Source organism: Misgurnus anguillicaudatus, chromosome 8, assembly GCF_027580225.2.
Source record: "Misgurnus anguillicaudatus chromosome 8, ASM2758022v2, whole genome shotgun sequence".
Taxonomy (NCBI): domain Eukaryota; kingdom Metazoa; phylum Chordata; class Actinopteri; order Cypriniformes; family Cobitidae; genus Misgurnus; species Misgurnus anguillicaudatus.
The window spans coordinates 12,936,844-13,062,500 of NC_073344.2; the positions used below are offsets into that span (position 1 = coordinate 12,936,844).

The 125,657-nt window shown below is 37.0% G+C and overlaps 1 protein-coding gene across 1 annotated transcript; it reads left to right on the top strand.

The window, feature by feature from the left end:
* The first annotated feature begins 49,293 nt into the window (after window positions 1–49,293).
* Window positions 49,294–118,991, top strand: atp10a (ATPase phospholipid transporting 10A). Its single transcript, XM_055213424.2, has 21 exons — window positions 49,294–49,996; window positions 67,427–67,631; window positions 68,511–68,596; window positions 76,262–76,368; window positions 77,805–77,936; window positions 78,268–78,398; window positions 79,676–79,928; window positions 80,089–80,306; window positions 81,284–81,478; window positions 84,384–84,945; window positions 93,570–93,673; window positions 94,226–94,352; window positions 95,810–95,994; window positions 99,079–99,430; window positions 104,857–104,933; window positions 110,263–110,388; window positions 110,563–110,763; window positions 111,476–111,556; window positions 112,683–112,787; window positions 115,769–115,956; window positions 117,734–118,991. The coding sequence occupies exons 1-21, from the start codon at window positions 49,569–49,571 to the stop codon at window positions 118,428–118,430; spliced, it is 4,560 nt and encodes a 1,519-aa protein (XP_055069399.2). The 5' UTR covers window positions 49,294–49,568; the 3' UTR covers window positions 118,431–118,991.
* Window positions 118,992–125,657: the final 6,666 nt, after the last annotated feature.

Below are 125,657 nucleotides of genomic sequence, written 5' to 3' on the forward strand. Positions count from 1 at the left end.
ACATTAATAGCGTTAATCAAAACACTTACTTTGTCATATTAAGAACACTGTCATTGCTGCTGTCGTTGCTGAACTTTTTTGACAGCAATCAGCTGTAAAATGTTTTGGTCCTGCTCGATTTTCGTTGACTTTGAGTAAAATAATGGAAAGTTTTTCATATATTGCATATTAACTTGAATTTGGGAAGTAGTTGGTTTACAGCTGCCCCAAAATCCACTTTATTTAAAGAACTACATTTCCCAGAATGCACCTTACCAGAAGATCCAGACATTGCTAAATTACTAACCACTTACTTGTTTCTCCCTAGCACAAAATAGTGCAGTTTTATTTCTGTTGGAGCTAACCCTCAAAAATTACTTTCAGTGGTGTCAGGCCACTGACATGAATAAAACCAGTTAACAAATATATGAAAATATTTTGGAATCCAGAGACTATTATAGTAATATACTGTACAGTTACTGTATTTGCAAGTTTAAAAATCATTTTACAAAACTGTACAACAACTGATGGATTACATAAGGCAATTTCAAGTGTCGGTAAACTATTTTAAAACATCTCAGCATGTTGTATATTACTGAATTTCATAATGCACCGATAAGCACAGTCGATTCTTTTCTTAAAACATATGCTCCATATGTCTCTCTCAGCTGCGATGGGTGTAATGGAAAATGTCACAGGATGCATAATTACCATGCATGATTAATTATAAAGCATTATTAATCGTTAGCCTCTCGGCCGCTATGAATACTGTTAAAGGTCGAAATCTATTATTAGTTTATTGGGAGTAAAACAGATATGAGTGAGCAAACAGCGGTGACTGCTTTCTTCACTAGATTTTTTTACACGCAGGCAGCAGCTGTAGTAATGTGTTCAGTAATGAGGAATCTGATATTTGGCAATGGGGGAAAGGTCTCTCCACAGGGAACTCCATCCATGTGCAATGGAAAAAGGAACCCGTGCATTCTTAGAAAAAATGGAACAGAAGTTGTCAGTGGGATGGTACCCTTTTAAAAGGTCCTAATATGTACCATTAAGGTGCATATGTGTGCCTGTGTGGTACCAGTACCTTTGATGTACTAATATTTAGGTACAAAATTAAAAAAGGTACCGCCCAAGTACCACACTATGTTAAAACTACACGTTGATGAAAGTACAAATGAAAATCTATTTTTTAAGATTCAACTATTGCTCCCTAAATAAAAATAAAAAAGTTAATTTCTTACACTAGACCAAACCGTGATGTGCTTTCTAACTGACTCATAAAAGATACATTAGTGGATCATTGATTATATAACAGATTACTGTTTTAAAATATATTATGTTTCTTGTTCTCGTTTTCACACAAACAAAGAACGCACCTCTGGGTAATAGAGAAGGAATAGCCCAAATTAAATTTGATTGGCTTGTGCTGCTCTAGTAGGTAGGAGAGCAATGGGAGTGTGAGCTGTAGGGATGCCAGTAATATATATTTTGGACTTAATAACAGGCGCCGCATGAACATTTACACACAGGGATGTGTAATTAATCTATATTAGCAATGTTAGAGAGAGGAAATAGAAACTCCATTGGTGGGGAATTTACAATGAGACCTGAGGGAAAATGCACGGGAACAGAGGCAGTTCATTACAAAAGGTCATTTATCACAAACAGAGGTCAAGCAGAATGCTGCGTCCGCTTACAATGGCACAAGCCTCAGCTGTTACTGTGATGTGCTTACACAAAGAAACTTAAAAATCTTATTAAAAATAATATTGCTTTACATGAACACAAACACTGGAAACAGGTTTAACCCTTGGTTGCCTGGATAAAATTTGCAAGCACATGAGCCATACAATGTGGCAATAAAAGGGTTAAAGTCGCAATGGAATTGAAATGAAAAACTATATATATATATTTTTTTATTGTGGTATTATTAACAAATGACTTATCTGTGAGCTTCATTATTTTTTTTTTTAAATGTATGTGTGCTCATATTCTTTAATCAAAAATGCAAATCTCCTCCCCCCCTCAAAACGATCTCTCTTCACTTCCGGTACTTGGACTCGCCTGAAAAGTCCGCTCCCCTTCTCACTCTCATAATGGGAGAGGGAGGGTGTTACTGCGCCGAGTCGAAGTACTCCCAAAAGTGCTATTACGCAATAAAATATAGTTCCTCTTTTAAATCCGCTTAGAAAAGCGCTACGTTTTATTTTGTACCACCAAACTTGCTCGTATAACTACTCGTCTTAAATAGGAAAAACGTTGATGTGTTTGGTCACTTCTAACTTTATCTCTAAATGGTACCATTGAATGAATGGGGCTTTTGATGGTATCTCATTTAAATAATTATGTTTAAAAAACTTAAATAATTATGTTTAAAAAAAAATACAGTTAACAATTGTGAAATATACAAAACTTCGCTGTAATGAAAAATAAAATGCCACCAACAGTGTGCGGGAATTGTTCTTTGTATATTTTGAGACTTTTTGTCGTCTTATCCTACGCACCTATCTATTGACTTCAGGTGTGCGACGCTAATTTGTTTGTTTACAGTTTTTAACTTTAAAGTTCAATTCAATTCAATTTTGTTTATATAGCACTTTTTACAATTAGTAATTGTTTCAAAGCAGCTTTACATTAATAGAAGCAGGTGAAAACACAGACATTAGAGGATACTACAATTGTTATACATGTTGCATGTTAGTACACTGACATCAGTAAAGCGTTTGATAATTATCATCAAAATTTTAAATATATTATGAATTTTGTAACATTGCTTTCATAATTCATACTTAAGAGGGTTAAAAATAAGGAATGGTCCACAGCTAAATAAAATTTCACTTCAATTTTGATCCAAACTCAAATGATGACAATAATCTTCTTTAGTCACGACTTTGGAAGACTTCTGATATATGTGTAAATGTTACAAAACCTTTCTTTCATTTTTTTGGTTTTATATTTTGTGTTCCACAGAACGAAAACAAAATTCTGCTTTTCTTCTGTGAACTTTACAGGATGGCTGTAAGAGAGGGTGTTTGTCTCTCATGACCAGATTACATTCTCCCTGCAATAAAGTTAGTATCTACTGTAGTGGTATCCATGCTCTTCTCTTCTTTTGACCATTGGGCTACTCAAACGATTTACAGTAACCAGGCAGGACAGAAAGCTGTTTGGGACCGATAAGAACCGTGTTGCAGTGAAGCTCAATAACCTTTAGAGAAGCACTTCTCCATCAAGTGACTACCCAGGCATGGTGTGATGAACGACCTCCTGTAGGGGACAACTGCGCTTACCATGATAATATTAAAAACTTACAAAAGAACTTTCAGTGCAAGAGCTAATTTCAGGATATGAATACCAAACTAGGGTCCAGTTCCAATAAGATGGCACGAATAAGCCTTCCCCATTAAACATATTAAGCCCCGAGGCCAATCAGACAGATATTTACGGCAAAAATTGTCATCAGGATGACAATGGCTGACTAAATCAAGATTGATAATGAGAGTCGAGACGAGTTATGGCTGTTTATGCAAAATTTGGCAGGCGGCGTGCTATTGGAATTATTTTAGAGGTCTGACAGCTAGGTCACTTTATATGTTTAATTCATGAAAATGTAAATCGTAGTATTATGTGCGCAATTATGTTTCCCCAAGTCATTTCTCCATAAAACTGGTTGTAAAATACATACTGAAGAAGCATAAATAATGAATGACTAAACCCAAAATTATTACAAAACTATCCAAGCCAGACTGCAGTACAATATATATGTAAAACTAACATTTTTTTTGCATTTTAATCATTGAAATGCCATTGTGTTGAATTCATTAAATTTGTTGTATTGTATTTGTTTGTTTTTTTAAGCTAAATGGTGGTTATCAGTCGTGTAATGAGACAACAGCAAGCACACAGCTCTCAAACTTGCATTCAGATCAATTGCTTTTCTATAGCTTGATATCCATGCTAATGAAATTACAAAATGAAATACAAACAAATGTGTCAATGCTCATTATACATCCACTGACAATATGATGCAATTTTGCTTATTCCAATATAGTACTAAGCTATACTAAAGTGAATTAAAAACACAGTGTGTAATCCTTTCTGGGAAATCTAAGCTAACGCCAATGTCTCACAGTATAATCTATGAGATTTGGAGCATAAAAGTTAAATCATTGATTTCACATCGATTGACATTTAAATCACAAAAATGATTTAAGCTAGGCTTGCACAGTACATATAAAACATAAACACAGTACAGTGAAGTCACTTTTACTCTTTTGCTAAAATGTTAAAGGAACAGTATGTAGGATTGTGGCCAAAACTGGTATTGCAATCACAAAACTTGTGGCTAAAACTGGTACTGCAATCACACAACTGGTGGCCAATACACAAAGTGACGGCATGGACATCGGTTGGGGGCTGCGGCTCCGCTTTTTAAGTGGCAGTGTCCTGGCCAGACCACTGTTGTCAGTGATATGGGTATTTGAGATGAAGATGATTTCTTGATGTCTAGTGACATATCAGGGCCATTTTATGATTAATTGATATAAATTTCTTACATACTGTTCCTTTAACTATGCATTGTACAGTGGGGTGGGCAAGGTCCCCCAGTAATCCTAGATTTTGAAAATGTCTGGAGTTTGAGCATTCAATCACCCCTTCCATTTATCCCTAACCAAACAGACTGAATCACTGCCCAATTGATCAGTACACCTGCCACAATGATAAATGGGTATCTGTCACTAGGAGCCACCCTTTAGATATGAAGCCATGGTAGAGGCAGTGCACATCAGATCCTTCACCGAACTGCAATGAATCAGTGACTTATGGGGAATAAAGGAGACCTTCCTGGCCAATCGGCTCCATGGGCAGTTGGGAGCTAAACGGTTCATGACAGCCTAAACTGTAATCCATCATCCGGAACATTCTAGAACAAGCATTTACTCTCAAAAATATCATCCATGTCCTCTCTCTGATCTCCACTCATATGATGAAATCCTTAGGAAGGTGAAAATCCATAGACGCACACTAGATCAACCAATGATTTTCTGCCATGGTGACGTTGGGACACCCAATCCCACAGATAACTACAAGCTACAACCCCAACCCCCCAAACCCATCACAAAGATCATTTTTGTCAACAGTGCCCTTGGTTTTACACTCACCTCAGGCTGGCTGTAGATTGTTTGTTTGGCATACTATGTGACCCAGACAGAGAAAACCCAGCTAAATAACCATTATATCATTAAAGGAATATTCCATTTTCTTAAAAGAAAAATCCAGATAATTTACTCACCATGTTGATGTCTTTCTTTGTTCAGTCGAGAAGAAATTATGTTTTTTGAGGAAAACATTGCAGGATTTTTCTCATTTTAATGGACTTTAATAGACACCAACAATTAATACTTAACTCAACACGTAACAGTTTTTTTCAACGAAGTTTCAAAGGTCTATTAACGATCCCAAACGAGGCATGAGGGTCTTATCTAGCAAAACAATTGTCATTTTTGACAATAAAAACAACAAATATACACTTTAAAAACACAACTTCTCGTCTAGATACGGTTGTGATGCGCGAGCGTGACCCCACGCAATACGTCATGATGTCAAGAGGTCACAGAGGACGAACGCGAAACTCCGCTCTAGTGTTTCCAAATGTGTTGACAGGGGACCGTTCTTACGTTGTTGTATGTCAACTGATACTAATTAATGTCTTTGTGTCAGTTTATTGTTTACAATGGTCCGCAAATGTGGGTTTTATATATGTAACACGTGACCTCCCTACGTCACTGCGCATTTGCGTTAGGTCGCGCTGGACCGGACCTAGACGAAAAGTTGTGGTTTAGAGGTGCGTGTTTGTTGTTTTTGTTGTCAAAAATGACGGTCGTTTCGCTGGATAAGACACTAATGCCTCGTTTGGGATCGTTTATAGTCCTTTGAAACTCCGTTGAAAAAAACTGTTATGTGTTGAATTAAGTGTCAAGTGTTGGTGTCCATTAAAGTCCATTAAAATGAGAAAAATCCTGCAATGTTTTCATCAAAAAACATAATTTCTTCTCGACTGAACAAAGAAAGACATCAACATTTTGGATGACATGGTGGTGAGTAAATTATCTGGATTTTTCTTTTAAGAAAATGGACTATTCCTTTAAGTAAGGTCATATTAAAAATTGAAATCACTCTGAAATCAATAGTTGAAATCATAATGAATCAGATTTTGAGAAATTAGCCACTGGCAGGGTAACAAATGTATCAAATTTAACAATGCTGTCTCATGGCAGTTCATACGTATTTTATGAGTTGGCTAATTAAGCAATAAGGTACGAGAGGCTGTGCTGTATCGTGAATAAGTAACGGCTGAAGGGCGTTGTTAGGCACGACGCGAAGCGGAGTGCCTGCAACCCCTTCAGCCGTTACTTATTCACGCCACAGCACTTGCCTCGAGTACCTTACTGCTTTTATAAAACGGTTACCACACAATATTAAAGTAAAAAAAATATTAGTGCAACTTTCATGAAGTTAAATCAATAAAAGCATTCCTTCCGCTAGAAAAAATAGTCCCTGAATGCAAACAACAACATGGAAGCTCAAATAAAAACAACAAACTGCTCTCATACTTTGTCTCATTATACGTTTATGTGTTGCTAAGGGTGTTGCTAAGGGCGCAGTGATATTAAATAGAACCGTTGGGTGAAGCGGTCATAGCAGTGTTTTATTGTGAATAAAGCACACCTATTGACCAATCAGAATCAAGGATTGGAACTAACCGTTTTATAATTTGTGTTAACTCAGTTTGTCCATTTAAACATGACAGTGACTTCCACGTAAGGGGGCCCACTGTGTATGTAAATAAAACTACTCATTCTAAGGTAATTTAAACAATACAGTTCATAATGCAAGGTCTTTATAGACGGTTTCAGCAGTAACAACATAAACAAGTGGCTGTGTCGTGGTCCGCACGTAACTTCCGGTAAACTCCGCTAAGAATAAATAACAACAAAGTTCTTTAAACGTAGTTTATTTATATAACAAGCAAAAAAACAACACATAGATTAGCTAGGAAACCAAAACATTTGTTATTTTCGACGAGACATTTGTTCAAGAGATCAGGGGGTGCGTTTCCCAAAAGCATCGTTAGCCAACGAACATCGTAAGTTCCATCGTTACTAACATCGTTCAACGATTTGGTGTTTCTCAAAACCATCCTTCAAACGAACATTCGCAAACTGCATCGCTAACTTGTGTCGTTGGAACGACAGCTCTTGACCTGTCGTTAGAAGCATCGTTCCTTGTTATTATCATATGTAGACTTATGTTGATCATGCTTTTGAACAAAATAAGCAAAAAACATGTAGTACAATGTATATTCATCATTCTTAATATATTACAATTTTATTTTACGTCTTTAGGTTTGTAAACAGAATTAAAGCGCTGCATTTGAAACTGCGCATGTGCGCAGCTACGAGTTTAAGACCCTGGGGACTCCCTGGGAGGGGTGACGTAAGAGGGAACTTGCGCGTGAATTAAATATCTTTAAAATAAACAATAGATAACTAAATCACGATAACAAAATCAGTCTTCCGATGCTATATATGTTATTTACAGCAATAATCTGACATTAAATCGATTTGCACAGATTAATTAGTACTTCACCTCCCACGTGACATCATCAACTTTGTTGTTAAACCAACATGGTTCAAACGACGAATGTGCGACAAAGTTACTATGCTTTCGGGAAACAGTCATGAGTAGCTAGGTCATTTCTCCAACAACATACAATGCACCATACAATGCACCTTTAACCCTGCTGGTCAGATACTGTATGGACATTATGACCTGTCAAAAATCTGTGTAAAAAATTAATTAATTAATTAATTCACGAGTTCACACTTACAAATAAATTGGATAGATTAAATTAGTAACATATTTGGCGTGCTGTCCGGGGAGAGGGCTCTGAGCTCGGAAATGGGCCCGAACGCAGAGTATGATGAGCTATTGATGAGCTATTCCTTTAAATGTACTATAAATTGCACAGCTATCTTTAATATCAATGATCACAGTTTGACCAATGCTATTCTTTTCTTTAGTCTAACTGGAGGGTGTTTTTCCTCCTCTACAGTAACATTTCTTTAGGGAACACAATTGCACATTCACATGCTATATTTAGCTACAAGCGGAATTCCTCTGCATCCATTATCCTCCTGCACACCTCACTCGGTTTAGATGCTAAAATCATTAAAGAGACAGTTCACGCTGTAAAAAAAATCTGACATCATTTAGTCTTTTTTAAAACAGAATGACTTTCTTCTGTGCATCACATTCATGCTGCTCTTTTTTTAGACAATGTAAGTGGATGGAAATCATGGACTGACAAGCTCCAGAGGAAGGACTATAAAGAATCATTAATAATGTAAACTATACAGTACAACTCAGTCATTGTATTTCACCAAATAAGTCCTCGGAAGCTTTATAAGTAGCATAGAAAACCTCAAAGGGATAGTTTACCAATAAATGCGAATTTTGTCATTTCGTCAAATTATCAGTGGGAGCAGTAACCTACTTTTCTGAGGGGGGGGGCAAATACAAAATATGTGTTTGGAATGTCGTGTGTGGCTCATCAAGTCATAATATGTGTACGGTGATTCATGTGTGTGGCTCGTCACATCAAAATATGTGTTCGGTGTGTCTATGTGCATCATGTGTCATGTCAAAATACTTCAGGGTTTATGGTAAAAGAAACGCTCATGTTCACAAAATACTCGCTAACTTAACACTAAACTCTGATTACACATGAGATTAAGCAAGAACAGTATCTGGCAAATGTGATCGTCTCTTTTATCATAAACACCTTCTAAACGTCTGTAGCAGGCATGTATTTTGACCAGCATGATCTCATGGAAAGTCATGTTAAGGGTTGTGCACACCAAAACTTTTAAACACGGCTGAAAACGCCTGGACAATGCCGAATGCCAGCTGTTTTTTCAGCTGAGTGCCAGATTTCTTTAGCTGAGCACTTTGGTAGCTGTGATACTTCAGCTGTGAGCCGGTTGCTTGCTGTGGTAATGTCCCGCCCCTCCTCCACTGTGATTGGACGGCTGTGTGAGAACTGACATTGACGAGCAGAGCTTTTCACTAAAATGTGAATATTTTTTAACTCTCGCCGCTCAGGGCTGAACGTGGAAAAACCGTCGAGCGCCGGTCTTCAGCGCAGAAGAAAACTGGCTTATTTGAAAAACGCAGAGCTTCCATTGGAAACAATTGAAAACATGCGTGTAAAAGTTTTGGTGTGCACGCGTATAGTCACAAAAAATTTAATTAATTTATTTGTGTCCATGGAACGAAATTCAGCTTTTTTTTCGTGCCTTGAACACGAATGTATTTTTCGTGTCACTCGCACAAATTTCTATAAATAGTTTTTCGTGTCCGTGGCACGACTTTCTTTCATTGTCATTTCGTGTCATTTTATGTTTTCATTTTTTGAATTTTTCTTCCTATTTTTAAATCATTGTTGCTTAGGGTTGGGGTTAGAGTTGGGGTTTGGGTTAGGATGTCTAAAAATGTACCAGAAAGTGATTCTAACCCCAACACCAAGCGACAAAAAAATATGAGAAAACAATGAGAAAACAATGCATAAAATGAAACGAAACGAAAGTCGTGCAACGGACACGAAAAACTATTTATAGACATTAATGCGAGTGACACAAAAAAGATAAAAAAAAACAGAATTTCGTGACATGGACACAAATAAATTAATAAAAAATTTCGTGACTATAACATGAATTTCCGTGAGATCAGTCTTATTTTGACATGACGCGTGACGCACATGGGTACACATGACGCGGTAAACACATATTTTGACATGACGAGCCACACAAATAACCGGTTAATTACATGTTTTGACGAGCTCACATCATGCGCCCTTGAAAAGAAGTCACTGGCCGCCATTGCAAATTATGTCACCAAACAGATTAGGGAAACCATTGACTTTCATAGTAATACATAATACTATGGGAGTGAATGGTGCCCCTGGTCTGTTTGGTTACAAACATTCTGAAAAATATCTTCCTGTGTGTGTGTGTGTGTGTGTGTGTGCGTGTGTGCATGCGTGTGTGTGTGTGTGTGTGTGCGTGCATGTGCGTGCGTGCATGTGTGTGTGTGCATAGAGATGAGCTTGTACATTTTTATATAAACCTTTTTAGGGGTTCTTTATGTATGTTCCCTTTCTAATCTTGAATACATCATGCATCATTAAACAGAAGGACACACAAATGGAAAAAAAATACAATAAAAAAGAGCACCGAATTCTCTTTACCGTTTCTGTGTGTATGTGCATGTGAATATTCAGAAGTGGTTGCATGAGGTGAAGTGCACGAGATCAGTCTTCTCCAATAACAAATAAGTGTGCGTGGAGTAAATTCTCATTTGTCATCTCCCACGACTGACCTCCACACGCACATACAAAAGACAGCACAATTAATCAAAGCTGAGCAATGCAGGAAATCAGTGCTGTCAGTCGCTGGGAGCATCAGTGACCGCACAGCAGATAGGCAGCAATAAAACGCTCCTAACAAGCTTTTATTAACAGATGTGCCACAGATATAACCCCTTTAATAAGTCAGTTCACTTCTCAACAGCAAAAGAAACACGGCTTGTATCACACAGGGATAAAAGGAGATTATTCTACACTAACAAATACCGGGTTGTTTTTTTTGTGCCTGTAAAAACCCAGCTTAAGTCCTTATTTGTGGCTGTTTTTAAAATAAACTCATCTTATAATGTAAAGAACATATTTATTGACTGCGTAGCCTAAGATCAGTAAATGCTAAGTGCTATAAGTATATAAAATGAACTTTATACATCATTGAAGAGGATAGAGAACCTCCACCACAACTGCTGTTATAAAGCAAGGCCTGCACCATCATTCAGGGTGTCAGTCACCTTAAATGCAGACTGTTCTCATCTCTATGTCCTGAATAAGAACTGAAACAAGTGGTTTCAAGAACATTTCGTACTCCCAAACTTGCATGCATATACCACTGTCAATCAAACGTGTCTTGACAACAAATTGAACTGTCAGGACATATCACGAGACAACCACACCCTATAGACTACAGTGCGGAGAAATATGTCAGCAATATTGAATAGTTCTGCTACATCATGTACATCACAGATTCAAAGTTTATGCACTTGGCAGACCTTTTATCTATAGAAACATATAGCCTAGTACAACAAGGTAACACACACACACAATATAAAAAGGGTACAATATAAAACTACAAGCTTCGCATTAAGAACAAGATGATTTTCTTTCCTCCAGCTCCCTTACAAACACATTCATCTGACCTCTCTTGTAATGGATGGTGGACTTCAATATCTTTAAATGTTGTGCTCTATCATACTTTCATTGTACTGGCTAGCCTGGCATGATTCCCAGAAACCCCTCAATATAATAGGGACCACCTACACATGACCAGTCATTGTGGCTCTGTAATCCTCCACACACAATAGACAGACCTTGAGCCATTAAATCAAATTACAGTAAACAACGGTAAGAGTTGTACATCGCAACACTTTCAAACTTAAGAGAGGCAAATGTAGGGCACGGTCTCATGTAGTAAAACCTTTAACCCTTAAACGCACACCTCGGGTATTTATAGTGACCCGGGGCATTATACATTATACTAAACTTAATTTAATTGAATTTTTTAAAGTTAGACCTCCAGCTTCTTAGTATTCCTCATTCTATGTCTTATCAACAATTGAACATGATAAAAACACAAAATAACCATAAAAAATATCAGTTTTATAATAAATTTAAGGTAAAATGTGTATAGGGTCATTAAAGACTCGAAGTATGAAATTGTGTACGTTTTTTATGCTTTTTTCTTTTGTTATGGTGACTGAAATGGTGACAGTCACTAAAGACCCAAATATGTAATAATAATCGGGGAAAGACTTTTGGGTCAAACTCTCAGAAAAAAGCTGTCACTGGGACACTGTTACCTGTAAAAGGTCCTAATATGAGAGGATATGTATACATTTGGTACTAATATGCACAAAATTACGAACAAGGTGAACTTTTTGAAAGGGTACCGCCCCCACTACCGCCCCAGTTACAGCTTTCGTAGCTTTCTGAGAGTGAAGGAACCATCCACTTACCGTGGGCGTCTACTGCGTCTAGTTTGCCGCTTGAACATTTTAAGTTTACTCGCTTCATTCACGCGTGAAATTCTAGTTATCGAGACATTCACATGGAAATTTCTGTCATGGGAGGGGCTTCTGGAACTCCGCTAGCATCCTGTAATCACGTCACTACTAGTGCAAGCTCCTGATTGGTTAACGCGGCGCGTTTTTTTGGCAAAGTTAAAAAAATTACTAGATGCGCGAATGAGGCGGAATCACCTCTATTGCGCCGCGCTAAATGCCTCATTCGCGCCGCGAGACCTCCAGACGTGCGTCAACGCGTCTTCACATTGAATTAACATTGAAATCACTCGCTCTTGACACCTCTACCGCGGCTGGTGTGAACGCAACATTAGGCCCTGTACTAAGTGGATGGTTCCACTACACGAGGACGTTCGATCTCGGGCCTTAAATTGCACATGCTCGCTTAGTCTACGAGTCCGTAGGGTGTCCCATCTGTCATTTTTACACTCTGAAGTGTGCTCATCAGCGCCCCTTCGCACCCTTGATGTCTTCGGTGAAGTCCGCACTGCTGCAGGCAGTCGCAAGGACTTCGCAAACCCAGAAACGATGGATGGGAGGAGAGCACATCTATGGACATGTCCCAAATGGCGCACTTCATGTGGACTTTGGGTTTTGTTTGCTTAATTTGCCCATGCTCGCTTAGTCTACAAGTCCATAGGGTGTCTCATCTGTCATTTTCATGCTGCAAAGTGTGCTCATCAGCACCCCTTTGCACCCTTTTCGGCGAAGCCCTCAATGCTGCAGGCTCCACGCACTTTACAAACCCAGAAGTCCTTGCGAAAGAGCAATCAGACGACGGCTTGGAGGAGTGCACGCTATAACTTCAAAGTTATTGATGTGCCCCATTTTAATATAAAGCCGTGTGGAAAAAAGTTGGCCCCGCTTCAGATTTCTTATGTTTTTGCATATTTGTCACACTTTAATGTTTCAGATCACCAAACAAATTTAAATATTAGTCAAAAATAACCCAAGTAAACACAAACATGCAGTTTTTAAATGAAGGTTTTTATTATTAAGAGAAAACAAAATCCAAAACAGAATTTTTGGTATTCACTTGAAAAGGAAAGTCATATACATTTGGGTGATTCTAGTGAAATACGACTTATGAGGTGTCATGAAACATAGAAAAAGTAAATGCAATGTAAGAGTATTAAAATAAGAAGCATACGGTTACAATATCTCTTCACTTACTATTTTGCACATGATTTCAAATGACATCATACAAACCAATTTTGTTGTTTTTCCCACATTTAAGGGGAACATTTTCATTACCGCAACGTGTCCATGACTGGATTTGAGTTCTTTGACATGAAAATTTATAATAAAAAAATAAAAAGCTTCAGTGCATGTTATACTATAAACATTTACAGTAAAGAAATGTGGTATTTGGTGATCATTGGTAAATGTAGAGACAATAATAAGAAATATAAATGTGTCCAAGAAAATTTTTCTCATCCTCCGCAACAATTTTCAATCACTGTTTAAGCCCTCAAGGAACTAACATTTTTAAAAAATTGTTTGAAGGGACATAATTGACTGTGACACTCAAAATGGCCACAAAGCAGTTCTTATTTTTTCTCTCCAGATAAAAGCTGAAATTTTGTTTGTCATAGTACCTAGACAACTTTTTAGTTCTCATTACCGAAACATGAGTTTGTTAATGCATATATTTAATGTAATATCGTGTTGTGGTAATGATCATTCGTTTTGGGGCTATCACTGTGTATCTCTCTATCATCTCTATCACTGTGTGTGTGTGTGTGTGTGTGTGTGTGTGTGTGTGTGTGTGTGTGTGTGTGTGTGTGTGTGTGTGTGTGTGTGTGTGTGTGTGTGTGTGTGTGTGTGTGTGTGTGTGTGTGTGTGTGTGTGTGTGTGTGTGTGTGTGTGTGTGTGTGTGTGTGTGTGTGTGTGTGTTGGTTCATGTCCCTCTGTGACTCATACTCATCAGATGAAGGACTCTTTGAATAAGGCTGAAACGCAATCCATCTCTACTCTTACTGCCTGGGAATGTCAACAAAGTTATAACGGTCACTGGTGTCCTCTACTTTCACACAAAAATCTCCCACAACCATCTATATACCCACTTTATTCCCAAGTAGCAGGGTATGTTTACCGATATTACACAGGCACAACAACATGTCTGTGGTTGCCTTGATGAGGAATTTTAGAAAACTTGTTTTGTGTTTGCTAGCTCAGCTAGTCCTACTGTTGGGGTTTTGGACCAGAAGTGGATGAGAGAGATACATTCCCGTTCACACCTGGTGTTTAAATCCATCTTTTTGTACACTTTTGACCACTTCTGTCCTGATTACTTTGAGGGGATGGTCTATGGGTGAGTCGTTTTTAGGAGTTAACCAATTATCTGAGAACTCAACATCTCCTCAGCTATGAAAGAGCAACATCTGAGCAATAACATTTTCCTCTGTATTCCAGTCAAATTTGAGGCAGAATCAGATGTAACTATTGAGGAATTCCTCGGTGTACTAGAAACGCATTTTATCCTCCAATTTGGTGGACCTAGTTACAGAACATTTTTATTCAGTACTCAAAGGTGTTGATTGGAAGCAGTCCAGCTCATTAAAAATAAAAAATGTTCATCACACAAATTGACTTTGCTACTGTAGAAATGAACTAACATTTAAATTGGATGTGGGAGTCACTTGCATGAGTCTCACGAAGGACGGTGTTTGGATGACACAAGAGAGGCTGTTAAAACTTGCTGCCAGCGAATAGCATCTAGGAAGCGTTCGCACATTAGAGACAGGTGCCCCTGTAATTGCCTGACAGGCTGATCAGTAGGGTTAGGGCCTTATTAGTGTTTCTGGCAATATGTAGGGCTTTTATCTACAATAGACAGATTTTTCAAATCCGCCGTCCCTGTATATATGGTTCCATGTGGATGCTGTCTGTGCTGTGTGTTATAAGGCAACAGACGGTAAACTGGGTCATATTTGTTGAAATAAAATCAATTAACAAGCATCAAATTTTACATTTTTCTTAAGAAGAAGTCAACATTGTTGTTTTGTTAGCTTTGTTTTTTATCTATGTATAGGTAAAAATATTTTGTTTGTTTGTTTATTTTTCTTAACGGCATTCCAGCACTATGGCGTGAATCCATACACAAGTTGGGGCAGGGGCGATTTGGCATCTCCATGTGACCTAACTTGGGGTGAGTTTCCCAAAAGCATGGTTAGCCAACTATGGTCGCAAGTTCGGAGACTACAGGAAAGTTCAGCGATTTAGGTGTTTCCCAATCCCATCGTTCCAGCGGGCGTTAATTACAGTAATGCTCTGTTTTCAAGAAACAGTAATTTCCATAAGTATACACCTCCTACGTGACCTCATCAGCTACATAGAAGCATAGTTCCTTGTTAGTGTGATCATACATTTTAACTATTCAAGGTATGATCACATTACCCTAGGCTTCCCTATATTCGAGAGTGATATTACTGCCCGCCTAGGTCGAAGTGCTGCAAACTAAGTGCTCTTCCGCCATACAAAATAGTTCTCATTTTTTATCCACTTAAAAAAATCGTCACATTTTATTTTGTGCCACCACACTCACTCATGTAACTACTCATGTAACAGTCTTTAAATAGGAAAAACATGGAAGTGTTTGGTGGCTTTTAAATTCATCCCTGTTTGGATCCTAAGGAATGAATGGGGCTAGGCTAAGTGCTAACACATTCATGACGTGCTGTACAAAGATTAAGTGCACGCATTGAAAAAAGACAAATATGTAATAATTTGTCTAAGTTGAGGTATAATGGCCACAATCCTACATAATGTTCCTTTAACTTAGAGTTGCAATGTTCTCAGTAGCATGGATATAAAATAAAGATGTACTACTTCAAAAAGAGAGAGAGAGCAGGCATCCAGCTCATTATAATCTTGAATAGATTTTTACTCCAGTGTGTTTTTTGATGCAGGCTTTCTTTTCAAGAAACGAAGGTAGGACGCCCAATTTGGCTTTCACTCAGCCTCCTCATGCTGTGTGATGGGCTGAACATTTCTGAAACTAGAAAAGGGTATAAAATTGGACGTTTAAAAATGTTTTGTTTGTTTGGTTTGTAAAAGATAAGATCGATAAGAACTTTATTGTCAATGTATGTATACAGTAACTCTGTATGTTGTCATATAAAATTCAAATATGCAAATTAAAATGCCAATGTACAAATCGTCATAAACTAAAGTCTACAGTAAGTACAACACAAATATTGTACAAAAAATGTCATATTGAAAATATCTTATATTATTTTCTATCAAAACAAATCTAAGAATTATTAAAACAGGATTTATTTTATAAGGTCATACTTGTAACACATTAAAGTTTACAATATACATGGAAAGTTATACGGAAAGTGTGAAATTATTTTTAAGATTATGTTTTGAACCATAAATGATTTCTAATTTTTTAATACTTGTGATATCTAAAATGACAAAATAAAAATAATAATGCTGTGCACTGCTATAATTTGAAATAATAACAAATATCTTTAATAAAGGGTCCGTGTTGCTGTGAAAAAGGAACTCTCCTTTCCAAAAGTAGGTCAGGGTATGTAAAGCTTTCCTCTGAACATTCTGCTGGATAATATAAACTGGGTCATGGGGGAACCCCCCTACTAAAGTCCTTATGAAAAGAAGCATTTGTTGAAAGCATCTAAGGGCAGATTTTATTCGTGATCGATTACCACCTTTAGGGTATGTGGTAGAACTGGGGAATCCATTGAGTGGATCCCTTGGGTCCCGTGTCGCTGGCTTGACACATACTGTGGTGAAAAATCGGTGCGTTTCTCCTTGGTCTTAGGTTATTTGTGTCCCAGGCGATCATACTGTATGTGCCCTTGAGCTTGCCTCTTAAGCCCCACTACTATATCTTAGCGAATAGTCCAAAAAAGTCAATAGCATAACTGCTCGAAAAAGGACAGGGCTGCCTAACTGATGTTCACATAAAAATGCTGGGTTATTTTCAACGTGCTGGGTCCAACTAATCACGCTAAGTTGTAATTTAACCCATGCTTGGTTGTTTTAATCATAGACTGTAAAAAAAGATGGACGACGCCTGTTCGCTCTCTTCCATTGGTGAAAAGTGAAGCCGTCAGAGTCCCGATACGGTGCTGACATCTTGGGTCTTGAGTATGCGCAGTAGCGATTTCGGGAACAGTAGTGAGCAGGAAGTAAAGCCGCGGAGTTAAGACCCCACCCTCGCTCGCGCAGAATGCGCATTTCACCCGATATGACAGCTGTCAATCATGACGTGACACCACCGTTTTTATATCATTAAATAACTAACTAAACACAAACTTATTTTAAAAACAAACATTTGAATTTACATTAGCGTGATCAAAACTACAGTAAATGACAGAAACCAGCTTTGGAAAAAAGAATTTAAGTAAAAAAAAAAATTTTGTTGGTCTAAAGTCCCATTGAATAACATGGGGAGGCGGGGTTTATGACCTATACTGGGACCATTCACTGGGGGGGCGATCGAGGCGTTTTGGCTTCACTTTTCAGGGCTTGTGCGGCACACTTAGTTTTAATCCAAAATGCTGTGTTGTTTTAACACATTCATATCAAATATAAACATTCCTGTGTTAATTTAAACCAAAAAAATTCTGTCCCTTTCTGACCCAACTCTGGATTGAAAATAACCAGCATTTTTTTAGATTGTAAAGTTGGTTTGTGGCATCCAATGGTAACATTACATGATGTTAACATGTTTTGTCTTCTTTCCTGTCATTCATTTCACAATTTGGTAGGGAAATTTACAATCTCAGCAAAAATAAAACAACTCCTATAATATTTAGTGTTAACATCATTTTTTAAGAGTTTTAGGCTCTAGGTTATACATATTCATGGGAAGCACAAAATCCCCCATACGGCAAAAAATATATGTTGTTAAATATAATTTTTATTATATTTCAAAATATACAAAAATTTGCCAAAAAATAAATGTACTGAAATATATTTTAAAATATTCGATTAAACTTTATTTATATAGCGCTTTTCACAATTGTTTAATGCAATATGTTCACAAAAATTTATTTTTTATAAAAAAAATATTTTTATATTTTTAAATATATTTTAAAAGTAAATATATTTTAACGCATTAATATTCACGCCTCATTGGAAGAAAAACTTTGTATGTTACAAACCTGCAAACATAACAGGCTTAAAAAGGTTCAAATGAAATATATTTTCGACTGCAAAAAAAACGTATAATTTTATACATACTTATACATTCTATACTTTTACCTTATACATTTTATGCAAATTTTCATATTTTGGTCAGGAAAATATATTTTTGCCATATGGGTTGTAAAATTATAAATGTATTTGTTGCCTTTAAATATAATATATAAATGTTAAAACTATATTTTCAAATTCAAAAATATATTTATTATTATAGATATATTTATAATAAATGTATTATTCTTTACTTTCTATTAAATGTATTTAGCATATGTTTAAAACATATTTTTGGCCAGATAAATGTATTTTTTTGCCGTATATGGCCCAGTGTTCCACTAAAGTTTTAGGAAAATGGGAATCTGTATTTAAAGTCCATGCAGTCTATTAATGGAGCTCTTGACTGGTTCTGTAATTTATCAATAAGAAAATGATTGAATGTCAGGTGGTGAAATGACTACTAAAGAGGATCATTTATCATGAAGGGTGAAAAGTCAGAGTAAATGGAGAGTGAGCCTGGGGTGTGGGTCAAGGGAAACGGGCAGAGGAAAGAGAAGTGAAGGTAGTTTAAAAATTTTACCCCCAATCCCCAATGACAAGTAACTCATAGCAGATGAGACAACAACACTCACAGTTAATGCAGAGTTACTCAATCATCCTGCTAAATCCCAAATGCCGTGGGATTTATCTCAGGAGAAATTAAACAATTCCACTGCAACATCACCGTCTGGATCAATGACCAATCAACAAAGCAATTAAATATTAATTTTGAGGATATGTGGATACTCATTTCTGCAGAGCTCTTTCCTTATCAAGTGGCTCAAATGAAAGATTTGTTCCCTGAAGGCTTCTTTGATCGTGCTAAATCGATTCATATTACCATCCAGTATTTTTGGGAGAAATCCAAAATGGCTCTCCACAAAACCATTTCCATTAAAACAATGGGTTAATTGCAAAATACAGCATGCACATGTGCTTTTCAAAATTAAGCATCAGATGTTATCTCAAGGAAACTCAACAGTATAGGTACAGTTTGTGTAAACATACTGACTGCTGTTAAGAGACAAGTCGAGAAAACACATCAACTTTCAGCCTGTGTCTCACGAGAGGTGGATATCGACTGTAGTCGTGTGAAAAGTGGGAAGTAATCTGTCGCCCACTCTCACGGGACAGAGCCCAGGGTCAGTGAATCTGAGGTCACACCTCTGCTACTGATCATAATCTGAACTGACAACACTAAAAACAAACATTCACTCCTCCATACTCGCACACTGGCACACACCGCTACACACAATCACATAAAGGTCATAACAGATAGTCTCCTCAATTTCTACATCCCTCTTAATCTTGTTTTGCCACATTGCTCTAACCTGTACATTTCCCAATAATTTCGGGAACGAGAAGCGTAAGGATGCAACAATAATGCAATGTTTAAAGAGCACCTATTGTCTGATTCACGTTTTTACATTTCCTTTGGTGCGTAAGTGTGTATTACATGTTAACGATATGCAAAAGGTACATATCCCAGAATAAACGATGACACAAGTTATTGTCTCCAACGTAAATCTCTTTCTTGGACCGCAGCACATTGTAAAAAATACTTTGCTGCCTTGTTAAATTTTTTTTTGTTAAATCAACTCAGATTTACAAGTCATGTCAACAGAAATGAGTTAACACAACTTATAAAATATAGTTGAGAAAAGTCAACTTAATTTTAAAAGTTATAACAACTCACCTGTAGTTATAACAACTCATCTCTAGTCAAGATAAATAATAGTAAGTTGAAATGACTTGTAAATCCGAGTTAATTCAACAAAAAATTTTAAGGCAGCAAAGTATTTTTTACAGTGCAAACACACAGATTATAGGCAACAGTTTACTTCGTAGGATTGGTGATGTAGGCAAGACCGACATTATCATAATTCATCCTGCTTTGGACTCACAGCCTGTAAGTTAACTCATGTGAGCATTGCATTGTGAGCCAATCTTTCAAATATGGTAAGAAGCGTCACATTTCCGGCTGACGTCAGAGGTATTCAGGCCAATCACAATGTACAGATTAGCTGGCCAATTAGGGACACAGAGCTTTTCAAATCCATGCGTTTCAGGAAGAGAGTGAAATCTGGAGCTATAAAAATGTACAGTATGTGGAAAAAATTTGTTTTTTAACCATAAACCACGCAAACACATTGTATTTAACAAATACACAAAATAATGTTGTTTTTAGCAATGAAATAGGTGCTCTTTAAAGCTCACAAAACTACTATAGAGTAGTATTACATCCTTTTTATGTATATATCCAAAGATTTATAAAAGACAGATCAGCTGTACTGATTCTTTCTAAATAAGCCCTCCTGGAGGAGTATACCGTGGGTGGAGCGAGTCACCAAACAAGCAAAACACAAAACATTATCCCACTATCTCTGGATAACTTATGATTCACTACATGTTCATGTCGTTTACATTATATGCGCTTACAGTATGTGCCGATTGCCAACAAAACAGAGACATTTGATAAAATGTTACTGCAAATCATGATCCCGTTGGGACCACCACATTTTAACGGAATCCAGCAAAACACATGCACAACTCCATTGCTATCCCTGATAAACAAACTATATCCATTGTTTCCATAAGGCTTGGTTATTTGGAAAGCTAATCAAATTAAATTTCCCTTACAAATACCCATATAAGGACGTCCACTGTACTTCCTGCACTAAAATTGGCCATAAAAGAAATAAAGCAAGATTGTTACGTATAAAACGTTCAGAAACTTGTACAAACTCTGGTGAAGTACTTTGTCATATGTCAAACTGCTTTTTTAAGTTTGCCTATGTTTAGCATGAGGAATCCAACTCTTAACACCCCCCCACCCTCCTTAACATTTTAACAAAATAACAGTTTGCGCTGAACATCCTGTTCAAAAGTTTACATACCCCTGGCATAAATGGTTCCTGTTGCTTTCTTGAGTATCATCAAGAATGACCTACCCAGTCTCACAAAATTATGTACCTATAGTCACGTAATTTTTTTATTCTTTTTCGTGATACTGTCACGAATTTCTGCAGTTTTTTCGTGATCGTATCACGAATTTCTGTTTATGTGTCATTCTCACGTATTGGTTACTGAACTGCTTTTCCTATTTTCAAACCATTTTCGCTTTGGTTTAGGGTTAGATTTGGTGTTTGCGTTGGGATGTCAAGTATTGGTTTATACTATTTTTTTCTGATTTATTTTTTTATATTTTCTAAATTTTAAAACATTGTCGCCTGGCATTAGGGTTAGAGTTGGGTTTGGGTAAGGATGTCATTTCATGTTAATCTAACCCTAAACCGAAGTGAAAATGGTAAGAAAATAGGACAAAACAGTTGAGTAACCAATGGGTGACAGTGACACATGGACAGAAATTCGTGATATGATCACGAAAGAACGCAAAAGTTGTGACAGTGTCACGAAAGAGAATAAAAAAATTGTGTGAATATAGGTACATAATTTCGTGAGACTGGGTTGGAATGCCCGTTTGGACCCTTTGTAATAGTTGTGTATGAAAAAAATCTAAATATTATATTATGTAACCACTGGGGTCAAATATGCAGACGATGCTGGAAAAGCAAAAATTTTGCAGGACCAGGAGGGTTTTTCTGAAGACTGGTAGGCGCTTTAAAGACTCAACATAAAAACAATGAGTGATGATCATCCAGTGGCGGCTCGTGCCTGCTCTTCGAGGGGCGCAAATTCAAAATATGTGTTTGGAGTGTCATGTGTGTTGCTCGTGTTTTCAAAATATGTGTTTGTTGCGTCATGTGCATCACGTGTTTTGTCAAAATAAGTGCCTACTGCACATGCATCAAAACCGTTTATGATAAAAGAGATGCTCACGTTTACAAAATACACGCAAGACACTCCCTTAACTCTGATTACGCATGAGATTATGCGAGTATCTGGCAAACGTGAGCGTCTTTTTTATCATAAACCCTTTAGACGCATCTGCAGCAGGCACTTATTTTGACAAGACACGTGATGAACATAGGTTCACTTGACGCGCCGAACACATATTTTGAAATTACGAAACCACACACATGACGAGCTATACATGTTGTGACGAACTTTACATTGTGCGCTGACCGCCACTGTGATCATCCATGCATTTGCATGACATTGTTCCTGTAGTTCTGTGTATGCTGCTATGTGGTCTCATGAACAGGTTTCTGAATGCCTTACAGCTCTGTAGTGTAATGAAAGAGTGACTTACCCTTGGCAAGCTGTTTACTGTACTTGCTAAACCTTTGCCTACTGATCCCAGCCTTGGCATCAGTCCTATATATATGGTGTTTTATGCATAGAAAGTAATGAATCAATTACAGAATTAATGACATTTATTTATTTGTGTTTTCTGCTTCGAGAGTTTTATATTATTTCTCAGAAACACAAGACGTGCTCACTGCTTTAAAAAAAAACTGGTGATTTTTTAATTTCTATGGATCGACAGTTATAACAAAACAAGAATGCATGAATAATTTAAAAGTACAGAGATTTTAATGAGGGGCGCACACTTACAACCTACACTCGCTTCTCTAACATGCATTAGTTGTATCGTGATTTATCGTCTGATATGCATTTTCTCGTTGCCTCCAGCAAGAACAAAGGTGGTGTGGTTAATTAAACAAAAACAAAATCCTCCGTGGCATTAAGCAGAGGCTTTAATTGTAATGGAAGAAAACATGTATTTGACCTTAGAGTGAGATAAATGAAAGAAAAAATGCAATTAGGAAAAGATTATTGCTGGGGAGACTACAATGATACAATTAGTCACTTATAAAATCATATAATAATATTATCAGTGTAAGAAAGGAACATTGCTGGCTAATCCATCCCACAGAGAAACTAGAGCAATATCGTATTCCTGTCTTTGATTTTGCTACCTCCTTGTGGAATGAGTGTTGTTTGATTTAAGAATTCATCAAGAGAAATATTTCAATGTGCTCAGTTCACATTCACTCTCATCTTTCCGGCATGTTTATTACTTTTTTGTCTATAACAGGAACGGGGCCAATATTTAACCAGTTTTTTCTCCACTCCTTTCTTGTCCAGTTATTACATTCATTTTCAGTTAGGACCTTCAGATAATATATCTGTATATAAATATAAAAATGTATATGAAGGCACAACACACTTAAAGGAATAGTCTACCCTTTTGCCATATTAAACTATGTTCTTACCTCAACTTAGACGAATTAATACATATCTATCTTTTTTCAATGCTTGCACTGTACAGCGCGTCGTTGAATGTGTTAGCATTTAGCCTAGACCCATTCATTCCTATGGTACCAAACAGGGAAGCCACCAAACACTTCCGTGTTTTCCCTATTTAAAGAATGTTACATGAGGACCAGTAAGTATGGTTCCACAAAATAAAACTTTTTTGGTACCATAGGAATGAATGGGGCTAGGCTAAATGCTAACACATTCACAATGCGTTGTACAGTGCACGCATTGAAAAAAGATAGGTATGTATTAATTCGTCTAAGTTGAGGTAATAACATAGTTTAATATGGCAAAAGGGTAAACTATTCCTATCAGGTTTGACTGTTTGTTCTTATTAATAATTGATGAGGTGGTTAATTCATTGGCGACTTGGTTCTCTTGGGTTAAAGGTGTTAAGTCCACAAAATCTCTTAAAGGGATACCAAAAAATGAAAATATAGCAATGCACTCTGCCCCTGTATCTGCCGTCACGTTTTAAAATAGCTATGCCACAAATACTCATAAAACACACAAGACAAATAGGGTGTCATAGGTTGCAATGAATCTGAAGGATTTTTTTATTAAACAGAAGCATCAATGAGATATGAAAGAAAACAGCATACAGAAGGCCTACAGAAGCCATGTGGTATTATTTCACACATAAAACTTCAAAGACCTCTGTTGCCCATTATTTTGCAATAGGCTTTATGCCCAGCTGCACTACTTCCTTCCTGTCTGCCATTATTGGACAAACTGATTAATCCAGGTGTGCCTGACCTCAGTAGTCACAACAACAATAATCAGACACACCTGGATTAATCAGTTTGTCCAATAATGGCAGACAGGAAACAAGGAGCTGGCTGAAGTTCAGGAAGTAGTGCAGCTGGGCATAAAGCCTATTAGTGCCACTATAGCAGTGCAAAAATCACTTTTCAATCTTTAGGTCTACATGCATTCAATACTGTATATTTTTGCATTTTTGTTCTGTTTTTTCACAAGTTCACATTACCATGTAATCGAAAAGGAAAGAGATAAAGCATATTTGGCGTGCTGTCCAGTGGGAGGACTCCGAGTTTGGAATTTTAGCCCAAACCTAGACTGTTTAACTGGGATAGTAAATTACTTTAATTGATAACACCTAAAATGTTTTGTTTTTTCAACTTATATGTTTAAGTGAAAAATACTTTAAGTAAAAATGTATTTAGATGTACTTGCTAAGAGTGAGGCAATGGGGTGGAGGAGGGATGCTGCAAAAACTGTCACGGGACAAAGGTGAGGGAAGGCTATACATTCACGCTGAATGGTTGGATTACATGACCATGCTCCTCCTGAACTTAGACTTCATTTAGAAAAAAATCTAAAATGGATTAAACAAAAAATATGCCTTATAATCCCCAATAAGTGAGATATAGGGGACTGTCATAAGAAAAACAGGTTTTTTTGGCCAATTTTTCTCTTTTATTTTCTCTGAAATTTTCTGGGGAACCCCTACAACCTCCTGGGATTCCCCGGAGACCAGTCTGAAGTACTAGAACTGAATTATTTCCCCAAAACAATTGAGAAAAAAATAGATGAAATCTCTTTAATATCTCAATGATTTCTTCTAGACATTGGTTAGATTAAAATGAGAGTAAATGAAAACTGTTCTGTGTTTTTTTTCTCCGGCACTGTCTAAAGTACTAGTCAAAAACAGTTCCTAAGCTGTCACTGGGGCAGTACCCTTTTAAAAGGTCCTTAAACATAGCTTTCTACTAATATGCACTCTTTACCAGTATGTACCTTTGATGTAATAATAATGAACTCTTTAGGTGCAAAGGTGTACTTTTGAAATGGTACTACCCAAGTGATAGCTAGTGACCTTATTTTTTTATACCGTTTTCCTCACGGTGTGAGAGAAAAGCCCAGAAATATTACAAACATCTTTATTAGAATTTCAAAATCTCAACAATGTCAAAAACTGAGCCTTGATTTGCCAAGTCTGCAATCGAAATCAATATAATTGAAGATTGCAATACACTGTTAAAAAAGAAAAGTTGGATCAAATTTTAAAAATACTTTAATTGGTAACACCTACATTTTTTGTTTTTTCAACTTGTATTTAAGTGAAAAATAATTTGAGTGACAATTTTTAAGGTGTCAATTGAAGTAATTTTTTAAGTTGATCACACGTTTTACTTTTTACAGTGTATGAACTTTCCTCATTAAATTCCCAATTTCAGATTATTTTACCCATACAATCTTCATTTATTGTATAGCTTCATATTCTTAATGTACTTTAACAGTTGTCTTATTTGTTTCTATTTTTTTCCTAAGCATTTTGTAAGACACATCTGAGATCAAGTTGATTCTTAAATAAAACAAAACTAATAACTCCATCAAATCACCTAAGCTGAAAGACCTTTGAGTAATAACATATTTACTTTTTTCATTTCAATATACATGCACAGATTCTGTGCAAGCCTGGTTATACATAATGATTTTAACCAAGCAGTGCACATGTCAAAATATGTACTCCAGCTGTCACTGAGGCAGAACCCTTTAAAAAGGTTCAAATATGTATACATTTGTTACCAATATGTACCTTTAAGTTACAAATGTGAACTAATAGGTGCACTTTTTGAAAGGGAACAGCCCCAGTATTTTTCTGACAGTATACCACTGTATAAAAACTTTTTAAGCAAAGAACAACAGATATTTTGGGTTTCTTCTAAAAGCATTTGTCTGCAAAACATAACGATCTTTCTAGTGCCGCATGAGCTTTGTGCGAGTAGGCACAAAAATCCAAGCGAGGGGGTCTTGGGGGAAAATAATGAGCCGATAAAATGAGGCACTTTTATATCCAACCAGCAGGCCATGGCAAACTGAGATGTATTTGTGCTGTTGCGGTAATGCGAGCCTGTAATGGATTAAAGAAACAAGATTTCATCTCGGTGATGTTGAGCAACACCAGCATGTCCTGGAGTGATGAAGAGGGCGAAAGCGTTAAACATTGATGCCTGACTTTAGGTGGAGGCGTCATGACTGTGATGCACAACACAGAAACTGATGTCACCTGAGCGATCTGCAAACTCTCTATACTGCCTGCAGAGTACACAAACACACTCCCCGCTCCCATCTTTATGGTCTCTATTGCTGCTGATATATAATCCCCTGATTCGTTTTTGCCTGGCTGTGAAAAATGCACTCAGCTTCTGCTCATTGGCTGGAGTCAGAGCCATGATCGTAATTTTGCAACTCTTTGAAATCTAAATGGGATTGTTTAATTAAGCGGACCACTGGTTACTTCATAAACTCTTGGGTGGTTAAAGTGATCAACCAATGTGCTCTCGAATTAAATAACAATTTAGCTTCTGGGCTTCAGCATTACTCTTTTTACTGGAATGGAGATATAGAGGCAAGCAAAAAAGCCATAGAGGGCAGTTTTATAGCTGTTGACCTCTACGGGATCTTTCTCATTTTCATAAATCACTTGGCTATCAAATACCACTTGGAGTTTCATATTGGACATCCAGATCCAAACAGCTATTCTGTTCAATTTTACATGTTTTATGGTTTTGAGAAAGCTGCTACTATAAAAACTTACTGTCTTAAACATCTTACAGTCCCAGAAATGTTATTTTTGACACCCAGTCCTACTACAAATGTAATGATATTTCAATACAATATCACAGAAAATCATATTTTACGAGGTGGCTAATTTGTACGGTCTCATGCATTTTAGTTCAAGCTGTATTATATATAGTATATCCTGATATAGAGGGGAGTGCTGTGCTGTGCTGGAGTTGAATGATTATTGAGCACCATGTTACTTTTTAAACATTCACCACAATATCATTTCTAGTTATTCATTTTGTTACAGTTATGGTGGTTTTATACCACATTATAAAATGCGCAGAACATTGGGAACTGCGCTCTGTTGCAGACACACTTGATTCTGAGGAACTACTTTGTTTGGCAGAAGAGTAATATTTGTACTAATATAATTACAACTTATTTGTGTTTTATTTTATGAAATCCTGCTATGCATATGAAGTTACTGTTTTATAAAAGCAATAAGCCCCACGAAGCAGTGGGTTACAGTGCTTTTTATAACAGCTAAGGGGGTTTCAGGCACGACGCTCCTTAGCTATTATAAAATGCACTGGTTCGCAGGGCTTGTTGCTTTATTAGACACTATGGGGCAGTTTCCCGGACAGGGTTTAGATTAATCCAGAACTATTAGTCATATTAGGACATTTCACAAGACTTTTTTAAGATGTCAAATAAATCTTTGGTGTCCCCAGAGTATGCATGTGGAGTTCTAGCTCAAAATATCATATAGATAATTTATTTAAACATGTTAAAATTGCCACTTGGTAGATGTGAGCAAAAATGTGGGTTTTTGTCCTTTTAAATGCAAATGAGCTGATCTCTGCTCTAAATGGCAGTGCCGTGGTTGGATAGTGCAGATTAAGGGGCAGTATTATGCCCTTATGACATCACAAGGGGAGCCAAATTTCAATTAGGCCTACCTATTTTTTTTCACATGCTTGCAGAGAATGGTTTACCAAAACTAAGTTATTGGATTGTTCTTTCTCACATTTTCTAAGTTGATGGAAGCTCTGGGGACCCAATTATGGACCATTTCGAGGGATGTGAACAACACTTGTCCAGAAGCACTTCCTGTTTCAGTTTTTTAACACTAGATAAACGTTGGGATAAAATAAACCAACAGAAAATATAGAACTGAATTAACTGAAGTTAAACAAACATCTTAAAGATAATGATATATGTGAAATTAAAAAAATACTGCCACAAACTGTAACAGGAAGTGTTTCTGGACCAGTGTTGTTTACATCTTTTGAAATGGTCTATAGCACTTAAACATGGAAAAAGTCAGATTTTCATGATATGTCCCCTTCAAGTAGTTTTTATAAACATACCTTACAAAAAACAATCGTGGTGTGCACACTGAGTCAAAACAATGGCACTGATTTATGTTAAGATATGTCAGTACAAGATGTTTTTAAATTAAGGCAGCTCAAACATGCATTTTAGTCCAGGACTAGGATAAGCCCTGTCCGGGAAATCGACCCTTTATGTCACATTAAAAATGTAAATGGTATATACAGTAGCACTACTTTGAAGGATACAATGAACAGCGTTTTAGTCCTTAACTATTATAAAGCAACATGCATTGACATGCTTCTCAGACACAAGGTTGCATTAAAGTCAAACTTCAACACGGCTTCCACAGCATCCACCTTTTTGCAGGGTGCATTTGATAAACAACAGCCATAAATCAGGACCGAATCAATCTAGATTATCCTGACAGCAGCTGGAATAGACTCAATAGCAATGATAACACGGATAGCATCTCACGTTTCTCTCCATATTAGAGTCGACCCTGCTCGCTCCCTCAAAGAAAGCTGCTGTAAAAGTGCAAAAGTGGGCAGGGCAGCCTCGCAGATGGATCTGTACACTTGAGCGGAGGGCTGGACGCGGTGAGAAAGAGAGTACGTGAGGAGATATATTACCGCATGTCCGAGCACTTGCTTCGGGAGAAAAAAATCACCTTTATTGATTGATCTCCTCTTTTGCCGGTAGGCCTCTTCTACCATATTGTTCTAATCCAATAATGTTCTTAACAGATGTGGCTGATACAGCTTCTCCATTCTGGATTGGGATCATTTAATGTCTGGTCCAGTCCTCCCATCGGTTCTGCTTTTAATGGACTCTGAAATTCCATCAGTAAGGCCGTCCTATTCCATATTACAATCTAATCTGAAGTGGAGGCCTCCCGATCCGATCTATAAAAAGCTGAATTTCATAGCCTTGCTTTAGACTTTGATTCATATGTTGTGTTTTATTTATAAAGCTGTTGTTATTGCTGTTGTATTTCAAGTTTTTTGGAAAATATTTATAGTTACAGTAACTTTTTTTATTTAATGGTTGTACGGTAACTCCTGTAATTTTGATGTTGTTCCTACACTCTAAAAACGTGTTTAAAAAACTATGTTTTTTTTTAGGGACAACACATTTAGTTCAGTGGTTCTCAAACTAGAGGGCAGGCCCCCTTTTGGTGGGTGTTAGATGGTGCCAGAGGGGCCCAGTTTTATGACATTTTATAAAATACATTACTTGTCATAAATTATGTGTAATCAACCTTAAAAAAATATAGCTACCAACCAACATACACTCTAAAAAATGCTGGGTTATTTTCAACCTAGCATTGGGTCAAAAAGGGACGAGCCCAGCAGCCAGGTTGAAATAAGAAGTGTTTATACCACGGGTGTGTTGAATGCTTGGTTGAGAAATAGGGATGCACGATATATCGGCCGACATATCGTTATCGGCCGATAACTGCTTATTTTTAATATTATCGGTTATCGGTCTGATAGCAAAATTAGGCAGATAAATGAAAGCCGATAAATGATGGATTATTTTGGTTTGTTTAACCACTTCACTTGCTCATTGCTGGCCATGTGGAGTTTTGATTGGTGCTTTCTGTGACATAGCATGAAGATGACACGTGTTGCGGGCTTAAGAAGAGTATGCTTGTCTAGCGCAAAGACAAGATGTCCGCAGTCTGGGAGTTTTTTATTGTGAAAATAATATGAATATTTATCGGCCTATATATATCGGTTATCGGCCCCCAAATATAAAACGGTATCGGCCAAAATTTCCATATCGGTGCATCCCTATTGAGAAATGTTCCACGGGTATGCATTATTTTTCGATAAACGCACACCTAACTTGTCAAATGTCTTAAAAATAGGCACCAGAGTTTGGCCCGTCGCCAATTATTCCTTATATTTGACCCAACAATCGGTTAAAACAACCCAGCATTTTGGGTTGAAACAAATCAGCATGGGTTAAATTACAACCCAGCGGGCTTGGCTCGTCCCTTTTTGACCCAATGCTGGGTTAAAAATAACCCAGCATTTTTAGAGGGTACATTGTATATTTTATTTAATTCATATTATATGTTTGAGATTGTTTTATGTTGACTTGTCTTTGGGGTGCCACAAAGAGATGCCCCCTTCACATTGAACAGTTTGAGAACCACTGCCTTACTAGACATATCTCTGTGTTATTTTTGAATATTTGTTACTTTTAACAACTTTTGTTGTTCCTTTAATTTATTTAACACAAATTCAACACAAAACGACACATAGGGACAGGGTTTTGATTAATTTAGGACTAGTCTTTTTTGTGCTCTTGGTGTCATTTTGATTGGGCGCCCACTTCTTTGTAGAGTAGCAACAGTCCCAAAGCATCTCTAACTGTAGACTGGTATATTTCTTAAGTCTTTGAAATAACTTTGTAACGCTTTCCAGCTTTTGTAAAGCAACAATTCTTAATCGTAGATCCTCTGAAAGCTCTTTTGGCGAGGCATGGCTCACATAAGCGCATTCTTGTGCAGAACAAACTCCAAAAGTTTGAAGGTCAAAGTAGCTGTAGTCCACACCTCCAAAGAGGGTATGCAACGACGTCACTGTATGCAAAGCTCGCTCTGTCGAGTGGCAAAACGTTCAACAAAATGACTGGTTTTCATATCAGCTGCTGCTAAAACGTCAGTAAAACTGACTTTCATCAGCTTAAATTGAATTTAGTTGGCCTTAACAGTGACCCTAACAACTTGCCAAACAACCAGTACTCTGTGGACACTGGCATATGGCCAGACATTGCTTTTCCTGACATATGTTTGTCTTGCCTAACACTATTAAACCATCCCACATTTGTAAAACACAAGGATCATCATAATGGATGCTTTTTTAAAGAAGGCTCACTGACAAAACTTTGCAATTACACAGAATAAGAGTATTCATTGGTGTATTTTTATAGGATTTTTTATCCCAAAAGTTTACATACCTGACATATACTGCTACTGATTTACTTCTCCTTTGTGTGTTTTTTGCAGTCTGGAAAAATACCGCTCCAAATTTTTGTTGAATCTGTTAGCACAGTCGATCGCACAACTACTTTTCCCATTTTAATTAATTTACTTATTTTACTGTATAAACTAAGTTGTTTACTTTTACTTGAATTTAATAGTTTACTGTTGTAACCTGATTGTGTGACTGTAGGGAAAAGAAAGGAAATTTTTAAACGTAAAAAAGTTTCAGGACTTCTCGCCAACGAGCCAAGTTCCTGTCAGCACCGATGACCTAGATCTGCTTGTCATCTTGAGAGCATCTCATCTGAACCCCACTGCTCGTGGCTCCTCCCTCTCCACCTCCCTTCTCCTCATGATTACTCTTGTCTGAATGGAGTTTATTGGTTGGAGAGTTAATTAGCCTGAGCGCGAGCGTACTTGCGGTGCTAATCAGTCTCAGGGCTGTTGTCCCGTTTCTGAGATCTTCTCTCTTGTCGGTTACAGAGAGTTCGGTTTAATATTTGTGGCAGTGTGATGCCTCTGACTCCCACACGCAGCCAATCATCTGCTGCGACCCACTCTCCTCTGTTTCTGAGGGTCTGAGATTCTGTTTCTCTCTCTCTCTCTCTCTCTCTCTCTCTCTCTCTCTCTCTCTCTCTCTCTCTCTCTCTCTCTCTCTCTCTCTCTCTCTCTCCTTGATCTGTTTTCTTAACCCTAAGCACCATCCCTCCTAGCTCGTGTTCTTCCCTCACTCAATCTTCATTTATTTCTTTTCTTCATTGTCCCAATATATAAAATCAGCCCCATGTTTCTCAGGCTGTGTCTGAAATCTGAGGCGGCTGTCTTGTTGCCTCACTTCCTTGCTGCCTCTGCATTGACTTTACAGGCAGCGTGAGTTTATGGAAGTACCTCGTGGGGTAAATGGTTTAAGAGTGACTTCCAAGACATAATATCAATTCGAGCAAGCTTTTTAATATTTATCAACTACAGTGCTTTTTTATTAATTAATTTATTTCATGTATGCATTTGGCATATGCTTTTATCCGAAACGGCTTACAGCACATCAAGCTAAGTTGTATACCTTTGAATACCCCAGCAAACACAAAACATTCCCCTAACGTTAGTTTTTGGTTCTATTTTTTGCAACCATAAAATAAAGTTCCCATAACGTTGCAGGGTGGTTATTTTTAAATAACCTAAAAATAACTTATACAGAACGTTCTCTAATGGTTATTTTTTGGTTAATTCTTTTGTGACCATAAAATAACGTTCCCATAACGTTGCAGGGTGGTTATTTTTAAATAACCTAAACTTATACAGAACGTTCTCTAATGGGTTTTTTTGTAGCCATAAAATAACGTTCCCATAACGTTGCAGGGTGTTTATTTTTAAATAACCTAAAAATAACTTATACAGAACGTTCTCTAATGGTTATTTTTTGGTTATTTTTTGTAACCATAAAATAACATTCCTACCAAGCCCCTAAGGTGACTTTGGAGTAAAAAAAATGTAAAGTTCAGTTTCATGTGCTCACGTGAAACTTTCGCGTGCGCACGCGAAACTAAACTTTATTACATTTTTCTCCATGTCCCCTTATGGGCTCCGTACGTTACCATAACGTTGCAGGGTGGTTATTTTTTTAATAACCTAAAAATAACTTATGCAGAACATTCTCTAATGGTTATTTTTTGGTTGTTTTTTGTAACCATAAAATAACGTTCCCATAACGTTGCAGGGTGGTTATTTTAAAATAACTTATTGAATGTTAAGATAACGTTATAATAACGTTAGGAGAACATTATTTTTAGGTATTTTAAAGTTTTTCTAACGTCATTCTAATGTTACGGTAACGTTAGAACAACGTTAGAATTCTAAGTAAGGGTCAACGTGGTTAACGGGAGCTAAGCAACTACAGACTGAAAGTACTCTGCGAGTCACACACAATGATTCCTTTATAAATATGATATCCCGGAATCCTTTGTGTGCAGTTAGTGAAAAACGTTAGAATAACGTTAGGGGAACGTTATTTTAAGGTTAGTTTAACGTTATTCTTACCTAAAATAACTTTCTTTTCCATAAAGAAAACTCCTGGCTAAACAAAAACAAACCTTAAAAAATTATGGGAACCAAAAACTAAAGTTATGGGAATGTTTTTAGAACAAAAAAAAAACTAACATTAGGAAAACGTTTTGGGAACCAAAAATTGTTACCTGGGAGCTTTCAATCTAAGCTGCAGGAAGATTTCTCAGTAAAAAAGCATGAGTTGAAAACAACAATATTTATAAATTATTTATGGTCTTTCAACCACTTCTTCAGGTGACATTTTACTGTATTTTTTTCTACAACCGCACGCAAAGGATTGTGGGATATCATATTTCTAAAGGAATCATTGTGTGTGACTCGCAGAGTACTTTCAGTCTGTAGTTGCTTAGCTCCCATTAACCACGTTGCTCCTTACTTAGAATATATCACCAGATGGGGAGCTGTTATTGCAATAGATAGCATGAAGGCACCCACGGTTTGGACTAAAATAGGCACGACGTTCACACAGTGTCCACACAAAACCTTAGGGAGGCTGTCACATGTCATAGGTCTCAAAGTCAGATCTCCTTACGAAAATTAATTTAACATATGCTGGGTTTTGAACGTCAGAGATCGTAGTCATCTTCACACTCTGAATTTTGGGTATGAATTTATGGGTAAACCGTTTCTTTGGCATGCCATTCCAGTGCGTGTTCAAGTACGGGGTGAGGATCCCATCAATAGTCAAATCTAATTATATTTTCAATGACTCTTTTGACTGATGCGCAGTTTTAAATCTTTCAACAGCTATTTAGAAATGGAAATCAGCACAATTGATCAGATGCAGAGTGATGGTCACAAGAAGTCATTAGCCAGCACCCCGCAGAGTGATGTATGAAAAATATGAAACTGCCTTCCCCAGTGCAAAACTCTTCTTGACATTACTTCCAACTGGCTTTGGATGATGATAATTGCATTTGGTGCTGAATTGCTTTGGGTGAGTCTTGTGAAACCATCAAATATCTGCAGATGGCTGTGTGGGCTGATCGGCGCCGAGCATCATACTGACGGTTTTATTTTTATTTGACTCTTTATCATTCAAAAGAAACATTTTAGACATAGTTTCCAGGAAAATTGTAAAATTACTTTATAGTGGCTCTTTTAAACTCTTGATTTTATTGGCCGTGCACTTTTCTGACTTATTTGGTGTTTGACATCTCCATATGAAATTAGATGCATGTTTGCTATTTGCAGTGCAAGAAATAGAACTGTGATTTTCCCATGCCGTTCGTCAATTTTATTATTTCATTAGTTTAAAGGGCATTTTCAAGCACCCCCGGATAATATTAGAGCTTCTCTATGCACTGGAGTGGCACTTTGGCTCCCATATCAACACCATCAAAATCATACTCCTGTCTCCAGGCAACCAGGACCAGATTTAGGAGGATGTTATCTAACCGTGAGGTGTCTGACAGAACCGTCGCTGGATGGTGAACTTTCTGTTCCTCGTAGATCTTGCCGTCAAGATTAATCTAATATCATAAGAGCTTGTCTCATTGCTGGCTATTACAGTTGGCTTTTACCCAGCATTGATTGTCTCACAACTGCTTGTTGATCATGGAAACAGGATGAGGTATCAGTGGTTGAGGTTTTTGAAATGTGATGCCCCTTGCAGTGTAACACTTATGGTGCGGATTTACTGCATCAAAATGTCCAGCAGTTAATGAGTTAGACAAAACCAACAGAAATTAACTCCACTAAAGAGGTTTACACTTTGAGGTTGTATATTGCATTTTCCTGCTTTCTGTACTTCTCTAATGTGCACATGTGTGTGTAATGTGCATAGTATGCAAATCTTTTGTATGGAATATTGTGTAGATGTTTAGTATCCACCTTTTTCTCGAACACGGAAGTAAGTGATGTGATGTATTTCCCTTCCGGTGCAAGACTTTCTGTTCAATAGCCAGCCGGTAGAAAACAGTGAAGTGGGAGCACGCATAAAACATGATTTGAACAGTTAATATTTACTACACCTGCTGTGTATGAACCAGTGTGAGGATTAAATTAAGAAGTGGCTTGATATATGAAGATATATTCAATCATTTCGTGTTGTTGACCAGAGGTGACGGGTTTTCAATGCGCAAATATAAAAGCACAGAGACATACCAGTATCTTTACATTGGGAAAGTCAGTCGAGTGTTTGTATGGAATTTACCAAGATTTTGTGTTTTTAACTTTTCAGGGGTTGTTTTAAAATGTCACCACTGTCCCTCTGGTGTGAGTTTTTTTAAACAGCAAATGTAAATGGACTTTATTTAAATTTTATGGTTTATGGCGACACATCGAGCTTCACGCCGTCCGACACAGTCAGCAGTATCTTTCTCATTCAACACATTGTAAGTTATTTGAACAAACCATAAGAAACATATTAAACTACTACATGTATTGAGTATTGTTTTCATTTTATGAAAATATTAATACATTGCTTCTTACGCACTAGGTGGAGACATGAGCTTATGAAATTATTTGCTTACTTTTTAAAGTATTTGCTTTTTCATTTAAAACATAACAAAAGTATGCCCAAACACATTACGAACTATTATAAATATTAACTAAGCTAAATCAGCATATTTATATCAGCATAATATTAGTTGTTTTAAAACAATTATTGTATTTATTGTTTACTGGCAGTTTCTATGAAAGGTTTTACTGGATGGATTTGTAAATACAGATCATGAGTGCATGTGTGCCACATACACATTCAGTTCTTGTGGATGGTTTATGGTTAAAACAAATGTGTTGTAGAGATTAACTGCATTTGTATTAGCTATTATGGCAACACCTAACTGCACAAATTATTATTTCATGATAAACATTAAACAGCCAGTCAAAACGGCACACTTGTGTTCTTCGCAATAGACTACCATTAGCTTTAGTGGCTCACCGGAAGTCATAAACAGGAAAGCTCAAAGAAGGAGGCGCCCACAATTACGTCAAGAAACAGGTAGATACAGCACAGCGCACTGCAAGAAATACTGTATCCCATGGGTCTTCAACGGGGGTACAGAGCCTTGGGGGGACTGTTGTGGTATGACCGGGGTCCTTCAAATATTGTTTGAATTCAAAACATTTGTTCAGGAAAATGAAATTAGGCATCATACAAAATGCATTAAAAGGCTAATAATAAAAAATAAAACTTGATTTGTTAAAATCTATAGTAGAGTCAATTTAAAATATTATGTAGGATGGTATGTTAAGAGTATGACTGTATACTAAAAAATTATTATTTTAATGACTTTGAATGTAACCATCATAACAAAGTATGTAACCCAATCCTAATTTGATACATGTACTGGGGGTCCTTGCTCCTCTTCTCTATCCATTAAAGGGACACTCCACTTTTTTTGAAAATATGCTCATTTTCCAGCCCCCTAGAGTTAAACATTTGATTTTAACCATTTTGGAATCCATTCAGCCGATCTCCAGGTCTGGCGCAAGCACTTTTAGCATAGCTTAGCATAATACATTGAATCTGATTAGACCATTAGCACCGCAGCCTAAAAAAATAACCAAAGTGTTTCTATATTTTTCCTATTTAAAACTTGACTCTTCTGTAGTTACATTGTGTACTAAGACCAATGGAAAATTAAAAGTTGCGATTTTCTAGGCAGATATGGCTAGGAACTATACTCTCATTCTGGCGTAATAATCAAAGACTTTGCTGCCGTAACATGGCTGCAGGAGGTGCAATGATATTATGCAGCGGTCAAAAATAGTCCCCTTGGTATCTTTCAGTAGCAGGGGACTATTTTTGGGCACTACGTAATATCATTGCGCCTCCTGCAGCCATGTAACGGCAGCAAAGTCCTTGATTATTACACCTGGGGTAGAAAAAGTAGTAACTGAAAGTGGTAGCGCCAGACTCGGAGATCAGCTGAATGGATTCCAAAATGGTAAAAATCAAATGTTTAACTTTAGGGGAGCTGGAAAATGTGTCCCTTTAAGGGGTCCTTAGCCTAAAAAAGGTTGAAGACCTCTGCTGTAATGACATCATTTTTTGTTTGTTTTTTTATTTATTTCACATTATTTAATTAACCTGTCAATCATTTTACACAAAACTTGATTTAAAATAGTTAATATAAAATAATTCAACAAGATGCCAATGAGAGAGGTCATGTAACATTATTGAAATGTTAATTATTTTATAGTGTATATCACAAACTGCTTTATAACTAATAGTAGGCATTGTGTACTACAGAGTAAGCAGCATGCAAAAACTTAATAGAGAGCCATGGTATGGTGAGGATACTGGATGGAGTCTAGCGCCCTCTGCTGGTGATTCATATGTTTTTGTGTTTAGAGTAATTGACTTGTTATTTTTACTCAACTGCAGCATAGGAGCTATGTGGTCGGCATTGCTTTACTAAGCAAGAATGTGTCTACACAATGCATAGATGGAGAATACAGAATAAAAAAAAAGAAAATGTTAAGGTCACAGAAAAATAAAATGCATAAATATTGTTATGCATTTATTTCATTAAAATGTTTCCAAAACATTGCATTAGAAAATGTCATTACTTTTAGGGTATAAGCAACCTCTGTGTCTCTCCCTCCTCTCACTCTCTCAAGCACACACACTTTCAGCTCTTCCCACCTGACCACTCCTCGATAACTCATCTTTAACGGATACTGCCGCATCCTCTTGAGATTGGCTGGGAAAGCAGATACTAGTGTTTCAGTGCTCTGCTTGTAAAAGAATGCGAGTGAATGGGATGAGAATCTGCCGCTGTATCAACCCTGCCTGCCCTGTTACTCATTACTGCATATAGGCACAGATAAATGAACACAACAAAATCTGCACTTACCACAAAAGCATTGAGTGTGTACGCTCATTTATCAAACTAGCACTTCTGCAAAACAGCATATGAAACACAGACAAGCTGAACTGTTGACCTCTGTGGACAAACAAATCCTCTTGGCTTGATGTCACAGTTGTATAAAATGTCTATTATAAAGATTGAGTGTGTCTTTGCAAGCTGCAATGAAAGTGAATGTGTATACCAGAAACGGTAAGTATTGTAACGTTTTTGTGCTATGCAGAGGAGATTTGAAACAACACGAGGGCGAGTAAACAATTACAGAATTTTTATTTGTGGATGAACTATTCCATTCATTTAAGCAGTAATTGGAGGCTTGAAAGGGACGTATTATCCTCTGCCTCTTTTCATTTGCAGAGCCAGCAAAATCTGACATATAAATAACAAAAAATAGAAGTGAAATAGATTGTCTATGCTGGAGATTTATTGCTTTTGCTTAGATATATGAAAGTAAATTGTGTAAGTGCAAAAAATAACATGCGCAAAAGTTCTGCTATATGCACAATATGTTGCAAAAGGACAAAACCTTTGACCATACCTTTCACTGGGGTCACACCCTTTCAAAAAGCACACCAATTTCGCCCAAAGAGTTCATTTTATTGATATTGGTACCAAATCTATACATATCGATACCTAAATGGTTCACATTAGGATCTTTTAAAGGGTACCGCCACAATGACAGCTTGAGACCATTTTTTTTAGCATAGGTGGGGAGTCATTCTGTGTGATCTTATTTGTTATAAGGTAAACAAAATTCTGCACATCAACTCTTTTGTACAATAGTTCAAATATTCCTGCTTCCACTGAAACACACACGATGTTCTGGAACATCATGCTGAGATCAGATGGATCATCAGTTTTTGTACAAATTCGTCAGCTCCGTGCATGCTGTTATTTAAGGAAATTGTGGGACAACCACCAACTATTAATTTCACGAGTTTGCATAACATGTAATCAATAGGGAATAAGATAAAGCTTATTTGGCGTGCCCCCAAGGGGAGGACTCTGAGCTCTGAATTTTAGCCCGAACCGTGTACTTCCCCCTCTTTAACTAGGATAGATATATCAGCAGAGAGTGAGGCGATGGGGTAGAGGAGGGATGCTGCAATGGGATATAGAGGTGAGCTACGGCTATATATAGAGATCTCTTCACACTGATTGGTTGGATTACATGACCATGCACCTCCCAAACTTAATTACATAAACTTAATTTAAATACATTTTGTTTCAATTAAAATGTTCACCAATCGTAGTTTTTTTTATTTATTAACACTAATTGGTCACTGATTGCTTGAAGATTGCTTAAGCTTTTGAATAGATCAGTGGTATACACTCACCTAAAGGATTATTAGGAACACCATACTAATACTGTGTTTGACCCCCTTTCACCTTCAGAACTGCCTTAATTCTACTTGGCATTGATTCAACAAGGTGCTGAAAGCATTCTTTAGAAATGTTGGCCCATATTGGCACATCCAGGACATGAAGCTCCCATTCCACCACATCCCAAAGATGCTCTATTGGGTTGAGATCTGGTGACTGTGGGGGCCATTTTAGTACAGTGAACTCATTGACATGTTCAAGAAAATTGAAATTAGTAGCCATCAGAGGATAGGTACATGGTGGTCATAAAGGGATGGACAGGGTCAGAAACAATGCTCAGGTAGGCCGTGGCATTTAAACGATGCCCAATTGGCACTAAGGAGCCCAAAGTGTGCCAAGAAAACATCCCCCACACCATTACACCACCACCACCAGCTTGCACAGTGATAAGCATGATGGTTCCATGTCCTCATTCTGTTTATGCCAAATTCTGACTCTACCATTTGAATGTCTCAACAGAAATCGAGACTCATCAGACCAGGCCACATTTTTCTAGTCTTCAACTGTCCAATTTTGGTGAGCTCGTGCAAATTCTTTTTCCTATTTGTAGTGGAAATGAGTGGTACCCGGTGGGGTCTTCTGCTGTTGTAGCCCATCCGCCTCAAGGTTGTGCGTGTTGTCGCTTCACAAATGCTTTGCTGCATACCTCAGTTGTAACGCATGGTTATTTCAGTCAAAGTTTATTTTCTATCAGATTGAATCAGTCTGCCCATTCTCCTCTGACCTCTAGCATCAACAAAGCATTTTCGGCCACAGGACTGCCGCATACTGGATGTTTTTCCCTTTTCACACCATTCTTTGTAAACCCTAGAATTGGTTGTGCATGAAAATCCCAGTTACTGAGCAAATTGTGAAATACTCAATACTCATACATCTGGCACCAAAAACAATACCATACTCAAAATTGCTTAAATCATCTTTCTTTCCCATTCTGACATTCAGTTTGGAGTTCAGGAGATTGTCTTGACCAGGACCACACCCCTAAATGCATTGAAACAACTGCCATGTGATTGGTTGATTAGATTATTGCATTAATGAGAAATTGAACAGGTGTTCCTAATAATCCTTTAGGTGAGCGTACGTTACACTCTTAAAAATAAAAATCATTCAAGATGCCATTAAAGAACCTTTTCTGTCTAAATGGTTAACATCTAAAGAACCTTTCTGTTTCACAAAAAAACATTCTTCAGATTATAAAAATGTATAAAAGAAATGGTTCTTTAAAGAACCTTTGACTAAACGGTTCTTTGTGGAACCAAAAAAAAAAAAAAATCGGTATTGGCAGATAAAAACATTTTTTTCCCACTATCGGACATCAGCTACACCAAATTGCTCCTTCCCTAACCTGTGTATGGATTAACCGGTTCTTGCCATAAATATAGCCATATATGCTTTAATGGCGTGAAGAAGAAAAAAAGAAAGAAAAACACATCAGAACTCATGCTGTGTGATTATTTTGAATTGGGTAAAAACAACAACAGAATTGCAGTTTGTATAATGTGTACTTTATAGGATTTCATGGCATAATTCTTTGAAACAGGAAGTAATAAGCAAAACTATCGGTACCTGTATCGGTAGTAGGGGAGACCGGGGCTGGTTGTCACACGGGTTGGTTGTCACACTGCTTATTCCAGACATACTACATGGCACTGTGGTACAATTTTGATATCAATTTGTTAGCCTTTAATATCTTACTCATTTGCACTTGAAATTTTGCAGAGCAGACACAAAACATTGAGGTTAGGAGACAATTTTTTATTTTTATGGGTCAGAGTAAATTTTCATGTTGGTGTTGTTTTTGTGTTGAGATCTTGTAGGATATTAGTCATTCAAAAACAAAACACTCATTAAAAAGCCAAAAGTAGTAGCTTTATTTTTAATCATCTTTTAGCGATCAAGTTAAAGCCATGTGGCAGCTAGCTTAGCATGTTTGTCAAGAAGTCAGTTGGGGATGGTTGTCACATAGCTTGCGGGGTTGGTTGTCACATAAGAATATTGGACATGTAGACCTTTTAAGACTGTTTGTCTGTTTGTTTGTTTGTTTTTGTTGGCTGATAAAATAAAATAAAGCATTAAATAAAGAGGTTTTAACACTAAAACTTATTTCATTTAATTTCTCAACACAGTAGACAATAGGCTTTATGCCCAGCTGCACTACTTCCTGAACTTCGGCCGGCTTCTTGTTTCCTGTCTGCCATTGTTGGACGGGCTGATTAATCCAGGTGTGCCTGACCTCAGTAGTCACAACAACAATAATCGGACACGCCTGGATTGGTCGGTTTGTCCGGTGGTGGCGGGCGGGGAGCAGGGAGCTGGCTGGGGTTCATAGTGCAGCTGGGCATAAAGCCTATTCAAGTAACTGATCACCCACTTTAATCCCATTGTTTAAACATAAGGGGCATTAATTACAACTATCATAGGGGTGAATTCATATTAAAACTTATTTGCAGTTTCTAGCTTAAAAAACTAAAAAGATACACATTATCTTTTCAGATCCCAATTTATCACTGAAATCCTATTGAATCACTATAGGGACGATGGGGTTGGTTGTCACATTGTGTCAGAGTGTCTTTGATGGTTAATTACTTCCTGTTACAATACATTCAAAAAGTAAAAAGTATACACATTTAAAGCCAAGATTCCAAAGTTTCATTTCATGTAGGAATTACTGCTGAAAGATTTTTTGAAAATGAGCAATTCATGCATGAGTAAAAATTGTGACAACCAACCCCGGTCTCCCCTAATCCCTATTTGTAGTGTTCTTTAAATTGCTTTGGATGAAAGTGTCTGCCAAATGCATAAATGTAAATGAATGTAAAGTGAAGTTTTAAGATCACTGCTGATGGTTTTCCTAAAGATTATTATAAGCTTCTAATGCATCCTTGTGTGAAAGTGAAAATTCAATCATACGTGACTTTGTGGCTGACTGATTTATTGGAATGCCTGATAATCGAATTACGAAGCAAATTATAATGTAGAAAATTCATCACATGCGAATGTCAGTAAATGAATACGTGTCGACATAATGCCCATGAAGAAATTGCAAACATATATTGTTGCTTAATTTGGAGGAAAATTGCATGCTTGGTAAATCAGGTGTGAATGAAAAAGATTGCACTAAAGCTCTAGACAATATTTGCACTCAATGAATCTTACTGTTACATTCTTCCCTAATGCATAATATAGACAGCAACTAATGCTAATCATTTACAAGTGTATAATAATTAACATAATCACTCTTATAAGTACGCATTTATTTATGACTATAACTCCTCAGCTGGATGAATCAGATCACTTTCCTTTAATTTGTCCCGTGCACATACTGTTGATGAACGATGCTATCATTCATTAACATTAGGGATGTGTAAATTAAATTAAACTTAAATCAATTAGAAGTGATGTCAAGGACACCACAATCATTGTATTTCATCTTCACGTGCACAGCATATTTCAGCATGTGCCAAATGACTGTGAAGGCAATACATAACAACTTAACCACAAGAGGGCAGCTTGAAAGGCCATAACACCATCAACAGCTAAATGACAATACTTGTTAAGCATGATGATTTAAGACAGCAAAATAGTAGCGAATGCTGAACCAGGTTTTAAAGCAGCAGATTCTCCAGGTTTGTTGAAAGGTTGCATCTATCTAAAGCTCCAGATCCCAGCAGATTTGTGAGAGCCGGGTCTTTTAGCCCCGAGAGCGCACAGCAGGGGGATCAATCAGTGCCCCATCCGGCCCTCTGTCGCCCTTGATTTGCAGTACCGGCATCCAGCTGTTGGGTTTGGGAAAAAAATAATGACTGATTGGACTCTGTGGCATCTTGGCATTGGGGAACAATTTAATTTCTGTGTGATGGATGGTCAATGAGAGCAGGGACCCGAGACACTGCAGCATGCTACTTCTGTCCAAAGACAGGGCTGAACAACAGTAATGAGACAGGGAGCAATTCCAGGCATTAGACCAGTCTGCGATTTTGTGGTTTCCCAGATTAAGGAAAGCCATGAGCATTCGCTCCATGAAAACACATGGGAACCACAGAATAAAACTAATCACATTTCATTGATCTTCTAAACAAGCTTTTGTATCATAATGAGACAGATTGACCGTGTAATGGCAAAAAATCAAGTGTATCATCTGGACTACTACAGAAGGTCTGTCCAAAGTCCAGTTCACTCGAATGGTTTGTAATTTCTTACAATTTGAATGAAGTTCAATTTAATCTGTTTAGCATGTTAAACAGTATTGCTTGATCTTTATTGAGATAAATAAATTCACAGACAAATAAAACATTTACATACCAATTCACATTGCATTATGTATTAATTTTGAGCTCACCCATGCAAGCTTTAAATGATTTAGTGTTTACAAAAAAGCTTGTCCATAAAAATAACGAAAACCTTTCTACCAGTCAGCTATACAATCTAAAAACTGCTGGGATATTTTAACCTGTTAGCTAGCACTTATATTTTTGAGCATTTTCTGAAAAACGACAACTCCAAACTAAAACATCTGCAGCTCTTAAACCCTATGGTCTATATTCATAATTCTGGTCTTGTTTGAAACTAGACACTTGACATATTGTTGCCTAATAGTCATAACAACTCAGAGTAGTAAAGAAACAGAGTAAAACAAGGTAAAATATACATTAAATGACTTCCGTTTTTCTTTAAATAACATTCACTTAGCAAAAAAGGTATGAAATGGTCATGTGAGACACCTGGGGACACCATATAGGTGAACTGAATGTCTGACCATGCTGTGATTCAAATTTGAGAATGATACTCCAAAAAATGTTGTTTCTGTGAGCTTTTATTTAAAAAAAGTCCAGGCGTCCTTTCAGAAAAAGTGCACTTGGAAACTCCAAATATACACATGATAACAATATGACATGATTATAAAAAGAAAATGAGTCAGGACTACATATTACATTATGTATATCAATTCAGAACTTCTCTGCCCACCAAAGAACATAGAAAAAAACTATTTCAGAAAAAAACATTTGCACATTATAACAAAATACTTGCTATTTTGAATATGGTCGCTCATAAATGCACTCCAGGTTCCAGTATACCTGTGTCAGCTGAAGTCCTGTTTTACATCACATCACATCACACACAAAGCAAGAGAGGATTTTAGTTTGAGTCAAAAGTTAGAGACATACAACTATTTGTATGAGAAACTATGATGTAATATACATGAACATAATACATATACACAAACACACACACATTACATGAATATATTTATTTATAATTACAAATGTCTTATGTTTGCCAAATAACCTATATTTCTCAGCTGGTAATACTCATATTTTCCACCACATATCTTATTTTCTAGTTTTTAGTTTGTATATTCTGTGCATTTGATTCATATAGCTATAAATATGATGCATTTATATAACATGTCATACAAAAACGAAACCATGTAAAACTCGTATATTAGTCATCTCCAGTGTTACTTTATAATCAAAACAGCTAACATGAAACAAGAAATGTAACGTAAATCAACAAAAGAATCCACTTACTTTATCCAAGCGAGCGCAGCTGAGCTCATAATCCGGTCCATCTCTCCTCGACGACGCGCTTTGTTTACATCCAGTCTTGCATTGTTGATCCGCGATCATGCTCTTTATCAACTTCTCCAAAACACTTTCAACACAAAAAAGTCATCTGCAGTCCACGATCCACAATGGAGATGTTATATCTAACATTTGAAGAGGTTTCTCAGCGGCTCCGGAGAGCTTAGCCGGCTGCTATGCTACCCAAACAAACAAACGCGCACGGAGGGGGCGTGGGCATTTCTCTCCATGCGCTTCTGTAGATTTGCGCAGAAGTACACTTTACTGACGTAAGTTGAATCCTTGTAATCGTTTCATGATTGGTTACTTCCTCTGTCAATCAAAGCTTTGCTCACTATGCATTGGCTGGCTTTGTTTTGGTGTAATCCAGTCAAAAGCCTATGGCAAGCTGAAAGACATCTATCTAGGCAAATCATTGATCGCATGAGATTTTGAGTTGTCAAACCTTTTCTGATTGGACAAAACAGAAAAATAGGGCGGGATATTTATCTGAACAGTCTAACGAAGCAGGAAGAGATGGATTTTCACTGATAAAAATCGATATTTGATAGAAAATAAACATGATCGATCATACTTAGCGGACGCGCGGATGTAAACAAAGGAGGATATTGCTGGATTTCTCACTATTTTTCATTGTTTTGGATTAAAACGTGGGATGCTTTTTGAAGAGTGGACCCTTACCTTGCAATGTACGTTGAAGTTTTTGGGAATTGTCAGAAATTGTCAGAACCATATGGCAAGCCATGTGAGTACCCACAAAATTTTTTATATGCATTCCGTCTGCATTTCATTTAATCTTTTCCACACCAGTGTATTGATTGCAAAAATAAGCTCAGAACATGAATTTGGAGTGTTTAAACTTTCAAATAATGCAAAGTTTATGATTGTTGATTGAATATTTGATGTTAAACAAAGTACAAAAACACGTAAAAACGCCCCCTAGGGCCCGCCGCCGGGCCGGTGCGTGTTAACAAGTTTTTAAACTGGTATTGTCAAAAATGCAATTTCCTACTACAGTACATCCTATAGTGATAGTAACCAATTAGGTCTATCTTGATTATGGTACCTCCTCATTCATACTATAGTTGGAATATACCACAGTCCAGAGAAAACCTGCTTTTTAGGGTAAATAGTGAAGTAAAATAGGGAAGTATTTTCACTGACTTTTCAAGTATCTGTACTATGAGACTTTCGCTTCGCTACATTCCGATGTATACTGTAATGCTGTACTTTTCACTCCTCTACATTTAAAAAATAAAATTGTAATAAAAAAATTAAAGTTGTATATACTTAAAGGGATAGTTCACCCAAAAATGAAAATATTGTCAAAACTCGTAAGACCTCCATTCAGCTTCGGAACACAGTTTAAGATGTTTTATATTTAGTCCGAGAGCTTGTTGACACTTCATTGAAAATCTACGTACGTACGGTATACTGTCCATGTCCAGAAAGGGAATGAAAACATCATCAAAGTAGTCCATGTGACATCAGTGGGTCAGTTAGAATGTGTTGAAGAATCGAAAATACATTTTGATCCAAAAATATCAAAAATTATGACTTTATTCAGCATTGTCTTCTCTTCCACGTCTGTTGTGAAGAGAGGCGTGAGACTAAATTCACGTGTCTGCAGTGACGCGGATGACGTGTTATCTGGTGCGCCCCAGCTGTTTCTTTTTTGTCGTTTTTTTTGTGCGCCCTGGCTTCCTTTACAGTCTGAGGGAGACGCACGCTGTAAAGTTGCAGTGACTGCAGTGACATGGATGACGCGTTATCCTCAGACATGTTTGCGAAGTTTTTTTTACGAAAATGGGCGCACAAAAAAAAAAACAGCTGGGGCGCACCAGATAACACGTCAGCCGAGTCGTACGTCATCCGCGGAAGAGAAGACAATGCTAAATAAAGTCGTAATTTTTGTTATTTATGGACCAAAATGTATTTTCGATGCTTCAACACATTCTAACTGGCCCACTGATGTCACATGGACTACTTTGATGATGTTTTTATTATCTTTCTGGACATGGACAGTATACCGTACTTAGATTTTCAATGAAGGGTCAACAAGTTCTCGGACTAAATATAAAACAACTTAAACTGTGTTCCGAAGATGAACGGAGGTCTTACGAGTTTGGAAAGACATGAGGGTGAGTCATTTTTGGTGAACTATCCCTTTAAGCATAATAAAAATAGTATTTTTCTTGGGTAAAAGTAATTAGGTACTAGATTTTTGACAAAATTAAGTATTAAATGAAATGTAATATTTAATATGGTGGAGTAAAACACTTGGATAAAGTACTTAAAAAAGCTTGAGTACTTTAAACCTCTGGTTCAACCTGCGTACCAAAACACACTTGTAGCCAATCAGCAGTAAGGGGCATGTCTACTAAACAACATTTTTGCCTGGGTTGCGTATAGACCGTTTCATCGGACGCACGTGTGGTGACGTGATTACGCATCTGGTCCGAACTTTTCTTCCGGTTTCTGTTTGTTTAATGGTCTGAAACTGAACTCTTGAACAAATACCTCGTCGAAAAATAACTGATGTTTTGGTTTCCTAGGTAATCTACGTGTTGTTTATTTTGCTTGTTATATAAATAAATTACTTTAAAGGGACTTTGTTGTTACTTATTCTTAGCGGAGTTTACCGGAAGTTACGTGTTTACCACGAAAGCCGCTTGTTTATGTTGTTTCTGCTGAAACCGTCTATATGTTGGGTGGGTCTATCAAAAGAAGGTCCAGATTCTACTGGGTTAGGGGCGTGTTTGTTTAGGTGATTTCAAATGTCAACATTGGCTTTCAGAGATTGTGCACCCCGCCTTTAGCAGATTTTCCAACATAATATAAATTGCATAATATAAAAGCTTACAAGTTATTGAAAAGTTGTTTCTACTTTGAACAGATGTTCTTATTTAATCAATATATAACAAGGCATAAACAGATCTGGAAGTTTCATAAACTGCACTAGGCTCCTGAGTCACAGAAAAGCTGATCTACTTGTTTGTGGAGGTAATATAAACAGCAGGCACATGAATCTCTGCCAGACAAGCGAGTATATTTGGCCTGATCAGTATGCTGTGAAACGTGTACTATTTTTAATTATACTAAAGTTTTTGGTGACACATTTTTGGTGTGGCTCATTCAATAGTTCTTAAGTTATTGTGGGTACCCAACCCTCATAAATCCTACTTTACTCCTAAAAGAATGGGCTATAACGTTGTAAACATGATATCATATCTCTGTTTTGAATCAATTATTTTACAGATCACAAACAAATGAACTCCACAAGCACAGCATAAGCAAAGCTTTAAATGTTAGGTAGGCCTATTATACAAATAAGGGCTGAGATTGGATGCTTAATGGAAACAAAAGGGGAAAACAATAATTTACAAACAAACAAAAAAACGAAACCACAATAATAACAATGGCCTATTACGTTTTATATGCATACTGTTAGTTAAGCTTATTAGTTTGAAAAGCATTACACCATAATAAAGTATACTGTATGTAGGCTATAATTTGCATCAGTTTGTAGATAAATTTGCATAATCATTTTAGTTACAGCTCATAACCCACATTATTTACCTACATAAATTACTTGTGATTTTACATTTCCACGGTTTTATTTATGTTACATTTGCATATTGTTTATAGTGTACAATGAGGACTAAAAAAATGTGTTCGTCTTTAAACAATGCTAGATGCTATAAATGCCACAAATTAACTGCACATATTCTTTTAAAGTACAAATATGTCCTCATAAACCAAACAAAACAAACTTTTTCTCAATGGTAACGCGTGGCACTTCCAGTTAAGAGGTTTCATTGGTAAACGGGCGGATCTTTAGCACGTCACAAATGACGTCGAGATAGTACCTCGCTGTGATTGGCTAGCTCTGTCCACACAGTCTGAGTAAAATACCGGAGCTGTAATCATGAGGATCGACTTTAAACTGCAATATGAACCTGTAGGTTTTATCCGAATGAGATGTATATCTACAATGTGTAAGCGCTTATGGCCCAGCCTTAAAGCATCTTCATATGAGGGGAAAAAAGATGCCGCTCTAAAACTTTCCAGTTAACGAGAGGAAGGGAGAGAATTGACGCGATGGCTGAAAAAGACAAAACTGGGTGAAGAGCATTTTATACAGTCCCTCGTCAACAAGGAGGATCAGCATGATTACATAGAAACCATCTTTTATTTGAAGGAAAAGAGACAAAAGTTTGGCGAAGTATGGCGCGAGAGATTGGAGAGTCTGGGGAAGCCAAAAGTACCAAAGTCAAAAAGCACAAAAGAAGGAAAAGCAAAAAGGAGAGCAAAACAAGGATCGTACACGCCAACATTTTTTATGACCATACCAAAGGATTGGACAACCCCAACAGACACTATGCAGATAATAAGATCAAAACCACAAAATACACTCTGCTTTCTTTTCTACCGAAGAATCTCTTCGAGCAGTTTCACCGATTTGCCAACGTGTATTTTGTTTTCATAGCCTTACTCAATTTTGTGCCGGTGGTCAATGCTTTTCAACCAGAACTGGCTCTCGCCCCCGTGGTCTTTATATTATCCGTTACCGCTATCAAAGATTTATGGGAGGATTACAGGCGACATCGATCAGATAAAGAAATCAATCACATGGACTGTCTCGTTTACAGTAGGTAAGCACGTGTATGAAAACTTCCTGTATGTGTGTATTATAGTTTTCCTAACTGACAATGAATACAAGTTTGCTGTACCGTCATGAAGATAGAGACATGTAAGTTAGGCCTGTCTACCTGTTGCTTGGTAGAGTTGCCTACAAACATGCGCAAAAAGGTTGCTCAGGTAATGTTGTACACATAAAAAGTAACTGTAGTCGCAAGTTCTGTCGGTACCAATAGAGTTTAATGGAATTTACGACTATAGTTAGCTAACGATGCTTTTGGGAAACGCACCTCAGGTTGGCATCTTATTTTGAGACACAGCCTCAGTACCTGGCCAGTGGTGTTGTGCTTTTTTTTGGGTTAATTTTTGTTGTTAGTAAGGCTACACATCACATGACTCCCCAAAACACTGTAGTAGTGATGTGGGTGAAGAATAGGCAACTGTGATTTATGTAAACACTGTGGGAAAGTGAGTGCTGTGAGAGGTGGATGTGCATACCAGGCCTAAGTGTCATTGCTAATATTGAGTTTTAATTACTTTAAATAATCAGGACTGTACATTATTACCTCCAAAACAGGCTTATTAGGATTCGGTAAATCTCTGTAAAAAGTGAAAGTTGGGTCTACTTAAAAACATTAAAGGGCACCTATGGTCAGATTCACGATTTTACATTTCCTTTGGTGTGTGTGTGTATTAGTATTTTAAAGAGTAACTAAACCCTTAACCAACTTTTTTTAGTTAATGATCTGTAAGAATGATGCTTTATTAGTGCTGTGGATTGATTTTAGCCAGTTTTTTGACATTTGGATATTAAGTGTTTCAATACTACAATATATGGTGTAAACGTCTGAGTGCTGCCCTCTTCAGGTTGAACGGTGGCTACTGCAGTTGAATTTTCCTATTGGATGTTGGGTCCAAAAAGTAACTCTTGACGTAAGCAGGTTCAAGCTCCCCACGCCCTTGTTACGATCTCACCACATGCTTGGTACGAGCTTAGTTCGTCCCCTGTATCTCCGTTGGGATCTGCCCACTTTTCTTGCATTTTTCAAAATTGCCAGTGGGTGGAGTCAGGCTCCGACCAGGGGTTTAGTTACGCTTTAACGATATCCAAAAGGTACAAATCCCAAAGTAAACTATGACGAGTGTTATTGTCTCCAGCGTAAATCTCTTTTTTTGCACTACAACTAACACACACATTGTAGACAACAGTTTCTGGGATTGTTAATGTAGACAAGACCGACAGATCATAATTCTTCCCGCTTCGGACTCACAGCCTGTGAGTTGACTTCTGTTAGCATTGCATTGTGAGCCAATCTTTCAAACATGGTAAGGAGTAGGGCTGCACGGTTCATGCTAAAATGTGAATCACGATTTTCTCCATGGGAATTGAGATCCTGATTCTCTCACCCGATTCTCTTAAAAAAAAATTAAAAAAAAAAACATTTATTATGCACTTAACTTAAAAATGTGCTATAGGACTTTCAGTTATAATAACGTCTCTTTTTAAAAGTCTCTTTTCCTTATTTTAGACCCCTTAAAATTTAGAGTAATTTAAAATATATTAGCTGTTAAATAGCACCTGTGCTTTTTGTACTAGCGATCTGGCCAACCTTAAAACTTTAAAAACACTAAACCTTTAAAAGATTAAACAATCAACATTTTGAGGCATCAGAGAGAAACGCAGACATGTTACAATGTTCCCCTCATGCTAAAAACCCTTTCTAATGGGGAACTTGTGGTGTTGACACAGAGTCCGTTTCTCAATCTGAAGGCTGCAGCCTCTGGAGGTCGCATTTCTAAGATGCCCATCATAATTTCATAATATTAACAATTAACGTTATAAAGTTGACTACTATTATTGTTGTAGTTTGTTTATGACTTGTGAATGTAATGCTCCGTTAACTCGAAAGAACCAGACGTATGCAGCCTGCAGATGCGACCTCCGGAGGCTGCAGCCTTCCAATTTAGAAACGTACGGAGGTAACTAATTTCCTTGCTTTCTTTCGAAACCAATGTTGTTGTATCGTCACTTTCTCCGTCGCCAAGAGGATTTTCCACAATAATGCTCAATTATCCTCTTTTTTGTGAAAATTGCCACTCCAAATCCACCAAGTAAACAAGGTCTGCCGCCTTGTTATACGTCACGTGAGTGACAGCGGAACGCTGCAAATGAGATGAGAGAAACGATTGGGTCTGATTGGTGAATGAATAGGGTTTGGTTTTACCCTGTTTGAGTGTGTGTTAGCAAGTTTGACTGATATTGTAGTATCTTGGATTGTAATGTAACTTAACACGTGAACGCAGCATCTGAATACAGGGAAATACTGTATATGCAAGTGAATTTAAAATTAAGATCGCATTTATGTATGAATCCAGATTGTGATTCTGTTTCGATTAATCGTGCAGCCCTAGTAAAGAGTGTCACATTTCTGGCTGAAATCAGGGGTATTCAAGCTTATCATACAGATTAGCTGGCCAATCAGGGACAAAATGCTTTTCCAATCGATGAGTTTTGTACAAAATCTGTGCGTTTAGGAAGAGAGGGAAAGCTGGAGCTAAAAAATTTACCTGATGTGGAAAACAAAGCAAACCAATTGTATTATACCAAATATGCAAAATAACGTCGTTTTTTCAGCAATGAAATAGATGACCTTTAATTGGTAACACCTAAAATTTTAAGCTTTTTTAACTTTAAAATTTTCACTTAAAGGTACCAATTAAGTTTTTTTTAAATTATTAATCCAACTTTTACTTTTTACAGATATTAAATTAACTTATGCAAGTCATGTTTAAAGGCATAGTTAACCCAAAATAAAAATTCTGTCATTCCACACCCTCAAGTTGTCCTAAACCTGTGTGAGTAACACACAAGAAGATATTTTAACAAATAATGGTAACCACACCGTAGATGGTACCCAGTGACTTCATTGTGGGATTAAAGAAATACTATGGAAGTCAATGGGTGCTATCAACTTTGTGCTTAAAATATCTTCTTTTGGGTTTACCAAAATAATGAAACTCATACAGGTTTACAACAACATGAGAGTGAGTAAATAATGACAAAAGAGAAAACCAAAACAAGCACACTCAAGACCTAAATTAAAGTATGGCGACATACTGATAATTTCTCAATCTTGAATCTTAATGGTCTCATGACTAGTTGTCATATGATATTTTGTCATAAGACACCATTTTTTCATCGTTTAATTACTTTATTAAAGAAATTTAAGATGAATGTGTGTAATTTTTTTGATTTTTTTACATTTTGAGAGCTATTGTAATAAAGACAAATTCAGCCATTACTTTTTGTTGGGAAAGCTTGTCAAATAGTTTAACTGCACACTGGAGGTTATTGTAGTGGAGATTCAATTGCAGATTAACTTGGCCACTATTTACATGTTGTTTACTAACTTTAGTTTTAGCCTTGATGGTTAACACGGTGTACTCACAGCGGGAACTTGCAGGAACAAATTATTCATCACAATCCACTCGAGCTACAGGACCTTTACCAGATAAAACTTGTCAGGAAATTTCACTCTGTTCAGAAATGAAGGACACTGTCAGAACTTCTCCTGTAAAAGCGACACGGGTGATCAAAACACGTTGCTTGTTTGGAGGGCTGTCTGTCTTTCATATGTGTTTTGAGAGCTTCCACTTGTGAATTTGCTAGAGTCTGAAGGCTGTTTTTTTCCTGATGAAAAGCATCTCTGTCAGCCATGTTAAGATTGTAGCTCTGTCAAAAGCCACAGTGTTTCAGACTTTACATTGATTCTAAACTATTGCTGGGCTAATGTCAATCTCAAGGTTGGTTTTAATTGAATTTTCTTAAGCGAAAGGCAGTTTTGAAAACTGTTCAACAAAGCAACCCTGAATGTCAATGATAGACGTCAGAGTTTGATGCCATCAGAACCTGATTTGACCTTGCAAAGTTTTAACCTTAGATTAACTATACTAAGAAAAATATAGCAAAGTGTTTGTCCATTACTGATCTATAGTGCATGCATTTTAATGATTATTACCAAATGATGGATGCTGTGTTTAGAAAAATTGTATTTCTACAACTGGATCAGACTCCTCTCTTATCTTTTTATAAAGTTCTTCGTCATCTTTACTATGTTTGACAAGATGTATTTAATATCTAAACAATGATTTAAAGTGTGTGCATGGCATCCAGGCACTGTACTCTAACTCAGTGCTTCTCAATTATTTTCTGTCACGCCCCCCCTAGGAAGAAGTAAACATTTCGCACCCCCCAACTCTCCGCCGCGACTGTAAATAGTATAATTTGTCTATAAAATGACACATCTGCAAAACATTGTATCCTAATTAACATGAAAGAAAACACAAAAATAGAAATATCGATCAACTTACAACAAAGAATAACTTTATTAACATTGTTTTTTAGTCTGTAACAAAAAAGACTTAAAATGCATGAATTTGCCTGAAAAAAAACAATCCTTATTTAAAGGATAATATTTTTGACCATTTGATACTGAAAAATTTAATTAAATATAATCAATAAATAATAATAAAAACTCAAGGGGCTTATCAGCGTGATTGGGTTGTATATCTTTAAGTGACAGTGCAAAAAAAAATCACTTCCTGAAAAAGTGTTTTCCCCGGGGTCTCACGCGCCCCCCCTGTTGTCGCTTCGAGTCCCCCCTGGGGGTCCCGCCCCACTATTTGAGAAGCACTGCTCTAACTAAACACATCAGTTACAAATAACTGAGATTTTAAGGGTCAGTGACAAAAACGGTTTGGCAAGATGAGCAATTCAAACATCTTAAAAAAAAATTGTTTTAAAAGCATTCATCAGGAATATTTCAATGCAAATAGTGCTAGTTATCTTGATTTTATGCAATAAAAATTACATTTGCACCATTTTTTTAAAGTTAAGACTGAATGGACCGGAAAATGTCAAATGGTGTAACCGCCAATTGCACCAAAGAATGAGAAATATTAAATATTTTATATATAATTTTTTTATATATATTTACATGCCATCAAGGTGGATCTCATTTGAAAATATATTTTTATTAGTCATTTCTAAATGTAAATTTTAATGCGTTTTTGTAATATTTGTCCAGACATATGCTGAAAACAGCTCTGTTTTCTAAATAATCTTTGACAAATGATGTAAAAATGTATGTAAAAAAATAATATTACACTAAACTAGATGATTATATAAAAAAACCCAGTTACATCAATTGACATTTTTGCAATTATCCCCAAAATATATTTTTTCAAAATGAAATAAAACCAGAAATTTTAAACTTGGTCCTCAAAAAAGAGAATTTATGCAAGTAATCTGCAAATTTATTTTGAAATTTTAAACCTTTTACATTTAATTGAACCATATGGGCACAAAATAATCATTTGAAAATATAATTTTATTTGTTATTTCTAAATGTAAATTTGAATGCGTTTTTGTAATATTTGTCCGGACATTTGCTAAAAACAGCTCTGTTTTCTAAATAATCTTTGACAAATTATGTAAAAATGTATGTAAAAAAACCATATTACACTAAACTAGATGATTATATTTAAAAAAAAGTTACACCAATTGACATTTTTGCAATTATCCTCCAAAGATTCTTTCAAAATGAAATAAAACCAGAAATTCAAGACTTGGTTCTCAAAAAAGAGAATGCATGCAAGTAATCTGCTAATTTATTTTAAAATTTTTACCCTTTTACATTTAATTGAACCATATGGACACACAATAATTAACGTCACGTCATTGTCAATTTGAGTCGTTTTTGTATGTTATTGTACAATAAGGTAAAATGAAAGGAATCTGGATATTGCCTTTTTTCTGGTTTTTAACATACAGTATCAGGCATCTTGTCTCACCCACATAGCCTAAATATTTCAAAACAGCTGAGAATATATGTGTGTATATTATTTAGTCACTTTGAATAAAAGATGTTTGTCTGTCGAGCCATAACACTTTCTTGATTTCTGATTGGCTGTGAAAGTGGATGCGGACAGTCCGAGGGTCATAAATAGATTAGGCTATTTTGAGGGACACCTACACGTTGAGTTCCTGTTTAACTTCAGGGTAAACACAACTTGGAGGCCCATCACTGATTTGTTAATATCGTGGGTCTATGAGGCATCAACGCTCAAGGCAGATGCTTAAGATCAGTATACACACTTAAGTTATATAAAACGCCTGAAAATTTCATATGCTCCTAGTTTTTATCAGGTACGCTGTAAAAAGAAATGCTTTAGTGCTACTTGCAAGTTTAATCATATTGAACCTACTATTTTAAGTTTTTGACTAGTTGACATAACTTGAAAACAAGTTGTTTTACCTTATGTGATATTCATTTTTTTACAATGTAGCAAAGTTTGTGAGCATTGTGTTGGGAACAAAAAGTCAGTGTAGTTTTGTTTGTTTTTATTCTACATTTTTTTTTTAAAAAGCCTTAAATCTTGTTCACCTTGTCACCTCTTGGCCGTTTGATTCTGAGCTTGGGAGAAGTATCAAATGTATCTTTGAAAATAATGCAGGTAATTGTTCAAAACAGACAGTGGGATCAGGAAAACAATAGAAATGTCTAAAAAGAGTTCATGTCCCCTCCTTTCCTGTGTTCGATGGGTTAGCAGCTGGATCAAAAGTCCTTCTATTGTGTGTTACTCTTAAAAAGCGCAGTGTGAAACATAAGCCCATGCGACAAAACTATCACAGCATTTTATGAAAATCCGTGTACAATGTGATATGTTTCCGTAGGGGTTTTAATATCAACACAAACATTTCAAAGAGACGCACAGCAGGAATTTTAGGAATTTTGAGCTTTTATAGGGTGAGATGGTTCACGCTCCCTCAGAAAGCTCAGGTTCACCTGGGATGCAAGCTTGTAAATCTCTGAGATGGTTCTGAGCAGCATTTTTATGACAGTTAGACATCAACAGAGGCCTTGGGTATTGTCTAAGTTTGCTTTTGATTTTTAATTATCAGGCAAGATAATTGTTTAAAGAAACAAGCGTTTATGATACAACCACAGTTTCGTTTTACTTAGTACTCATTGTGTTCATTGAAGGAACATTTTGGCAAATCCCGATTTTTCCCCCACCACATTTTCACCTGCTTCCATGAGCTTTATGTCCCAAATTTCATGTACAATGACTTTGAGAACCTGCTTTGGGTGGTCTGTTCCGTAATTATTAAAGATGTAGTGGATGATTTTCTCGAATTTTAGAAAAGAACCGCCTTCTCCACTTTAAAAAAAAAATGTAATTGCGCAACACTCCTGATTGACAATGACAACTAGGAGGACCAATAGTCTTGATGATCCACCCGGAAAAAAAAATCCTCCGCAATACCTTTAAAGCTGCATTTACATTGGATGTTTCAGGTGACTCAATTCTGATTTTTTTTCTGTCATGTGGCACAAAGTGGATATGACCCACAAACGTAAGCGGACAGATCAGATATTTCCGTCAAAACACATCATATGTCATTCAGAAACCGACTTTAGCAAATGACGTCAACTCAGGTGGACACCACTCGTGATCACATCTCTTTTTTTTATCAGCGCAATGAAGGACTATGGCTATATACTTAAAATTCTTCTTTAGTACTTGTTAAGATAATCTTAAGAATGTCTAGGGGTGTTTTCACACCTAGTTCGATTGAGCCCTCCAAAAAAGGACCCAAAAGCGAACTGTACTCAGACCACATTTTTTGTGGGTTGACTTCTTTGGGGCTGTTTACACTTGGTATTAAGATGTGTTTTCATCGATCGGATCACAAGTGGACGAGAGAGACACATTACGTTTACACCTGGTATTTAAATCCGTCTCTTATGTCCACTTTCGACCGCTTCTGTGCTGAATACTATGAGGGGGTGGTCTTTGAGACGGTGGGCGAGTCTCTCTGCTGTCATTCAAACCCGAGCAGGCGTAATTATGAGTTTATATGGACGCAAACTAATATTATGTCGGAGTGCACTGCTTGTTTAGCAAGTAAACATGCTGCACAGTGTTTTGTACATGAGTATTTAAGAGCTTTCTTTGAATTTTCAGCGCAATTGATGAAATAGGATAGGAACTTTCACACGCTTTCAAAACGAAACTAGCTTAGTTTTATCAATGAAAGGCTAAAAATAGCGCTGTTCACCGTTCACGCCAGAAGTAAAAAAAGATGTAAAACTTGTGTTTAATACCTCAGATCAGATAAATGGGCGGAGAGAAGGCGGTCGCGTGTGGCTGTTCGAACGCATTCAACCACATGTGCGTTCTGCAACTCCAAAGCGATCCGATCTAAAGTGGTTTCGACCACCTCTGGATGTGGTTGAAAGTGGTCGAAAGTGGACGAGCTCAAAACGTTTTGAACACCGTTTACACCTGGCATTAACGTCATCCACTTGTGAGCCGATCGACGAAAACACATGTTAATGCCAAGTGTAAACAGCCTCTTTTTGACATGTAAAAGCAATGAGGTCATGGTGCCCTTAGCATGTGGTTTTGACATGTATCAAAATGTACTGCTGCACAGAAAGCTGGGGTCTGTGTTCTTAAGAAGTTGTGATGTGCACAAGAAAGGGTCTGAGATCACTTCCTTTCTGAAGAGGAACAAAAACATCTGGGTACTCTTTTGATTCCATGATATCGTGAACACCAAAAGGACTGAGGTCACATTCGGCTAGTTTCTTAACTGGTTCACTGTGTGAACTGGATTTGGTTCTTTTTAAAAATAACTATGTGTACTTATCTCTGCTATTTTAAGACACCAAGAATATAAACTCAAATGTTTGTATTATAATAACGATTGCTCGTTCAGTGCCATGGCTGCTGACGTAAGCTTTACTTCTTTGCTATCATCTTTGGGCTCTTTGAGCAGAGTCTGCGCAAAAACTTTAGATATAACAGCAAGACGGTCAATTTATAATATTATTATAAGAATTGGAGAAGGTGCAAAGTAGCCTACAGTGCAAAACGTGCGGTATGGCGTGTTTATCCCGCCTTCTAAATAAAAGAGCCAATTGTCAAAGGTAAAGTCATTATTGTGTCTCACTGCAGAAGCCCCTGAAAGGTAGACATAGAAACATTACAAGAGCACATGCGCGTTAAACTTTTTAATGCAATTTGAGCGTTATAGAAAAAATGTATGCGACAGTTCATCTAAGATTTTGTTGATTTTGTTTTTGAAATATTTTATTTAAATGTAAGAGTGTGTTCTCAGAGTCCAATCTACTCTGGTATTACCCACAATGTTAAACAGAACCGGGACCCGAAGTAATAGATTAAGACCCGACCAGGCTGATCATTTAAAATATAGACCCGAACCCTACCATTATACTATTATAGAGCTTAAAGAGCAAGGACATTTAAAAAAATAACTCCAAATGTTCTCGTCTGAAAGATCATGTTCATATGTATCTCGGATTGCTTGAGGGAGGGTAGATCATGTGGTGATTTTGATATTTAGCTGGGGTATCTCTTTACGACTATTTTTTTAATACTTATTATTACATAATGTGAACTTTCTGGTTTTGGGTTTACTGTAAGGGCTAATATTTTTGGCACTGGCCCATTCTTTAATCAGGCCTTTTTTTGTGAATCTTGAATTACACATAATGGTTCATCCTCAGGCTGTAACTGTCTGAACATGAATCACAGCATTTCACAGATTTAGTGGCATTATTGAAGGCTGTGCCTTTTTACATGCAGTCTTTTTTTATAGTCATCACTTTTAAAAATAAAGGTGCATAAAAGGTTCTTGTGTTGCCATAGAAGAACCATTTTTGGTTCCTTAAAAGAAACATTTAGTCAAAGGTTTCATACCTTTCTGTAATCTGAAGAACCCCTTTTTGCTACAAATGACCTTTTTCGAAGCATAAAGGTTCTTTAGATGCTCTTTATTATCAAGAGTGATCCATAACATTCAACTTAAGCTACAAAATTCTAATGCAACATTAGGCTGAAATTATGGAATTTAATAATGTAGCCTATATTTCAATGCGAAAATGTGAGATCACTCATTACACCAAGATCTAGTAGTCTAAAGCAGAATTCAACAACTTGAAGCTATGGATGAGCTATGGTTACAAGCCTCCCCCAAAATTCTTCTGTAGCTTCTGAAGTTTTTACAATGACCAGAATTGTTTATAAATGAGCTAGATTGTGAATTAGGAGGTGCTATCGCAGTATCACCGTAACTTCCTTACGACCACCCTGTCTGTATCTGTTTCTTCTCATGTTTACATAAATTTAGCTGAATGCTGGGCTGACACTATTGGCCTTCATCATTATGTTTCTGTATTAAGCAGTAAAGTTAAACATGTGCCGGATATGTTCCTTAAAGGGAGACTCCACTTTTTTTGAAAATAGGCTTTTTACCGGCTCCTCTAGAGTTAAACAATAGATTTTTACCGTTTTGGAATCCATTCAGCTGATCTCCGGCTCTGGTGGTACCACTTTTAGCATATCTTAGAATCTGATTAGACCATTAGCATTGCACTCAAAATTACCAAATATTTTTTCTATTTAAAACTTGACTCTTCTGTAGTTACATTGCGTAATATTATTGCACCACAGTTCCTGAAAAAAGTCCCCTGCTATTGAAAATTGACAAAGGGACTATTTTCGGGTGCTACGTACCATTAGCAAAGTCCTTGATTATTACGCCAGAATGAGAGTATAGTTCCTAGCCATATCTGCCTAGAAAATCGCTTTTAATTTTCTGTCGGTCTTAGTACACGATGTAACTACAGAAGTGTCGGATAATTATTTAAATAGGGAAATATCGAAACTCTTTGGTTATTTTTTAGCGTGATGCTAATGGTCAGATTCAATGGATTATGCTAAGCTATGCTAAAAGTGAACAACATTTTAAAACAAAAACATAAAACTTAAAACAAAACAACATATTGTCACAGGAATGACAGCATGTACCATCTGGAATGTTTTTGTGCATTTTGCAAAAGTGGGCATTTTGTAGCTCAATTGGTAGGGCATTGCATTAGCAGTGCAAAGGTTGTGAGTTCGATTACCAGGGATCACACATACTGATAAAAATATACTGTACATGTGCATAATAGCGTATGCAAAATGGATACATGTAAAAAAGTGCAAAGGCTTGATTTTGGTTTTATTCTCTTTCTGTTAACTCTTCTCAGACTGCCAACAGGTGACTCATGCGACTTTTTCAAGCTTGTGGTAAACCACCACACTCTCCACCCCCTTTAAACCATAGAGAATTTGTTCTTCCTCTAGTCTGTCCTCACCTCTTTAAGAGTTTGCTCTACTTTCCCATGCGACAGTAAATAAGCTCCTTGTGGAAGGGCGGGAAACGAAACAGAAATAAGGTTTGTTTTCCATGCACCTTGAGAGTCCCAGATTCCCTGCAGCCATGTTTGCTGAAACCCTGTAAGATTATTTTTTGTCCTCCTAAAGTAGGCGCCATGTTAAACCAACTCTATGAGCCTCCTAGTAGTTGTGAACACATAAACCACATGTGTGGGTTTTTTTATTGTTGATGTTTTTTTTGGTTGGTTGTTTTTGTGCATATGCGTTCACATATGAATATGGTAAAAAGACCAACAGAAGTTGTTTTAGTTTTGTGGTGTATAAAGCAACTTGTTAAAATCAAACTCTGCACATTTTCAGGTGTTTTAGTTATTTTTAGTAGCAAGAGATTTTAATTGAGGATGACTTGCATTGTTTACAAGTTTTAAATTATTGTTTGTACTAACGTCTTTGTCTGTTTTGCTCCTGTGCCATTATCTCAATAGCAGCTTTTCACAAATAACAGGCAGAATTTGTGGATATCATCACATTAGGTATGTCTCCAAAATGATTAACCAAGAAAAACGCAACATCAGTGTTTTATGAGCTGGAGTATTCGCAATTCTTTGACAATAATTCTAACCGTCGAGATCCTAAAACAGAATATTTTGTACTCTAATAAAGCCATTGAGAAAAAAAAGAAATGATTTTCGTCTAGATAAATGACAGCTTGCTTATCCACCTGTGGCCTATGTGTTTCTATGGCAGTCTTTCCTGCATTGATATATTGCATGGGCCAAAGCAGTCAATGCGACATCTTTAGCTGTTTCCTAATTCAAAGGCTGCGACCTCGCAAGCTCAGAAGCAGAGCACTTGGTCTTTGAAAGTCACAGCTAGGGTTGGGTACCGAAAAGGCGGTGCAATTATGGCACCGGAACCTACAGTCTTGTTCAAAATAATAGCAGTACAATGTGACTAACCAGAATAATCAAGGTTTTTAGTATATTTTTTATTGCTACGTGGCAAACAAGTTACCAGTAGGTTCAGTAGATTCTCAGAAAACAAATGAGACCCAGCATTCATGATATGCACGCTCTTAAGGCTGTGCAATTGGGCAATTAGTTGAATTAGTTGAAAGGGGTTTGTTCAAAAAAATAGCAGTGTGGCATTCAATCACTGAGGTCATCAATTTTGTAAAGAAACAGGTGTGAATCAGGTGGCCCCTATTTAAGGATGAAGCCAACACTTGTTGAACATGCATTTGAAAGCTGAGGAAAATGGGTCGTTCAAGACATTGTTCAGAAGAACAGCGTACTTTGATTAAAAAGTTGATTGGAGAGGGGAAAACCTATAAAGAGGTGCAAAAAATGATAGGCTGTTCAGCTAAAATGATCTCCAATGCCTTAAAATGGAGAGCAAAACCAGAGAGACGTGGAAGAAAACAGAAGACAACCATCAAAATGGATAGAAGAATAACCAGAATGGCAAAGGCTCAGCCAATGATCACCTTCAGGATGATCAAAGACAGTCTGGAGTTACCTGTAAGTACTGTGACAGTTAGAAGACGTCTGTGTGAAGCTAATCTATTTTCAAGAATCCCCCGCAAAGTCCCTCTGTTAAAAAAAAGGCATGTGCAGAAGAGGTTACAATTTGCCAAAGAACACATATCAACTGGCCTAAAGAGAAATGGAGGAACATTTTGTGGACTGATGAGAGTAAAATTGTTCTTTTTGGGTCCAAGGGCCACAGGCAGTTTGTGAGACGACCCCCAAACTCTGAATTCAAGCCACAGCACACAGTGAAGACAGTGAAGCATGGAGGTGCAAGCATCATGATATGGGCATGTTTCTCCTACTATGGTGTTGGGCCTATTTATCGCATACCAGGGATCATGGATCAGTTTGCATATGTTAAAATACTTGAAGAGGTCATGTTTCCCTATGGCTGAAGAGGACATGCCCTTGAAATGATTGTTTCAACAAGACAATGACCCAAAACACACTAGTAAACGGGCAAATTCTTGGTTCCAAACCAACAAAATTAATGTTATGGAGTGGCCAGCCCAATCTCCAGACCTTAATCCAATTGAGAACTTGTGGGGTGATGTCAAAAATGCTGTTTCTGAAGCAAAACCAAGAAATGTGAATGAATTGTGGAATGTTGTTAAAGAATCATGGAGTGGAATAACAGCTGAGAGGTGCCACAAGTTGGTTGACTCCATGCCACACAGATGTCAAGCAGTTTTAAAAAACTGTGGTCATACAACTAAATATTAGTTTAGTGTAGGGATGGGCGATATGGCCTAAAATCCATATTGCGTTATACATTGCAGACTCTTGCGATAGCGATATGTATTGCGATATAATGATTTTAATAGACTCATTTCAGAACAGGTTATATAGACCCTTAGAAAAGCCAAACTGCTAAAAAGTAAGTAAAAGTAAACCGTTATGGCCAGATTAATCTTGTTACCTCTCTTAGTTGGGACTTTTGCCCGACACACTCTACAACAGGGGTGTCCAGACTTTTTTGTGTGGTGATCTACTTTTAAAATGATAAAGCCGACAAGATCTATCTGCTAAAAAACACAGTTAATTATTTTTATAACACTAAACACTTTAAGTGCTTGTGAGGACTATACTGCATATATATACTGCATGTTTCACAAGTTAGACCATAATGCCAATTTCGCGCGTGGAGCAGCAGTTAACTTATGTGCGATCTACCAGCATTGCTGTATTGGACACCCCTTGCTCTACAGAGTATATTTTCCTGCTGCTTGTTGGATGGCTTAAATCCAAATAATAGATGTTGCATCAGTCTTTTTCACAAGCTCTTCTGTTTCGCTGACGCTTTCATCCATGTTTATTCGGCTGCAGCACGTGGGTCTAAAGTTCACGGGTAGATTGCGTCATCAACACGCATTATCGCGATAGTGCGATAGATTTAAAATCTCTATCGTATGCCAATTTTGTATCGTTTATATTGCATATCGTTTATATTGCCCAACCCTAGTTTAGTGATTCACAGGATTGCTAAATCCCAGAAAAAAAAATGTTTGTACAAAATAGTTTTGAGTTTGTACAGTCAAAGGTAGACACTGCTATTTTTTTGAACACACCCCTTTCAACTAATTGCCCAATTGCACAGCCTTAAGAGCGTTCATATCATGAATGCTGGGTCTTGTTTGTTTTCTGAGAATCTACTGAACCTACTGGTAACTTGTTTGCCACGTAGCAATAAAAAATATACTAAAAACCTTGATTATTCTGGTTAGTCACATTGTACTGCTATTATTTTGAACAAGACTGTATATGGGCGGTACCTACCGGACCGAATCAGAACACAGATTTCGGTGCCTCATTTCGGTGCCTCTTTAATGCATGAACAGTTGACTGAAGTATTTTGCTCTCTGTAGCGCAAAAAGCATAATCACACAAGCACAGCACAATCGCTAGTTAAATTATATTGCACTCATATGGTGTAAATAATTTCCTCACTTACAAAATTCACGTGAATGTGAAAGTCGGAAAGCTTTGATAATACATAGGATTCAAGTTTGATTTCTTCGCTTAACTTAGGTGAGTTTGTTCATATTTTACATTATTGTAGTTTTATATTGATAAAAAAAATGTAAACCAATCATGTGTTTTTGAAAAATCTAAGGATCTTTAGATTTATTTATGTTATAGGGCGGGTAAAATGTTTTCCGTCTATTCGTTTTTGTTAAATGTTTTGTATAAGCGAGTCATTTTACTAATTTATTGTTGTTCTGATTTAATACAAAAATGAACAAATAAGCATTCGTAGTAATGAAAAATTATGTCAATTAAATCTTACATTTATTTGTGTTTTAACGCAGATACCATCCGTTGAATTAGTTTTATTAATAAACAAGCAATATAAGCAAGTTTGTAAATGGAGCTACTATTTTATTGGAGTTGAGTTTTTCGTCAAGAGTAATAATGAACAAACATTTAAAAAAATATTTTATTAATAAATGGAAATATTAAATAATCTAATGTTAAAGATTAAATGTAGCCAACTTTTGAACTTTGCCAAATAAATTTTCATTTAAAATATGCGCTGTTTAATAAGTTTAAAATGTGAAAAAATCCTCATCTGCACATCCCTAATAATACAAATCGAACAGATTTTGTAAGAACATAACGTTATGTCCAGGTTATTTTTATATTCTGACTTAAAAGAACAATTTGGAAAATGAGATCCTCGGAGGAGCGCGTGAATGCCGCAATTGATCTGACGGCAGCTTATTTTGCTAATATGGTAACATTTCTTCAGAGAATTTGCTAAAACGCATTACCTCACTAATGTTTGTATTAGTACTTCGGCTGATATCGTCCTGAGATGGACCGCGGCAGTCACGGGTGTCAAGTTCATCGGAGACAAGCAGAAAGCGTCAAAACGTGAATGGTTTCACAAGCCGAAAAAATATTTGGGGTGAATGCCAAATGCCGTTTTGCGCCAAGGCACTTCACGAAGAGGATGTCACATGAACAGTCGATCCAAATAAAAAGAAAAAGACGCTATATTTTATTGCTTTATTTGCCAAGTGTGTTTAATTAGCCACACTATGAGACACAATTGCGCAACTTTCTCTAGAGTTCAAGAGATCTGATCTTCGAAGGGAATAATAATAATAATAATAATAAGTTTAATTTATATAGCGCCTTTCCATAGCTCAAGGACGTTTCACAATAACAGTTAGGAGTAAACAGTTAATACATACAGTAGCAGACAATGGACAATAGGGAGGATCACTTTCGATTAGAACTCGCCCTTTATCTTTTTGTGAGCGGCAGCCGCGTAGGCTTTAACCAATCATTGAACAGATTATTAACAACCAATCATAGAAAATTTTTCTGAGCTCAAAGTGGAGTGTTGAGATTTTATTTAATTCACAAATCAAAAATCTTATAAAGAAGAAATCAAGAATGCAGGTCTTAAAAGATGATGGTGCTTTAGGCAAATCATTAATAAACAATTATGACAAACAGATAAGAACTTTCATTGTGTTTTATGCTGTACTTTCATCTACCATCTTTTTGTGACTCTTTTTTCAAAGTATCGCTTTAGGCACCGTTTAGGCACGGAACCGTTTTAAAAGTATCGATTTGGCACCGGTATCGAAAAAAACCCAAACAATACCCATCCCTAGTCGCAGCCTCCGAAGTCTATGAAGAGAACTGAAATGTAGCCTGTGATAGCCTTCGGAGGATTCACATTTGCGTCACCTGCTGTACGCGCCCACTTGCACCTGTCAGCAGGACACAGTGGATACATATCTGACTTGGAACCAGAAAAATATTAATTTTATTTTAGAAAATATGACAAGCTTGGGTAGATTAAACTAACCAACAGTAAATCAAATTAATCAACCATAGAAATATACATGACATACACAGAATAATATCAATACAAAACATTAGGGCTGTAACGATTTATCGTGCAAATGCATGTTTCCTCAATTAATGAATTTGAATGAATTGCGGTGAAATGCCCCCACATCCAAAAGCCAGGGGGCGCCCTCGTCCAGAAACTCCAATTGTGCAACAGAAGAAGTAGCATTACGAACCCTATTCCAGGAAATTTCTACAGGAATGTGTATATCGCCATTCTTCAGATTGTTTCAGGGATTCTCATGATAATAAAGAATATTTTGAATGATTTTGTTTAACGAGCTTTTTAAATGCACGTTATAAACGACTCAGACTCATAATGATTTTAGATTAATAACGGACTTCTTACTGACCAAAACGTCATAGTACACGCACATGCTGCGCATGAAACACAGAATGCAGATTTAGTTTTAGACAGGTCTTTTTAATGGGACACACGATATATCGTTACAGCCCTAAAAAACATAATTTATAATACTTAAACAGCGACAAGCAACTTTTTTTCTTAAATACACACTTTTATTTAAATGTTTATTTTAAAATATCCATTCGTTACATAGTCAGTGCGCAATGAATCTTGGGATAGCCTGCCATGAAAGATCCATTCGTTCTATCCTTCGCAGCTTGGAGAAAGAAGGATGCATTTTGAGGTCACATTTTAAGCAATCTTAAAATTCGGATGGCCTTTTACAATGCAGCCTTCGGAGTTGCAGCCCACCCCAGACGTTTTATGCTTAAATATAATATAATTATTTGTATGGTTACTGTATTATCTTGTACCCTCTGTAGGATTGAGAAAGGCTATGTGGAGAAATACTGGAAGGAGATTCGGGTCGGAGACTTCATCCGTCTGCGCTGCAATGAAATTCTGCCCGCCGACGTTTTGCTGCTCAGCTCCAGTGACCCGGACCGCCTGTGTCACATTGAGACAGCCACACTGGACGGAGAGACCAACCTAAAACAGAGGCAGGTGGTGCGCAGTTTCATCGACCTGGTAAGTCCGCAGTACTAAAGAGTATTTTCTGTGAAAACCCGTAAGTTGGGTAAAGAACCAAAAAGAAACATTCCGGCATCAAGTAAGATTAATGTGATGGTGTTGCTTTTCACAAGTGTGTATTCAGCTGGTCTGCGTTTGCCCAATGAGAGAAGTCATTTCACACCGGTACAACAAAGTCAAATATTCATTTCCCTTGGTTAAGCTCACTCTGTGCTGCTTGTATTTGACAACAAACTGAATTTAAAGGGATAGTTCCCCAAAAGTGAAAATTCTCATGTGATTCTAAACCTGTATGAATTTCTTAACTCTGATGAACACAAAAGAAGAAATTTGAATTGAATGCCATTGTATTTGTTTTTCCTACTATGGAAGTCAATGGTTACAATATGGTGTCGTCTTTTGTGTTCTTTAAAAAAATAAATTTATACAGGTTTAAAACAACATGAGGATGAGAAAATGACAGAATTTTCATTTTTTCATAAAACACACAAGGAGTAATCTGCCAAAATGTTTTCTGATGACTAACTTACAAAAGCTTTTGCTGGGGCAGTGCCCCTTCAAAAATACAGTACACTTTTGTACCTTAATTGATGCATATTAGTACTCAAAGGTACCTATCTGTACCTTAACGGTACATATCAGGACCTTTTTAAAAAATTACCATCCTAGTGACTACTTTGTACCTTTTTCTGACTGTGCACACTGCTTTTTTTGTACAAGGAAAGGGAATTGTGACCAATGGCTATCAAGCTATAAAATATGAAAAACCATAAAAGAGCTTTAGAAGAATGACATTTTAGACATGTAGGATTTGGATTTTTTCGTGAACTATTCATTAATCATTTAACACAGATGGCAAAATATTTTCTGTTGCAGGACTGTGAGTTTGACCCCTTAAAATACAACAGCATTATTGAGTGTGAGAAGCCCAACAATGACCTCAACCGATTTCGAGGATACATGTAAGTTCAATGCAGTAATACATATTATTGGACTTTTTTACATTTACCTGCAATTTTTTTTTAATATATAATATTATTTTAAAGTCTCAGTGTCTGTTCACAATTTTAATCAAGGATTGTCAAGTTAGAATTTTCAAATAATGTTTAATATAATTGCATTTTGCTAGTTAAATTTGAAGAGAGTTAAAGCCCTTCGCTGGGAGATTGATTGACATGCAACCTTCCAAAACATTTATGGGACATGTTTGCATTCACACAGAAGCTTGTCTGCCAATTTTACAGGTATTTTTTGGGGCCTAAGAGCTGAGAGAATGAAGTTTAAGTTAACTAATGTGAGCTAGGACGAATTACTGAATGTTGCATCATAATGCATACTGATTTGGCTTTTTAATGATGGTAATAATAGTGAATAGAGAGCTATACAGGTTTAATCTTTATTTTTCATATGTCAGTTTTTTCAAGAAGTGATTATTATTTCTAGTGCAGTTGCAGTGCTTTGGCTTATGTCAAACATAGGGATCTTTGTGATATGTCAATTTTTTTCATCAAACAACCATCATTCTAGTTGATAATGAAAAATTTCAGGTTTGTGTTATAGGCAGTGACTAGAGCAGAGTATATGCAGCATTTTGGTTTGCTATTCTGTAGTACAGTCGTATCACAAGGGCCATGTAACATGATACTAGAAACCACAAACTATGAATCAAAACATCTTCAGTGAATCTTAATGATTACCATGACGCAAAAAGACATAAAAATAATGCAATTTGTGATTTATGTTGTGTCTGCAAAAAAGGCATTTGATTTTAAGATACAGACACATTTAAATGACTCCGAACAGCTACAGCTTCTACAGCTATCTGAAGTTACAACATCTGCCATCAGGGATTAACTGGATTGGGTTGACCCTGTTGATAACCCACACTTTGTGCCTGATTTTTTTTTTGTATTTCGCATTTTGAATATAATTGTTTATCTGATTTGAAGACATTCAAAGTGTGAATGAAATGTCTAAAGCATGCAGGTCAAATACTCTTTAGCATACATAATGTTGTATTTTTGAGCATATTTTTGTCAACTGGTAAATTATGGCTCTTTCGCAAAAGTGGTCATTGCTTTGATTCCTAGTGAATGTATGCACTGATAAAATGTACAGCCTGCACGCACTGTAAGTCTGCCAAAAATGCTAATGTCTTCAACTCGCGCACAGTAGTCAAATCCAAACTTTGTCTCAGTCACGTCTGTGTAGGTTAGAAGTAGATCTCCTGTGTTTGGATGAAAACCACATGGTATTGACAGTAGGGCCAGCGAGTCAGCTGACATGAACCAGAATAATTATGACATTTATTTCCTGGGTGATAGAGAACAGATGCTCCTGGTGTGCTGCAAGGATTTTGTGTGCTGGTAACTGTGTGTAGTGTAGGCCTATTAAAGAGACTAATCTTGCTGTTATTATGAAGGTATTGTCTTTTGCAGTGGCTCAGAGTTAAACCTTACTTCATAATTGACACCATGGCACATTACTCCGTATTTGAATCGTATTTGAATCTAATGAAGTGACCCTGTTATAGAAATGTAGAGTTCATCTTTGTTTAAATAAAAAAGGATCTTAAGTAGCATGGGTATATTTGTAGCAACAGCTACACCTTGTATGGGTCAAAATTATCTTTTATTATACTACGGGTCTGTTGAATGCTTGAATCTGATTGGCTGATGAACCTTCTAAGGGTGTGCAATTATTTTCTGGGAAACGCACGGCGAACGTAGTTAACTGGAATAACCGACTAACAAAACAACATGACAGATGATTTTCCGAGGCAATAACAGTGCTGGTTTGAAATGCACAGAGCAGAGGTAGCCTCGTTCACACAATCTCTCTCTCTCTTTCCCTTGCCATCTCTCACTCGCTCGCCCTCTCTGTGTCTCTGTCGCTCTCGCGCTCTTTCTAATAACTTTATTAATAACAGAATTAGAATGTTATCAAGCCTCCATTGGCAGCTTTAACATGATGTTTTGGAACAAGCAAAAGAGCCGTTGGATGAGACACGGAAGAAGTAGTCCTACTCACAATAGCGATTTAAGTAGGGATGCACCGATAGGATTTTTTTGGGCCGATACCGATTCCGATTTAAATAGACAACTTCTGGCCGATACCCATGCCGATACCGATATTAAACACTTGTATACAATACTATACAGTTGGTCTATTAGCTAGTTTATTTCTGCATCAAATTATTTTTACTGAACATGGATTGGATCTAATTAACATTCAACTGACCAACATAATAAGAGAGGCACACAAAACAAATATAATAAGACAGCATGACAACCTTCAAAGGTGGTTTTTGCTATTCAGCATTTATTTTATTAACAACATTAACTCATTTTTTACATATAATGGATTTCTTTATGCAGTTAATTAATAAACAATCGGTATCGGCCTTTCTCGTGCTATTGCCGATATGCCGATGGTTTTAAATTCATCAAAAATCGGCCGATAAATATCGGTGGCCGATACATCGGTGCATCACTAGATTTAAGTGAAGAAAAAAAACCTGACAAATCCCTTTAAATATATCATGTGATCAATGGCTTGAGGTGTGTTAACGGTAGTATAAGTGGAATAATTGACCCCGGGCTGTTAAATTATTGAAAAATAATGCACACCTGAGGCACGACCACCTCGGGTGTGTTTTTTTTAATATATAATTCAACGGCCCGTTGTAAATTATTCTTTACTTATCTTTTTTCTTTTATGCCAGAAATTATTAGGATATTATGTAAAGTTTTAAGATATTTTGTAAATTTCCTACCGCTAAGGACTTTATTTGTCCCAGAGATGGGACCAAGTCACACATGTGCAAGTCTCAAGTCTGAACCTTCAAGTCTCAAGTAGGGATGCACCGAATCCAGGATTCGGTTTCGGATTCGGCCGAATACTGGGCTTTTTGGCGGGGTTCGGGTTCGGCCGAATCCTAGATTTTTTTTCCACCGAACCGAACCCTAGGCTTGCGCTACGCTGGTCGACGTCATGCAGCCGTTGATTACACACATCGGGTGCTGACGTGGAGATGACCTTTTTCTTTCGGTCAGCTGGACACACCAAAACTTTTAAACACCGCTGAAAACGCCTTCAGGACCCCAAATGCCAGCTGTTTTTCAGCCGAGCGCTTGGTAGCTGACTGTGATGCTTCAGCTGTGAGCCGGTTGGTTGCTGTGGTAATGTCCCGCCCCTCCTCCACTGTAATTGGACGGCCGTGTGAAGACTGACATTGACGAGCGGAGCTTCTCACTCAAAGTTAAATATAGTTTTCAGCGCGGAGCTGCTTGCTTATTGGAAAAACGAGCGTGTCGCAACGCATCGCTTTCATTATGCATAGGCTTATGGTAATTGTCAAAATAGTTTTTCCAACTTGTCATCCTGGCATAATGTACAGTTAAAATTAAATAAAATGAAAAATACACTGCTGTGGACGTTTTTACTTCATTAATGTGTTTTACTGTGTTGGAATAAGGATGCGAGTAGGATTCGGTATTCGGTTTCGGATTCGGCCGAATCTTAAACGGTGGATTCGGGATTCGGCCGAACCTAAAAAATCTGGATTCGGTGCATCCCTAGTCTCAAGTAAGTCCGAAGTATTTTTTTTCTTGGTCAAGTCAAGTCACAGGCTATGTCAAGTCAATTCCTGTAGTAGGTCAAGTCAAGTCACTTTATTATTGTAATTTTACCTGCAGAATCTGATCTTAATAAAGTAAAAAGACAAGATATACAGTAAGTAACTATCAGTAAATTACAATAATTTGGATTTGCAGTAAATACTCATGTTCAATAAAATACATCATGGAATCAAACAAAATTGTAACTTCATAAATTATTTATTTTTCACTTCTGCCAACCGTGTTTGAAATTTTCAACATTGACTCCATAAAACAAATAACAGCTTAACATCCAACAGACTCCTCTCTGAACACCTGCCTAGAAAAAGTAGCCAAGTCTCGTACCGCTCAGATCAAGGGAAGTATTTAAAAAAAATAAATCAAAATTATTTTGCCCACATTTGTCCCTAACACGGTATGATGAGGGTTGATGGCTACTTTAGCTATTATTACATTAACCAACTACCAACTTACCAGGTATTAACAAATTGACAAGCAATTACTGGGCAGAATGGCTCTTCAAATGACGGACGAAATTGGAGGTTGTCGTCTGGCTGGCTGTGATTTTAATGTTGCATGTCTTGCAACGCACTGTTCGTCTTTTGCCATCTTGGTGAAGCCGAAAGCGATGACCCTCAGTACCCCTCCGGCTGACATGTTGATATCTGATCTGTGCGTAAGGTATGAGAGGGCATGACTGATGATAGTGTTGTGATTCAGTCATGACAACGCCATTCTCAGCCTGTGCTCCAGCTGGGTCAACTTTATTTTTTTAAAGTAATTTATATATTTTATATTCAAACTGAAAACATTATGTGATTAACACTCAAGTCATTCAAGTCATCGTGTCTCAAGTCAAGTCCCGAGTCTTTAACTTCCAAGTCTGAGTCAAGTCTCAAATATTTTATTTTTTGTCAAGTCACAAAAATAGCGACTCAAGTCGCCTCGAGTCCAAGTCACAAGTCCCCATGTCTGATTTGTCCACTTTCAACCACATTTACAGGTAGTTGAAAACGCATTCGACCAGATTGCTTTAGTAGATGTTGTGGTCAAATGTGTTAGAACAGCCACAAAAGACTGTAAATGTACTGAACACAATGTATTTCAATTGGACAGGACTTTTAGCGCAAACCCACGGTATTCAGCGCAATCTATAGGCTTTCATTGATAAAACTGAAGTGGCTGCTTTCCGCATCTTTCGTTTGTATCATTTTGGGAGAGAGTGAAAGTTGCGCAAGCTTATTTTATTATTTACTCTGAAATATCAGAGAAAGCTCTTACATATACATGTGCAAAACTCTGTGCAGCATGTTTACTACAAGCAGTAGTACATTTTCAAACATGTCATTTCTCCCGCTCGTGTTTAAATGATGTCTGTGGGCGAGTTCCTCTGTTCATTCTCAGATAAACGACACAAAAGTAGGCGAAAGTTGACAAAAGAGATGGATTAAAAGACCTGGTGTAAACGTGAATGTGTCTCTCTTGTCCACTTGTGATCCGATCGACGAAAACGCATCTTAATACCAGGTATAAACAGCTCTCAGATTCCAGATTTTCAAATAGTTGTACCTCAGCCAAATAATGTCCTATCCTAACAAACCATACATCAATGGAAAGCTTATTAAATCTCATGACTCTTACAACTGGTTTTGTGGTTGGGGTCATATATGAAATTTTCTAATACTGTACTCACCCAGATGTATGTCATCCCAGATGTATGTCTGAACACAAACAAATTATTTTATATTAAAATCCTGTCATGTTATTATCTCATATGGGGTTCAACATGGCAAAGATCCAAACAGATTTCACACACAGATTAATATGGTATGGCAAGTTTAAATATGGCAGTGCTCCTAACAGGCATTCACATCTGGGATGATGTGAGAGTGAATAAATTATGAGAGGATTTTCATTCTTGGGTGAATTATTCCTTTAAGGTTAATTAAGTCGTTAAAAAATCTAAAAATCCTACTTTTGTTGATACAACTTCTGGCAGGAGTTGCAATTTTAATGGATTTATTAAAAATTAATAATCATTTCAACATGCGAATTGAACCTGGGTCAATCTGCATAAAAAGTAGGGATGCACCGAAATGAAAATTCTTGTCCGAAACCGAAAAAAGGAAACCAAGGCCGAAAAACCGAAACAGCGAAAGAAATTTTTATGCCAATTATTAGTACAATTGCATTTATTGATATCACTGTGTACTAACTTTACTAGGGGTGTGTGACAGATAAAAAAACTCACCGTTCGGATCACATTAGAGTTTTTGAGGCACAGATCAGATTATTTTTCGGATCAGCAAAAAGCAGGTGGGAAAAATCGAATAAACAATAAAGAAATTGCAAACATTTACAAAAAAGAACAAAGTTGTACATTAATAAGGTCTGAAATTAGCATTGGGTACAGAAATCAAATTAAATGAATCATAACACAATAAATTAAATATATTATTATTTTTTATAGATAGACTGTAATCTATACATACACTTAAGACATAAACAAATGTTTTTATTAGAAAAAGAATACTGTGGAGATAATTTTGTTTATATGTGCCCTATCAATAACAGAGAGATTTTATGTTTGCTTGTTTTTTTTAAACGCGTTTCTCTCGTATGTGCACTATTGAGGGCACTTAAACGCGCGCACACACAGAGACCGAGAGTGAATCCCAAACAGCGCAACAGTCGCTCCCCATAAAAACGTTATGGTGTGTTTCGTTGCTTTATTAGCCAAATGTATGTTAATGGATTACAGTATGAGACACATTAGCGCGACTCTCTCTAAAGTTTACACATCAAGACATGCTTAATCTTTGCAGACGCGTCCAAACAGCTCGACCGCGAGTGAAACCTGCTTGAGCACGAAGGGGAGGGAGACGAGTGATCACCGTGAGTGAAACCCAAGCGCTAGCGCACATATGGGAGGGGCGCGGTTGACATTCATTTTCGGTTGACATTTTCGGCTGGATTTTTTTATTTCGGCCCGAAACCGATAATGCCATTTTCGGCCAAAATTTTCGGCGACCGAAATTTCGGTGCACCCCTAATAAAAAATACTTAACCTACAACCGGCCCAACTAAACACAGCATATTTCTGAGTCGTAAGAATTTGCCAACAATTTAATGGCAAACCTTAATTATTTAATGATTTCTTATTTATTTGAATCAGTAGATCTGTGTGAACTTCATAATTTATATTTGACATATACACCACATATAATCTTTTTGTATGCATGCATTTTTTACACACTGCCCCGGTTAACATCCTAAACAAACAGGGGGTGTAGAGAGGCTCGGTGGACTACCCAAAAGCTTTGAACTTTTTCTAGGTGCCATATAAGATCATTTGCACAGGACGAGTTCAGCAAAAACAGCTATTTAACTAAGACATCTAATCCTTAATTTAACCTGGAATTAGAGATTGCATTAAAAGCTTACAAGTGTTTAACATTCACTGCTCATTCAGTTTGAGTTTGCATCTGTCATCTTTTTATCACCACGTTTACCCCCAGGGCATGTACCTCCATCAGATCTGAGTTTTTTTATGAATTTAAGACTTCATTACCCCCCTCCAAACCCCTCCAACTTATTTATCCTGAGAAACTTTGCAGCAGTCTTTTGACAAGGCTTTACCAAAAGTGCTGCATTGACTGAATGAGATATGAGCTTGCCTCAGGGCTTTACCTGTTCAGAGCTGTTTTACTGTGGTCCTGGCTTTACTATTGATTTTTGTGCCTGGAAAGAGGAGCCTTGGGGGGAGCCCTGCGGACTGTCAGCTGTGATAGATTGATGTGGTCAACAACAAGGGATGCGGGAGTTCGTTTGATCTCCTTTTGACATCATCCCAAGTGCCTGTTTAGTTCATTTCCATCGTGAAATGAACCTAATGTAGTTCTCGCAAACGGGACAGAGAAATACAGATTGAAACCAGATTATGCCTGGTCCTTATAGATTTGTTGTATTACAAGTGTGATGAATGAGGCTATGCTTTGTGTATGACAGAATCCATCGCAGTGGGAGGAGAGACGGGCTGTACAAAGACAATCTGCTACTCCGGGGCTGCACCATCCGCAACACGGAGGAGGCTGTGGGAATTATCATCTATGCAGGTATACTGCTCTCTTTCCAAACCAGGACTTTTTCCAATGTGAATCCTTAATCGGTCCAAAATACTGGCATACCCAGTAAATATCAAAACAACATTTAGTTTGATTTTGTCTTCATTCTTATATTTTTGATGCTGAAATACCATATTAATAACATGAACTCTGATACAACCAGGGGTGTAACCCCTATTAATCCAACTTTAAATTACAACCCCAATATTTAACCCCAATATTCAAACTAAATCATAAAACACCACTATTAGTGATATAGCTGTTTGAGCATCCGAAATCGTTAATGGCCAACCAATGGAGTAGGTTTGGGGCAGTACTCCAGACGGGGGAATATTTTGGAAACCTGTTCTTTTGCAAAAAAGATGCACAGTTATTTATCTTGAACTGTCAAGGTCATGATCCTGAATCCCAGGGAATGCAAATACTCATAAAATGTGAAGCCTGAGGTCGCTTTGAACAAAAGCATCTGACAAATGCATACATGTAAATTTACAAAATTCCTATCCTTCTTCTGTGGTTACCTTAACCATCACTAATTAGTCCCTTTTACACATACAGTCTTTACAGTTAACAGGTCATGTGTGAACAGGACCTTTCTGGTAACTCAGTGCTGCCAATTTACCAGTAAGCGCTTTTTAACTGTGATACTTGAGCTGTGAGCCGGTTGGTTGTTGTGATACTTGTCCCACCCCTACTCCACTGTGATTGGACGGCCGTGTGAGAACTGATATTGATGAGCGGAGGTTTTTACCCAAAGTTGAATCTCTTTTGACGCTCGGCGCCAAGTGTGGAAAAACCGCAGAGCGCCGGCTTATTTGAAAAACGCGGAGTCTTCATTGGAATCAATTGCGCCGGCCGCGGGTGTAAAAGCTTTGGTGTGCACGCCCCCTAAAAGAGGTTTTATGATTACCAGTAATTTACCGGTAAGTGATATGTGTGAACAAAAATATAGATTACTAAAATTTAGAACGAACGACGTCAGACTGCGCTGGCAGCTTCGGGCCAATCATGTTTTGATACAGATGACGTGTTTATCCCGGCGCTGTTTACGGACAGGTTTTAGTTAACGTTGCCTAATGCAATGTTATTTGGTCATGAGCAACTTCGCGACTGTCCACTTTTGCCACAGATGTGAAAACAACAAAATGTTTAAAAATACAACACTGAGCTCGCCACGTGGCACTTTAGAGGTAACTTCTGCTTTCTCACCAAATTTACCGTTATGTTGGTAGTTGGTACTGATGTGTGAATGATGTCTTGCTGGGAAAAGGAAAGAGCGGCACTGCATGTGTGAACAGCACATTTTTGTATTTACTGGTAAATTCATTCTGGGTAATTCATGTTAATTTACCAAAATTACTGTGTGAAAGAGGCTATTTTTGCAAAGTTTTTACAAAAAGTTAGTTCTGGACTGTACTGATTTTTAGGTCATGAGACAAAAGCCATGCTGAACAACAATGGTCCTCGATATAAACGCAGCAAACTGGAGCGCCAGATGAACATAGACGTGTTCTGGTGTGTCATCATACTGCTGGTCATGTGCCTCTTTTCAGCTATTGGTACGTAATATGTTGCACTTTTAAACTATTAGAAATTGTTTTCAAATGTTTCTAAAAAGAGTCCAAATGACAACTAGGGATGCTATTATAGATCTCCATATGTTTATCATTATAGTTATGTGTTTGTTTTGTGAACAGGCCTTAACACTATAATGTAGATAAGTGCCCTGAAGATGTGAAGGCCATTTGTATTGAAAGTTATTAAATATGTCCTTTTCTGCGTGGGTTTTATGTATCTTCTGTTGAGTTTATCTCCTGTGTCTTTCTGTGACCTTAATTCTATTAAAACATGGTTTATACAGTAAAGTACCCGTCTCTGTAACCTCTCCAGGTCATGGCCTGTGGATGTTTCAGTATGGAGATAAGAGGCCTGTCTTTGACGTTCTTAGCCCGGAAGGAACAAACTTATCTCCAGTGGTCTCTGCCATTTATCTCTTCCTGACCATGATTATAGTTTTTCAGGTGAAGCAAGTGTAAACTCAGTGTTACAATGTGTTTCTGCCTTTATATTAACATACAGCGGCGAAAATAAGTATTTGACACATCAGCATTTTTATCAGTAAGGGGATTTCTAAGTGGGCAATTGACACAAAATTTTCACCAGATGTAGCCATCAATCCAAATATTGAATTCTTACAAAGAAATCAGAACATTTAAGTATACAAGTTGAGTCACAATAAATAAAGTAAAATGACACACTTTATCTAATATTGAACACACTTTATTTAATACTTTGTAGAATTGCTCGGGAGTAATTCTGGCCCATTATTCCACACAAATGGTATTTTAAATCTTGAAGGTTCCTTGGGCCTCTTTTATGAACATAGATCTTCAGTTCTCTCCATAGATTTTCTATGGAATTTAGGTCAGGTGATTGACTGGGCCATTCAAGCAACTTGATTTTCTTTCTTTGAAACCACTTCATTGTTTCCGTGGTGAACGTGCATGGATGCCATGGCGGTTCAGTGCATTGCTTATAGTTTTCTTTGAAACAACAGTACCTGCTGATGCAAGGTCTTCCTGAAGTTCTGCCTGAGTGGTTCTTGGTTCTTGGAGAACTCTCCTGATTATTCTTTGGACTCCTCAGACAGAGATCTTACGTGGAGCACCTGATTGTGGCCGGTTTATGGTGAAGTCAATTTCTGGATAATGGCCCTCACAGTGCTCACAGGAACATTTAGCATTCTGGAAATGCACCTATAACCATTCCCATCAAAATGCTTTTCAATGATAAGATTGCGAAGATCTTGAGGGAGTTCTTTGCTTTTACCCATCATGAAGTCTTTCCTGTGTTCCTCCTGGGTAATGAGAAGCCTTTATAGCTCATCAATTAGGACTAAAGCAGCTGATATCAATTAGTACTGATTGGGGGCAGGGTTCCTCTCTCAATACTGACAGATTTCAGGGGATTTCCTGGCTCTCTATGCCATTTTGCAAATTGTTCTCTGCATGTGTTTAATATTTATTCCGTGTCATTTCACTTTACTTATTATAACTCAACTTGTATACTTAAATGTTCTGATTTCTTTGTATGAATTCAATATTTGGCTTGATGGCTACATCTGGTAGAAATTTTGTGTCAATAGCCCACTTAGAAATCCACTTACTGATAAAAATGCTGATGTGTCAAATACTTATTTTCCCCGCTGTATATGTCAATGTACAGCTCTAATTCACATTTGTACCTAATCAATCTAAAACAAAGCTCTCTCACTTTTTCTCCCATTCTTTCTCTACAGATTCTGATCCCAATCTCGCTCTTCGTTTCTATTGAAATAGTGAAGATATGCCAGGTATACTTTATCCACCAGGATGCTGAGCTATACGATGAGGAGACAGACTCTCACCTCCAATGCAGGGCTCTGAACATCACAGAAGACCTGGGCCAGATGCAATACATCTTCTCTGATAAGACCGGCACACTCACAGAAAACAAGATGGTGTTTCGGCGCTGTACTGTGGCAGGAGTGGAATACTCGCATGATGCTAATGGTTAGTATTCCAAGTAAAGCATTCATTAATTCGCTGTAAATAAAAAGCTGGATGTTGTCTGAATAATATGTAATTTCTGTATGCATGATAAAAGTATTCAAACATTGGGTTTTTCAAGTGTAGACAATAATGTTAAACAGTCTGAGGGTCTCTCCCACAGCGAGGAGGCTTGCTATGTACCAGGAGGTGGATTCAGAGGAGGAGGAATGCACATCTCACGGTGGGACTCTACCGCGGAGAGACAGCGTCACCAGTCACCAAAGCGGGAAAGTGGTGTTGCGATCACAGAGCACCAAATCTCACCGCCGCACAGGGAGCCGTGCCGAAGCCAAACGGGCCAGCATTTTGTCCAAACACACAGCCTTCAGCAGTCCGATGGTTAGTGGGAGCTTGTATGACTATGCACTATGCTTCAGTGACTCTTTGGGTCATGTATTTTATTAAGAGATATAGAGTATTTTAGGTCATTATTTAGTTACAAACCAATATTCTGTGATGCACAAAAAGAGATAATCTCATCCTCACAAAATGCACAGTAATCACCCATGTCTGTCCAGCACCAAAACATCTTCTAAAGCCATCTAAAAGCTTAGAAGAAAACAAGCCCCCCCAAAAAACTAGACGATGCTCCTAGTCCTTTTTAAAGGGACATTCCACTTTTTTTGAGTATGCTTATTTTCCAGCTCCCGTAGAGTTAAACATTTGATTCTTACCGTTTTGAAATCCATTCAGCTGATCTCCGGGTCTGGCGCTAGCCCTTTTAGCATAGCTTAGCACAATCCATTATATCTGATTAGACCATTAGCATCGCCTTAAAAATAACAATAGAGTTTTGATGTTTTTCCTATTTAAAACTTGACTCTTTTGTAGTTACATCGTGTACTAAGACAGACGGAAAATTAAAAGTTGCGATTTTCTAGGCAGATATGTCTAGGAACTATACTCTCAAACTGGTGTAATAATCAAGGACTTTGCTGATATAACATGGCGGCAGCAGGCGTAGTGATATTACGCACTGCCCGAAAATAGCGCAATGGTAATGGTCTAATCCAATTCAATAAATTGTGCCAAGCTATGCTAAAAGTGTCAGTGCCAGACCCGGAGATCAGTTGAATGGATTCCAAATGGTAAAAATCAAATGTTTATCTCTAGGGGAGCTGGAAAATGAGCAAAATTTTCAAAAAAAAGTGGAATGTCCCTTTAAGGATTGGCAGACATGGACACTATGAACTTTCATTTTTAGATTCTCCAAAAGTCTTTATTGTATTTGCATATAATTGAGGCAGCAAAAATAAAGAGTTTTAAGTGATGATAGTGATATTGGTTATGTTAAACATATGTCATTGGTCTAACAGGAGAAAGACATTACTCCGGATCCTCAGCTTATGGACAAGGTCAATGAGTGCAGCAGTCAGATGGACTTTATGCGTTTTCACAGTCAGTCCATGAATCAGATTCCTCCTGACCTGTGTGACGTCTTTGACTTCTTCATCGCTCTCACCATCTGCAACACTGTGGTTGTGTCTTCTCCCAATCAGCCCAGGCAGAAGGTAAGCAGCTTGAGGAAAATTGAGGTATACTCAATGGCAGCAATAGTATGGTTCGGTTTTAACAATGTCAAGGGATGCTCCAGTCAAATATCAAAATGACCCCATGGTTTACTCGCCCTCAAGCAATCCGAGATACACAAGTCCATCATCTTTCAGACGAGCACATTTGGCATTATTCTAGTAAATGTCCTTGTTCTTCCAAACTTTTTAATGGTAGAAAACAGGGATCGTTGAACACTTAAAACTAGGGCTGTCAATAGATTAAAAAAATTAATCTAGATTAATCGCATGATTTCATGAGTTAACTGCGATTAATCGCAAATTAATCGCACATTTTTATCCATTGTAAATTTACCCTAATTTAACACTTTTCAGGTTTTTTAATATTCTAATCATATATACATATATAGATGCTTTATACAAATGTATGTTAACAACAGCCTGTTTACATTTTAACAGAATCACCAGCCATTGTTTTGTATATGAATTTTCCTTTCAGAAGATTTTTCTTTCTCCATTTTTGTTTGCTGCTGCATCATTTGTGACCTGTGCTGGCAAGTTGAGTCGGAATTAGCAAATTTTTAAAAAATAGTTGTTCATATTTTGACATTCTCTATTAAAACATAGAACAATGCATGATTTGTTGAAATATAACAAAATATGACAGAACTACACGTGTTTAAAGTTGAAAGAGTCAAATTACTACAAAAATTTTCACATCCATACATTATATTACCACATCAATACCTTAAAATCACTGGTAAAACTAATAGATTTAGCACACACAAAGCAAAAACATCATCAATGTATGTTCAACTTTTTTTCCTTTTGTTTGATTGACATTGAGACAGACTGCTTAAAATCTAAGTGATCTAATATAATGTTACACATCAGATATTTTTACCCAACAGTTAACCAAACATTTACTTAAAACATAACAGATTATAGAGCCTACCTGCGTGAATTCTTATCAAAACAGATATTTGTAAAACTGTAATTTTGTGTAGATGTCTATATATCCGGGTCGCGCACTCGCGCGTCTGTGTGCACGCGCTTCAGATATCTGTCAGTCAGCGTGAGGGGATCGCTTTTGAGTCTTGTCTCTCTTAATAACTCTTTAACATTAATCAGGTACCGAACTTTATCTCTCTTAATGACTATTTTAACATCAAGCAAGTCCTGCAGTCTAATTTCTAAGTCATGCATAAAAGCGAAACCAAAATGAATTGAGACGCATTTTGTATTAGATTAAGCATTAGGAGGACGGTAACGTTACACCTCTCAGACGTATAAATAACGATCATATCAGATGTCCAACGAGCATTTAGAGCATTGGATTTGGTAGACGATTTGCTTAATGTTCTTATTTCTATGAAAACCTTTTACTCATTTAGAGAGAGTCACATTTGTCTGCGTCTCTGTTCATTCAACTATGGGCTGGACCAAGGGTCAAACAGAAATTGCGCGTTGCGTTAATCTCCGTTAATAAAATTAGTGGCGTTAAAATGAATTTGCGTTAACGCGTTATTAACGCGGTAATTTTGACAGCCCTATTTAAAACCCTAACAAAGTGCATTCGTTGTTCACAGAGGTAATCCACATGGCTTCAAGGGGTTAATAAAGGTCTTCTGCCGGTAATTGATGCAATTTAAAAAAAAATTAAAACTATAATAATTAGCTTTTGGTAATGATGCCATCTTGGACTCGTCCGATGCACAAGAGAGCTTTAGCGTTGTGAGCGTTGGTTGCCATAGGTACGTTGCGCAGTGACTCTTGCGAATCACGTGAGTCTGAGATAGCGCCGTTACTGGAAGCTAGTTATTATAGTTTATAAAGTTTAAAATATGGATATTTCTGTTACAAAATCGCATCAATTACCCACAAAAGACATTTATTAACCTATTGGATTTGTGTTGATTGCTTCTGTAAAGGATGGATGAAATTTTTTGGGCTTCAAAGTCAGAAGTTGTTACTGTTTTGGAATCCGTTCAGCTGATCTCCAGGTCCGGCGCCAGCACGTTTAGCATAGCTTAGCACAATCCACTGAATCCGACTAGACCATTAGCATCGTGCGAAAAAATAACAAGACAATTTTTCCCATTTAAAACTTGACTCTTCTGTAGTGTACTAAGACCGACGGAAAATTAAAAGTTGCGATTTTCTAGGCAGATATGGCTAGGAACTATACTCTCATTCTGGTGTAATAATCAAGGATTTTACTGATGTAACATGGCTGCAGCAGGCGTAGTGATATTACTCACTGCCCGAAAATAGTCCCCTGCCATTGAAAGAAACCGAGGGGACTATTTTCAAGCAGTGGGTAATATCACTACGGCTGCTATTTGTCCAGTTAAAAGTTGTTCGATCACTGAAATAATTTAAGAGACATTATTTAAAGGTAAAAATACTACATAGTGTTGCTTTAAGTGCAAGGAATTTTTACAGTGTAGTGTAGTACACGATTTAAATTCAGTTCTTGCTAATGTACAATGTGCATGATTCATATCAAAGACAGATGTTCTAAGGAAACCATCTGTCACATGTTTTCTAAACTTCTACTAAAGTGGAAACTTATCATCAGATGTTTGTAGAATAACCAATGTTTTATTTCTCCAGAATTCCATGTGTCTTGTTCTTGGCAAAAAGCCACCAAATTGAAATATGAGAAACAAAATCACAGTCTTTTTGTGGCACCTACGTTGTTTGCAACAAATTTTGACTAAGTGTGACTTTTTAAACTGTTTGGGTGGTATGAAACATTTGCCTTTTTATTATAGGGGAAAATATGAAAACAACCTTCCAATTTGGCCCCGGTATCAAAACAACCTATGACTTATCTGTGGAATTAATGTGGAAATATTTCTGAGGATTTATGCGTTCGCAATTTTCCCTTGATCTCTTTAAGGTGCGTCGCTACGAGCTGAAGTCTCCAGTGAAGACCATAGAGGACTTCATCAAACGCTTCACCCCAAGCCGCCTGACCTCTGGCTCCAACAGCAGCAGTTCCTCCAGCTTGGCCACCAACCGCTCCTCATCCCACAGGGTGGGCTCCAGCATGCTGTCCTCCCCCTCGGCTGAGAGCACGCTGACAAAGCTGAACGAGGAAAAAGCTCGAGATCGTGACCTTCAGCATGCCTTCAGCCCCGTCCCACCCAACTACGATAAATCAAAGGCTTTGGCGCAAGATGAGTGCGAGCTCAGATACGAGGCCGAGTCACCGGATGAGGCAGCTCTTGTTTATGCGGCCCGGGCATACAAGTGTGCCCTTGTGGGTCGTTTGCCTGATCAGGTGACCGTGGAGCTACCACACTTGGGCAGGCTGAGCTTTGAGCTGCTGCACACGTTGGGGTTCGACTCCACAAGAAAGAGAATGTCAGTGGTCGTCAGGCACCCGCTGACCGAACAGATCACGGTGTACACTAAGGGTGCCGATTCAGTCATCATGGATTTGATCAGACCAGTTTCAGGTATGAATGCAGTAATAATTACCCTAATCCATGTTTTGCTGGGGATCTAAATGCACAGCTTTGCGTACAAAGTTAAAAGATTAGTCAATTTAAAAAAAAAAAATCCAGATAATTTACTCACCACCATGTCATCCAAACTGTTGATGTCTTTCTTTGTTCAGTCGAGAAGAAATTATGTTTTTTGAGGAAAACATTCCAGGATTTTTCTCATTTTAATGGACCCAAAAAACTTAACAGTTTTAATGCAGTTAAAAATTGCAGTTTCAAAGAACTCTAAACTATTTCAAACGAGGCATAAGGGTCTTATCTAGCGAAACGATTGTCATTTTTGGCAAGAAAAATAAAAAATACGCACTTTTAAACCACAATTTTTCGTCTTCCTCCGGCTGTATGACGAGCCAGCGCGATCTCACGTAATTGCCTAATGACGTCGAAAGGTCACGTGTTAAATATATGAAACTCACATTTGCGGACCATTTTAAACAATAAACTGACACAAAGACATTAATTAGTATCATGCCACATACAACAACGTCTTTCTCCACCCTTGTAAACACTGGGGCATTGTTTCGCATACGTCATCCGTGACCTCTTGACGTGATAACGTATTACGTGAGGTCGCGCTGGCTCATCATACAGCCAGAGGAAGACGAGGAGGCTGTTTACACTTGGCATTAACATGTGTTTTTGTCGATCGGATCACAAGTGGATGAAGTTAATGCCAGGTGTAAACGGTGTTCAAAACGTTTTGAGCTCGTCCACTTTCGACCACTTTCAACCACATCCAGAGGTGGTCGAAACCACTTTCGATCGGATTGCTTTGGAGTTGCGGAACGCACATGTGGTTGAATGCGTTCGAACAGCCACACGCAACCGCCTTCTCTCCGCCCATTTATCTAATCTGAGGTATTAAACACAAGTTTTACGTCTTTTTTGACTTCTGGCGTGAACATTCGGTGAACAGCGCTATTTTTAGCCTTTCATTGATAAAACTAAGCAGCTGATCTCCGTAGTTTCGTTTTGAAAGCGTGTGAAAGTGCGCGATTCTATTTCATCAATTGCGCTGAAAATTCAAAGAAAGCTCTTACATACTCATGTACAAAACACTGTGCAGCATGTTTATTTGCTAAACAAGCAGTGCACTCCGACATAATATTAGTTTGCGTCCATATAAACTCATAATTACTCCCGCTCGGGTTTGAATGACAGCTGAGAGACTCGCCCACCGTCTCACAGACCACCCCCTCATAGTATTCAGCACAGAAGCGGTCGAAAGTGGACAAAAGAGCCGGATTTAAATACCAGGTGTAAACGTAATGTGTCTCTCTCGTCCACTTGTGATCCGATCGATGAAAACACATCTTAATATCAAGTGTAAACAGCCCCGAGAAGTTGTGGTTTAAAAGTGCATATTTTGTATTTTTTTTGCCAAACATGACAATCGTTTCGCTAGATAAGACCCTTATGCTTCGTTCGAAATCATTTGAAACTGCAATTTTAAACTGCATTAAAACTGTTACGTTTTTGGGTTCATTAAAGTCCATTAAAATGAGAAAAATCCTGGAATGTTTTCCTCAAAAAAACACAATTTCTTCTCAACTGAACAAAGAAAGACATCAACATTTTGGATGACATGGTAGTGATTAAATTATCTGGATTTTTTTTTAAGAAAATGGACTAATCCTTTTAAGGCCCAGGTTCGGAGCCATGGCAGCTTGTTTGGATCTGGCCTGCATCATGTCCCAACGCTTATCACTGTTTTGCTTCACTCTTTGTTTACTCTTAACTTTTTCCTGTTTATTAAATTATGAAAAATAAAGTGTATAGCCTACTCGTAATTACAAAATAATAAACTAAAGGCAGATTTTAACCTGGATTTTGTACTCAAATGTGTAACTTTTTAAAGGGATGGTTAACTCAAATGAAATGAAAATTCTGTCATCATTTACTCACTCTCATGTTGTTACAAACCCGTTCATGGTCCATGAATGGTTTGGTTACAAACATTTCTCAAAATAGCTTCCTTTGTGTTCATCAGAACAAAGAAATAAAAAGATAATAGGTGATTATGGGTAATAGGTGCTTTTTAATTATTAAGAAGATTAATGAATTATTTACTGATTATTAGTTAAATAATATTAGTATATTTAATATAAATTGTATTTTTAACAGTCCTCTGTATTTGGAGTCCTTTATATTAGTTAAATTAACATATGCCTGGAATGCTATCAAACCTTATAAGAAATAAATCAAACATTTATGAGCTTGTTAACGTTCAGTGTTGATTATGCTTTAAAACACTTGTTGATCATACTACAATCATATTTTTTTTCTTTTCCGTGCCCCAGTTAGACCTCACATGAGACTTTTTCCAGTAGGATATATAAATAATGGCTCGTAGCCAAGTGTCCCATTATCAGATTTCTTTCGAATATATATCTCCACAATCTCCAGTACAATAAAAAGGAAAAACAACAATCTAGAGAAAAAACAAAGTGTAGAACAGTGTGATATGTCAGGAAATGAATGCATTTTCATGTCTTTGAAGTCCTTATCGTAGCCTCTAGTCTTTCATGGTAGCTGTTGACCTATAATGATAGAACAAATTTGGTATTCATATACTGTAGCGTTTATTCATGTTGCCCTAACCTTAGTCCACATGGTTAGGTCATTATTTCCCCATCTCAGAGACAGCGTCCAGATTTTTCTTGATTGTAGCCAAAGGTTTTAGCAGTAATAAAGTATCTTAATGGCAAAGGTAGACTGGCTTGTTAGTATTCCAGGCACGATAAGAGCCGTTGCGGCGGTTTTCTCTAATGCTGTGTACATAAATGACTAAAACGGAGTGCTGCTTACACAGCCTTGCTCTTTACATCTAACTAAATGTCATGTAAACAACCAAAACGAGATTAAAATCTTAAGCTTTTTATAGTTTGCCAGCTTTCACAATGTTACGGATGAAAGAGCAGAATAGATCGGAATATAGATTTTGTTGTTACTGGTTAAAGGGATGTTCCAGGTTAGCAGATTATCAATTGTGACTGTAATCCCTTAGTTTGTAGAAATAAACAAGCAAGCATCAAATTTACAGTAAGGCACTTACTTTGAATGTCTATGAGGCAAGCTGTTTGGAAAGGTTTAAAAGCAGAAATGTGCAACTCCTATTCTTGTTTATATATTTTTCTGTGCAAAATATTATTTGGGCTTGTTAAATTATCCAAATTGTCACTTTAACGATTTGATATTGCTGTGCTAGGCAGACAGACCTCTGGTGCATTGTATTTCATGATGCATGCCTCACATGTAGCCTAAAGCCAAAATTATGTTTACACAGCAAAACCTGAAAAAGTGTTAAATCCACACCCACAAGTGTTAAAAATGAACACAGAATCAGAATGTTTTGTGTTTTTCGCAAGCCCTTTTCACACATAGATTACGGAAAATGTGTCCGGGAATGGTTTGATTTTGGTTCATTCACGCTGCAAATGCCGTAAAGATTCCTTTTTATTAATTTAACAATGTAGGGTTTTTTTTATAAATGATTTCATTCATGGGCTTCATTATTATTTTTTTTAAATTAATGTTCCCCCTTAATCTTTAATCAAAAACGTTAACTTTCTCAATCATCGAAACAGCCTTTCTTCACTTCCTGCTACAAGGAACTGCGCGAGGGCGGGGCTATCTGTGACTTACCGAAAAAATGACACACTCGCACTTTGAGTGGTGTAACTTCTAATGTCACTTCCTCTTTCTGCCACGTGTGAAGTTGGCAGCCAAGAAATATATTTAGAAACCCAGGATTTATTGCGTCTGACCTCTGTTGGAGTATGTGTGCAAGAGAGCGATGTAGACGCCTGCACAGTGCAAACACACAGGCAGACTGTACCTGACTACAGACTGTGAATTGCTTCATGCACATACACACACGCTTTGTATGTATTCCTGCACTGTTTGCCACCTGGGTGTGGACTTCCAATTAGCTTAGCAGAGCCACTGAAGGTACAATAGCTTCTTTCAGGAGCAGTGGGAGGTTTGCCGTGCTCATCTGATGACACAATTCCCAAAATCCGTCACAGATTTCAAATCTTTGAACATTAGGTTATGACATAAAGGCTGGCCTTGACCAGACTGCCAAAAAGATTTGGAAAAACATACATGGGCGGCACATGTTGTCTTTTCGTCATTATGCAACGTGGTAGAAGATGAGAGACAAAACAAGAATATTCCTGAGTGCAGCTAGGATTTTCAGTACTTAGGTTTTGTTTTTACTTTGGTGAATGGCGGTCATTTTATTTATTTATTAATTTTTTGAAACATATGAAATTGAATTTTTTTGTGACACAAATTCTCTCTTCTTCAAAGCAGCCATTTTAGTTAAATTTTTTATCCTAATCCAGTTAAATGTGCAGAGTAGGATTATATAATGTGAATTTACAATTCATTTTAACTTTCTTGACCAGTGATGAGTTGCTATGAATTATAATAATTAAGTTGAATTAACTTAAAGGAAAATTCCAATTTCATAATAAATCCCAATACTTTACTCAACCCCCATGTCATCCAAGTTTTTGCCAAAAAAGTTATTTTAAACCACAGCTTCTTATCTTGCACTAGCCCTGTGACCCGCCAGCGCGACTTTAGGTATTACGCAATCATGTTGAAATGTCATGCGAAACTACAGCTCAACTTGTTGTATGTGGAATGATACGAATTAATGTCAGTTTGTTGTTAAAAATGGTCCACAAGTGTGCGTTTCACATGTAACGCGTGACCTTTCGACGTGATTACAAAATACTCTAAGGTCGCGCTGGCCCATCACACGGCTAGTGCAAGATGAGAAGTTGTGGTTTGAAGTACATATTTTTCTTGCCAAAAATGACAATCGTTTCGCTAGATAAGAACCGTATGCCTCGTCTGGGATCGGTTAGAGCTCACTAGTCAAGAAAGTTGAAATTAATTGTAAATTCAACTTGATTAAACTTTAACATTTTACAGTGTAGGTAAGCCATTGGCTGCATTTGCGAAGATCGTTCGCAATTTTAAATGTAGATTGGTCAGTGACAAAAACACATTGGCAAAATTAAAAAATCTTTTTAAAAAACTTGTTTTAAAAGCATGCATCAGGTTTATTTCAATGCAGTGTATTTATGTCAATTTTAAGCAATAAAAACAAATTCATAATTTTTATGAAAGTTAAGACTGAATGGACCTGAAAATGTCAAATGGTGTAACTGCCAATTGTGCCAAAGAATGAGAAATATTAAATATTTTATCCACTTTGATGGCATGTAAGCGTAATCATAATTTTTTTTAAATATCATTTTATAAGTTATTTCTAAATGTAAATTTTAATATGTTTTTGTAATATTTGTCCTGACATATGCTGAAAACAGCTCTGTTTTTAAATAATCTTTGACAAATTATGTAAAAATGTATGTAAAAAAATAATATTACACTAAACTAGATGCTTATATTTCATTCCACATTTTTTAAGAATATATTTATATTTTAATTTAAAAAAATACTGGTTAAACCAATTGACACAGACCGGTTAAACCACATTGACATTTTTGCAATTATCCCCCAAATATTCTTTCAAAATGAAATAAAACCAGAAATTTTAGACTTGGTTCTCAAAAAAGAGAATGTATGCAATTAATTTGCTAATTTATTTTGAAATTTTAACCCTTTTACATTTAATTTATCCATACAGACACAAAATAATGAACGTCATTGATCCAGATGCCATAAAATGACAAAACCGTTTAGATTTTTTTCCTTATGGTAAGGTGGGCTTTTTACCCACTTCCATCTTGTTTATTTTTCATAGCTTCAAACTCCTACATGTTAACATAGCTTTGTAGACTACATTCATTGTTGTCTCCTTAGACAAAATGTTAAATGCTCTCTCGTTTGTAAGTCACTTTGGATTAAAACGTCTACTTAAATAAATAAATGTAAATGTTTTTAATATCAAAGTAATTTGATGTTTGGACGCTTGGCAGATCTCTAAACAGTGGAAAAATTCACATCTAATGTAAAGAATATGTGACCCTGCTTGTGAAAACCCAGCTACACTGCAACAATATGACTTTCTTACTTAGTATTTTTGTCTTGTTTTCAGTACAAATATCTAAAATGATTAAATTAAGATGTATTTTCTTGATAAGCAAAATGACCTAAGAAAATAAGTCTAGTTTTTAGACAAAAACATTCAATTTAAGTGAATTTCTGCCTAAAACAAATAAAAAATATCTGCCAATGGGGTGAGAAAAAATCTTGAAATGAGTTTACTTTTTTCTTAAAGCTCACATAACACACTGTTTCTGCATTTCTGATGTTAATCTGGAGTACGTATAAAGTAGTATTACATCCTTTATATTTCTGAACAGTCTTTAGTTTAATCAGATTTATAAAAGAAATATTAGCTTTACAGATTCTTTCCGATAACGTATGAAAAAATGAAGACTGTCGCATGATGTGATGTCTGCAAGTTAGCGTCTCCTGCTGATTGATGTGTGGCCGTGGTTTTCCAGGGAAGTGCCCATAAAAAGAAGTGATACGTATAGAAACCCCTGAAACGTCAGCTGTACCCGTAATCGAAAAAAACTTTTCGAAACTTGTACGAACCCTGGCGAAGTGCATTCGGCACAGAAATACTCTGTAACAAGCCCAACTGCTTTTTTGAAACCTTGCCTACTTTTAGTATGAGGAAACAACTCTAATACGGTGTTAATAAGTCAGAATGCATGAAATACCGTTGAACCACCCCTTTAAACACTTAATGATGTTCTCACCTCATTTGTAGTTCTAACCTGATAAGGAACACTGTGACGTACACGTTACACACCCTCTCTTGCATGTGAGGCTGCATTACGTCATTGTAACTTTGAAGCATTAAATCTTCAAAATATACGGGCATGCGGCACATCGGTGGAAAGCTTAGACTTTCGGGGTTTCTATTAAGCGCACACACAAAGCATAATATGATTTGTAGCAGTCATAAAACTGTAGTCTAGTTGTTAGTTACCTGAACAGGGCTGCGCCGATTTAGGATTTTTTTCTTACCTTCAAAATCTTCCCTTTATCCGCTTCGGTGAAATTGTCCAAAACAAATTGTTCATAAATCCCCAAAAGTCCAAGGAAATGGAATATCCAAGCCTTTTAATCCAAAACGATTTGTTCATCTCACAATCTTGACGTTTCTGACCAAATTACGATGTAAATAGTGTATACAATTAGTTCACTAACGGACATTCGTTCGAATCTCACTTTTCATTCACGATTTTTAATGAATATATTTGGATGTCACGTTTATTGTGCAACGTCTAAGGAACAAATACGCCTCCTTGTGGAATTTCAGCCGTTCCATAAGAGGTTAAGCACAAATTCACTTAAATTGTATAGTTTAGACCCCTTCAAGGTTTGTAAACGTCGAATGATTATCGCGCGCAGCATGGGGTCAAACTGTTCATACAATTGAGGCTTTATAATTTAATCTAACAGGGCTGAAAATGTAATCAATCTGCTGTAATGACTTTTCTGACCGCGACATGCGCAGTGGGAACCGCCTGTGACGTGAGCCGTGAAGGGGTCTATAGTTTTTGTCACCTTGAAGGCTTTATAATTTAATCTAACAGGGCTGAAAAATGATGACTTACCTCAAATGAAGTGAGCACTACAAACACAAGCCTCTTTGATATTTGCATTGTTCCAGTCTGCACGTTAATTGCTTGCAGCTGCAGATGTTTTTTTTTTTTTTTTGAGATTCTGCATGAATCGCGAAAACTTAACGGAAGACCTGGTGCGATTTTCACAGCCCACGACGTAAGTAGGCATTTTTTACGATACCGAATAATAGGCAACTCAATCTGCTGTAATGACTTTTCTGACCCCGAGATGCGCAGTGGGAACCGCCTGTGATGTGAACCGTGAAGGGGTCTATAGTTTTTGTCTAAAATCTAGACCTTTTTTTGGGTCATGTTGCTCATCAAGAAAATACATCTTGATTTAAGAAATGTTATGTATTTATACTAAAAACAAGATTAAAAAAAATAGTACGTAAGAGTAAGGCCATGTCAAAGATTAAAATTCATGTTACTTTTGCTATTCCTATCGATGCTTCTAGGCCTTGATTCACTTCATCTTTAAATAATGCTGTTTCTGTTGATTGAAGTCTTTACCTTTATATTCTTATAATTTAATAAATCATACATAAGTCATGAGATTCAGTGTATAAGTTTCTGGATGAGCAGGTCCAGCCATTTCACAGTTTGCGGTGTAGGGTGGCGATGAATCAGTTTGACGCCATCGCCCCCGTGTCTTGGCTGATGGTCTGACGGTCTTGGCTGAAGTGATCTTCCCAAACCGTTTGTTCTCCTCGACTTGCCAGCAAGCAAGGCAATGTGCAATAACACAGAAGCAATAAACCTTACAATACTCTGTAGTCAGATTATCCAGTCAACCTGTCAAACGCTCTGCCATCTTGATTTAATCTAATAGCCTTGTTGAGGGGGCCAAGTGTTTGTTTTTATTTGTGTCTGATGTTAGTTTAATAAATCTTACCCTTAATTGCAATGTTATTATGTTGTGATAAACTGTCTAATTCTTTTATTATCTTGCAGATGATGTCAAGGGAAAACGACAAAGGAAAGTTTTGTATAAAACTCAAAACTACTTAAATCTCTATGCTGCAGATGGTCTCAGAACGCTCTGTATTGCCAAAAAGGTAACTGATGAATTGACTCTCGATAAAAATCAATTACGTATAAGTATTACATTTACATATTTGGGTGCACTATAGGGGGAATGTTGCCTTGAAAGTTTTTTGCACAGATGGTTTACAAGTCTGTGTTTTTATTTCATTTCTGTCTCTCTCTCTCTCCTGTATTTTCTGTATCACGCATTCTGTATATTTAAATAAAAGCATAAACAAGATTCATTACCACTGTTGCTAAATAGTCATCTTAAAAGAAGGTGGACTCTATTTTTCACACAGTTAAGCATCTTAATGTGGATGTGGTGATTTTAATCTATAGAAAACTTTTGTGCCACCGCTCTTGACCATAATATTTATCAGTATTGATGCCAAATGTTGCATAAACATTCACATTCATTTAGCGTAATTTATTTAGCAGATGCATTTGACGAATTCGAACTTGTTGGCACGCATTGTTCTGTAATTTTCTGTAATCTTTTTTACTGCAAAAATATTTAACTTCCCAGACTGTAACGGTGTATGGAGGAATTTTCAATGTTTGTTTTTGTGTTTTTGGTCTAGGTTCTCAGTAAGGAGGAGTATGCCAGTTGGCTACAGCGCCACCTTGAAGCCGAGACGGCCATACAGAAAAGGGAGGAGTTACTTTTTGAGTCTGCCTTACGATTAGAGACCAACCTCACCCTTCTAGGTAACCTCTTAAGTGATTCCTAGTCCGTTCAAAGACCACTTTGGTGAATATTTGTCTTTAGCCCTAACCATCATGATATATCATAATAAAGGTTTTAAACTTGAACTTGGATGACAGTTGTTAAAACTGAGCTCTAATTCGATGGGCAAGTGACACCACATCTGCATTACACTGCACAAAAATTACTTTCTTACTTAGTATTTTTGTCTTGTTTTCAATAGAAATATCTAAAAAAATCTTAAATTAAGATGCTTTTTCTTGATGGGCAAAATGATCTAAGACAATAAGTCGAGTTTATATACAAAAAAAAAACAGTTTAAGTAAATTTGTGCTTAAAACAAGCAAACATGTCTAATTTTTCTTGAAATTTTCTTGAATTTAGTGTTCAACATTTTTTTGCTTAACCCATTGTCAGATTTGTTTGCTTGTTTAATGCACAAATTCACTTAAATTAGATTTTTTTTGTCTAAAAACTAGACTTATTTTTTGGGGTCATTTTGCTCATCAAGAAAAAGCATCTTAATTTAAGAATTTTTAGATATTTGTACTGAAAACAAGACAAAAATACTAAGAAAATGTTTTCTTAAAAATCATTTTTGCTGTGTAATTTTAACAAAATTTTCTCACCCCATTGGCAGATTTTTTTGCTTGTTTAATGCACAGATTCACTTAAAGCGACACTATGTAGTTTCCATGTAAAAATGACTTACAGCTCCCCCATGTGGTTGGAAAGCGCAACAGTGCCTGGTATTAGACACTCTTCTGCAGGCAGGGGGAGGGGCGGGGCTGTGTGCTCTACCCTCCACCGCCACTTTCAGAGTGTGCTTGTAGCAGCTAGGAGGCTGCTCAGGTTGCAGCAATAGTACAATTCACCCAGTTAAGAGTTGTTCTATCACTGAAATATTTTTAGAGACATTATTTAAAGGTAAAAAAACTACATAGTGTTGCTTTAAATTTGATATTTTTGGTCTAAAAACAAGACTTACTTTCTTGGGTCGTTTTGCTCATCAAGAAATAGCATCTTAATTTAAGAATTTGTATATATTTTTACTGAAAACAAGACAGAAATACTAAGAACGTTTTTTCTTGAAAATCATTTTTTGCAGTGTAATTTTAACAAAACATATTTGAAACCTTATCTTATCTATCCTCAATCTATAGTATTTCTACAAATCCCCCAAAGCTAATAAATCCCCTTTTATGAGTTATCTATGGACCCTTTACAGTAAAAATGTTTTATAGTTTGTGGTCAGAGAAATATTTTTTGCTCAGTGCTGTGAAAATTAGAGGGAACATTGACCAGATCTACAGAGACATTTATAGTTTGATACATTTCTTAATAAGATAAACTTTAAAAGACATTTTAGAATCCCAGGTTATATTTTGCCAATATGACATTATTGGAAGACTACATTACAGAATGATGTTTGAATAAAAAACTATGTCTGTGGCAATAGGAGCAACAGGTGTTGAGGACAGACTTCAGGATGGGGTCCCAGAGACCATTGCCTCTCTGAGGAAAGCGGGCCTTCAGATCTGGGTGCTGACTGGAGATAAACAGGAGACTGCCATCAACATCGCCTACGCCTGCAAACTGCTGGACCCAGAGGAGGAGATTATCACACTTAATGCTGACTCGCAGGTAATACATGCGTTGCTTCAGTATGTGCTTAGTGGTTTTACTCTTCTTCAAAATTTTCCTCCATCTAAATGCTGACTGATGGCACTATAATGCTAATTAAAATGGTTCATTTTATAATTGACTGTTTTTGCAATAATTGGTACTATAAACATGTCTCAGGGGATGACTAGTATTATGACAAAAGCTGATTTATTTTGTTATGCAACATTTCTATTATGTAGTAATGACTGTCTTAAAATCCATTTTAACATAGAAAATATATGTAAAGGTATGATAAAAGGTTAAAGGCATGGTTCACCCAAAAATGAAAATGATGTCATCATTTACACACCCTCAAGTTGTTCCAAAGCTGTATACATTTCTTTGTTCTGCTGAACACAAGGAAGATATTTTGAGCAGTGTTATTTGTTGAGTGGATTTATTGCATTCTGCAGAAAAGGAGGAGTGGCGTTTATTGCGTTTTGGGAAAAAGGGAGAAAAGATGACAGAATAACATGGCGGATATTGGATTTTGCATAGAATTAAGAATTAACTTTTTAATACTGACCTGATATAATACTGATTTTGGCGGTAACTTAATTTAATTTCAATTTAAATTGATTTTTGAAAACATATGTCGCATTATTTAGCAAGTTAGCGCATATCGCTTTTTTCTTTAACACTGTAAAAATTCAGCATTTTTGTCAAATGAACATATGTTTTTATGCTACTTGAACTTAACAAATTAAGTCAACTTGTTTTTATAAGTTATGTCAACATATCGCCGGTCAAAACTTATCGCAGGTTAAAACATAGTAGGTTGAATTGACTTGTAAAACCAAGTTGTTTTAACTTCATGCTTCATTTTTTAGAGTAAATGTTGCACAGCCCCAATTTCTTTGCAAAGCACTTTACACAATTACCATAAAACTATATAAATGAACCCAGCTTGCATTGTCTTTTTAATAACAATGTTAAAGGAATATTCCATTTTCTTAAAAGAAAAATCCAGATAATTTACTCACCACCATGTCATCCAAAATGTTGATGTCTTTCTTTGTTCAGTCGAGAAGAAATTATGTTTTTTGAGGAAAACATTGCAGGATTTTTCTCATTTTAATGGACTTTAATAGACACCAACAATTAATACTTAACTCAACACTTAACAGTTTTAACAGAGTTTCAAAGGACTATAAACAATCCCAAACGAGGCATAAGGGTCTTATCTAGCAAAACGATTGTCATTTTTGACAATAAAAATAACAAATATACACTTTTAAACCACAACTTCTCGTTTAGATCCGGTCGTCATGCGCTAGCGTGACCCGACGCAATACGTCATGACGTCAAGAGGTCACAGAGGATGAACGCAAAACTCCGCCCCAGTGTTTACAAGTGTGTTGAAAGAGGACCGTTCCGACGTTGTTGTATGTCAACTGATACTAATTAATGTCTTTGTGTCAGTTTATTGTTTACAATGGTCCGCAAATGTGCGTTTTATACATGTAACACGTGACCTCCCTACGTCACTACGCATTTACGTTAGGTCTTGCTGGACCTGACCTAAACGAAAAGTTGTGATTTAAAAGTGTATATTTGTTATTTTTCTTGTCAAAAATGACAATCGTTTTGCTAGATAAGACCCCTATGCCTCGTTTGGGACTGTCTACAGTCCCTTGAAACTCCGCCGAAAAAAACTGTTAAGTGTTGAGTTAAGTATTAATTGTTGGTGTCTATTAAAGTCCATTAAAATGAGAAAAATCCTGCAATGTTTTCCTCAAAAAACATAATTTCTTCTCGACTGAACAAAGAAAGACATCAACATTTTAGATGACATTGTGGTGAGTAAATTATCTGGATTTTTCTTTTAAGAAAATGGAATATTCCTTTAACAAAGAAAGTTACCAGTGGCTCTTTTTGCGAATGCATAAAAAATCACTGAATCAGATTTCTAAAATTATTAATTAAATCATTTGATTTGACTTGATTTGTGGACATGTTTTAGGCTACAGAGAAGATATAACCTTGTTTCTCATACACGTTATTAAAAAACGGCATCTAAGTTCAGACTTGTCACTCCCAACTCTCAGGAATAAAACCCACTCCTGCCTACAGCTACACAGTTTGAGAATGTTTAATATCTCAAATCACTCACAAGAGAAGAAACTCAGGACTGAAAGCTATTTTTTATTTCTTTTCATCTCACGAGTACTTTATATTTGATATTGTGTTTAATTATTTATTGACTGATATTATTTTTCTTTTTGCTTTTTGCTACGAGGAATGACAAAATTCATGAAGGTATTGCCCATAACTTGACCCAATTGTCCCAGTTTAAAACACAAACGGTAGCTCCATGTCTCCCATTGATCTGTTGAATCCTGCCCTCCGGTTCACATATACCAAACAATACCCGTTTGCCCCAGCATGGCATTGTGCACTGTTACATTTGATATGTTTCCCCATTCAGAACAGCTGGACTGACTTGAATGAGCTTTTATGATGTTTCAGAGAATATGTGAAGCATCTGCGGGATGTTTCAGCCAAAAAACACCTGTTATTATTTATTTTTTACTCTTCTTCATTCCAAGCCTGCATTTTTCATGAAACACAAAGTTTGAAATTTTTACAGGATTGTTACTCAGCTCTTGCCATGCAGAAACATTTCATAGTGACCAAATGATGTCAAGCTCCAAAAATGTTGAACTGTTACACCTCTCTTGCTATACATTATTGTATACTTCTCTTTTCCCTAAGAAAATAACAGCGTATTGACTGGGATGTCATGATGGTGATTAAATAATATCTAAATTTTGATTTCTGTGTTTAAATTACACAAATGTAAAGACTTGCCTCATAGCTATGTCTTAATCACTGACTAGCTGTATTAGTCATACGTTTTTTCCATGCATAATAGTACGTCCAGTAATTTGCAAGGTCTTATGCGACTATACAAAGTTCACAAAGGTTCAAGCTGCATTTTTGACTCATTCGTCTTGATTCAAAATGATATGTTTGCCAGATGTTGTCGGTCCATGTGAGATATTCATCATGTCCTTTCATGACCTTCCTCTTGTTTTCTGTCTGTTTGTGTGAATTTACCAGGAGGCCTGTGCTGTATTGCTGGAGAACAGCCTTCACTACATCCAGACGAAGTTCCTTTGCAACCCTCCACCAGATCCTCAGGTGGCCAGAGAGTACAGCAGCTTCCACTTCTCTTCTCCTGTCTGTTCTCCAGCATCCTCCACGCACACCAGCCCCTTCTTGGTGCACCGGCTCGGGCTGGTAATTGACGGCCGGACCCTGGCCTACGCGCTAGATAAGAGTCTCGAGGACAAGTTTCTGGCGGTGGCTCGGAGCTGCAGGTCCGTTCTGTGCTGCCGCTCGACACCCCTGCAGAAGAGCATGGTGGTCAAGTTGGTCCGTAACAAGCTGAAGGTCATGACGTTGGCCATAGGTAAGTGCTGCTGAAGTTAACTTTTTAACTCCCAGTGGAAGGTATATTGAGAGTTCACAGGCAAAAACTATGCATTGCAAGGCTGTGTTTGACCATGCGCGTAGATCCACGTATACATGAAAAACAGACTATACTCCGGCTTTAGGGTTAGGGGAAAGGTCAAGAGTGTAATTACATGCAAATACTTTAAAGTTCCAGCCCTCTCTATCGCCATCTCTGTTTAAAACATAAAATTGCAAATTATGTCACACATCTTTAAACTTCTCGGAAAAGTGTAAATTATCGTTATAAGCTTATCATTTTGAATTGTGGTAAGGTAAGGAGATAGTTTTCATCATTGATTGTTTATGTTCTTGATCAAGAGTTAATTTTTAGTAACCAAACAAAATTATGGGCTGTAGCTTTAAACATGCATACATACTGTACGTTACAACCAAGGGCCAACCTTCAGTTCTGTATCGTGAAGCCAACATGGATGTGACAAACTGCAATTCATCGACTGGCTGCTAGAGACTGCGTCCAAAAGAGAGTCAATCCCATAAACCCACCATGTTAAACTGCCCACTTTACAGCAGAAATAAATATGTTTACAGCTTGGTACAAATAGTGTTTTTGGTCTATATAGCTCGGGATCAGCATAAAGGACTGCCCGATGGCCCGGGGTCAGCGTGAGAGATGCTCAGGCCAGTAAACATTATTGTGCTTTGCCCTCAGTCACTAAAATATATTTTCTGCTTGTGGCTTTTTGTCTGTATGTATGCTTATGCAGTGTTACAATCGAGACATTTTAAGTGTCACGAATGTAAACTTCTCCGCAATGAAATGATTTTTCTTCTACCTTATTGGTTGTTGCGTGTGTTGTGTGTAACATCAGCTGGTAGAGCAAAGAGACGTTAAGATGGTGGGGGCGCCAGCGCCCTCTAATTATAAGGCCAAACGAAAACGTAATTATTACTTGGGTGAAACATGATAAAATAAACGATTTAATGTTTTGCACAATTTGCAGTCAGTTTACAGGTAAAGCAAACAGGAGTATTTTTCATTAGATCATGTCTTTTGTATATGTATACAATTATATTTGGCTTTTGATTATTATTTTAAATATGTGGCAATCAAATCTTTTTTTGGTGTGGCCAGTGAAAATTTTGCCAACCTAGTAAATTTGAAAAAGAACAACCCAGTAATTAAGTTTTGCTAAACCATTCTCTGCAAGCATGTGAATAAATAGGTAATTGAAATGTGGCTCCCCTTGTGATGTTATTTGCATTTAAAGGTGGAGTGTGTAAATTTTTGCGGCATCTAGTGGTGAGGTTAAGAATTGCAACCAACGGCTCAGCCGACTGCTCACCGCTGGCTTTTGAAACGCATAGAGAAGCTACAGTAGCCGCCACCGGAAAAACATGTCATCGTCGGAGACAAAAATGTTTGTCCGTTAAGGGCTTCTGTATAAACGTGGTGGCACAAAATGGCGACCCTCGTGCATGTAGATAAAAACATCTCATTCTAAGGTAATTAAAACATAACGATTCATTATAAAAAGTTCTTTATACACCCATGATAATGTAGTTTTGTATATTATATTGCATTTCTGTCAAGAGATCCTTCTTAAAATTACACACTGCACCTTTAAAAGGACACACCCAAAAACGGCACATTTTTGCTCACACTTACAAAGTGGCAATTTTAACATGTTATAATAAATTATATATATGATATTTTGAGCTAGAACTTCACATACGTGGGACACCAAAGATTTATTTGACATCTTAACAAAAATGAGTAAAATGTCCACTTTAAGCCTTAAAGTTCTGCTTAATTAAGGGTGTGGCCACTTGAGTGACGGGTGAACTGCCACCTCTGTCACTACTGTCAAGCTATGCAGGCGTGGTTTTAGCAACCAGCCACATCCGCTTCACCCACGTCCCACTATTTAACCATTTACGATTATTTGCGAGTGATGCACGGTGGCGTGCTGCCAAGATGGCGAAAGGCAGGCTCTGCCAACTATTGGCTTTAAAAAAGCTCTTCACACCTATGGGTGACTAAGTTCATATTTTTTACAGTCTATGGTAACAACACACACACACACACACACACACACACACATATATATAAATAATAGTTATGTTGTATACATTTTCCTTGTGCCTCTTCATAGGATCCACCAAATTATATATTTGTTATTTTGTGTTTTTTCCAATATTATGTTTTATCCAAATGTTTAATCTCAAGCAGTTTTTTAATAACATATAGTTAATTTGCCTGCTTTGCAAGAAGGGAGAGTCTTTCAAAATCCAATCTATAGCTGATGGTCCCTCAGTGGCCATAAACATCAAATGCAGACTAAGACAACAGCCACAAATAAACTTCCTTGTGTTCTGCAGAGCTGATGTTAGTGGCAGTGAACTATTGTATCTTCATAAAAAGCCCAAAATGGCCCACGTAGAGGTTCTTTTTTGTTGCCGCCGTTGTTTTTTCTCATACTTTTTTGCCTGGCGAGTCAAATTCTGAGATTAATGGTCCCCGGTGTTGCGAAGTAAACATTTCGTTGATGACTGGACAGCACGTGTCTGTCCTTTCCCTAGCGCAGAATGCCACATTTACAAGCCTACGCAGCACTCTGGCTAATTATCCAGATGGCTTTAGGGAGAGAGAGAGAGAGAGATTCAAGGTGCATCTGAGCCACCTGCCTATGGAAAGAGGAAGCGTAGGTTACCTCAGGTCACCGCCACCTCCCATGTTCCTCCTTGATAAAGGTTTTGTGATTCATTTCTGGCTCGAGGAAATGCAAAAGCACATCTTTTGTAACGTTAACACCACCATTTTGGATGGGATGAAGGGACGGGGCATTCCAATGACCCTAGGCGGTGTCGTAAATAAAATCTCCTGCGGCAAAATCGACAGGATTCGTTATAAATCGAATCTGAGACTCAGACTGAGATTAAGGGTGAACTGGGCAGAAACTTTTTGCAGCAGATGTGTCCAGTTCTAGTGCTAAGTATGTTTGCTTTGTTGCTGTACTTCAAATAAAGGTGGTCTTGTTGTATTTGGCTGCCATGTTTGTTTGTTTCAGTTCGGACAAAGGCAACTGATGCTCTCAGTGGGCTGTTATACTTCAAAGGCGAGTAGCGTTTTAGCTCAAAACTGGGCTTTTGATGATAGCTCCGGGTTGAGTTAGCATTGTGCTCTCTTCCTGAGGCGGCAACAGAGATGGTTTTGAAAAACAACCTCAGGGCAGTTGGAAAGATCCAAACCAAACATCTTCAAACACCAAGTATTTGTGGACTGAAGAACAGCTTGTTTTTCTCTGGTGTTAAGTATATTAGATTAAAAGTTCATAATCCTTTAATTGTGCTTATTGCTCATAATCATTACTCGCACCATCTTTAACCAAACTGCTACACCTTTTAGGCGTTTGTTTAAAGGTGTTCACATTAACATGAAATTATTGTTTTTGAGTAATAAATGTAATATTCAATCAGTCTTTCTTTGTCCATCAAGAATTTATTGGATTTTGAAAAGTGGGCATTGCCTACAATCATTAATGCAGGTGTTTGGGGGAAATATTTTGGTTCGCTTTTAAGTAGGGATGCTCCGATCAGGATTTTTGCAGCCGATACCGATTTGTTTTCTTCGTGATCAGCCGATACCGATTCTGATACCGTTTTTTTTTTTTTTTTTGCTAATATGCAAGCTCTTTGATGACTGTAACAGTTAACTGTTTTTCTAGATAAAGTAATACCACAGATGTTGCCTTTGTTATATTACTTGCAGTAATTAGGTATATTATTGTTTTAATAATAAAGAATCAAATAAATAAGCACAACAAATATTTCTTCTTCAAAGAGATATTTAATATTTTGAGGCCTCAAACATGGCTGGTGTGAACCCACGGTAACAGTTCCTTAGTCAAGAGCAGAGAGTGATTTTCTTGAGAGATGAATTAGGTTACTGTAGCTTTAAGACGTGAGCGAGATCGCTCTGTTCGGTGTATCACTGATGACCGGCTGCTGTGAGGAAAATGAAAGTTTAAGCGATCAAAACTTTAAAACGCATGCAAATAATAAACTTTTGGCATGTGTCGTATACGCTGTTTGATGGGGATTGAAAATGTGTCGCGCTGTTGACCAGAGCCATCCTCATAGAAATACACATATCTCTTTAAAGGCAGAGAGAGAAACACAAATCTGCACATCGTACATGAGCAACGGGTTGTAAAAAATGCTCGCACTGCATAAAAAAAATTGTTTCTAATTGCAGCCGCATTCAGGATTCCTATGATGACTAAAGTAAACAGAATGATCGGTTCATGAGATCGGCAAATTTAGCGAGTACAGATCGAGTCATTTAATGCTGTTATCGATCGAGCATCCATACCTTTAAGTTTCTTTTACCTATACCAGGGGTTTTCTAACTATTTTGTCAGCCGAACCCCCCTGACCTATTATTTACTCAAAGTACCCCCTGATATTTTTTTGTAAATATTTCAATAATTTAATAGTTTACCTAGTAATTACCTGGTTATTCTGGTAATTTTCTATTATTATTACATAAAATGTATCCGTCCATTTCGCATGAGTTTTTCTGATATATTGGTCACATGGCATTCAAATTAAACAAATAAAATATATATGTATTTGTTAGTAAGTGTTTTTATTTATGTTTGAATTAAATTCAAACATAAATAAAACAATTTATTTACATTTTATGATTTAATTGTAATTAATTGTTTTATCAACTCACAACCCCTTGCAAATTCAAGTTTGGGAAACCCTGACCAATTGACAGTTTCATCGGTTGCATGTGCGGTGACGCGATTACGTATCTGTTCCGAACTTTCGTCTGACCAGTTGCTGAAACTGAACTCTTAAACAAATACCTCGTCGAAAATAAAATGTTTTGGTTTCCTAGGTAGTGTAAATGTTGTTTATTTTGCTTGTTATATAAATAAACTACTTTAAAAGAACTTAGTTGTTATTTATTCTTAGCGAGTTTACCGGAAGTTACGTGTTGACCACGAAAGCCGCTTATGTCGTTACTGTTGAAACCGTCTATACAATTACATCAGACTTCAGTACATCACAAAAGACATCAGATCTATGCATAACCTTGCAAACTCGTTTTTCTGTTAAACCTAATAGGTGAAGCTAGTACCCCCCATGGATTTATTGTTGAATTGCATTTTTTTTTCACAATGAAATGTTGGTGTGTTAAAGGTGACATTGATGTAAGGTCACAATATTATTCCAGTATATCCTTACAGTTTCTGTTTTGGGTTTTTGCTGTAATTTATGTGGTTGGATTCTGCCAGCCAAGCACTTTGCAGCTGATGCAATGTTTGCATTAGTGCACGATGACATTGTGCAAGATGAAATGGATGTGAACTCTTTCTGACTATTTCGTTCTATCCGTCTCATTCATTTTAGGTGATGGGGCTAATGATGTCAGCATGATCCAGGTAGCTGATGTTGGCGTGGGGATTTCTGGACAGGAAGGCATGCAGGTAAGGAGAAATGGGGAATATTCAGGGGAAGCAGATGTGAATGACAAATGGACTTAAATATGGATGTTAAAAAACTTTCCCCTATCAGCTTATGCAGAGACTGCATTAAAGGTGCAATGTGGGACTTTTAGCTGTATCTAGTGGTAAGAATTGCAACTAAAGGCTCAGTCCACAGCTTACTCATTTTTAAAACGCAAAGTGAAGCTATGGTAGCCACCACAGAACAAACACGTCATCGTGTAAGACAACGTTCTATAAGATGTTTTGTCCATTTAGGGCTACTGTAGAAACATAACGGCTTCTTTACGGAAGAATACCCGCAGTGTATGTAGATAAAAACAGCTCATACTAAGGTAATAAAAATAATACAGATCATTTTGTAGTGTCTTTATACACCGCTGATAATATAGTTATGTATATAATATTGCCTTTCGGTCAAGAGATCCTTATAAAAATCCCACACTGCACCTTTAAGTAAGCCATTCATAGGCTGATTTCACTTAAAAGTGTAAATCTGGCTCTGTGGCACCCAAAACATTGCTCTGTATGGTTAAACATCTAGACAAGTGCAGCTTGGCCACATTGTCTCAACCAATAGCATGACTTTGGGCAGGGACTGCATTTTTTCCAATGGAAACATCATGGAGCGTTCAGGAAAACACTCTTTTCTGGTGCAAGATGGTGCAAAAATATTTTCAAAAAAGAGAGATGATTGCTTCTGGTTAAATCAAATGCATCGCCAGATTGCAACATAATCATACTTTATGCACTGCTTTGCCTTGAGTAGAAAAGATTGAACATTACAAAGCAGCACTGGAGAGTTAATGTGCCAAGATACTGGATATGCATAATTCATGCTTTATGAAATTTTTTGGCCAAGATACGGCAGCGCTGGGTATACTTGATAAATGAAACCTTTCACAACCTTAACATTAAATTAACTCTATGGCTGGTACATTGACCCATGCTTTTATAAATGAAATTAACCCTGCAGCTGATCTGTGTGATGCACAGCATATGTTTGCTTTAATTGTTTGTGTATTTAGGGCGCCCTCCACGTCTACGTCTCTGTGGTTTCTCCAAAACTTGACTTTACCCCCAAAAACACCAACCTGACCCCATCAGCCTTGTTTTCAGTGGTGGACTTGCATCGCATTTATTTTGATGAGGCGAGTGGAGATGAAGTCGCCACCATGAGCTCATCCGTTTGACACTTTGTCTCATGCATCATGCAGATTAATTAATTCAGCGAATGATCCGAGCGTAACGAGGCAACGCTCACTGCTGCGTGCTGAAGTGCTTCTCTCATCCGAGATCTCTTTGAGGTCAATGTTAAACATTAAAAACCATAATGAGCATCTGTTTATGACTCTGTCACTCAAAATGTGATGCAGCGCTGATTTTCTGCTGAATCTACAGAATTGAGGTGGAAGAAACCGAAACTGGTTTCTGAGCTTCAATGTGATAAGATAATACGAGCGTGTACCATAAAAACGATCTGCACTTAAAAAACGAACCCCTTATAGCAATGTTTTCCGACTGACGAACAAATGATTTTAAGAATAAGTTTGAATCAGTCTGATAATTGGTGATTACTGAATCTGACTCACCTATTAACTCATTCGCCGCCAGCCTTTTTTTTTTTTTTTTTTTGAAAAGTTGCCCGCCCGAAATGTAGATGCCTTTCTTTGTTCAGTCGAGAAGAAATTATGTTTTTTTTAAAGGAAAACATTCCAGAATTTTTCTCATTTTAAGGGACTTTAATGGACCCCAACACTTAACAGCCTCAATGCAGTTCCAAATTGCAGTTTCAAAGGACTCTAAACGATCTCAAACGAGGCATAAGGGTCTTATCTAGCAAAACGATTGTCATTTTTGGCAAGAAAAATAAAAAAATATGCACTTTTAAACCACAACTTTTCGTCCCTCTCCGATCCAGCGTGACCTCACGAAATACATCATCACATCAAGAGGTCACAGATGACGTATCGAAACTATGCCCCAGTGTTTACAAGTGTGGAGAAAGAGGACCGTTCCGACATCGCTGTATGTGGAATGATACTAATTAATGTCTTTGTGTCAGTTTATTGTTTAAAATGTTCCGCAAATGTGCGTTTCATATATGTAACATGTGACCTTTCCACGTCATTACGCAATTACGTGAGGTCGTGCTGGCTCTTCACACAGCCGGAGGAAGAAGAGTTTAAAAGTGCATATTTTTTATTTTACTTTCCAAAAATGACAATCGTTTCCTAGATAAGACCCTTATGCCTCGTTTGGGATTGTTTATATTCCATTGATGCTGCATTGAAACTGCAATTTTAGTGTTGGTGTCCATTAATGTCCATTAAAATGAGAAACATCCTGGAATGTTTTTCTCAAAAAACATAATTTCTTCTCGACTGAACAAAGAAAGACATCAACATTTTGGATGACAGTGGTGAGTAAATTATCTGGATTTTTTTAAGAAAATGGACTAATCCTTTAAACAAAAGACAAACCAAAATACACGTTGCCAATCCTATAATGCCTATGTATGCACAAACAGAAGAGGGGCACAGTAGGAAACACTGCCATGATGTCATGAACATGTCTGGGTAATAACTCATCGCACCTGCCATGTATGCTTTTTTAGTCCTTGATGAGAATGACAGCAGGGTGGGGAAGATGGTTGATGGGGTGGTGTCAGGCCAAAAGTATCTTGATTAAAATCCCAACCGCCATTGGAGGCAACAGAGCCGCATCTGTCACTCTGATAGATGTTATGTTAGCTTCCTGACGCAAGCAGCTGTCACAAATGTATTATAAGAAATAGATAGTGATGGACGGGAAAACGTTTTCACCAGAATCACTAGTTAGAAAGACTTCTTTATTAATGCAAAAATGTCCTTTTTTAAAAAAGAGTGTGTTGTCACCAGGCTGATGTTAATCTTTCATATAGCTTATGAATGTATGACGGTGTCTTGGCACTATGTTTGCACGTCTGTTATGATTGATCGTGGGCCTCAAGGCTGTTTATGTGAATGTTTTAAGCACTTTACCTCAATGTGCCTGCTTCTCACAATATATGGACGTATTTGTACACACAATGCACTTGCTAACCATTTTTAATAGCGCACTGGCATGAATAAAATATATGAAGAGTTTGGTTCCAAAAAGCAAAAATTCCATTTTGACTAATTTGGGTAAAAATGTGTTTTCTATACCAAGAAAGTGACAAGATGAAAACCACTATTTTCTGTTACTAACTTTCACATAGCATCTTTAGGTTATAATAACATTAAAAAATCAAATCCATAATTTGATTTTCAAAGAATTATTATAAAACTAATTCTTGTTTTCTGCAAAATGCAAAAAATCTACTGAATCAATATATAAATGTGCATTCATTTTGCCATGTTATATTCATTTAGTTGACTAGTGGTATACATTGATTAAAAATAAACATTAATGGCATCAATCAAAACACTTACTTTGTCATATTAAGAACACTGTCATTGTTGCGGTCATCCTTGGGACGTCGTTGCTGAACTTTTTTGACAGAGATCAGCTGTAAAATGTTTTGGTCCTGCTCGATTTTCGTTGACTTTGAGTAAAATAATGGAAAGTTTTTCATAAGGGGTCAATGTGTTAGCATGACAGAAGCTTGATGCTGTCGTGTGAGAACAAGCAACAGCCAGCATTTTTCCTTCGCCCGAGTGCCTCTCACGTAAATTATTTGATTTTGATGACTTACGTTTCTTCCCCGCCACAGAAAACCTCCACAGGTTTATCAATGCCTTCAAAGTATTATTTTGTTTTTGAATGGATTTATTGCATTCTACAGAGAAGGAGGACTGGCGTTTATCGCGGTTTGGAAATAAAGGGAGAAAAGATAACAGAATAAAACGGCAGATATTGGATTTTGCTTAAAATGAAGAATTGACTTTTTATTACTGACCTGATACAATACTGATTTTGGCAGTAATTAATTTTTTTTAAATGACGTTTATCGCGTTTTTGAAGCAAACTCTTCATATATTTGTAATTAAATGTAAGTATATACAGTATTATAATTCATGCTCTACATGTAGTATTTAAGTAAATATAACTTATTAGAATCTGCATTAATTACAGTAATGAGAGTGACATTTTTATGTAAAATATTTGTTTTATTTGTCTTTGGATTTTTTGGTAAAACTTTACAATAAAATTTATAGACGGTTTCAGCAGAAACAACATAAACACGCAACTTTCGTAGTCATCACGTAACTTCCGGTAAACTCTGCGAAGAATAAATAACAACAAAGTCCTTTTAAAGTAGTTTATTTATATAACAAGCAAAATAAACAACACGTAGATTACATAGGAACCCAAAACATTTGTTATTTTCGACGAGGTATCTGAAACAGAAACTGGAAGTAAAGTTCGGACCAGACGCTTATCGCGTCACCGCACGTGCGCCCGATGAAACGGTCTATATAAGGAAAACACTTATATTTTCAGTTTTTTAAGTTAAATGTCACGACCACGCTATTTGTAAATATAATGTCATATATGTTATTAAAAGACACATTTACATTTAATTTTTGTGTAATATTAAACTGTACCTGTCAAAATGATTTGCAACATTCGGGACGGGTTATTGAGTTATTAGTTTTAATCTGTTATCTGGGAATAATGAATTTGCAAATGTCACGACTGGCCAATCAGAATTAAGCATTCCAACGAGCCATGTAATAACTAGAATTAATACATTCGAAAAACTATATTATTCATTGTTTGTTCATGTTAGTTAAAGGTGCAGTGTGTACCTTTTAGTGGCATCTAGTGGTGAGGTTGCGAATTGCAACCAAAGGCTTAGTCCACTGCTCACCCCTCGCTTTTGAAACACATAGAGAATCTACGGTAGCCGGCACCGGACAAATGTCATCGTCTGAGACAACTTAGTAAAAAATGTGTCCTTTAAGGGCTTCTGTAGAAAAATGTCAGCAAAAAAGGGCGACTTCCGTGTAAGGGGACCCTCGGTGTATGTAGATAAAAAAAAGTCTCGTTCTAAAGTAATAAACACATAACGGTTCATTATGAAAGGTCTTTATACACCCCTGATAATATAGTTTTGTATATTATTTTGCATTTCTGTCAAGAGATCCTTTAAAAAATTACACACTGCACTTTTAATGCATTTACTAATGTACTAATACGAATATTGTAAAGTATTACAGTTTTCTTTTCTTTTTTTTGTGATATTTGTAGTGAAACCCATCATTTCCTACAATAATTATTGTTCGGTGTTTGCACAGGAATTTTGAGAACCATTAAGCATTTTTTCACTTTCTCCTTTTCATAGGCAGTAATGGCCAGTGATTTTGCCCTGCCACGGTTTCGATACCTGCAGAAACTTCTCTTGGTTCATGGTCACTGGTGTTACTCTCGTCTAGCCAACATGATCCTTTACTTTTTCTACAAAAATGCTGTAAGAATTTCACTGGTTTTCTGCATATCAACAATACATAATAAAAATTTATTTAATTTTCTCTTTTCTATGCAATTTGTAAATGATGTAAAGTGGTTTTAAGCAAGTAAATTTTTTATCTTCCTAATTGACCATTTTTACATGCTTACATTTCTGTTTTGTATTTCGGCCTAGATGTTTGTTGCGCTGATCTTCTGGTATCAGTTCTACTGTGGGTTCTCGGGGTCAGCCATGGTCGATCAGTGGTATCTGATCTTCTTCAACCTGATGTTCTCTGCATTCCCTCAACTCATCACTGGGACCCTTGACAAAAATGTGTCAGCAGAAACCCTAAAGGAGCTTCCTCAGCTCTACATGAATGGGCAAAACTCGGAGGTGCGTTTTTCATTTATGCATTTGCCAAATGTTTTTATCTAGCAATGACAAAGTCAGAAGCACACAAGAAAATATTTAGAAGTTTTTATCAGTTGGCATGAGAATCAAACCTACGACCTTGGAGTTGCAAGCACCAACAAATTGAGCTACAGGAACTCGTTCGTGGGTTGGACTGAACGCATAAATAAAATGCGTAAATGGTATTATAATTTAGACAGAAAAGTTTGTAAATAAAAACCCTTGAATAATGTTTTGTCGCATGTATTTAGATATGAGTTGCCCCCGGAGCATCGTGTCAGCAGTTTCTCGATAAGCAGGTGAAGTTTATTACCCGTGCAGCGGTTGCCACAGTTATTGCTTTGATGATTGTTTTTTTGCTGACCCGTTTTAAAATGGCTCTTTTATTCTGTGCTGGGTTTCATAAGCGGGAAAACAGAGCAAACATTTTTATAAAAAAACACTAATCATCCACAGAGCGCTGAAATTGTGCAACCCATGATAATTAAACTGCGGCGGTTGCTTCTGCTTGACTAAAAGCATCTTCTGCTGAGGACTTCTTTTATTTTGAGTTAGTCACAAAGTATAACGTCCTTTCCCTCCATTAGCTGAACATCTAATGATGTTGTAATAAAACCAATGGTTATTTTGTTCTGCGTTATCGTTTGGATTCATGGAGTGGTTAACTGAGTTTTTCTCTGAATTGCTTTTACAGGAATATAAACCTTATATGTTCTGGATGAACATGATTGATGCCTTTTACCAAAGCCTCATCTGTTTCTTCATCCCATACTTTGTAAGTCTGATTTGATTCTTATGTGCATTGGTTGGAATTGGGTCCAAAATACACAGTTTGTGCCCCACATCTAACTTTTTGGTCTGGTATTTTGTAAATCTCCTTATTTTTAATAACTAGGGCTCGTAATCAATTTAATATTTTGATTAAATTAATTGAAAATTCACTTGGTAGTGGCATTTATCAATATTTTTAGAAAAAGCCTGCAAATAACTCAAATGTCTAATTTAGAGACAAATACTTAGTTGTTGCACAAACAAAACGTCTAATAAATAAAACAGCATGGTGTTAAAATATTGTGCAAAGCACATTTGCATTTCATTAAGTAATTTAGTAGACGTTTTAATTCAAATCAGGACTATCGCAAGCATTTTGCCAAACGAGATCTAACCATTTCAGCAATATTTATTTATTTATGTGTCTTGTTGGAATATTAAGGAATATAAGAATATTTCACCAATGCAAAAAGGAGGTACCTTAAAGGGATACTTCACCGATTTAGCATTCAGCTTTGTATCTGTAGAAACCCGGCAGTATTACTGAATGACCATGTTTCCCTCCATCATTTCCCCCTGAGAGGAGAGATATCTGCATTTTGGTACTGCAAAAAAGTCCTCCGATGATGTAATATGACGATTTTTGCATCATCGGAGGACTTTTTTGCAGAACCAAAATGCAGATATCTCTCCTCTCAGGGGGAAATGATGGAGGGAAACATGGTCATTCAGTAATACTGCCGGGTTTCTACAGATACAAAGCTGAATGCTAAATCGGTGAAGTATCCCTTTAAGATAAAAAAATTTTCATGATGCAAAAATTATTTATTACAGAATTTTGGTACCGCTTTGTTTTACAGTGTCTTTGGTACACATTGCATGTACATACTATAGTTAAAGTGTTTAATTATGCATAGTTACATGCAAATAACCCTAAACCAACCCTAAGTACATGGTTGTTATTTTGTATTACTCCGTACTTAGATAATTACACTGTAACACAGACACTGTAAAATAAAGTGTTACCCAAAATGTATATGTTAATAACTCTATTGATAACTAAATGTAATGATAGTGTAATTCTAATTTAACGATTAACTGTAATTCAAGAGTATTGTGCACTTTCTCAGGCTTACGCAGACACTGATGTGGATTTGTTCACGTGGGGAACTCCAATCACCACCTTGGCCCTCTTCACCATCCTGATACATTTGGGCATTGAGACCAAAACCTGGGTGAGTCGTGCTTCAATCCTGATTTGTATGCAAGACTGGATATTAGAAAGTATTTCACAAGATTCACATGTCACACTATACACTACATCAGAACACTACGTGACACAGCTCAATACATTGTAATGCTTTAGGGGCTGTTTATACCTGATATAAATCTGATCACAAGTGGACGAGAGAAACACATTCATGTTTACATCTGGACTTTTAATCCGTCTATTTTGTCCAATTTTGACTGCTGCTGTCCTGATTTCTTGAGGGGGTGGTCTGTGGAGACTGTTGGTGAGTCCCTCTGCTTTTGTTTAAATGCGAGTGGGAGAAATGACGGGTTTAAATTGATGAAAACTAATATTAGGTCAGAGTCCGCTGCTTGTGTTGCAAGTAAACATGCTGCACAGAGTTTTGTACATGTATATGCAGGGCTCCAGACTGCGACCAAAAATTTGAGAGTGTGCGACTGAATTTTACATCCAGTCGCACATGTGCGACCAGTAAATTTGCCTCCCCCACCCTCCGTATTTTTTTTATACATTAAACGTGGAAGTATGGAGGACCACAAGAGTCATGAAAAATGTAATAAAGAACTTCAATATTTAACTACCTGGACAATAAAAATAGCAATTAATACATTTGTTTAAAAATTAATTAACTAATCTATAAATAAATAGACAAAAAAATCATTGTAACATTTTTTTAGGCAATAAAAAGGGAGATTATAAAAATAATGTAGAAATGAAATATGAATCCATTAATAAATTGTTCAAATAATATAACAATTTACAAAAACAAAATAAAACACTCAATAAGTTTGTCGTTTTAAATTGCATTTACAAAATTCTTAATTAAATAATGGAATTTCAAAATGTATTTCAAAAAGCAATTTAAAAAGAGAAATAAATAACTGGATTTATAAATTGAACTACAAATACAGGTTTAAATTAGGCATTTAAAAGGGCGTTTACGTTTAACATTTCTGTTTTCATTTCCCGATGGTTCTCCTTATTCTTTTCGCTTTTCGATTTGCTTTTCGGGTCCTTGCAAATGGTCAAATGAGAAATGCAAATTAGCTATGGTCAGGTGGATGTAACAAGCTCGCTGATTGGCTCTGATAGTACGTCATGCGCAGATTTATAGATCTCGGATAAGGACCCAAAGAGAAACTGCAATTTTTAACTGCATTAAAACTATGAAGTCTTTTAAATTGAGAAAAATCCTGGAATGTTCTTTTTTTACTTAATTTCTTCTCGACTGAACAAAGAAATTGTCACGACTTTTTTATTTTTAAGAAAATTGAGTAATCCTTTAATACCAGGTGTAAAAAGTTATTATTTTTTAATTTATTTATTTTTAATATTTTTATTATTTTAATATTTTTATTTATTTATATTTATTTGTTATTTATTATTTATGAGGTTTTATGATCTCTGAGAATCATGACTCTCATATTTCAAGTATGTGTTTAGGAGCATTAAAGTTTCATTTCACTCATTTGTTTAACATTGATTTCAATCTTTGACATGACCTTACTCAGCCAGTGTTAAAGATATCTAGGTTTTATTTTCACAAAATGTTCTTTACATTATGTATTTATTTTATGTGGAAAAAAGTAAATCTCAAAAAATGACTTTATCTGGTTTTTCACCGGCAAGGTCATATGATGATGTAATAAGTTGTTTTTCTCAAAGTCTTGGAAGGATTGTGATGATAATGATAAAATAAGCAGCTAAATCGTTGCTTGACTCAACTGATATGCACATTGTATTAGTTGTTTGTATTGCTTTTTTCTTCATAATGCAGTCATATTTTATCCTACTATGGTTTTTTATTGTTTATTCTCTATTCTGTGTATTCTCTAACCCATTTTCTCTGTCTCTTATAAGTATGTCTGAAACAGTCTCTTATATTGTACTTGTACGTGTGGTGATGTTCTATGTCATGGGTGCAATCCATCATAAAAGGTTTAGCATTTCAGAAATGATGAAGAGCTTTGGCTTTTCCCAAAACTCATTTCGCACATATTTATAGGTGTCGAGATAAAAACAAGGCGTTCTTGTTCCTCTCACATTCTTAAATGAGCCATGGTGAGTAAAAGCAGGGTGATGCCGACACCGCCACAGACATTTACGCAGGGAGTCTCTCTGATTGGCTTGAACCGGGTGACACTGCGCCGTCGGGAGCCATACATCAGCCCGACGGCACGTAAAGTCCACCTCAGTTCGGCTTACCGCTCGCATGCCCTTTCGCACACCACGTCCTTTGCACACGGGGTGGCCAAGGCTAATAGCTGATGTCTGTCCTGTGTCCCGTGCAGTAGCGGCGTGCTGCGGGCCGATCTATTTGCTGCGGTTATGTATGAGCGCAGCTGCGTTCTGTCCCCCCCCCTTCCCCTCGTTCTTGAGAGTCGCTGTTTTAGATTTATGAGGGCGAATTGGATTAGAGCTTTTTCCATTACACCGCCGCTGTAAATTTTCAGCCGCGTGAAAAATGTCCACCGCAGCCCCACTGTCTTTTCGGACACGATGATGGCTTCTGGTGTGGAAGAGGCTGTTCTTCACGGTAAATGGCTCGAGTAGAGAGTAAACGTTTCCAATAGTCGGACTGGCAGGTCCATCGCTCCACACGCTGCCCGGGAAAATGAACACATGTACTAGAGCAAAGAGTGAAAAACTTCTTTTAAGTCATCTGGGGTGAGGTGTTGAGTTTGGCTGATTTTGGCTAGGCCCTAACAAAGGGTTTAGGCAATTCTGTGTACCGGACGGCACAGAATGCAGTCATAAATGGAGTCCAGATTGTTTTGTGATCCAATATGTTTTCTGCCAACGTATCAGATCATAAGAAGTATAAGTCATTTGAAGTAACCTACTCTTAATTACATTTGATTGAGTGTTTTTTGCACTTGAAAGTGCTCACTAATGAGCGATAAGTGATGACTTTTGAGTCATTGAGTCGTTTAGTAACACGTTTACATTTGTTTTATTTCACAGACATGGATGAACTGGGTATCGATTGGCTTCAGTATGGCTCTCTTCTTTACTGTAGCTCTGTGCTACAATGCTTCCTGCCCAACCTGTTTCGCTCCCTCCAACACTTACTGGACCATGCAAAGGCTTCTGGGAGATCCTATGTTCTACCTGCTGTGTGTTGTCACACCTATCGCTGCTCTTCTTCCCAGGTATGTATCTATGGTCCTTACACACTGCATATTGATTCGGTTGTCACTTCACCTTTTAATGCTTAATCCTGTTCTGTACACAGTGATTTACAGGACTGACAACTGCATTCTACAACCGAATTAACTCCCGTAGTGATAACCGCATTTACAGAAACTCTGCATAGTGTGTACATCACCGAACTGAACAACTAGTAGTTAATCAAGTGTTTAAACGTGCATCATGGACATGACCGGTCTGAACAAATACATTCCTAGAAGGGGGAAAAAGTCTTCTGTATGCGGGGAAAGTGCAGAAAATGACAGAGGCATGAGTGTTTGTCGACTAGTGTTGCCAGATCTTCCACGAAAAAAGCGAACAATAAAAATCCAATAATAAAGATAAAGAAATCCAAATTCTTTACCTCAAAGATCAAAATGTTGGGACCGGCACCTTCACACTTTAAAAACATCAAAAACTTGATGGCATCATGAGCCAAAAGCCATAAATGGTTAAGCGCCAAAACGATATGTATGTACAAAAAAGAAGAGGACCTGGCAACACCGCAAGATAGCACGCTGTGGAGCAGCCTCATAAATGCGTACAATACACAACGCCAAGACGGATGTTTATTGCAAAACATAACGCTGTTAAATTATTTTGGTCAAAGCTGTGAGTGATAAGCACGCGAGACAGCAGAACGTTGCTATGGTTAACTCTTTGTCAATCATCACATTTTTGGGAGTGAGTCTTGTTCCATATAGACAGGTAACGAACATTTCGGGGATTCACTCCCGCATTTAAAGGGACACTTCACTTTTTTGGAAAATATGCTCATTTTCCAGCTTCCTTAGTGTTGAACGTTTGATTCTTGCCGTTTTGGAGTCCATTCGGCTGATCTCCGGGTCTGGCGCTGGCATGGCTTGGCACGGTCCGTTGAATCTGATTAGACCATTGGCATGGCGCTAAAGATTTACCAAAGAGTTTCTATCTTTTCCTATTTAAAACTTGATATTGCGCACTGCCCGAAAATAGTCCACTTGGTTACTTTCAAAGGCAGGGAATTATTTTCGGGCACTGCGTAATATCACTACGCCTGCTGCAGCCATGTTACATCAGCAAAGTCCTTTATTATTACGCCAGAATGAGAGTATAGTTCCTAACCATATCTGCCTAGAAAATCACAACTTTAAATTTTCCTTCGGTCTTAGTACATGATGTAACTACAAAAGAGTCAAGTTTTAAATTAAAAAAATATCCAAACTTTGGTTAATTTTTAGCCTGATGCTAATGGTCTAATCAGATTCAATGGATTATGCTAAGCTATGCTAAAAGTGCTAGCGCCAGACCCAGAGATCAGCTGAATGGATTCCAAAATGGTAAAAATCAAATGTTTAACTCCAGGGGAGCTGGAAAATGAGCATATTTTCAAAAAAAAGTGTAATGTCCCTTTAAATGCGATTGTCACTTGTGAAAGTTTGCAGTGTGTACGCAGCCAATATATTCCTCTTACATTTTTTTAAATAATGCAGTGTTGTGGATCATGTTGCTCAGCAAGTAAAGCATTGCATTAGCAGTGCAAAGGCTTGTGGGTATCTGCCTAAAGCAAACAGAACATTCGTATGTTGTGTTTTTGAGGTTGTTTTGTGAAGTGCGACTGCAAGTGACATGTTAGTAGTCAACACTCATTCGCATTCTTGTAGCTCACCTGGTACAGTGTGGCACCAGCAATGCCAAGGTCATGGGTTTGAAAGCATATGTTGATGAAATATAAATATAATTGTACTTTGTATTTCTCAGATACTTTTACAGAGCCTGTCAAGGTTCCTTGTTCCCAAGCCCCGTCCAAGTGGGAAGACAGCTGGACAAGCTGCCGGCGGACATGCGCAGGCTCTTTCTGAGCCAGAGCCGGATGAAGTTGGGCTCACTCGGGTCACTTTTTACCCCTCGGGCTCCGTTTATACCCCTCTGTGGGCCTTTCCTAAAAGACTACCGGCCAAGGATGAAGCAAACTCGTGCGGGTGGCACCAAACAGAAGGATAAATCTATAGCCAGCCCCTTCCCGTCAAAGAGCGTGGAGATGAGGGACACACCCTTAAGCTCAAAGAACTCTGGGAACCATGTCGTGCTCAACCTTAAAAAGCAGGATAAAGTTGAGACGTGCACACAGGACTCTGGAAATTTAGACTTTACGAAGGAACCGTCAAGCACCAAAGACCCTGCTGGCTCCAGGACAGTTTTGGATGCCACGGGCTTGGAGGACACGCTGAGCCCAGCCGACCTCTGTCAGGTTCGTTTGCTCACATCCACACCGCTGCTTTCTCAAAGTGAGAATATACAGCTTGTGTCGCCACCCAGCTGTTTGTTAGGACAGAAACTAGAGGACGAGGACTATTTAAACCAGAAGCCCCTTTTAGCGAAAAGCGGCGGGGACATGCAGGACAGCCAATCGTCTAGCTGCCCACAAGAACATTTACTTACAACGACATTTCTATGATGCCTTCTACTCGTTACGCTAGTTCAAATTTGCACGTTGCTTTAAGAAATATTATTATATTTGTGTTGATTTTATAAAGATATAGGTTGGTACTATATATATATATATATTTTAGATGTATAAAGTTTAGAATAAATTTTTTTTTTTTTTTTTTGAGTGGCCAGCATATGCAAACTAGTTCTGATACGATTGTTTTTGTAATGTGTTTTTTTTTTTTTTTGTATAAACCATCTCAGAAGTAGAGGAGGTATGTTTTTCAAGGCAGAGGCAGTCCAGGAAATTCCTTTATCTGTTTATTTGGACCTGGTGCACTTTAAAGAACCTTTCCCTCCTACAATAAGACACTTCTGTTAGCACTACGCACACAATGTTTTTGTATTCCCCACCTTAAAACCCCAGTACAAAATGTTCGTAACTAAAGAATTTATTTTTACGGTAAGGGTACCTAAACAATCATATTGATACCTGAGCAAATTCACTTTAAGAACTATTGATGTGCTTATATTACAGTAGATGTGACTCATTGAGTCAATCACAAATAAAAGCCATCTTAACTACTAAGTTTGATAAGTTAATGTATCGGTTAACATTTACAGATAAATTAAATAACTACTTGAGTAAAGTGACAAACCCTGTGACTAATCTAAATTTGAATAAATTGTGCCCATGTGTCTTATTAAAGGGATATTTCACCCAAAAATAAAAATCCGGTCATCATTTACTCATCATGTTGTTCTAAAACTGTATGAGGTTGAACACAAAAAATACTATAAGTCAATGGGTACCATCAAATCATAAAGGTTTAGGGTGAGTAACTAATGACAGAATTTTCTTTTTAGGGTGATACTATCCCTTAACGAACGTTATTATGCGAAGCTACTATAAATAATCACTCTTAGTCATTTGCATAGATAATCCCATAAGATAATTACATAAAATTTTGTTACATTAAACCAAAGTCACATTAGTGTTTGCCATTTCACATTTCTTACATAAATTATTACATTATATAACATAGTTAAGATGGCTGCTATTAAAGGGACATTCCACTTTTTTTTGAAGGTGTGCTCGTTTTCCAGCTCCCCTAGAGTTTGAGTCTTGCCGTTTTGGAGTCCATTTGGCTGGTCTCCGGGTCTGGCGCTAGCACTTTTAGCATAGCTTAGCACAATCCATTGAATCTGATTAGACCATTAGCATCGCACAAAAAATAACAAAAGAGTTTGGATATTTTTCCTATTTGGGGCTTGACTCTTCTGTAGTTGCATTGTGTACTAGGACCGACGGAAAATTGGAGGTTGCGATTTTCTGGGCAGATGTGCTGGGAACTGTACTCTCAAACTGGCGGCAGCGGGCGTGGTGATGTTGCGCAGTGCCCGAAAATAGTCCCCTGCTATTGAAAGTAACCAAGGGGACTATTTTCTGGCGGTGCGTGGTATCACTACGCCTGCTGCAGCCATGTTACAGCAGCAAAGTCCTTGATTATTACGCCAGAATGGGAGTATAGTTCCTAGCCATATCTGCCTAGAAAACACAACTTTTAATTTTTCGTCGGTCTTATACACGATGTAACTACAGAAGAGTCAAGATTTAAATAGGAAAAATATTAAAACTCTTTGGTTATTTTTAGCACGATGCTAATGGTCTAATCAGATTCAATGGATTGTGCTAAGCTATGCTGAACATGCTAGCGCCAGACCCGGAGATCTGCTGAATGGATTCCAAAATGGTAAGATTTAAATGTTTAACTCTAGGGGAGCTGGAAAACAAGCATTTTTTTTTTTTAAAGTGGAGTGTCCCTTTAATGCATACCTCTATTTATGTTGTTTATGCCTTTATTGACCATTAGATCAAGTTGACATGTAATGGTTCAGATATTAATATGTGCTATTGATGTACCCTTACCGATGTCTAACTGTTCGTTCTTTACATGTTGTTTTTGTCACACCATATGACTTGTGTTGCTGCCCAGCAGTTTTGATAGGGGTAATAGGAATGCAGATTTTTTGGTGTTAGAATGACAATGCATGACCCTCCATTGCCTTTTATTACCAGATTACGTTGAAGCTCTTAGAAATCCACCCAAAAATGACTCGCTTATGCACGTATGCATCATTACAGCCTTCGGGGGAGTTGTGCATTGTTGTACCTACATGTATACTTCTCCTTTAGTGTCTTTTAAAGGTATAGTTCATCCAAAAATAAATCCTTTTTTGTTTTTTCAGCATTTCAGCATGTCATTCAAAACCTGTATGACTCGTTTTCAAAATATCTTATTTTGTATTCTGCAAAAAAAGTCATACAAGTTCAGAATGACATTACATTTTTGCATGAACTATTTTTTTTTAAATCACATCATGCTTTTTTCCTGTCTTTGCATGTATAGATACAGTGTTTGCTGCATTCACCAGCTTAAATTTTCGCTGCTTTGATCAACACATTGCAGAATAGGATTTCACTTTTTTAAATAATTATATTAATTTGGACAATATCAGCCCGTATGTTAAAGCTACTGTCTGAGAGGACACATGGTGCATCTGATGCAACTTTACCCCATCAGGAAAAAAGGCCTTGTTGCTTCAGTCTTATCCGTTTAAATATATATGTTCATCTCCTGTTTACAATAGCCGTACGGCTATTCCTTGACCAAAGATGCCAGAAGCACACTATTGCTGGAGTCTCTTCTGGAGCGTTTGTACTGTAACCGGCAACTCGGGCTGATTTCATCATTCAGTGATAATCGCCGCGGGGCTGCCGCTCCATTATTCATCCTCTTTGTGCCTTCACCGCCTCCGTTGTTACTGTACCCAAATTGGTCCTATTTTTTTCATTACACAGGAAGCATTACGTATGGCATACGCCCTCAGGAATCACCAGAATAGTTTCATGAAAACATTCCGTTTTGATCACTGTCTATTCCGAGGCAATGACGGGAGTTAATGGACGAACCCGTGACTGTGCAATTTCTCATTATTTTAAAGCTGTAATGTATGTGTAATGAATGTTTCATGCAAGCGCATGGGCCGACATGCTTTTGCTCAGCATGAAAAAACTCCACGATCCAAATGTCAGGGGTGTTGTGTATTATTGACTCCCTAGAGAGATAGTTTTTATGAGATGATTTATCACGCTGTGCTCGTGTAACCTTCGGGATCTCATTTGGGTAGTCGCTATCAAAATTGTCGATTTGTGAAGAGCCTACCAAAATAATTTTTTGAGATGTGAATTCTGTGTAAAATGAATTTTTCTGACCAAAAACGATGTCAGCTCTTTTATTTTACTAATAAACACACAATAAATAATTGGTAGTGTTTGGAGGAAACTGGTTTAGTTGTGTATTAGGTTACGAAATATTAAGCTTGCTGTAAAACGACCAAATTTGTCTGAATACTATCCAGAAGCTAATGTAAAGCACACAAGTACTTCATCCCTTCAGTTCTTATGGGTGGGCGATAAGAGGGAGCAATATTTCTTGTCTCGTCTAAATTTAAATGTTGGCATCTTCGACGTATGCTGAAATTATTTATACTTTTATATTCAGAGTCCAATAATAAGCAAAGTTTGTATATGCTGATGTTGCTTTACTTACTCGGAAGAACAGTTTTATACGTTGTTTATATATATGTTATGTGCCTTAACACTGGAAAACACATATGTAGACGGCAATACATACAGTGAATTTATATACGTGCTTTATGTGTAAAGTTATTTTGAAAGTTATATTAATAAAATGAGGTTTGATAAACTTTTTATAAATATCTATAAAATTGAAGAGATTGTTTTCTGTATGCATTGTTTTTTTTTAAGAGTTTATTACTTAAATACCAGATTTCACGTCTGTAGTTTTTGGCCAAGCATCATATTCTGTATTTTGTGTTGTCTTTCTGTGACACTCAACGTACAACCTTATTGTATATTGTATATTTATGTTAGCTTATGCGTGTTTACCCATGTTAAAGGAATAGTCTACTCATTTTCAATATTAAAATGTTATTACCTTAACTAAGAATTGTTGATACATCCCTCTATCATCTGTGTGCCTGCACGTAAGCGCTGGAGCGCGCTGCGACGCTTCGATAGCATTTAGCTTAGCCCCATTCATTCAATGGTACCATTTAGAGATAAAGTTAGAAGTGACCAAACACATCAACGTTTTTCCTATTTAAGACGAGTAGTTATACGAGCAAGTTTGGTGGTACAAAATAAAATGTAGCGCTTTTCTAAGCGGATTTAAAAGAGGAACTATATTTTATGGCGTAATAGCACTTTTGGGAGTACTTCGACTCGGCGCAGTAACACCCTCCCTCTCCCATTATGAGAGTGAGAAGGGGAGCGGACTTTTCAGGCGAGTCGAAGTACTCCCAAAAGTGCTATTACGCCATAAAATATAGTTCCTCTTTTAAATCCGCTTAGAAAAGCGCTACGTTTTATTTTGTACCACCAAACTTGCTCGTATAACTACTCGTCTTAAATAGGAAAAACGTTTTGGTGTTTGGTCACTTTTAACTTTATCTCTAAATGGTACCATTGAATGAATGGGGCTAAGCTAAATGCTATCGAAGCGTCGGAGCGCGCTCCAGCGCTTACGTGCACGCACACAGATGATAGAGGGATGTATCAACAATTCTTAGTTAAGGTAATAACACATTTTAATATTGAAAATGAGTAGACTATTCCTTCAACAAATACCACCTTATTTCGTAAAGTATTACCAAATTAATTGTACACTGTAAAACCTAACAGCCAACCCAACTCAAACCACCCAAGCAAACCGGTTGCATTAGGCCATTTAAGTTTTAAAACATATTAATTTAAGTACTGTGAACTTAAGTGATGTGCAATTATGCACTTATATTTAAGTAGTGTGAACTTAATTATAAGTGCATAACTGCACTGACATATTTTATGTATATTGAAAAAATATGTAATATCAGCACTTATGCAAGTACCTCATGTCCAATAAACTTATAGGACTAGAAATGTTTGAAATATTAAATATAATAATTTTAATAAATTTTGGATCTTGATAGCATCAGCCCCCCTTCATTTGCATTATATTGAGAAGGACCACTTGGACATTTGGATAAAAAAATTCTAATTTGCAAAATGAACAATCATGCCAAACATCACACAGGCTTGGAGCGACACGAAAGTGAGCGCGTGGTGACAAATATTTAATTTTGTATGAGCTCCTTTAACCCCTGCCTTGCCCTTTTGTCAATTAAACACGATGATGACATTCCAGAACATTTTAATTGCCCCTTACATCACGTCCTGTTGTATAGGGATTAAAAATGTAAGATGGTCCTTTAACCTCAGCACATCTGGAGGTATTTCCCTTTAGCGTGATAAACCCAACTGGCAGTGACTGGAAGCATCTGTCAGCCTATACATTCTTCCCAAAGGTATGGGGTGGGATGGGTTTTCGACAGCTTTTAACGCTTCGATAATGGTGTTGTGCAATATTAGTTAACCTTAAGTTAATCCATCTTATAAAGACTTTATAAACAACGCCCAAGATATCTCATCCCTTCTGTATTTTTACAGTGATAAAGCCTTATTACCCTGTACCCATACAGTAGGTGAGCCATATGTCCATACAGTATGGATTAGCATTGAAGTGTACCATTATGATTTGTACTCTAAAAAATGATTCATTCAATTTACTATTTTTTTTCAAGGTAAATGGTTGCAATCAATTTATTTAAGCTATATTTAAACAATTTTTTTATTTTTATTTTTTTTTTTTAATGTAGCTTAAATAAATTGATTGCAACCATTTACCTTAAAAAAATAGTAAATTGGATGATTTTTTTTCAGTTTTCAGTTTTTTTCAGTTTAGGTCCTGGACATTCACAGAATATTTACTGTATACCTTTTAAAAAATGCTGGGTTGTTTTAACTGGAGAAAGCCAACAGTTGGGTTAAATTAACTTAGACAATTATAACCCAACCATGCACTGTCAGAAAAAAATGGTCAGAAAATGGTCCCCAGCTGTCACTGCAGCCTTTCAAAAAGTACATCTTTATACCTAAAGTGTTCATAATAGTACCTCAGAGGTACATATTGGTACCAAAAAGTGCATATTAGTACCTAAAAGGTACATATTGGTACCAAATGTATGTATACAGTATATGTACATACATGGTACATATTAGGATCATTTCATATTGTGATATTATAATATTGTCAATATTACATTTGTAAAAATGCTAGCTTTTATGTTCATCTCTAATGCACTGATAATGCTATACTTTAAAGAAATATAAAATATAGTTGCTTGCAGAAAATGATTACGTCGAAATACAGTACATGACTACTTTTTGAAAGGCTAATAGTGGAGAAAAATGTTAGTATAGTTGCAAGAACTCTAGACCAGTGGTTCTCAAACTTTTTTGGCTGAAGTACCCCTTTTTATGATTTTTTCAAGCTGAGTACCCCTTAACCAGACAACAACATTTAGCTTTAAAATACAGTGAAATGAGAGTGAGACAGTCATTATATCTGATGTCCCAGAGTAGGTTTATTGCTTAATATTCATCACAAAACTGGTGGTATTTTTGAGACAGTTTTTTTTGCATTCTCTTTTAAGAAGCCACTTCTACTAACTTAAATTATTTTGCGCAGTTAGCAGTGTCAGGTTACAAATGAGCTATTATCAGATTTGCACACATGCAATTAAACATACATTTGAACAAATATGGCATAAATATATTTAAATAAATTGACATTCATATTAAATTAGGAACCTTTGAATTATCGATTTTGTGTGGATTACAGCTGCTTTTCCCAAGGTTATTATAGAAGCTTTAATGAGGTACATTTAACCAAATAAAACTCAAACGCATTTACAACACTGACAGATGTCACTTACTTGAAGATATATATATACACGCACAGCAACACCACAAAAGAAAGTAAACTTTAAGTAAGAAATGATAACACAATCAGACTCCGTGTATCTCCGTTGCTAAAGCTGCTGAACTGAAACCGTAGGGCATGCGCCAGACAAGACAACAGGTTGAACTCGCACATGCATTTTATACAATGTGCTTTACATTTTTTTTTTTTTAAGCATTTTTGTGTAGTCCTAATGTCATATAAAATACTATCATCATGATTTACTGATTTTATTGATTTATTCCTAAATAAATGTCAGTTTCCACTTTCTCTCACGTACCCCCTGAAGTACCCCAAAGTACCCCTAGGGGTACGCGTACCCCCATTTG

Excerpts from the sequence above, each read along its gene's own strand:
- atp10a (XM_055213424.2), top strand. The coding sequence starts at position 49,569 with ATGGCGCGAGAGATTGGAGAGTCTGGGGAAGCCAAAAGTACCAAAGTC. Across the intron at positions 76,369-77,804 it reads GGGAATTATCATCTATGCAG|GTCATGAGACAAAAGCCATG; the intron begins GTATACTGCTCT and ends ACTGATTTTTAG. Across the intron at positions 110,389-110,562 it reads ACTTTTTCTACAAAAATGCT|ATGTTTGTTGCGCTGATCTT; the intron begins GTAAGAATTTCA and ends ATTTCGGCCTAG.